The sequence below is a fragment of the Malus sylvestris genome, chromosome 6 (assembly GCF_916048215.2).
Source record: "Malus sylvestris chromosome 6, drMalSylv7.2, whole genome shotgun sequence".
NCBI classification, from domain to species: Eukaryota; Viridiplantae; Streptophyta; class Magnoliopsida; order Rosales; family Rosaceae; genus Malus; species Malus sylvestris.
Genome location: NC_062265.1, coordinates 10,677,958 through 10,819,282, shown reverse-complemented (window position 1 = coordinate 10,819,282; position 141,325 = coordinate 10,677,958). Strand labels below are relative to the sequence as shown.

General features: G+C 39.1%; 2 protein-coding genes, 2 long non-coding RNA genes and 1 pseudogene across 7 annotated transcripts; 2 read left to right on the top strand and 3 right to left on the bottom strand.

Moving 5' to 3' along the window:
- Window positions 1-20,531: 20,531 nt before the first annotated feature.
- On the bottom strand, window positions 20,532-24,265 carry LOC126625177 (uncharacterized). The gene is made up of 2 exons (XR_007624351.1): window positions 23,819-24,265; window positions 20,532-22,481 (listed from the first exon to the last, which is right to left on the bottom strand). It is a non-coding gene; the product is annotated as an uncharacterized LOC126625177 (long non-coding RNA).
- Window positions 24,266-55,900: 31,635 nt separating this feature from the next.
- LOC126625175 (pentatricopeptide repeat-containing protein At4g18975, chloroplastic) lies at window positions 55,901-60,592 on the top strand. The gene is made up of 6 exons (XM_050294256.1): window positions 55,901-56,154; window positions 56,792-56,911; window positions 57,204-57,323; window positions 58,552-58,695; window positions 59,515-59,727; window positions 59,873-60,592. Exons 1-6 carry the CDS (start codon window positions 56,125-56,127, stop codon window positions 60,071-60,073), a joined length of 828 nt encoding a protein of 275 aa, XP_050150213.1. The 5' UTR covers window positions 55,901-56,124; the 3' UTR covers window positions 60,074-60,592.
- Window positions 60,593-60,712: 120 nt separating this feature from the next.
- Window positions 60,713-63,886, bottom strand: LOC126625171 (flavin-containing monooxygenase FMO GS-OX-like 4). Its single transcript, XM_050294253.1, has 7 exons — window positions 63,154-63,886; window positions 62,640-62,710; window positions 62,121-62,273; window positions 61,923-62,005; window positions 61,661-61,796; window positions 61,381-61,554; window positions 60,713-61,089 (listed from the first exon to the last, which is right to left on the bottom strand). Exons 1-7 carry the CDS (start codon window positions 63,827-63,829, stop codon window positions 60,889-60,891), a joined length of 1,494 nt encoding a protein of 497 aa, XP_050150210.1. The 5' UTR covers window positions 63,830-63,886; the 3' UTR covers window positions 60,713-60,888.
- Window positions 63,887-69,894: 6,008 nt separating this feature from the next.
- Window positions 69,895-114,325, bottom strand: LOC126626464 (flavin-containing monooxygenase FMO GS-OX3-like; annotated as a pseudogene).
- Window positions 85,574-94,503, top strand: LOC126626466 (uncharacterized). Of its 4 annotated transcripts, XR_007624699.1 has the most exons (10): window positions 85,574-85,873; window positions 85,956-86,115; window positions 86,221-86,289; window positions 86,988-87,046; window positions 88,085-91,807; window positions 91,970-92,132; window positions 92,215-92,374; window positions 92,480-92,548; window positions 93,247-93,305; window positions 94,292-94,503. It is a non-coding gene; the product is annotated as an uncharacterized LOC126626466 (long non-coding RNA). The 4 variants fall into 4 exon arrangements; XR_007624701.1 differs by lacking the exon at window positions 93,247-93,305 and having other exon boundaries at window positions 85,575-85,873; XR_007624698.1 differs by lacking the exons at window positions 93,247-93,305; window positions 94,292-94,503 and having other exon boundaries at window positions 85,575-85,873; window positions 92,480-92,793.
- Window positions 114,326-141,325: the final 27,000 nt, after the last annotated feature.

Sequence of the window (141,325 nt, the reverse complement as noted above, 5' to 3'; positions counted from 1 at the left end):
CTTTCCAAAAGAATAAAGATTCAAACATTTTGCCTCTATACAATTTTAACAAGAAGGTATTGGATCCGGATCTAACGATCCAAAGCATCCATCTTTCACCAACTCATAACTTATGTTTTTAGAGGTATCACAACTTTAGTTGGGATTAGTCACTACCTTGCAACCTTTTGGGTTTTAAGCATCATTATTTTCTAAACAGTTAACACTACCATATTATCTCTACTATAGAGACAATTAATTAGATTACCATAATCTAATCATTGATTAATAAAGAACATTGTTTTGTCAAACAAAACATTTATCCATTTCACATAGTGACGGAATTTAGTTCCTTAAAATTGGAATATAAAGACAATCTATGTTTTTCCAATTTCTTTGGTAGTTCATATGAGGAAGTAAGTACCATCTGCTTTCGCAGAGATCTACATTTGATTCACGTTTCGAATGTGAAGTACTTTCTCTTCTCTCATTTATCTTCTACTTCTTATTAGCCACACTTTTACAACGATTGTAAAACATAGTCACTAATACAGAATCATGCATTCAAGTAGAAGAACCAACTGTTTTGAACTATTCAAGAACAATTTACAACACCTTCGAAAGGTGTGTCCTTGACACTTGCAAGACATTTCTTGCAAATACCCCTTCCAATATCCATCCTTTCATAAAGAAAGTTTGTTCCCTTGGAGTTATTTATCTTCTTTATTTGACTTTCACCTTTGACTACATTAGTCATGGTCCCTAAACTCCCACTATCTCTCTTGAAACCTTTTTCAATTGTGTTATACACATCAAACATTTTGGAGAGTATGTGGTTATTGTTCACTATATAGTTTACAATAAACTTAGTGAACGATTAGGATAGGGAAACAAAGGTGAAGTCCTTGCCTAGTTTCCGTCTCGTTAAGTGGTTTATCACTTCAACACTTAATGATTCAAAATCATCATAAGTCCATGTTAATGGACTATTTTTGTCAACCAACCATTATGTTCTAAACATAATTACAAACCTTCAAGAGTTGTACAAGGCAACTCTCATTTCTTCATACAACAATTGTAAATGAAGAATCATGGCACATTTAAGTGTTCATGCCTTTGTGCTTTCTTCTCAAGTTCTTTGTTCATTTAACAAAGAAACAAGCACTAAGTGTTTGCATTGACTAAGAGTTGTTCAAAGCAACTCCTATTTCTTCATACAACAATTTGTAATTGAAGAATTATGACATTAAAAGTGTTGTCCTCTTTATGATAGACCTTTTCTAACATATTCTTCTAATGATACATTATCAATAGTAAGATTGTGAGGATGAGACTACTTTGGTACTTTTACAAGCCATTAAAGACAATCTATGGTTTTGTAGTACCAAGTCCGTAAACTAAACGTTCGGTTTTGTCAAGTGTTGGATAGCGTTTGCAAATATATTGGTAATCAAATACATAACGAATATAAATTGATTGATTTTAAGCCATTTGATTCGGGTCTTTAAATCAAAATAGCACCACCCACTATTTTTGGCAAATTCCATATCCCTCATAGGAATTCGAGAGTTTTGGATGAAACTCCTAGTAGGTTATGGGAGGCTCACTATTACCAAGCCCACCTCACGATGATACGATATATGGCTAGCAACAATAATAATGAGAGAGTACGCTTACTCATTTGCAACTCATGCAAGTACCCATCTTATTTGGCCTCTAGAGAATGTAACCTCACAATGATATGATATTGGTTCCATTGCACTTAGTTAAGTTCTTCCCACCATGCTTAGTGTGTGAAGGGGTTCAAGAATAGCCTCACGATGATACGATATATAGCTATCCTCGTTGCCTACACTCACCTCATCATATGTATATGGATTCCTCCTGAGTATAAGCATGCACTGTGTACTCCCCCATGATAGGGTGAAGCCGGTGTACAAGTCATAAACAATTGGATCCCACCACGGTGGAAGGCCACGAAGAGATATTCTAAACATCTCTCGCTTATCAACTTAATATTGGTTTGGTTGAGGGTTTTAGGTCTCATCACATATAAACATACATTTTAATCTCTATTAAAACTATTTTGGTCCTATAACAACTATTGGTCCATCTCATTGTTTTAGTTGTACATAATACTCCCACTATGCTTTTAAAACGATTTTTAAAGCAAGAGTATATGATACTACTAACATAAACTTTGCATTCATTTGATGGACTACATAGTTGCCTTAGGGCCTAAGGATGATTATGAACCTTTGTTTAGATTCAACACGAGCCTTGTGTTGAACCTCAGTCTAGGAATGAAGATTGATTTTAGTTACGCGTTTAATCACATTAAGGCGTGTTGTCTTATGGGCGTTGGACCCAACTACTTCATTTTCATGCATATCGTATAAAGCAAGAAAGAAGTACTTCAAAGTAAAGGTGAGCTTATGCTCATTACAACATTTGCATATAACAAATTACTTTAAAGTAAAGAAGAGCTTAAGCCCTTTTACAACATTTGATCAAATCAAATTACAACCAAAATTTAATCTACACATTCCCATGGTTTAAACAAATTTGAAACGCCTTTCACATAGCTCAATTATATTAGGCTTAGGTTCATAATCACCCTTTAATTAATTAACACTTTAACTAATTAATTGAATGCAACATTTTCATTTGGTTTTTGTATCCATAAAATTGATTTAAATGGAGCTAAACAAAATGAAAATCCAATTCTCATTTAAAGAGACAAAACAATTTTGTTCTCATCCTATTTGGGCCATCTTGCAATTAACCTCAACTTTTGGGCCATATTGCAAATACAAAAACTTTTGGGGTCACTTTGTATAATACACAAAAGTCACAACTTCATGTAAATACAACTAGAACCCAAACTTTTAATAATGCAAAAACATCATTAAAGGAACAAAACAATTTGTCCTTTAGCGTTTTTGGACCTAAACGTAAAAACGTAAACTTTTGGGCCAAAGTGCAAATACACAAAAGTATCAAAACTTTATGTAATTGCATAAAAGCCCCAAAAGTACTCCCTTTGAGGGAGTGGCTGGTTTTAGGGAGGGATAAGGTTGGTGTGTGTGTTGATTTGTGAGTTTTGTCAAAAACATGCAAGTGTATGTAAGATAAGATATGTTTTTGAAATAATTCAAACACAATTATTTCAATCATCATTTATACAAATATTTAACACTTTAAATACATAATAAATCATTTAAAAACATATCACATATACTTTATGAAATAATTCAAAACTTTGAATCAAAACACCAAACCTTTTTGTTCTTGACAAGAACATCAAGAACAATGAAGAACATCCATGAAAAACCCAAATTTTTCCATGAACTTTTTCCACCCAAAAACATTCCAAAACCATTCTTACTTAAGGGAAATAACATCTAACCAAACTAGGGTACTTAGGGGTTCCAAAGAACACATTAAAACACTTTTAACAAGTCAAACAAGAACCCAAAAATTCACCCTTTGATTTTGGCCGAATTTTCCCAAAAGCATGGCACCAAATTTTAGCTCCAATATTCATGCTCATATGAACAACATCTACAACATTTGAGATAGCAAATTTTCCAACAAAATTTACTTTCAAAGAAGCAAGAATAAAGCTTGTAACAATTACAACTTTTAGATCACATACTATGAACTACAAAACCCAAAAGGATTCACCAACTACTAGACCTAGGCTCTGATACCACTTGAAGGAATTATTTTGAAAAAAATGTTCATTTGAGCAACATCATATAGCATGCAATTAACAATTAAAAGGCGGAATCATGCTTGTATGTACTCAAAAACAAAACATGACCATGAAATTTTGTTTTTGAGTACATACAAGCATGATTCCGCCTTTTAATTGTTAATTGCATGCTATATGATGTTGCTCAAATGAACATTTTTTTCAAAATAATTCCTTCAATATCATTACTACTTGTTGTTAGGGAGACTCCTATATATGTCGACCTCCATCCTCAACGGACAGGCAGACCTGCAAAAATGCTCAACCCTTCCTCATATCTGAGAGGGCACTCCCAATGAAGCATCTCAAATTACTCAACTTTCTTTCCCCCTGATAATACCTCTGCAAACAAGCTACACCAGAGCAAGAATATCTCATATCATCAGGGTTAAAAGAAAGAGTATCCCATATCATGCTTTTTCCTTGTCTTTTCCTTTGGCCTTGTTCTTACCTGCAAGACAATGAGAAAGGGAGCAATCAGTCAGCACTTGGAATCAAGCTTCCAGTCAGGAACTGACTGCCTGGAACCCCTTACCTGATTACTTACCTGGCATTGCTCTCGAGTATTCATCTTCAACATCTTATGCTTCCAGAGAAGATACCATATCTACCTAAGGAACATATAGGGCCAGTGAGAAGGATACAAGGAAGCATGTGGAGACAAGCGTAACAGAACACGTGCCGATACTTCCATTACTTTGTCAACAGCAAAAGTATCCCATATCAGCAGGGTCGAACGTACTCTAGATTTGATGGACTTGTTTTGACCCTCAAATTCTTCAGTCGGCCTTATACTCTGGAGGTAACCATAAAACCCTCCAGCCCAGTTCAAAAATAAGCCTGTGGAAAGTTACTTCTTCAAAAGCAAAAATATCTCTTATCATCTCTTTTCCTTTTCTTCTCTTTATCCTTCATGCTGACTGCAAGATAAGGAGAATGAGAACAATCAGCCGGAACTCGAAATCAAACTTCTGATCTGGGACTGATTTCTTGGAGCTCTGATTGCTTACCTTGTCTGTCACCTCTTTCAGCAGATTCCCTAGCTCGGCGACTTAGGGGACTCCTACTACATGGTTCGTATCACGCTTGACCACGCCTGAAACTACAAGTAAGCTTCAAGTGAAATTGATACATTACCTTGTGCATCTCCACCAGTTAAAGATACCACCTTGGACGGAGGAAGAGTACTTCCAGAGAAGATGCCACATCTACTTATGAGACAGATAAGGCAAGTGAAAACGATACCACACTTTGGTACTTAGAAGTTTCGTGATTACTCAGTAGCTTGGATCTTGCAAGTCCCCAATCGAGGAGCTTCCCCTCCAACCAGGAGGCCAATCACAGAGCGACACGTGTCGACATCAGAAGCTACGTGTCAACATCGGAAGCCAATCATAACACCACACGTGTCAATGTCAGAACAAGGCTAGAAACTCTCTTCTATAAAAGGAGATCATTCTCCCAAAATATTTCACTAATGTCATTTGTACTAAATCATTCACTTGTACCCACTAAAGGAGAGCTGGAACCTATGTACTTGTGTAAACCCTTCACAATTAATGAGAACTCTTCTACTTCGTGGACGTAGCCAATCTGGGTGAACCACGTACATGTTGTGTTTGCTCTCCTGTCTCTATCCTTTTACATACTTATCCACACTAATGACCGGAGCAATCTAGCGAAGGTCACAAACTTAATACTTTTTGTTGTACCAAAGTCCTCACTGATTTTGTGCATCAACAATCCTTAAGTCCTTACCTTTTTACATTGGTAATGGATGAGTTAACAGGACATATTCAAGATGTTATTCCTCGGTGTATGTTTTACGCAGTCGATATAGGGTTGATAGATGAAACTCAGGAAGGGGTAAATGCGAAGCTTAACCTTTGGAGAGAAGTGTTGGAATCTAAAGGTCTTCGCCTAAGCCGATCAAAGACAGAATATATGGAATACAAGCGGGATGAATGAAGTGGAAGAGTGCATCCGACGTGTTGTGTGACCATCGTATGCCACTGAAGCTCAAGGGAAAATTTTATAGGATGGCAATAAGGTCGGCGATGCTGTATGGCACAGAATGTTGGGTGGTGAAGCATCAACACATACACAAAATGGGTGTACAGGAGATGAGGATACTTCGTTGGAGGTGTGGGCTCACAAGAAAGGATAAGAGTAGGAATGAGTGGGTTGGACATGTGCAAAGAAGGCCTACTGACGCTCCAGTTCGAAGATGTGACTACGGGACAGAGGTTCAGGGCCGAAGGGGTAGAGGAAGACCTAGGAAAACTTTGGAAGAGACCCTAAGAAAAGACTTAGAGTACTTGGATCTAACGGAGGACATGACACAAAACCGAGCGCAATGGCGTTCTAGGATTCACATAGCTGACCCCACTTAGTGGGAAAAGGCTTTGTTGTTGTTGTTGTTGTTGTTGTTATGGTAGTGTACCGGTTTAGTTCACTGGACATATACGACAGGCTGGTATAGTTTTGGAAATAAAAAATTATTAGGCTGAAGTTACTTGCCGTATATGTCTATTTTCCACTCCTAAATATTTTCTGAAATTAAACGTAATGTGGGAAAGAAATTGCAGTTAAATGATAATCGGTCGCTATAACTGACGGTAGAGCAGAGAAATCGTTTAATCAGTAAAACCTGGGGTAAACTTTCCCAAAGATATCATTCGTCATACCTGATGGAGCAGTAACAAATCAATGCTAGATGCAAGGAGACCAGCCTTTGCAAGGGAATACTCAATTGACTGCGGCACAACACGCACAGCAAAGTGAAAGACCTCTTTACCATTCATTTGAAGGCAGGAATATGAAGCTTGTCTTGGAGGGAAGCCTAGGACTGAACCATTAGAACCCAACTCATCGTCTGTTTCATTTTCTTTCAAGGCGGCATTTAGATGTCTGCAAAGAGAGTGATCGGTCAGTATCAGAAAAATACTGTACTTGCTGAAAAGGTTCATAAAACAAACATGGAAATCGAGAAAACGCAAACCTGTATCCTTCACCATCACTATGCACATCAAAAGAAAGCAAACCATCATCCTCACCATCGCAAGCCTAAACAATTATGAAATTTCTGCTAAGTGCAATAAAATGTGTGGAATGAAATCTTTGCTAATAATTTATTCGATCAATTTTGGAAACGACAATATTAAGATAGTATGGTATGAGTTTCTGAAAAAGGTAGACAAAATTAACTGCCAAATAAAGCAAAGTCCAAAGTTAGAAGCTGAGAGGAACTTCAATGCCCTTATATAGGAAACCAGTGCTTAGATATAAGCCAAAAATTCCTTATGCAAAGTAAACACACCTGTATTAATACAGCCCCAGCAGCATCCCCGAAGAGATCATGGTCTAAAAATATTCATAATATCCTGATATTTCCATCGAAATTTTCGTGTTTTTGGACTACCGATATTTCCGATATTATTGATATTTTAGTACCATGCAATGTATAAAGTGTAAAATATTGTACTAATTCATTATATATACATGATTATGGTGTGTTTAAACTTCTTTCATTAATTACTACATATTTTCTACACTCATAATGTTTACCAACTCGCTATATAATCAACTTAAATCAGTTATATCTATCATGCAATGCATTTCCTTCCAATTTTCTATGATAAACTAATAGATAATTGACTAAATAAACATCCTGCAAAGTTTCAATAAAAATTTCCAAGTTTTTCTTACAATTTCTGTAGTTTTTATTCAATTTTTATCGATATCGATAATATCATGATATTTTTATCGAAATTTTCGTGTTTTTGGACTATCGATATTTCCGATATCATCGATATTTTATACCTTAGAAGCGACTACACGTTCTTCTATCGGTCCAGTCAACAATCCGAGAAAGAGCATCAACCCCAATAACAAGAACATTTTTTGATCCACCAGCTGCAGTTTGCACAATATAGTTTAATCAATTAAACATGGGAAATAACAGTGGGCATCCTTAGAGCAAAGTAAACCAAGTCGTTACCCTTAATGTGACAAGACGCTGATACTAGACCCAAAATAAATCCACTACAAGCAGCTGTAATATCATATGCTAAAGGATTCCTTGCGCCCGCCAAGTGCTTTCTGAACTTGAAATTACAAAATAATACAAATTGAAAAAATGTAAGCATTTACTGAATTAATTAAACAACATAAGAGATAGGGATTTTACCACCTACAAAAGTAGGGATAAAAATACCTAAAATACTTGCAAGAGAAACAAGATTGTCGTAGTATAGTTGGCTCAAGCAAGGTCGTTCTCCACAAGGATTAATTTAAATAGATTAACGCCAAATCAATTCTCAACTACTTATTTAGAACAAAATTTTGGAAAAGGGTGATTTAACGACCTAAATTAAGAAAAACGAATTTAATTAAAAAGACTACTTAAAACTGCAATTTTAAAGAAGGATAAAAAACAATTTTTAGAATCAAAGTGACAAAGCACTAGGGTTCCGCCGTCACCCTAACAATCCTATGTAACTCTTCTAATTACTTATGAACCATACATGCATATTTTGAAGGTTAGGTTTTCCTAGAGTATATCCTACTTGGAACCTCCAACATAGAACGTATATCTAACATGCAACCCGTCTGTGGTGTCCATATTGAATGTGAACATGCAAGACTCATTAAGTTTTGTGAAAACCCTTTGAAAAACCATATAACCCTTAAAACGTGTCGTTCATCCTAAAAGGTTACACATATTAACCACAAGAAGCCTTAGTCAATTTTAGGGACAACCCTTTCGTGTCTCGGGCACTTGTTCAGGCGTCCCTTCCGTATCTTGAAATGTGTCGGCTTCTTGTTCGGCCGTGTCTGGTTCTGGCGAACTACGTAAACCCATGCCGTGCATGACAACTTTTGGACCGGTTGCCACAATTTTGTATTTAGGGCAATCTTTGACAATTTCCCAACATTCCCATTTGTTGAATGATTTGTTCTAGTTCTTTGAATTGTAGAAAGCTTGAGCTTGTAGTGTCTATAAAAATGTGGGATAAGATAGTGTTAAAAAATGCGGGTGTAACACAAATAAATAAATTAAAATATTGATGCGGGTGGAGTGCATATAAATTACATAAAAATGACATAAGAAATTAAATAAAAATTACATAAGAAATTAAATAAATTAAATTTTGATGCGGGTGGAATGCATATAAAAATTACATAAGAAATAACATAAAAATTACATACGAAATTAAATAAATTAAAATATTGATGTGGGTGGAATGCATATAAATAAATAAAAATATTGTCACCTGATCCGCTAAACTTGTCTCACTACGCAAGTTACCGGAAGCATGAGAGATGGCGTTTTTCCAACAAGTAAAGGATGTGTTGAGTTTTTTCCATTGACCTTGAAGACCTTGACTAGTTCTGACGTCTTTTCCATGTACATCGCAAAACGCTTTTGTAATTTTACTCCACATTTCTCGCTTATCCATCTCATTACCCGTAATCGGGTCATGAGTAGTGTGAACCCAACATTCACACAACGTAACATCTTCAATGAGCTTCCACGCAGACATTTTTTTCTATTAAAGTGTAGAAAATATTACAATGTAGATAGTATAGAAAGTGTAGAAAATATTGAAATGTGGTATAAGGTGGAAGATGAGGGTTAGGTATTTATAGAAAAAAAATAACATTTTTTTAAAATTTTCTGTATTTTTAAAAAAAAAATCTGTATTTTTAAATAATTTTTCTGTATTTTTTCATAATTTTTAATAAATTTTAATATAGTTAATTAATCTGGACCATTGGATTTGAAAAATATTCAAATCCAAGAGCCAAGGAGTTGCCACATGGCCAACGGTCATATTTTTTACCATTGGGCCTTTTTTTATTATTTTTATTTTTATTTTTTTGAAAAAAACGTGGACCGTTGATTTGTGATTGAACGGTCCATTTTAAAAGTCAAATTTAATTTTTTTTACCATTGGAAATCCAACGGTCTACAAAAACTAGCTGTTGGAAATCCAACGGCACGGAGGAGGGCCACGTAGTTCTAATATGGGTGAACACAAGTGGGCTGACAAGCAGGCCCCGCCGCCTGCACTCTTGTCTCCTACTCACGCCCAGTCGCGAGTGTGCTGGACGCGCCAGCCAAATAGGCCGGCCTTTGGGTCTGTCCGAAATGGGTTGGTCTGTTGCCTGGCTTGGGCTGGGTGCCATGCTGTTTTGCGGGTTGGAGCAGATTGACAGGGTGCTGGGCTGATGTTTTAATAGGGTGCTGGGTAATGAAGTGTCCGGTGGACTTGTTCTTAGGGCAAAGTAAACCAAATCGTTACCCTTAATGTGACAAGACGCTGATACTAAACCCAAAATAAATCCACAACAAGCAGCTGTAATATCATACGCTAAAGGATTCCTTGCGCCGCCGAGTGCTTTCGGAACCTGAAATTACAATATAATACAAATTGAAAACATGTAAGCATTTACTATATTAATTAAACAACATAAGTGATAGGGATTTTACCACCTGCAAAAGTAGGGAAAAAAACACCTAAAATACTTGCAAGAGAAACAACATTGTTGTAGTATAGTTGGCTCAAGCAAGATCGTTCTCCATAAGGATTAATTTAAATAGATTAACACCAAATCAATTCTCAACTACTTCTTTAGAACAAAATTTTGGAAAAGGGTGATTTAATGACCTAAATTAAGAAAAATGAATTTAATTAAAAAAGGACTACTTAAAACTGCAATTTTAAAGAAGGAGAAAGAAACAATTTTTAGAATCAAAGTGACAGAGTACAAGGGTTCCGCCGTCACCCTAATAATCCTATGTAACTCTTCTAATTACTTATGAATCATACATGCATATTTTGAAGGTTAGGGTTTCCTAGAGTATGTCCTACTTGGAACCTCCAACATAAAACGTATATCTAACATGCAACCCGTCTGTGGTGTCCAGATTGAATGTGAACATGCAATGATGATAAGAAATATATGAATAATTAAAAACCGAACTACTAGAGTGCACTACTAAACAGGAAGTGTTAGGAGTAATATACAGAAGTAAACACTTCTAATTAGAGCATAGAAAGTCTAGGTGCGGTCCAGTAGGACAAGTACTAGTTATACAGTACCATATGATGTCCTACAATTATTTAGATGTGTCAGAACCACCGAAGTCCTCACACTCAGCAACTCCAAACTTACCTAAAACTTGGAGGGATGCAAAACAGAAAACGCGAGTGAGCAAGAACGTTTTACAAAACTATTTCATTTATCAACATATCTAACCCCTCGCTGTAAAACATGTATAATTTTTCCCAGAATCAAGATATATGCATATACATAAATATATATGAAATTATATCAATTCAAATCATGCTTCACATAATCATATTCATATGTATGTCATGCCAAGATATAACAGAGTAAGCAATTCAGGTAAGAATACTTTTATATAAATGTAACATGTTAGCCGGAATCCCTATAGTAATCTGTACGGCTGAATTCATAACTCAAAATCAATCTCTCCGGAGTCACTATAATGACCTATACGACAATATACTGCACGAGAGTCGGAACCAAATGAAAAGGTCTATACGACAATAATGGGTGTAATATAATCATGCTCAATACTACTTTCATATAATAGCTGGGCGATAAATCGCTAGTCACCTACGAGTCGGAACCACCTAAGATGGTCTATGCGACAAGATTGTGCACCTAAATCGGATCCAATTTGAGTATACGGTGCAGGAGGTGACATAATAAACAGGGTTGTGCCATATCTATGGCTAAATCACAATCACCCTAAGTGCAGTTTTATGAGCTCAACATCATTCAATCATATATCACATCATTGACAATTCACATAACCAAACATAACTCACCTGAGCTTACCTGAGCATCCACAACACCACATTTATATATATAAAGCATCACATACCAATTCATATACGAATTATACTTATATGCATGGCATTTACGACATACTTTCATTTAAACACATATTTTTGGGAAAATATAAGGTATATAAATATATACTGAAAACCAAAAGCCCACTCATTGGTATGTCAAAGGGTCGTAGCCCCCGAGTTGCCCTTGAACACGCTCATCCTCGGGATAAGTCTCACCTATATACGAATTAACTATAAAAATGTTATTTAAAGCACATAGACAAAACTAGCTAATAACTTCTCATACAATGCTTAATTTTGGTATTTGAATATACCACAGTGACCTAAACAACATCAGGATCATCCCCAAATTTTTAGAATAAGTTTTCATCCACCCACGCGCCGGCGACTGCACGGTAAGATGCGCGGCCACGGGCAGGGAATCTTGACAGATTCTTTAACTGCCGTTAGGAATATTCTCTGAAATATTCTGTTAAAACCAACAGTAACTGTTAATTCTAACTGACGGCGTTAGCATATTCCGTTAACCTTAACGGAATATGCTTATTTCTTCTCCGGCGAGTCGCTGGTCGCTGGTGACTTTGCCGGTTTCTGGGTAAAACTTCAAAACCACTATTCTCCTTCGTTTCTTCACCATTTTTAATGAAATTGGTACCAAAATGAAGCTAATAACATGTAGAATCACGTTATACAAGTTTCAAGGCTTAAATCCTACTAGGTTTTCCTTGAGAAAGCTCAATAGCTCGGCTTACCTAGATAAATGTCGATCTTAGCCCTCCGACGTCCAATTCCGTCCAATGAAGTACCCCGAGACTCGTGAGGACTTCCTTAACCTTCCTATAAGCTTCAAATTCCCTGAAACACAAGATTTCACGTGTGGATGAACAGTGCATAAAATTGGGGTTAGGGTTTCTCGGGTTTTCTCACGGTTTCAAGTCCTAAGAATGGTATAGATGTACTCAGGAGCATGCAAGGAACAAGAATCTCACCTTTAAAACGTCAATTCGTGCTCAAGTGTGGGATTTGTAGCTTGTTCGTACGAAGAAGGGAGTGAGAGAGAGTCTGAGAGAGATGAGAGAGTACGAGAGAAAAGAGAGAGAATGTGTGTATGGCCTAGGATTGGTCAACAACCAAAAGACACAATAACTTAATCCAAATTGGTTCCAAACAATTAGGATTTAAGAATATTGACTGAAAAACAACACTTAAACCACATTACACAATTTAACATCCATGGGCATTTCCGTCAATTTATGTTAACAAGAATTATCTTCCGGGACGGGTTGTGACAATCTCCTTACCTTATAAAATTTCGTCCTCGAAATTACATACAACCACTACATCCACTAATAATCATAAAACAAGCGTGGATACATCTCTCTCATCCGATCCTCTGTCTCCCAAGTAGCTTCTTCAACTTAATGATTTCTCCATAATACTTTCACCAAGCGCACTGTCTTATTCCGTAGTTCCTTATCCTTCCAATCCAAAAGAGTCATAGGTTCCTCATCATAAGTCAAATCTGGATTAATTTCCAAAGGTTGAGGAGGAATCACATGTGAAGGATCTTAAACATAATGTCGAAGCATCGAAACAAGAAACACATCGTGTACCTTGGACAACTCGAAAGGCAACTCAAGTCTGTAAGCAATCTCACCGACTCACTCGGTGATCATATATGGTCTAATGTACCTAGGACTCAACTTTCCTTTCTTTCCAAATGGTACAACACCTTTCCAAGGTGATAGCTTCAGAAATACCCAATCGCCTTCATTATACTTTCGATCAGTGGCATGCTTGTCTGCTAAGCTCTTTTGTCGATCCTGGGCCGCTTTCAGGTTAGACTTAATTACCTAAACATTTTGAGTAGTCTCATCTACTATCTCAGGGCCCACTAAAACTATTTCGCCAACCTCTAACCAACATAGAGGCATACGACAAGATTTCCCATAAAATGCCTCAAATGGTGCCATACCAATACTCGAATGATAACTGTTGTTGTAGTCGAACTCCATCAAGTCCAAATGATCATGCCAACTATCTCCAAACTGCAGCACTGAAGATCTCAACATATCTTCTAATGTCTGAATAGTCATATCAGATTGTCCATCTGTCTGAGGGTGATATGCTGTACTATAAAGCAATCTTGTACCAAGAGCTTCCTGGAACGCTATCCAGAACTTGGAAGTAAATCTAGGATCCTAATCCGAGATAATATTAACTGGCACACCATAGTACTTCACAATTTGCGATATAAATAACTTAGCTAATCGGCTTAACGAACACTTCTCCCTCACTGGAATAAAATGTGCTGAATTCGTAAGTTGATCAACTACCACCCAAACGCCGTCATATCCATTATGTGTACGAGGAAGCTTGTACACAAAATCCATAGTAATATTTTCCCATTTCCACTGTGGAATGGGAAGTGGCTGCATCAACCCAAACAGCTTCTTCCTTTGAGCTTTAACCTGTTGGCAAATTGCACACCTACTCATATATTCGACAATTTCTCTTTTCATACCTAGCCAATAATAAAATGGTCTAATGGTATGATACATCTTAGTGCCTCCTGGATGCATCGCATATGCCGAAATATGTGCTTCATCCAAAATTTCTTTCTTTAACTCTGCATTATTCGGCACATACATTCTGTTTTCCTGCATAAGCATACCATCAGTTTCTCGAATCCCGAAATCCCTCTTTTTGCCTTGATTCCTTGCTTGAATTATTTCCTGGGTCTCTTCATCATACATCTGAGCCTCAAACACACGATTAATTAAAATTGGCCTAACCTGAAAATTATCAAGCAAGGCTTCTTATCGATCTTCCATTCCTAGCTCCACTCCAGTGGATCTCAAAGCTGCTAGAAGAGGAACATGACAATCCTAGATGGCATTAAGTCTGGCTGGAGTCTTCCTACTAAGTGCATCCGCTACTGCATTTGCACGACTAGGATGATACTCAATTGTGCAATCATAGTCACTAAGCAACTCAATCCACCTCCGCTGTCGAAGATTAAGATCTCTCTGAGTAAACAGATACTGAAGGCTCTTATGATCTGTGAAGATCTTACATTTTTCACCATAAAGATAATGTCTCCAAATCTTCAAAGCAAAGATGATAGCTGCTAACTCCAAATCATGTGTAGGGTAATTCTTCTCATGAGGTTTCAACTATCTCGAAGCATAAGCAATCATCCCACCATGTTGCATCAATACACAACCCAAACCATTCAGAGAAGCATCACTATAAACCTCATAATTACCGCTATCATCTGGAAGTGCTAGAATAGGTGCATGAGTGAGATAATACTTCAACTGCTAAAAACTTTGCTCACAATTATTATCCTACTCAAACTTAACATCCTGTCAATCAACCTCGTCAATGGCAAAGCAATCACTGAAAAATCCTTAACGAACCGTTTATAATAGCTTGCTAAGCCAAGGAAACTCCGTACCTCAATGACGGTTTGAGGTTGCTCCCAATTCTCTACAGCTGCCACTTTCTGAGAATCCACTTAAATGTCTTGAGCCGAAATGACACTTCCCAAAAATGCCACTTGATTCAACCAAAATTCACATTTGCTAAACTTAGCATATAACTGGTGTTCCCTTAAACTGGTCAACACCAATTTCATATGTCTAGCATGCTTAACCTTAGACTTAGAGTATACCAACATATCGTCAATGAAGACAATAACAAACCTATCCAAATATGGCTGGAATACTCGATTCATCAAATCCATAAAAGCTGCCGGTGCATTAGTTAACCCGAATGACATCACAAGAAACTCATAATGACCATATCGAGTCCTGAATGTGGTTTTAGGGACATCTTCATTTTTAATCTTCAACTGGTAGTAACTCGACCTCAAGTCAATCTTAGAAAATACACAGGCACCTGTGAGTTGATTGAATAAATCATCTATACGAGGCAATGGATAACGGGTCTTAATGGTTACCCGATTCAATTGCCTGTAATCAATGCACAGCTTCAAAGTTCCATCTTTCTTCCTTACAAATAAAACTGGAGCTCCCCAAGGTGAAGTACTAGGTTGAATAAAACCTTTATCCACTAATTCTTGCAACTGAACTTTCAATTCTCTTAATTCAGCAGGAGCCATTCTATAAGGAGTCAAGGATATAGGATTCGTACCTGGAAGCAGATCAATAACAAACTCCACATCTCTATCTGGTGGCAATCCAGGTAAATCCTCAAGGAATACATCTGGAAAATATCTGACCACACGAACATCCTCCACACTACCAGGAGCATCATCATTCAACATCACATGAGCCAAATATCCCTGACAACCTTACGACAACAATCTCTTTGCTTTCATAGCTGAAATAATGCCATGCCTCACCCCACTAGGCTCTCCTACAAATGTAACTTCAGGTAATCTAGGACAATGAAATGTGACTGTCTTTCCATAACAATCTATCTTGGCACGATTATAGTGCAACCAATCAGTGCCCAAAATCACATCAAAATCCATAATATCTAACGGCATAAGATTAGTCAGCATAACAACATCCTCTACTATCACTGAACATCCTGGATATACCCGATCCACAAAACATCGATCCTCTCATAGAAAACTCTAAATTTTATCCTAGAGGTGTAGGATGGGGTTGTGTCACTTGAGCAAAAGTATGAGAAATAACAGAATGTGTAGCACCACAATCAATCAATACTCTAGCAAAATGACCAAGAATATTTAACGTACCCATGATTAAATTCTGGGAATCTTGCAATGACATGTTGTGAATACGCCCCTGATTCTGCTGTCGTCCACTGCGACCTCTGTTGGTATGAACACCACGTCCCTGCCTCTGCTGACTAGACTGCCTTGAAGATCCTACACTACTAGCAGGAATCTCTCCTAGCTGGGGCTGTCCTCCTTGGTACCACTGAGATCCACCGGCTGAATATGGCTGATAAGACATAGATCCTCCCTGATACTGAGGGTACCCACTCTGATACTGAGGATCCTGAGAGTACTGATGTTGTCCTGAGGTGTAAGGAGCGGCGTCGCCCTGATAATGGTAGGCACCTCCTCGTCCAGTCTAAGTATAACCACCAGATCTTGAAGCTTGTTGGGTTGGTGCAGGTGGTGGGAAGGAAGGTTGTTGGGGTCTCTACTGACTCTAAGGGCATTTAGCAGCCCTATGACCCATCTGTCCATAAGTAAAACATCCAATGATGCCTCTCCTACACTCCCCAAAATGCCTATTATTACACTTGCGGCATAAAGGGGCACCGAATCCACCTGAACCCCCAAAATCTCTCTGCCTTTGGAACCTTAGGCCTCCAATAAATCTACCACCTCTTCTCTGCATGTTAGAATTCAAACCTCCACTAGAAGAGCTGGAACTGCCACCACTTCTCTTAAAATTCTGAGTCTTACAAGGTCCCTGAAATGCTTGTCCTTTGCCCTTATTATCTCGCCTCTGGTTCCTATTCTTTCCTTCCTCATCCTCACTTTCACTGGGCATGTTCTCTGAGTCCTCTATCCGTAGTAAAACCTCATAAAACTCCTCGTAAGTGGCACAGTGATTCAATGTCGCTATGGAACGCCATTTCTTCTTAGAACCCAATCTGAAGCGACGAAGCATCTCAACCGGATTAGCAGCAACCTCCTGATCATATCGCGACAAATTAGTAAACATCCTGTAATACTTATTAGCTGACATCTTTCCTTGCTTCAGATGAGTAAACTCTTGTTTCTTACGATCAATGTACTCAGGAGGAATGAACCTTTTTCGAAACAGCTCTTTAAATACTCCTCAGTCTGCAATCTCCACTGGGGTCAACTGGTAAGACTCCTGTCTCTACCAGGATGCAGGCTGCTCCCAGAAACCAGGTAGTCGTCTCAACCCACCTATCAGGAGGAAGGTTCCCCTGACTCTGCATCACTAGAAAGGTTTTCTTGATATGATTAAGCCATTTTTCTGCCCCCTCATGTCCTTCATTTCCTATGAAGTGATTCAGTTTCAGGTTATACACCGTCTCTAGAGGTGTCCTCTGGGGAGGACGGAATCCAGTTTGAAGGGCAGTAAGTATAGCTTCTCCTAATTGAGTAATATCAGGGAAACTAGGCTCAGCTGAGTGACGGGGCTTTCTACGAGGCGGCATAGTTATGACATAAGACATCACAAGGATTAGAATATTCAGGAACTATACATGACTGCTAAACTTAGGCTCTGATACCAAACTGACACACCCCGACCGAGATCAAGGCATGATGGCCATCACGTGAGAGTGATGTAGCCATGTGCACAGTGCGGAAGCAATAATGATAAGAAATATATGAATAATTAAAAACCGAACTACTAGAGTGCACTACTAAACAGGAAGTATTAGGAGTAATATACATAAGTAAACACTTTTAATCAGAGCATAGAAAGTCTAGGTGCAGTCCAGTAGGACAAGTACTAGTTATACAGTACTATAAGATGTTCTACAATTATTTAGATGTGTCAGAACCACCGAAGTCCTCGCACTCAACAACTCCAAACTTACCTAAAACCTAGAGGAGCGCAAAACAGAAAACGTGAGTGGGCAAAACCAAATGTTTTACAAAACTATTTCATTTATCAACATATCTAACCCCTCGCTGTAAAACAAGTATAATTTTTCCCAGAATCAAGATATATACATATACATAAATATATATGAAATTATATCAATTCAAATCATGCTTCACATAATCATATTCATATGTATGCCATGCCAAGATATAACAGAGTAAGCAATTCAGGTAAGAATACTTTCATATAAATGTAACATGTTAGCCGGAATCCCTGTAGTAATCTGTACGGCTGAATTCATAGCTCAAAATCAATCTAGCCAGAGTCACTATAATGACCTATACGGCAATATACTGCACGAGAGTCGGAACCAAATGAAAGGGTCTGTACGACAATAATGGGTGTAATATAATAATGCTCAATACTACTCTCACATAATAGTTAGACGATAAATCGCTAGTCACCTACGAGTCAGAACCACCTAAGATGGTCTATGCGACAAGACTGTGCACCTAAATTTGATCCAATTTGAGCATACGATGCGGGAGGTGACATAATAAACAGGCATGTGTCATATCTATGGCTAAATCACAATCACCCTAAGTGCAGTTTTATGAGCTCAACATCATTCAATCATATGTCACATCATCGACAATTCACATAACCAAACATAACTCCCCTAAGCTTACATGAGGGTCCACAACACCACATTTATATATATAAAGCATCACATACCAATTCATATACGAATTATACTTATATGCATGGCATTTACGGCATACTTTCATTTAAACACATATTTTTGGGAAAATATAAAGTATATAAATATATACTGAAAACCAAAAGCCCACTCACTGGTATGTCAAAGGGTCGTAGCCCCCAAGTCGCCCTTGAACATGCTCATCCTTAGGATAAGTCTCACCTATATGCGAATTAACTATAAAAACGTTATTTAAAGCACATAGGCAAAACTAGCTAATACCTTCTCATACAATACTCAATTTTGGCATTTGAATATACCACAGTGACCTACACAATCTCAGGATCATCCCCAAGTTTTTAGAATAATTTTTCATCCACCCACGTGTCGGCAAGTGCAAGGCAAGACGCGCGGCCACGCACAGGGAATCTTGACGGATTCTTGAACTGCCATTAGGAATATTCTCCGAAATATTCCGTTAAAACCAACGGTAACTGTTAATTCTAACTGACAACGTTAACATATTCCGTTAACCTTAATGCAATATGCTCCTTTCTTCTCCGGCAAGTCCCCGGTCGCCGGTGACTTTGCAGGTTTCTGGGTAAAACTTCAAAACCACTATTCTCCTTCGTTTCTTCACCATTTTTAATAAAATTGGTACCAAAATGAAGCTAATAACATGTAGAATCACGTTATACAAGTTTCAAGGCTTAAATCGTACTAGGTTTTTCCCAAGAAAGCTCGATAGCTCGGCTTACCTAGATAAACGTCGATCTCAGCCCTCTGACGTCCAATTTCGTCCAATGAAGTACCACGAGACTCGTGAGGACATCCTTAAGCTTCCTATAAGCTTCAAATTCCCTGAAACACAAGATTTTACGTGTGCATGAACAGTGCATAAAATCGGGGTTAGGGTTTCTCACGGTTTCAAGTCCTAAGAATGGTATAGATGTACTCAGGAGCTTGCAAGGAACAAGAATCTCACCTTTAGAACGTCGATTCGTGCTCGAGTGTGGGATTTGTAGCTTGTCCGTGCGAAGAAGGGAGAGAGAGAAAGTCTAAGAGAGATGAGACAGTACGGGAGAGAAGAGAGAGAATGTGTGTGTGGCCTAGGATTGGTCAACAACCAAAACATACAATAACTTAATTCTAATTGGTTCCAAACAATTAGGATTTAAGAATATTGACTCAAAAACAACACTTAAACCACATTACACAATTTAACATCCATGGGCATTTCCGTCAATTTACGTCAACAAGAATTATCTTCCGGGACGGGCTGTAGCATGCAAGACTCATTAAGTTTTGTGAAAACCCTTTGAAAAACCATATAACCCTTAAAACATGTCGCCCATCCTAAAAGGTTACACATATTAACCACAAGAAACCTTAGTCAATTTTAAGGACAGGCCTTCGCCAAAATTGCATCAAATTACTTTTCTAAATATCTTAATGGTCGCGAATCACTAAGAGAAATAGATAGTTTAAATTGGTGATTAACAATTCAAAACTTTCTTGCATGAATTCATAAGCAATTTAAGAAGAAACTACATATTCTTGCTAAGGATCATGGCCTCACCCTAGCAAAAGAAAATTAGTTACGCATATTCATAATAAAAATCATAGTCTTTGTCGAAATAGAAAAAAGAATGAAAACACCTTGAAAGTATAAGTCTTGAAACCTCTAAGCTTTGCCCCAAAAGTTCTTTCCAAAAATTGTATGCGTTCTCTCTCTCCCCAAAAACCCTAGGTTTGCCAAAAGGCTTATTTATACTACTCTAAATAAAATCCTCCTAATAAAAGGTCTTCAAATAAGACTAGAAAACTAAATAAATTAAAACAAAATAGGAAACATAATCCTAAATTGAATTGGTAAATTCGCCCAAAAATCTGCACAGCCACGTTTTGAACCCAAATCAGCTCCAAAATCGCTGGATTTAAAGCTTTGACTATTCTGAACACTTCTCCAGAAGACCACGAACCCATCCGAAGTCATCTTGGGCTCCAAAAATGCAGTTTAAGCCCAGAAACGTTACTTTCCAGCAATGCGCTCCTTCATTTAATCTCCAGAGAATAACCGCTTGGTAGAAATTGTTGAGATTTTGATACTAACAAGCTAAGGAACACACAAACGTCCTCCAATTTGAATCAGTCCAAAATTCGTCCGTTTGGTCACGTTTTGCTCCAGAGGAAGTTGAATGTCCTATATTGAAAATATAAAACAAAGTATCAAAATTCTACCAAAATAATTATCAAATTACACTAAGAATAGGGTGAAATATATAATATAATTTTGACTCTTCAATAAGCACTAAGAGTTTAGGGTTTAGGGTGGTCGCACTTGGTGTGATGGCAAGTGCCTTCGCCCATGAGCGGTAGGTCTCGGGTTCGAGACTTGGGAGCAGCCTCTCCATAAATGGGGGTAAGGCTAGCCGACATTCACCTCTCCCAGACCCTGCGTAAAGCGGGAGCTTTGTGCCCTAGGTACGACCTTTTTAATAAGCACTAAGAGTTTGAATTTTTGCTCGAGCATTCATTAAAATGCGAAGCTCAACAACATCAATATTTAGCTCCACTTGCACTGCACAGGGGTTTCTAACATGCAAAATAGAGTAACACTCAGTTGTTTGTTCTATATCACGTGTGAATCGCGATCAATATAGTCCAGTATAGTTCACATAGTTGGTCAAAGTTCGTGCCATGGGAAAAGCATAAAACTATATAAGCACAACAAACTTAATCAATAAAATAACCTACTAGGAATATAAAGAAGAGACCTTAAAAAGCTACAGTTTTTAAAAGTCAGCCAGCGGTAGTTCAACCAAATACTGAACAAACCAAAAAGAGCATGTCACATCTAGTACAACACTCCAGTCCAGTCAAGACAAATCGCGCTAATGGGAACTCTTCTAAAGTTCTTAGACATAGATGCCCACAAGGATACAAGAATCTACTTTTGTTTGAAATAGAACCCCTTTATAAAAATGAGGACGAGGAAAGAGACACATATTTGACTAAAATAAGTGTTCAGATAAAAGGTAAAAGCATTCAAATATCCAGTACAACATAGGAAAATCCCTTTTAGGCTCTTACACATCTTACACTACCAGCATTAATCAGGTCAAACCTCGCCATATGCTTATAGTTTCAGCTGTCCGAATAGAATGGTGAAGCCATGGTACTATGCAACAGATTTCGTTCAATAGCGACAGAAAGAAGGTCATACAAGCCGCTACCTAACGAACCTCATCCTAGGCAAGATTAAAATCGTCAACCTGAGAGGTCCAACAGATTGTTTCCACTTGTAATGCAGTGCATATGCACCACAAGTATGAGACTATGAAGCTGAATTTTTTAAGTTAAACCCATAGCATGCGATTTAAAAAAAGAGGCTCAACACAGGCTAAGCTACCTCAACCTGTTTACCAAATTAATGACATTATCATGCACAGAAAAGTATGACCTTCCCTGAAATAACTCGTTGATTACGAATCCCAGTGCGAACAGATATCCATTCATCGTTAGTATCTACTACTTTCGCAAGATCATCATTTGAAATCTTAAGACTGGGTACTGCTGAGCTGCATCCAATTAACTTGCAGCCTTTATTGACAAGCCTGAAATAAAATAGAGATTATTTAAGATCAGAGATTATCATTTACCAGCTATTTAACCAAAATGCAATCCCAGTACTGACAGTGGCTCTGGGCAAAGGCACTCTGTTTATGACATAAAACACATAGCAGTGGCCACGGTCGAACCTGAGATAGCTTTAACCAAGAACAATTATAATTAGATGCAGGAGACAATTTTAAAAGATCCATCCAAAGCCATGGGCCACTGGTACGAATTAAATTTTAGATTTTACAAAAACAGAAATAAACAACCAATTCATTCAGGACAAAGTTCAATAACACACTAGGCATTCAATAAAGGAGTTTGGTAATTTGGTCATGTTCTACATTTAGCACCCTTTCCCAAGCCATTAGAGAAGATAGCTACAGAGCGCAAAGACAATCCAAATGCAAGAAAAGGAAAAAAAAACCTTAATTTGATAAACAAATTTTTTTTTTTCTGGGTTTAATAAGATAGCCAGACGACAATAGGCAAGAAAAAGTCACTTTAAGTGGGTCTACAAAAGTGGTAAATTGATAAGAGAAACTTTTAGTTTTGTTCATGATTATGGCCTTTATTTCCCTTCCATCATCCAAAACATTCTCTTATTTTAAGTGGGAGAGAGAGAGCAGACAGATGGCAAAGCCATCGGAAGAACAGTGATACAAGCAACCTTTAAAAACCAATACAAAACCTCATCTAGAAGTATCATCAAAAGGAAATCTAATATTTTTGCCAAATACTGATTCACCTAAACTCATGCCTCTAACCCAACTTACATCAATGAAAATGCTTCTAACTTAGTTGCATCCTCTAGTTAGTCCTAAGATTGATTTGTTAGACAGTTACTTTACTGTGCCTTAATCATCTATGTATATGTATACTTCCCCAAATTTTAGCCTTAAATTGATTGTAGTTACTAAAAAGTTGGTTTGATTTTGGATCGGTTGTAGCTGGCTTCGTTGCTTAAGCCTTGTAAATCCTACTGCAATGGAGATGAATAAGATCATCCAATTCCCAATCCTCAGTGATAATATATCCGAACCCAAAATTTAAAAACTTTGTGCAGCACAAGTTTACACATGGGAATTTATTCCCCATCCCTTTCATACAGAAAATGACTATGCACTGGCATGCTATTGCCAACCATAACTCGAATCCTACTTATCGAAACAAATCTAGCATATACAAGTAAAACCAGAAAGCTAAAGAACTTTATGAATAAATGCAAATTATGAAGCTTTCCAACAAAGATAATAAATCAAATGCAAAATCCAACATACAAAACAATAAGGGGCAATATCACCAAAAAGAATGAAAGAATGGAGATTGAACTCACTTGGGTGATCGAGATTCAAAAGCGGAAGCTCCAACATGCTTCTCTGCGCCTTCAAAAGTGCTGGAGCAGAATACCCTCTTGGAGATTCCTCAGGGGAACGAAACCCAGATCCAAAAATGCGTATTGAAGGCTGAATCTTCCTCCTCTGGCTCGGAACTGTAGGAGCAGTGAAGAACCCAGATGCATTGGTGGCCATTTATTTAAACCCACAAAGCAAAATTTTAGACCCACAAAAAAATATGCAGAGCCGGAGAGAGATTGAATTCAGCTAATACATGAGAACCAGAAGCATGTGATGAATGGAGTAAACAAAACCCATGAGAGGAAAAGATCAACAGCTATGGCGGAGAGACAGAAAGACAGAGTGGCATCAGAAGACCTTCTTTCTTCGGAGGGTCCAAGGCAAGATAGATAGATAGAGAGGAGGATGAAATTTTTAAGGGTAAATTAAATAATAGCCCATCAAGTTTGAGATCTATTGCAATCTTATACAACATCTTTAAAACATTTTATTTTTATACCTCAAGTACTATTTTATTTCAATTTCATACAACCGTTATATTTTCCATCTATGGATCTGTTAAATGCTGACGTGGCTGCCACATATATGTCATGTGGCTGCCAAATGTCTGCCAAGTGGCAAATAAAAATAATTTTTTAATTTCGGGACAATTTTTATTTTTATTTTTTTTCCTTCTCTTTCTACTTCTTCTTCCTTCTTCTGGGTTCGGTTCTTTTTTTTTTCTTTCTTCTTCTTCTTCTTCTTCCTCCTCCTTCTTCTTCTGGGTTGCAAGGGTTCGGTGCCCCCCCTTTTTTTCTTCTTCTTCTCTTCTTTCTTCTTCTCTTCTTCTTCTTCCTCCTTCTTCTGGGTTGCAGGAGGTTCGGTCCCTTTTTTTTTCTTCTTCTTCTTCTTCTTCCTCCTCCTCCTCCTCTTTCTTCTTCTCTTCTTCTTCTTCCTCCTTCTTCTTCTGGGTTGCAGGGGGTTCGGTCCCTTTTTTTTTTTTCTTCTTCTTCTCTTCTTCTTCTTCCTCCTTCTTTTGGGTTGCAGGGGGTTCAGTCCTTTTTTCTTTTTTTTCTTCTTCTTTTTCTTCCTCCTTCTCCTCCTCCTGCTTCTTCCCCCTAGCGACCCACATCCCTGAAGAACCCAAAAACTTGCAAGAAAGAAGAAGAAGAAAAAAAAAAAATCAGCTTTTTAAAAAAAAAATTAAAAAATTATTTTATTTGTCACGTGGCAAACATTTGGCAGCCACGTCAGCATTTAACAGATTCATGGATGGAAAATGTAACAGTTGTATGAAATTGAAATAAAATAGTACTTGAGGTATGAAAGTGAAATGTTTTAAAGATGTTGTATAAGATTGCAATAAAGATGTTGTATAAGATTGCAATAGACCTCAAACCTGATGGGCTACTATGTAATTTACCCAATTTTTAAAAGAAATGAATAGTCTTTTTGGGTGATTATGCCAAACCCAATTGAGCAAACTCCAATGCTTTCATTTTTCTCTCTCTAAAAGTTATTAGCAGGGGGAGGAGAGAGAAAGGCAGCCAGTCACTCGTATGCCATGCTTTGCTTGCACCCTTCGAGATGTTGTTCTACAACAAACTTTTATAAGGAGTTTTAACAAAAAGTACCTAATTGTTGCAGCCCTATTAGATTAGGAATGTGATTGTGTAAATCCTAGTATATTTTGGAATATCTCTTATATTTCTATTAGGAGTTGATTACCTATTAAAGAGTTGTAATCCTAAAAGGGTAAGGAATTAACCTTCCATACTACTATAAATAAAGGCACAATGAGGTGGAATAGAATACACCTCACAATTACACATCTCTTTTTTCTCTCTACTATTGCCACACATTTCTCTCTATGGCCTCCATAATTGTTCAGTAAATTATGCCTATAATATGTTATCAGTACGCTCTTGAGGCTGCGCTAACAAGAGTTTGATCTTTAATCAAGAGAGTATTATGTTTTAATTATTCTTATTATGATTAATTTATTATTTTATTGAATTAATTTACATGCTATTGATTCAATTTAATTTTTTTGTGTTGAACGTGTGTAGACATCGAAATTTCAGTGAAATAAATGTTGACCAATAGTTACAATTTCAATGCTCACATGTCACATAAATTTTACACGTAGTGTGTGACTAAACGAAAAATCAAAATAAATCGAAAAAGTCATCAAGCAGGACACATGTCAACACCTGGTAGAAACGATTTATTTCATCTGAATATTATATTCAAAATTAGGCCTTGGAAAATTCTATAAATAGAAGCCATTTCATTCATTTTAGAAGACCAATTCACATATATATTTTCTCTACTCCCAAATTGGAAAAGAATTCCCTAAATCCTTGAAGCTTTGAAGTTCTAAAGCTTTCAAGCATCCAACCTCCTAAATTCCCAAGAAATCCCGAAGGATCAAGAAAGCCTTCTTCGTTCTTCGTCAAATCCTCCGTCAAGACCAAGCCTCGACGGCCCTTGAAGAACTTTCACCAATTCAAGATCAAGCCTCGACGGCCCTTGAAGAAAGTGTTCATCGTTCATTATCCGTTCATCCTAAGATCAAGCCCTAACAACCCTTTGGATCAACAACATCAACAAATCCACATATCCAACTGTTCTTCAAGATAAAGCCCAAAAGCCCTTGAAGATCCATTCATCAACTGTTCATCAAGATCAAGCCCCAAAGGCCTTTAAAGATCCGTTCATCAACAGTTCTTCAAGATCAAGCCCAAAAGCCTTGAAGATCCGTTCATCCATCAACCTTCAAGATCAAGCCCAAAGGCCCTTGAAGAAACTTCCTTCAACCTTCAAAATTAAGCCCTAACGGCCCTTGAAGAAAACTTTCAACCGTTCATCCAAGATCAAGCCTCGACGGCCCTTGGATCAATCGCACATCCACAAATCAATACTTTACAGAGATTGAATCAGAGGATCAATTTTGAGAGAGATTGTAACCCCAAAATATTATTTTGTACACGTGTTCTTGTCTCGTTTGTTGCAGGAATTTTCGTGTTCACAAATTTGGCATGCCCAGTGGGACCATCTCTACCTCTCATCCCTTTCTCCATTCAAGGAACCCAAACACACCTCAAAGTCAATGGCATCAATCAAGGGACAAGCCATTCTCGTAACCGTCAAGGGAAGGATTCTGAGCACTTCTGTCGCAAACGGACAATCCATTGGCACCACAACCGCTCCTCAACATGCCACTTCAAAGTTGGTGCTGTTAAATGAGTAAAGGGAGCATCAGATGTGAGTCCGTCATCAACCTGACCTTGCTGGGGGCACCAAAGCATGCTACTAAGGCACACAAAATGACATCCCAAAGCAGCCAACGATGTTCTTCGTCAGCATCCTAGATGTCTAAAGGAAAGTCATGTTTATTGGTTGCACAAGTCATGACCATCGACGTTACCTCCATCGAAGAATAACTGGCTCAAATGAATGAAGCGATCGCAAGGCTAACACGGATTGTGGAAGAAAAAGACTTGCAAATCGCTGAACTTGTCAGCCGACTAGAGCCACATGACGGCGATAACCCCGACCTAGAGGATGATCCACTAAAGAGAGGAGCTGGCAAAGAAGAGGAGCCTTCGATGGAGAAAGTCGATGTGAAGTCGGAGCCAGCGGCACTCATGGGATCTCCCTCTATCCAGCAGCTGCAGGGGATGATCACCAACACCATCAAGGCGTAGTACGAAGGGAACTCACATATGTCCATGTTTTACTCAAAGCCCTACTCCAAGAAGATTGATGCCCTAAAGATGCCAAGGGGTTAACAACCACCAAAGTTCATGCAGTTTGATGGAAAAGGAAACCCAAAGCAGCACGTTGCACATTTCGTCAAAACCTGCATCAATGCTGGAACGGAGGGAGACTACCTCATCAAGCAATTTGTGCGCTCGCTGAAAGGTAATGCCTTTAATTGGTACACCCACCTCGAGCCCGAATCTGTCAACAGTTAGGATCAGCTAGAGAGGGAGTTCCTCAACCGCTTCTACAGCACTCGCCGCACTGTAAGCATGCTAGAGCTGACAAGTACGAAGCAATGGAAAGATGAGCCAGTCGTGGACTACATTAATCGATGTCACACTCTAAGCCTCGATTGTAAGGATAGGCTCTTGGAGATCTTTTCAATTGAGATGTGCGTCCAAGGCATGCAATGGGGGTTACACTATATCTTTCAAGGCATCAAACCACGGACTTTCGAGGAATTAGCCACTTGCGCCCATGACATGGAGTTGAGCATCGCCCATCATGAGAAGAAAGAACCGATCGCTGACTACAAAAACAATAAAGTTTTTAGGCCGAAGGTGGAGAAGGTTGCGTGGAAACCCACTAAGGAAGCAATGATGGTCCACACAATTCCCGTCATAATCTCTACAAGAGGCAAGGTGATTCAAACCGAAGCTTTTCGTGATCAAGAGATGCGTAAACGCACTTTGAAGGAGCTTGAGGAGAAGACTTATCCATTCCCCGACTCTGATGTGGTTGCCATTTTGAAAGACTTGCTTGACAAAAAGGTGATCGTCCTACATGAGTGCAGACTGCCGGAAGAGATGAATCGCATTGATAGTCCAAGATACTGTAAATTCCACCGTTTCATCAGTCATCCAACGGAAAAATGCTTCGTGCTGAAAGACCTTATCATGAAGTTGGTTCAGAAAGGAATCATCAAGCTAGATCTTAACAATATGGTGAAGTCAAACTATACCACTGTCACTTTTAGCTCTTTCGACTCAAAATCTTCACTTCAACCGCTAGGGGCATGCTCCAAAACCATGACAGTCAAGTCAAGTGAAGTTGAAGGATGAACTTATGTCACTCCAAAGAAACTACACAAGAAGCATAAGTCTTCTCCACAAGTTCACCCATCGGAAAATGGGCAAAGTAGCTTTCGCCAACCTCTAAAGCGCTGTGAAAGTGTTGAAGATGAGGAAATTTCAACACAAAGATCAACCATGCGCGATCTCTTGTTCCTCAGAAAATTATTTAGCAACTCGATTAAGGCTCCTTGCTATAAAGATTGCGAGGAACGCCTCTCCAGGCAGCAACCATCTCTTCCACAAGTTCACCAATGGGAAAGGGGGCAAAGCAGCTCTTGTCAACCTCCAAAACAATGTGAAAGTGTTGGAGATAATGAAACTTTGACACGGAGATCATCCATCCCCATCACGATGCGTGACATCTTTCTAGAAGACTTCTTCAACTACTCAGTCAAGGCTTCTTGCTATGAAGATTGCGAGGAACGACTCTCCTGGATCGCTTGACGAACCAACAACGCTTCTTGTTCGCACGAGCATAAAAGGCGACAACAAACGCTCCTTACCTGCACGAGTTGAAACTGCAAACAGCACCAAAACGCTCATTGCCTGAACGAGTTGAAACTGCAAACGGCTGAAACTGCAAACGGCACCAAAACACTCCTTGCCTGCACGAGCTGAATCTGCAAACGGCACCAAGATGCTCCTGGCCCGCAAGAGCATAAACTGCGTAAGGCACAAAAAAAAAATTCCAAAAAAAAAATATATGTATTTGAACTACATTATGACTTGATCTCTTCTTTGGAGGGGTATATAGGTAGCTCAAACATTAAACTTTGAGTTCAGTCACGTCAAAATAAAGAAGAAATATTTTATTAAAGGTTTGAAGATCAATATTATTACAATTTCTTTGTAAAAAAACAAAAAAAAAACAAAACAAAACAAAAACGAAAAAAAATTTATTATTATATATGTTTGTACCATACTTGACCAATCCCGAAACTACTGAGCACCGGTCAACGTTATACCGTCGAGGACCCAGAAGAGCTTCCCTTCAACCAGGAGGCCAATCACAATGCAGCATGTGTCGACATCAGAAGCCAATCACAGCTCGACACGTGTCAACATCAGAAGCCAATCACAACACGACACGTGTCAATGTTAGAACAAAACTAGAAACTCTCTTCTATAAATAGGGATCATTCTCCCACAATAATCTCTAATGTCATTTTGTACCAAACTATTCACTAGAACTCACAAAATGAGAGCTTGAACCTATGTATTTGTGTAAACCCTTCACAATTAATGAGAACTCCTCTACTCCGTGGACGTAACCGATCTGGGTGAACCACGTACATCTTGTGTTTGCTTCCCTGTCCCTATTCATTTACGTACTTATCTTCACTAGTGATCGAAGCAACCAAGCGAAGGTCATAAACCTGACACTTTCTGTTGTACCAAAGTCCTCGCTGATTTTGTGCATCAACATTTGGCGCCGTCTGTGGGAAAGACACTTACTCCCACTCTCTTCAGCTTTGTTAAGCTGGTTTCCACCGCTCGTACACTTTCTTTTGGCCAAACATCTCTCTCCAACATGGGGAGCGAAAGAAGCCATAGCACACAGAATGACACCCCCATTGGACTTAGTATGAAGCAACAAAAGCAGGAAGGAAATAGAGTTACTCTTCAAGCTAAAGTTGATGAGTTAGAAGCTCATAATAACAAGATAGTGATGAGGAACGAGGTCCTCCAGGAGCAGTATGAAAAACTTTTCGAGATGCTTCACGAGGCTAGGCATGCTCAAGCACACAAGCTCGTCGCCCCTGCTGAGGTCAACAATCATCTGAATGCCCCCCAACACGGAGGGTCACCGATATCCAACACGGACATCCCTGATAGGGATCGAGCTACACATCAATGTGATAATCAACATGAGACTTCTCTCAACCCAGCTGCTTCAACCCGAAGCAGAAGGAGTAGAGGAAAGCACCTCCTCACAGAAGGAGTGGAAGGATCAAAAGCCGTCTATCGCGATTGTCGAGACTTCCTAAAGCAACGTCGAGAGAATCCCATCCACATAAGCTCGAAGATCAATGACCCAAGAGTTTCTGAAAGACTCGGTCCTCTCCCACGACCCAGGCCAGCAGTTAATCTAGGGAATGGGCAACAAGTCCCAGAAGAACATGAAGGTACAGGGGACTCGGAAATGTTCCGACATACTCACTCTAGGAGTCAGTGTGACGAGTCCAAGGAAAAATCATGCTATCTTGATCAAACTTTCCTACTTCCAAGAGGCGATGGGGACTTACGGAAGAAAACTTCAGTGATGCACGACTCCACTCAGGACCCTCTCGTCCTACAGCTCCTGGAGGAAGTAAACAAGTTGAAGGCTGAACGTCAAGCCGAGATACCTGATTGGAACCAACCCAAGCCTGGCCCCCTCACAAGAAGGATCCTCAACACCCCCTCCAAGCAAAGACAAAGCAGAAGCTTGGCTTACAACTCTATACTGGAAAGGAAGACCTGGTTGAACACCTTAACCTCTTTGAGTCCACCATGGTATACCGGATACACACCGACGAAGAACGGTGCCTTCTCTTCCCCTCTACCCTCTTTGGCGGAGCTTTAAACTGGTATTGCCGTCTTCCACCTGAGACAGTAGACTCATTTGAAGAGTTGAGGAAGCTGTTTGTCTCTCAACACATCTTCCAGACCGATCGCTTGCATTCCGCAGATGACTTGTACACTATTCGCCAGAAGCCAGACGAGTCATTACGAAAGTATGCTGGCCGCTTCAACCATGAGTATTCTCGTTGCACTGAGGCAGATGACAAGACCGCCCTCAAGGCCTTCACGGCAGGCTTACGTGACTGTTTCTTTAAGTACATGATCAATGCCAACACTTGGAAGACTTACTCTGAGGTGATGGCACAAGCTTACAACCATGCCTCCGCCGAGGCAAGGACATATCAAGGGAAACCCCCTACAGTCACCCCTTATCAGCAAGTAGGGAATGAAGGCCAGATCCAACTGAATGAGAATACCTCAACCTTCCAAACGGTAGCAGCACACCCCCTGCCTCATTTAATGCTTCGCCAAGTCAGCAAACATATCAATCCCAGGGCAAAAGGAAAGATTTCCATCCTCACCAATCTCATTTTAATAAAAAGAATAAGGGGCACTATTGCGATAACTCAGGATATCGTCACAATAACGCCCATCCCCAGGCAGTCAATGCAGTGGGCCAATCACATGTCAAGACAGGCCCTACCCCGAGGTATGAGACATACACACCTTTGAATGTTACATGCGCGGCCATCTACCCCAGTATAGCTCATCTGATACCAAAGCCAAAGCCAAAGCCAAGACAACCAGATTACAAGTCCACGAAAAACACAGGCATGTTTTGCTGCTACCACGAGTATAATGGCCATGATGGCGATAAGTGTGTCATCCTCCGTGATCATATTAAAGCTTTGGCACGTGAAGGAAAAATTGATCAGTTCCTCCTTCACCCTCCAAGGGATAACCGTAACCAACGCCAGGTGAATGTGATATATTCTATAAGCGGCGGCACACCTATGTCTGAATCTTCCAATAGGGCCATGAAAAACAGTGAACGAACTTTGAGACCTGGCCATCAAGTGTTTCACGTGGAAGACATCAGGGAAGGCAAGTATCAAAAGCCTAACTAGGATCCAATATGTTTCTACCCTGAGGAAGAAAGAGGTATCATCTACCCTCACAACGACCCGCTGATCGTGGAGGCTCACATAGCAAATTTTGATGTGAAACGAATCCTGATAGACACAAGTGCTTCAGTCAATATCATGTTTGCTGAAGCTTTCAAGGCACTTAATGTAGCTGAACACTTGCTCGATCGCTCGATTTCTCCTCTGATAAGCTTCTCTGGCGATATCGTGCAACCTTTAGGGAGTATACACTTACCCCTCACCATTGGTACAGGCCCCTACACAGCTACTATTACCACTAACTTCCTAGTGGTCAATTGCCCGACGGCATACAATGTCATCTTTGGGCGCACAGGCATCAATGATCTCAAGGCCATGGTATCCACACATATGTTGTTGATGAAGTTTCCAACCCCTTTCGGCAATGGATACATCAGGGGAGATCAACTTAGTGCTCGATCATGTTACAACACTTCAGTTAAGCAACAACACCTGCCTGTCCCCAAGGAGACCCTCTCTATACATAACCAAGTAGTAAAGACCAGTCCAGATAAAGCTAACTCGGATCTTCATAATGGCAACAGTCAACCCGATGACCCTCGAGATGACTCCTTCACCCAGTAAGCACAACCCGCTGAAGAGTTAGAGAATGTCTCTATCTCCAAAGACCATCCAGATCGCATGGTGAAGATTGGCACCACTTTGTCACCACCCCTTCGGTTGTCGCTGATCTCATTTTTGCAAGAGAACGCCGAGGTCTTCGCTTGGTCATATAAAGATATGCCGGGCATCTCTCCCGATATCATCTGTCACCACTTGAGTATTGATCCCAAGACCAAACCAGTAAAACAGAAGCGAAGATCTTATGATGTTGAACGATACGAGGCGATGAAAGCAGAAGTTGAAAAACTCAAGGACATAGGCTTCATTCGTGAAGTCAATTACCCAACATGGGTAGCAAATGTTGTCATTGTTAAGAAAAATCCTACCAAGGAAAGTCTCCTGCTTCAAAAGGTCTTGTGGAGAATGTGTGTCGACTACACTGACCTAAACAAAGGATGCCCAAAGGATAGTTTCCCTCTTCCTCTCATTGATAGACTTATAGACTCTACGGCAAGGTGTGAGCTCTTGAGCTTCATGGATGCTTATTCAGGATACAACTAAATCCTCATGAACCCCTCAAACCAAGAACACACAGCCTTCACTACTGACAGGGGACTATATTGCTACAAAGTCATGCCCTTCGGTCTAAAGAATGCAGGAGCAACTTATCAGAGACTGGTCAATTCAATGTTCGCCGAACAGATTGGGAAGAGCATGGAAGTTTACGTTGATGATATGTTAGTCAAGAGCAAACATGCTGACCAACACATCACCAACCTATCTGAAACTTTCACCATTCTAAAGAGGTATCGAATGAGGTTGAACCCCAACAAATGTGCCTTCGGCGTGGGCTCTGGAAAATTCTTAGGCTTCATGATTAGCCAACGAGGCATTGAAGCTAACCCCGAAAAGATCAAAGCAATCCTCGACATGAAAGAGCCAGTAACTTTAAAAGACATCCAAAGCCTTACTGGCAAGGTGGCAGCCTTAACCAGATTCATCTCTAAGGCCACAGACAGATGTGCTCCTTTCTTCAAAGCACTCAAGGGAAATAAGAAGTACATTACATGGACGGAGGAATGTGCCAAGGCATTCAGGAACCTCAAAGAGTACATGAGTAAAGCCCCTCTGCTCTCCAAACCAGAAGTTGGTGACACTCTCATTATCTATCTATCGGTCTCGGTTTCAGCAGTCAGTTCTGTTCTTATCCGAAAGGACAGTGGTGTCGAACGGCCCATCTACTACGCTAGCAAGGCCCTACAAGATGCGGAGACACGATAATCCAACATTGAGAAATTAGCTCTGGCATTGGTCATGTCTACTCGAAAACTTCGCCCTTATTTCCAAGCACACGCCATCATCGTGCTTACCAATCACCCTCTTCGACAGATACTCCAGAGTCCTGACACGTCTGGGCGAATGATCAAATGGGCGATAGCATTGGGTGAGTTTGACATCTCCTACCAACCAAAACCAGCCGAAAAGGGTCAAGCAGTAGCAGATTTCATCGCCGACTTCACATATCCTGTTGACATTGCTTCTACACCTGAAGCAATAGCTTCATTACCATCGGAAGCTCAGAAGATAGAATCAACAACCCCAGCATGGAGTCTGTATGTTGATGGCTCATCCAACCAACAGGGCTGCGGAGCAGGATTAGTCATCACTACCCCTGACAAAGTGGCAATAGAATACGCTATTCATTTCAAATTCAAGGCATCGAACAACGAGGCCGAATACGAAGCCCTTCTAGCAGGCTTACGTTTGGCCAAGCATCTTGGAGTTAAACGAATTGATATCTTCAGTGACTCCCAATTAGTGGTCAACCAAGTCACGAACAACTTTGATGCTAAGGATAGCTCCATGGCAGCATATCTTGCGCAACACACGACTTTTGCTCAAGCACTTCCACTACCAGATCACCCAAGTTCCTCGAGTAGCAAACAGTCATGCAGACGTTTTGGCCCGCCTCGCCTCGGCAGTGGAAGACAAGATTGGGAGAAAAATTCATGTCGAATCGTTGGCAGCACCAAGCACCATGGTCGCGGAAGTGTGCAATTTACAACAAGGAGATAGTTGGATCACCCCAATTTATAAATTCATTGCCCATGGCACCCTCCCAAATGACAAAGTCCAAGCTAAGCAGATTCGATACAAGTCTGCTCGCTACCTGATCATTAATGACCAACTCTACAAGCGCGGTTTTACCCTGCCCTACCTAAGATGCCTTACACCTGCGAATGCAGAAATTGTCCTTCGGGAAATACATGAAGGAGTCTGCGGAGATCATGCTGGGTCTCGATCCCTAGCACACAAGACTTTTCGCCAAGGATACTATTGGCCAACACTCCACCAAGATGCCATCAGAATATCTCGCTCATGTGACAAGTGTCAACGCTACGCAACTATCCCTCACTCCCCTCCCGAGCCGCTCACTCCTATGATCAGCCCTTGGCCCTTCGCCCAATGGGGACTTGATTTGATCGGCCCAATGCCTGCAGGGAAGGGCAAGGTCCGCTATGCAATCGTTGCAGTTGACTACTTCACAAAGTGGGCTGAAGTAGAACCCTTGGCAACCATTACTGAGGGAAAAATAGAAGACTTCGTATGGAAGAACATCCTCTGTAGATTCGGCATTCCCAATGCGATAGTCACGGACAATGGGCGGCAGTTCGACAACAAGAAGTTCAAGATGTTCTGCTCTAAGTTCAACATCAACTTATGTTTTGCCTCTCCAGCCTATCCCCAGTCTAATGGACAAGTCAAGGCCGTTAACAAAATAATCAAGCGCACTCTGAAAACTAGCTTGGACAAAGCTAAAGGTTGTTGGCCAGAATTCGTACCCCAAGTTCTTTGGTCATACCGCACTTCATATCAGACTTCCACATGAGAAACTCCATTCTCACTTGCTTTTGGTACAGAAGCAGTTGTCCCGGTTGAGCTTGAGCAAGCAACATACCGAATCCAGAATTACATGCAGAGTGAGAACGACAAACAACTCACCCTCAACCTGGATCTAGTCGAGGAACACAGAAATCAGGCTCACCTGAGGAATGTCGCCTACAAGCAGCGCATTTCCAACTACTACGACTCAAGGGTCAAACCTCGCTCTTTCAAAGTGGGAGACTGGGTACTGAAGAAAAGATTACTCTGTGATAGGGTCCCGAGTGAAGGAACACTCAGTCCTAACTGGGACGGACCGTTCGAGGTCGTCGGCATCAGCCGCCCTGGCTCCTACAAGCTCAGAAACTCTGACGGCAAGACCCTTGGCCATCCATGGAATGCTGACCACTTGAAGTACTATTACAAATAGACTCACATTGTACAAGTGTTAAGCTACCGCCGTTCGGCATCCTATGTAACAAAGACCATTTGGTATGAATTCAATAAAGAGGTGATTTGGCCAACTCGGCCCTAAACTCTTTTACATTCTGAGCAATGAAACACTCAAGTGTTGAAACTTCAACGCAAATGTTTCCAATACAAAACAAAATCTAAGTATGTGTCAACAAAACTATACAAAGGATCTACATCATACATTCCAACACATTCATACATAAACATCATACATTCCAACACATTCATACATAAACATCATACATTCCAACACATTCATACATAAACATCATACATTCCAACACATTCATACATAAACATCATACATTCCAACACATTCATGCATAAACATCATACATTCCAATACATTCATACATAAACATCATACATTCCAACACATTCATGCATAAACATCATACATTCCAACACATTCATGCATAAACATCATACATTCCAACACATCCATACATAAGCCAACTGTGCTTCGAAAGGGTTCAACACACTTTGTGTCATTCGACATTTGCCATAATGTGCCTCGACACCTTACCCTTATTCTCACCAACTAGGTGATGAAGGAACTCACCTTCGTACCACCAACTAGGTGATGAAATGTACAACCCATACTCTAATATTATTTGGAAACTTGCCACCCTTATCACCAATCAGGTGAAGAAGGAACTCATCTTCATGCCACCAACCAGTTGATGAAATGTACAACGCGTACTTTCCTTCATGCCACCAACCAGGTGATGAAATGTACAACGCGTACTCTCCTTCATGTCACCAACCAGGTGATGAAATGTGATGAAATGTGATTAAGGAATTCACATTCGTACCACCAACCAAGTGATGAAAGCAACCCACCATTCATTCCACTAACCAGAAGACGAGTGGTACAACTTGTACATGTGAACTCCTAGCATTCACAAATAATCAAAAACCATCAAGCTTTACAACTCAACTAGGGGAGCACTTATGCCTAACAAGAGCTATAGTCACCAACAAAGTCTTATTGCAAGCCAACAATGGCTTCAGTGCATGGTATACGAAGATCAAGCTCTTCAGCCCTCTTGCATCTGCTTCAGACATTTCTCCTCTGTAACAATGCAAACACTACAACTTATAGAAAGCTTCACACGCTCTTGATCAAGACTGTTCGAAGCAAATTCAATTTATATGGTTCATCCAAACCTTCGACTACTACAAAATTTGTATACGTTGTCTCTCCCACATTTTCAAATTTCTAGTTTTTCCCAAAAAAAAAAAAACAAAAAACAAAAAAAAAGAAAAAAACAAAAAACAAAAAACAAAAAAAAAAAAGAAAAAAAAAGAGGAAATTGGAAATTGGGAAATTCAACAAAGCTTCATCAATGGAACACAACTACAATCCTCAAAAGCTTCGCACTATCTTCATCAAGATAGTGTGAAGCAAAATCAATTTATGGTGCCAACAAAAGCTTCATCAATGGAGGACAAATATCAATCTTAAAAGCTTTGCACTATCTTCATCAAGATAGTGTGAAGCAAAATCAATTTATGGTGCCAACAAAAACTTTATCAATGGAGGACAACTATCAATCTCAAAAGCTTCGCACTATCTTCATCAAGATAGTGTGAAGCAAAATCAATTTATGGTGCCAACAAAAGCTTCATCAATGGAGGACAAATATCAATCTCAAAAGCTTTGCACTATCTTCATCAAGATAGTGTGAAGCAAAATCAATTTATGGTGCCAACAAAAGCTTCATCAATGGAGGACAAATATCAATCTCAAAAGCTTCGCACTATCTTCATCAAGATAGTGTGAAGCAAGATCAATTTATGGTGCCAACAAAAGCTTCATCAATGGAGGACAAATATCAATCTCAAAAGCTTCGCACTATATTCATCAAGATAGTGTGAAGCAAAATTAATTTATGGTGCCAACAAAAGCTTCACCTATAAAGCTTCACCTATAAAGCTTCAACCCTAAAGCTTCACCTATAAAGCTTCAACACCAAAGCTTCACCTATCAAGCTTCAACCCCAAAGCTTCACCTACAATACAAAATTTCAACACCAAAACATATAAAAGCTTCACACACTCTTCATCAAGATAGTGTGAAGCAAAATCAATTCATGATGCCTAACAAAGCTTCAACCTCAAAGCTTCACCTACAAAGCTTCAACACCAAAGCTTCACCTACAAAGCTTTTAAATATATATATATATATATATATATTATTTTTAATTTTAATTTTTTCAGAAATTCGAAAATTCAAAAATCCGGAAATTTGAAAATTCAAAAAAAAAAAAAAAAAAAAATTCAAACAAAAAAAAAAAAAAAAAAATTGCCTAGGCCTCCTCTTCTTTGGGCCTAACAACTTTCATAACAAATATATATGAAGAAGGAGTTTTTGGCTACCACTTAGAAAGGAAATGCCTCATTCGTCAACTCCCTCGACCAGAGACTTGGGGGACTCCTACCATATGCTATTGCACCTTGATACTCGGAAGTCTCACGACCACTCAGTGACTTGGATTTTTCAAGTCTCCAAACGAGAAGTTTTCCTCACTTGGGAAATTAAGGGAGCACTACCTCAACCTACATGCTTCACTCACAAAGTTTCAACATACAAGCTTTAACAAAAGGAAAAATTCAAAGAACTTAGTGAAGAAGGCCTTGGTGTATTTAACACAATACGTTGAAATGAAGCAAATCTTGTTTATTGATATTTCCGATAAGTTACAAATATGTACATATACATGAATCAAAATAAACAAACAAGAGGGAGCCTTCACAAAGGTTGCTCAGGGGAAGTCTCAGCAGTCGGTAGAGCCCCAGAAAGAGAAAGCACCGGAGGGTGGTTATCCGGAACCTCAGTACTGGACAGAACCCCAGAAGGAGGAGGCATCGGAGGTTGATCATTTGGAGCTTCATTACGCGGTACAGCCCCAGAAGACGACGGCAATAAATGACTTTGGAACAAACCCACAAACCGCTGATGATCAAGTAAAACCTGACCATCAGATTCCTTCATCTGGTCAAGCTTCCTTTTCATGTTTGTAGCATAGTCATGTGCGAGTCGGTGCAACTGTTTATTCTCATGCTTGAGCCCTCTAATCTCCTGTTTGAGACTCATCACTTCAGCAGCCAATGATTCAACTTGGCGGGTTCTAGCAAATAGGCGTTGGGCCATATTAGACACAGAACCTGCACACTGAACACTAAGAGCCAGAGAATCCTTAACAGCCAACTCATCAGACCGTTTGGAAAGTAGTCTGTTATCTTTGGGAATGAGAAGGTTCCTGGCCACCACCGCAGCGGTCATATCATTCTTCATCACATAATCCCCAACGGTAAGAGGACCAGTAGGGGATATAAAGGATGGGCGCCATATGTTGTCTGGAGAAGGCGTGGCTGTCTCTTCTCCAAGGTTCAAGTCAAAACGACGGTCGGAGGGGCCAGACATTTTCAAAGGTGTTGAAGAGGGAAGAGGTCAGACAAATCAAGATCTTAGAAGTGCAAGAAGGGAGCTTCTACTGGTGGAGATTCAAGTGTGCTGTGGAACTTAATGCCAACCTCTATAAAAATCTGCACTTGACGGAGCTTCAGGAATCGAAGAGGCGTTTGCTTTCTCGAAAGCTGAGCTGCTCAGAGACCACGAGGGCCGATCTCAGAAATCGAAGAAGCACCTGCTTTTTTAGCCTCGTCAGCATCTGTCACATGCACACTCAGCTTTGCGGAAATTACGGGCAATCTGTCGAAGATTTCTGGTGAAGTAGAAAGCACGTGAATCTTACTGTTCAATCACCACTCTCCACACGCACCATCAACTCCTCGGGTACCACATATAACTTTGCCAAAGATCTCTGACAAAGTTTAAGCACGAGAATTTTGAAGTTCTAGCTACCCTACTATTACCCACAAAGGTAAAGGAACAGCACCACTGCTTGACAACTGGAAAGTCCCTATGTGTGTCGACCTCCGTGTTCCGTGGCAAGAGAGGCTAGCAAGAACGTCCAACCTTTACTCACATTCGAGAAAAGACTCTCAACATAATTACTTTCTCAAAAACCGAAGCGGCACCGCTTTCCGAATCTCGAGAGCCAGATCCCCGACGGGATTGCTTGTTCGAAAACCGAAGAGGCACAGCTCTCAGAACTTCGAGAGCCAGATTTCCTTAGATAAAGCTTGTCTGTAATCTTCACACGCAACATCAGCTTTCCAGATACCACATACCACTTTTTCAAAGTGCTCTGACAAAGTTAAAACACGTGAAACTGGCAGCTCCTACTACATTGCTGTGACCAAGAAGGGTAAAGGAATAGCATTACTACTTGTTATTGGGAAATCCCTATATACATCGACCTCCCTCCTCAACAGACAGGCAAACCTGCAAAAATGCTCAACCCTTTCTCGCATTCGAGAATGCACCCTCAACATAATCTCTCGAAATACTCAGCTTTATTTCCCCCCAATAATACCTCAGCAAATAAGCCACACCAAGAACAAGAGTATCTCATATCATCAGGGTCGAAAGCAAGAGTATCCCATATCATGCTTTCTCCCTGTCCTTGTCTTCGTCCTTGTCCACACCTGCAGGACAAAAAGAAAGAGAGCAGTCAGTCGAAACCTGAAATCAAACCTCCAATCTGGAACTGACCGTCTGAGACCTTTGCCTGGTTGCTTACTTAGCATTGCTCTCGAGAACTCATCCTCAACTGCTGTCAAGGTCATGAATTCCACCGGCACATACCTCATGACAGTTGATCAGATATTGGCTCTTTACACTGAAGCTGCCAAGTGTGGATGAGTCACTATGAAGGAATGTTCTGAATGACCATTTAAATGCAAAGGTTGCACACCACTTCTGCCATGCAAAAGATTGAAGCAGAAGGTTCAACGGTGAGCTGAAACAGATCACTACAGCACGACACCTTTCCATACCACATTCATTATTCCGTCAACAGCAAAAGTATCCCATATCATCAAGGTCGAACGTACTCTAGATTTGATGGACTTGTTTTGACCCTCAAATTCTTGAGTCAGCCTTATACTCTGAAGGGAACCAGAAAACCCTCCAGCACAGTTCAAGAATAAGCATGTGGAAAGTTACTTCTTCAAAAGTAAAAGTATCTCATATCATCTCTTCTCCATTTGCTTCTCCTTATCCTGGCAGCTGAATGAGAGACAAGGAGAAGGAGAACAATCAATCGGAAGCCGAAGTCGAACATCTGATCCTGGGTTGCTTGCTTGGAAGTTTGACTGCTTACCTTGTCTGTCACCTCTTTCGGCAGATCTCCTAGCTCGGCGACTTGGGGGACTCCTACTATAGGGTTTGTATCGCACTTGACCAAGCCCGAAACTACAAGTAAGCTTCAAGTGAAATTGATACATTACCTTATGCATCTTCATCGGTTAAAGATACCACCCATGGATGGAGGAAAAGTACTTCCAGAGAAAATGCCACATCTACATATGAGACAGATAAGGCACGTGAAAATGATACCACACTTCAGTACTTAGAAGTTTTGTGATTACTCAATGGCTTGGATCTTGCAAGTCCCCAACCAAGGAGCTTCCCTCACTCGGGAACTTAGGGGAGCACTGTTTGTACCATACTTGACCAATCCCGAAACTACTGAGCACCGGTCAACGTTATACCGTCAAGGACCCAGAAGAGTTTCCCTTCAACCAGGAGGCCAATCACAATGCGACACGTGTCGACATCAGAAGCCAATCACAGCTCGACACGTGTCAACATCAGAAGCCAATCACAATACGACACGTGTCAATGTTAGAACAAAACTAGAAACTCTCTTCTATAAATAGGGATCATTCTCCCACAATAATCCCTAATGTCATTTTGTACCAAACTATTCACTAGAACTCACAAAATGAGAGCTTGAACCTATGTATTTGTGTAAACCCTTCACAATTAATGAGAACTCCTCTACTCCGTGGACGTAGCCGATCTGGGTGAACCACGTACATCTTGTGTTTGCTTCCCTGTCCCTATTCATTTACGTACTTATCTTCACTAGTGATCGAAGCAACCAAGCGAAGGTCACAAACCTGACACTTTCTGTTATACCAAAATCCTCGCTGATTTTGTACATCAACAATATATAATATATTTTTATATTATATATGTTGAAGTGTCCACTTAAAAGCCGCATGGATGGAGAAAAACAATCTCAGTCAAAATCTACAGCAGGCCCCAAGTCCAGCTTTCGCCAAGCTCACCACACGCCACGGGCTGGCCCAATGCCATCATCATCCCTAGCTCGCTCGACGCAACCGGATTCCACTAGCCCAAATCCAGGCCCAGGCCCAGTCTCTCGACCCATCACTCTTCCCTCCATCCTCTCAGCCGTCTCAGCCGACTGTAATAAGTAAAGATATGCTTTCTTGTTTCACTCGTTATCACGCCTGTCGTCGGAAGAAGCCATAAACAGTGGCAAACATCATCAATATCGTTGTTGCCCATCCCTAAACCATGCATTACACGACACCGTTTGCTTATGTCAATATGTGTGGTCACCATCGTTGACTCTGATATGTTCGCCGGAGAGAGCTATTGATGATTTCCCATCAGCATCGGACCAAAACGGAGGGTCTCCATCGATGTCCTCGCTATCTTCGTCGTCGGAAGGCAGAGTCTTGTATTGGACCTCAGCCTTGGTTGATGAGGAGGAGTTGCTGTTGCAGTTGCAAAAAAAAAAAAAAAGTTCTTCATTTTCTTCTTCATCGCCGGAATCATCAGGGGTTTCAAGTCGATGAACAAGGACCTGCAAGCTGGGAACAAGACTGGTAGAGGCTTCATTAGGGTAGTGCCTCTCGGTGTTCGCTGGCATGACCTGCAACTTCGGCGAGACCAAGTCTGAGCGCAAGTGGTTCGTCGAAGCACTCCACCTTCCGTTGCTCCTTCTACAGGACCCTATTATTCTTCTACATCACCGTAGCCATCATCATCAACTTCAACTGCACCTTCCTCCTCCAATCCTCTGCCGGCGCCATTATATTTGTCTTCACCATCAGCAAGTCTGGTTTTGTCACCCACAAGATATCCCAAACCATCGTCTCCCTCGGCATCCGTTCCGGCTTTCTTTCCTCTCCCAAGTTGCAGCAAGCAAGCCATAAGGAACAAGGACCCAGCCAGTAGCAACTATGAACACTGTTGCTTCTGTTGGATCACCGAAGCTTGTCCGTCATTGCCATTGCTTTACGGAGTTGAACTATCATCTCTACTTTTTGCTGGTAATCGGTACAGACAACGTCTCCACCAAATCATTTCGGATTCTTAAAAGCGCCTGCGATTGCGACAGAGAATTGGATGAGGGAACGTCGTCATTTGATGGCAGTGATGGTGCTGATGGAGATAGGGCTGCACTCCAGGCTTACATGTTATGCTGGCTTCTTAACATACCTCATTGGCTCCACAGGGGGATTCAGATGTCTTTCCTCCAGTGACTTCAAATTATTCAAGACCGCAGCGCCCTACTCCAACCTTGCTTCTCCATCTTCAGTCCCTGGATCTCCCTCCGAGGCTACAGCTCCACTCTTGCCCTCAACTCCCTCTTCGCCCAAGTTGTTGTGGTACTTCTCATTCTGCCCATCGCCTGCACCATGTGGGGAATATATATAAAAAAGAAAAAGAAAAAAAGAAAGGAGACAAACCAATCTGGAAAGAAGAAGAAATGATATTAAAAAAAATGGTGGAATCTTGGTAGACAGCACCATGCAAAAAAAAAAAAAGAATAAAAAAAAGTTATAAAGTTTTCGGTGCATCAGGCACCATCCAAAAGATGAGACATGCAAATTGGCAAAAAGAAGAAAAATAATGATGATGCCAAGCGCACTGAAAATATATATATATATATATATATATGTATATGTATAGACAGTGAAAGAAATAAAACTTATTTATTGATTTCTCTAAAAAGTTACATAAATGTACATTTTACATGAGACAGAAAATAAAAAAAATAAAATAAAAGGGAGTAGCAAACAGAAGGGAGCCTTCACAAAGGTTGATCAGGTGGCGCCTCAGTACTTGGCAGAGCTTCAGAAGGGGAAGGCACCAGAAGTTGATTATTTGCAGCCTCAACACTTGGTAAAGCTCCGGAGGACGAAGGCAGTAGATGTCTTTGGAGTAAAGCCACAAACGTCCAGTGGTCACTCTGAATCTGACCTTCGGATTCCTGCAGCTAGTCGAGCTTTTTTTTCATGCTCGTTGAGTAACGATTTGCGAGCATATGCAACTCTCTATTTTCATGCTTAAGCCCTTTAATCTCTTGCTTAAGACTCGCCACCTCAGCCATCAAGGATTCGACCTGGCGAGTACGAGCAAGAAGGCGTTGACCCATATTTGATACAAAGCCCGCACACTGAACACTGAAAGCCAGAGAGTCCTGAACAACCAGCTCATCAGATCGTTTGGAAAATATCCTGTTGTCCTTGGGGGTGAGAAGATTTCTAGCTACCACCGTAGCGATTATGTCATCCTTCATCATAGAGTCCCTAACTGTAAGAGGACCGGTGGCGGATAAGAAGGACGGGCGCCATATGTTGTCTGGAGAAGACATATCAACATCTTCCCCAACATTTAAATCAAGACAACGATCAGATGGGCAAGTCATTTGCAAGAATGATGAAAGAAGAAGAGGTCGTGTAAGTCGAATTCTTAGAAATACAAAATGAGGGAAATTCCTAACAAGTAGCAACTCTCTAAGTGTGTTTTTGAACACAATTAATGCCTCTATAAAAAGAAGAGGCAACACGGCTTGTTCAGAAATCGAAGAGGCAACGTGGCCGTTCGGAAACCAAAAAGGCACCTCTCCCCGAATTTCAAAAGCCGGGCTGTTTGTTCAGAAATCGGATAGGCAACAAGGCCACCGGTTCAAAGATCGAAGAGGTACTGCTCTCTGAATTTAAAAAGCTGGACTTGCCAAATCAAAGTGTGTCGCCACCTTTCACATGCAACCTCAACTTTGTAGAAAGCATGGGCAAAGATTTCTAACAAAGTCGAAAACGCGTGAATCTTACTGTTTTAATTACCCAACGGTTGCCGACAAAAGTAAAGGAATAGTGTCATTATTGGCTGTTGAGAAATTCCTATATATGTCGACCTTTGTCGTCCATAGCAAGGCAGACCTGGCAAAATGCCCAACCATTCCTCACCTCCGAGAGTACACTCCCAACAGAGCCTCTTGAAATACTCGGTTTTCTTCCTCTTCGGGAATACATTTGCAAACAAATGACACCAAAAGCAAAAGTATCTCATATCATCAGGGTAGAAAGCAAGAGTATCTCATATCATGCAATCTCCATGTCCTTTTCTTTGTCCTTATTCTTACCTACAAAGACAAGGATAAAGAAAGCAATATGTCGGAACCTCCACTCAAACTCCCAGTCAGGAACCGACTGCTTGGAACCGTTCCCTGATTGCTTACCTAGCACTGCTCTCGAAGTACCCATTGTTTCAACATCTTATGCTTCCAGATAAGATACCACATATGCCCGAAGAACAGATAAGGCAAGGGAAAATGATACATTAAAGCATGTAGAAACAAGCATAACAATGCACGTGCCAATTCATCCGCTACTTCTTCAAAATCAAAAGTATCTCATATAATTAGGGTTGCAATCACTCTGGGTTTGGTGGACTCGTTTTGACCCTCAAATTCTTGGGTCAACTCGCTAGGCGTTGTGAGATGCACATGCCAATTCACCACCCTTAAATCAAATCCTTAAAGATCAAGTCACCAACTGGAAGAAGCGCCCATCACTCTTAAAGATCATACCGTTAACCAAACTGCTCAGGTGTGAATTAGAAAGATTGAACAAAGAAACAGGCCATCACCTTCACCTCGTGCCTGCTTTCTATGTGATCGAATCAACCTTCAAGATCAAGCCTCAACGATCCTTGAAGAAGCTTCTAGCCCAATTCAAGATCAAGCCTCGATGACCCTTGAAGAAATAACAAGTACGATTCAAAATCAAGTGTCTATCACCCTTGAATCAAATCCAGCTCCACATAAAAAAATGGTAAGTTTAAACCTTCGGAGGAAACCAGAAAATCCTCTAACCCAGTTCAAGAATAAGTTGTGGAAAGTCAACAATTGGAGGAAGCCAAAAGGTCATCCAACCCAGTTCAAGAATAAGCTGTGGAAAGTCAACAATCGGAGGAAGCCAGAAAGTCCTCAACCCAGTTCAAGAATAAGCTATGGAAAGTCAACAATTGGAGGAAACCAGAAAATCCTCCAAATCCTCCAACCCAGTTCAAGAATAAGCCTGTGGAAAGTCAACAATTGGAGGAATCCAGAAAATCCTCCAACCCAGTTCAAGATCAAAGGTGTGGAAAGTCAACAAGCGCAACAAAATATGTGCCGATTCATCCACTACCAAAGCCAAAGATCATCTACCACGTGAAGCTCCTTGTGGTCCAATTCCAACCTTCAAGATTAAGTCTCGACGGCCCTTGAAGAAATTTCAAACAAAAGTTCAAGAACAAGCCTCAACGACCCTTGAAGAAATCTCCAGCCCAATTCAAGATCAAGCCTCGATGGCCCTTGGATCGACATCTACATTAAGGGACTTCAAAACGCATCTCCTACACGTGGCAAGCACATGTATACGGCGCGCCTTGAAGTGGGGGCATTTGTAGACATTAAAATTTCGGTGAAATAATTGTTGACCAATAGTTACAATTTCAACACTCACGTGTCACATAAATTTTACACATAGTGTGTGACTAAACGAAAAATCAAAATAAATCGAAAAAGTCATCAAGCAAGACACGTGTCAACACCTGGCAGAAACGATTTATTTCATCTGAATATTATATTCAAAATTAGGCCTTGGAAAATTTTATAAATAGAAGCCATTTCATTCATTTTAGAAGACCAATTCACATATACATTTTCTCTACTCCCAAATTGGAAGAGAATTCCCTAAATCCGTGAAGCTTTGAAGTTCTAAAGCTTTCAAGCATCCAACCTCCTAAATTCCCAAGAAATCCCAAAGGATCAAGAAAGCCTTCTTCGTTCTTCGTCAAATCCTCCTTCAAGACAAAGCCTCGACGACCCTTGAAGAACTTTCACCAATTTAAGATCAAGCCTCGATGGCCCTTGAAGAAAGTGTGTATCGTTCATCATCCGTTCATCCTAAGATCAAGCCCCAACGACCCTTTGGATCAACAACATCAACAAATCCACATATCCAACTGTTCTTCAAGATAAAGCCCAAAAGCCCTTGAAGATCCATTCATCAACTGTTCATCAAGATCAAGCCCCAAAGCCCATTGAAAAAACTTCCCTCAACCTTCAAGATTAAGCCCAAACGGCCCTTGAAGAAAACTTTCAACCGTTCATCCAAGATCAAGCCTCGACGGCCCTTGGATCAATCGCACATCCACAAATCAACACCTTACGAAGATCGAATCAGAGGATCAATTTTGAGAGAGATTGTAACCCCAAAATCATTAATACAAAATATTATTTTGTACACATGTTTTTGTCTCGTTTGTTGCAGGAATTTCCGTGTTCACAACGTGATACAAATTCAGGCTTTCTGCGAAGGATCTTCTACAAATTTAAAGGCTTTTGTCATTTTCTGCCAATCAGGTATGCTTAAAATAAGGGAAGATGTTTGAAACAACCTTGAAGCATGAAAACATTCATCATGATGCATGAACCCCCTATGTTTATATTTTCCTTCTGATATATATATATATATATATATTCATATATATTCATATATTTGTCAATATATATATTTGTTTCATGTATTACGCAATTTTTTATATGTGGAATTTGTGAGTCAAAGAATCGAAATAAAATAGAAACATTATTATTTTATTATTTTGGGTTCTGAAAACCCTAAAATTTTGAAAAAAGAAGAAGAAAAAATTGGAAAAATCATTGAGCCACACCGAAACAGTGTGCCAAGCTGCGCCTAGCTGGCCTGAAGCCAAGCCAGGACACACTGCCACAGACACAGCCCCTTTTTGGATGTTTGCTGTGCACAAAACCCACTTGCTAGGCTTCTCTCCTCACAAATTTCAGCTCGCATACTAGTAAGCCTTTTGCATTGCTGGGCTTTTCTTGGCTAGCCTCCCATCAGCCAGTAGCTAATTGGCACGCCTCCAGTAGCATGTTGGGCTCCCACCTTTTGTTCTCGGCCTAAAGCCATTTTTGTCTTGTTTTTAGATCGCACCCATATATTTTTGGTGCCCTATTCACGGTACCCAAGCCCAATGTTATTGGGCTATGACTTTTTGAATCCACTGCTAATTTTTGGCATTTTAAAATAATTTTAACCCGAATGTTATTATTATTTTGCTTCTATAATCGACCCCGAATGGTCCCGATCTATTGAATTAATTAAAAGTGACATGCAGTCCATTATAATGAATCCAAAATTATTGACTTGAATATTACTTTTGGACAATAACGATTCAATATTTTATTTCTTTTCTTTGAACCGTTGACTCACTTTCGTAGTCCCGAAGCACTCACACTTGAGTTCTTGAAGAAACTCAAATCCACTACACTTAGTTGTATATTGCATTCTATGTTCTTACAAGAACCTCTCTTTTATGAACTGAACGTTCATAAACTAAATTGAACTAGTAGTTTCAAATTTAGTGCCTTTGAAACCCGAAGTTTTCATAAAATAATACACCCATGAAAACCTGACGTTTTTCATGAAAACCATGTCTTAGAACTCGAATATTCTAACTTTGATGGTTATGGATGATTCATTCCCATAGCACTAATCACAATATTGTTCCCTCCAATTCAGTGGATTGTCAAATCATCACAAGTTCGATTTCCTTTATTTGGACTTTTCTAATAGAAACCATTTTATATGTGGGTACAAGACGTGAATCTCCACTTGACTATCAAGAAGCTGAGACACCATTGAAGCCAACAATGGCAAGGAAGAGCCGAATAAGCCTCCGCCATGATCTTCATTCGAAAACTTATGCCCGAAGAATTACAAACGAAAGTACCTCATGAACGAGGATTCCATGGCTCTTTGGCTCGCTTCTATAGACCATCTAATCATGCAAGACATTGCCTGAAGCACACCATGATTATGTCTATGAATGAGTACAATTCTGAAGTTTATAAATTTGATCGAATTTTGACTGGAGAATACTTTTTCTCGTCATTCCATGTTTCTAACTTGCCCCTGAAGTAGTAGTGTAGAAAGTGGAAGTTTACCAAATTCTCGGATCTGATTACTACCACAAACATGAGGGAACAACATAGACTCAGTTCGGCTGGAGTTTACCGAATAGCTTGACCCAGTTCGGTCAAAGCGTACTAAATGGTGATGCACTGCTTCGGCAAGGATACACCGAATGGTATACTATTTCATAATCCAATTTCGAGTTTGTTTTTACAATCTATGGTACAATCAGGGCCTGCCAAGATATGGCATCATGCCTGAAGCATGATCCTTGGTATCTAAGACCTAAAACTTCAAGAATAAGGGAAAATATTCCTTGAACCTCAACACTGCATAATCTACTTATGTCTCGATGGAATAGATCATTGGTTATGCACCAGTTTGTGCCCCTACCAATGTCGTTGAAGAGTGCCATTCTCGTAGTCAATATGTGAGATTAATTTCGCTCCACCGAACATTGTTGGAAAAGCAAAATTTTGACATTAATGACCTTGTTGGCCGAATCCACCCTAGTAATTTTGGTTTACTTTATGAACAATTTTCCATGTTTTTGGATTCAAGTTTGGTGTATGTTTTACTTATGGATAATCTTATTGATATTGTCCTCGAATATGAGTTAATTGAATCATGTTTCTTAATACATATGACCTATTCAATTAAACACGTGATTAGGTAGGAATGTGGGAAAGTTAGTTGTTTGGATGAATGTGTACTACGCACACTAACTTTACACCTAAATCACATCTCTAACAATGACTTCAGGTATATCCAACCTGATTAAAAACATTTGGCACACTCCTCGTTGAAAGAATGGTATTGAATTATCATTTAAGGGACCTTAAATTCTTTCTGTCGTTGAGTTTTTAAGGATATTTGAGATGACAATAATCATAAATGAAACCACTAAAGAAAATAGAGTGAAATATCTTTTCACCACTTCCAAAAATGAGCCTGAAGCTTTGATTTGGGGCCAATGGGTTGTCCCCCAATTGGGAACACACCACATATGGCCGGCCTGGAGTTGGATGATTGAGCAATTTACTTGCTTTTGCACGACCATTTAAGACACTTACGTCAAACAATGATACTACAACACATCTCCTTACCCGAAGTAAGGATCTTGTGCCTACAAGAACACTTTGCCAAGCCTGCTCATTAGGGAAATTGATTTTACAAATCATTCCTAGCAAAGATACGAAATGACTCTCTTTTCACAATGGATTCAATGGAATATATGTGGACTAATCTAACAAAAATGCGGAACATATAAATACTTATGGTTTTGGTTGATGAATCAATAAACTGGTCACATGTTTGTTCACACACATTGCTGCTAAACCTCATGGCCGATTAAGGGCTTACCACCCTACTTATCCCTTAAGGTCTAGGAGACTGGATAATGCCGAAGAGTTTATATCGACGGTTTTTGATAAAGTATTGCATGCTAGGGGTGGGTTGAAAAAACTGAAAACCGAAAAAAACCAGACCGAAAACCAAACCGAGACCGAAATAAACCGAACAAAAAAAAACCGAACCGAAGCTGTCAAACTGAACTGAACCAAATTTGGTTGGTTCGATTTTGGTTTTTGAGGTCCAAAAACCGGACTGGATCGAACTGAACCGATATATGAAAATCATATACAAATACCTTAAAACCTGATGGCTTGAGGATTCGAACCTCTGTCCTCTAAGTTCGGATAGTTGTTTCATACCAACTTGTTGTTGGCTTTGTGTTGCTATAATTGTACAACGAATTTATTTATAGGTATTCTAATCTTTAGGCTTTATAAAATTTCTAAAGTTTACAAACCCTAGCCGACTTCCATTTTAGTTTTCACTTTTCTTCTACACTCTCTCTCCCCTCCGCTACTTTCTTCTTTGCGCAGCAACCTCCTCTCTCTCTCAGTCTTCAATTCAATCACTTTCTCAAACTCTCTGTCTCTCATTCCCAGCGACGACCCTTCTCACTCTCAATCACAGCAAAAGGTTAGTCTCACTCACATTCTGAAGTTTAATTTTCTGTTCGATTCATTTTCTTCCGATTTGATCCCCTATAATTTTTTTCCCTTCTTGTTTAGATTTATTTTTGAATTTGATTTGTTTTGTAATTGATTTTATTCTGTCTGTTTTGGATATTTTGATTTTTCTTCTTTTGAATTGTATTGCAATTTTATTCGATTTGTGTTTTGAGATTTTAGGATTAGGGTTATATTTATAACGTGTTTGACTGGATGTGATTATTCGGTTTCGGTTTGAAGTATGTTTGGTTGCTGAGGAATTATGGGAAATGAAGGGGTTCAGAGCTTGACTATTTTAGGGCTTTATTTTTGTTAGGTTTTCATCCTCTGGGTTATTAAGGTTTGGTGATTTTTTTTTTCTAATTGGATTATGTAACAGAGATATATCGCGGCTTATACAGTTTTAGAGGTTTGGTTTAAATGTTTGCTCTTTGTGGTTGTTTGGACCTTTTGGCTCTAATTATCTGGAAGTATATACAGGTAGGGTTGAGTGGAGCTCCTTGGAGCCCCTTTAGGCTTTAGTTCTAGAAAGAAAAAAAGGGATTGCATTTGCAAGCCGCATCTGTGATGGGTTTTAGTGTGATGGTTATTTATGTATAATGGGATTGCAAGCCGCGTAATAGTCATGTAAAAGGAGAAGGATAGGTCTCAGGAAGTTATGGAACTAATTACTATTTATCAAGGGGACTAATCATATACTTTGTTTATACTTATACTTTGTTGTTTATGCATAATGGGTTATGCTGCATTTGTTTTGTATGGTTCAATGCACCATGAACCTGTTTCCTTTCTTCGATATCAGTTTGATTCTTGCCTTTGTTGTTGTGGAATAGTTATAGGATTAGGTTATTATAAATAGGTGCGCTGTAATTAAATGTTGGGAGACTTGATTTTGTCTTGCTGTAAACTGTAAAGGATGATTGGCCTTCCAGATTTTGTCTTGATTTTGTATCATTGGCCTTCCATATTTTAATTAACATTTACTTTTGTATAAGTTTGTAGTACTAACTACTATCTTCTTATTATTTTGTGTGAATTAGATGAAGTCAAAGACGTCAAAGGTCTCAAGGGCCTCAAGCTCAAGTTCAAAGATCAAAATCAAATAGCTTATTTTATCGATTATGTTGTAATGGGACTTTGATTTTATTTATACTCATTTTGAAGATGTATTACAAAATGGCTACAAGTTGTTTTCTTAGAATTTTTTTTTGCTATTGGGAAACACAAAAAAAAAAAACCCGAACCGGGCCGAAACCGAACCAAGAAAAACCGAACCGAATACAAATCGAACCGAAAGCAAACCGATAGAAAATCAAACCGAACAGTAATTTCGGTTTGGTTTCTGGTTTTGGCAAAAAACCGAACCCACCCCTATTGCATGCATTTTGGGTTTATAATTGAACATCGAATTCCCATGTTCACCCCAAATAGCCTCGCTTAGTGATCATAAAACGTAAATTAAATGATCGCTCGGATTTTGGTAAACGTACCAAGTTTTCAGTTTTTGCCTAGGGCTATGCAATCTTGTATGCAGTTATGTTGGTTCACTTTGAGGCCCATTGCCACCCAACTTATATGACGTTACAGTTGGTTACTAGGTACGAACCTGACGATTTTCGTATTTACTCATTTGGGTGTGCATTCCATATGCCACGTTGCACAGCCACAACGTACCAATATGGGTCCTCAAAGAAGGATGTGTATCTTTTGTCGATCATGATTCTCCTTCACACTAGCTTTCTTCAAGCCCTTGCACGCGATCTCTTTACAACTCATTTGCGGGTTGTCACTTTAATGAGATAGTCTTCCTGCCGTTAGGGGGAGATAAGAACGTCAACGTTCCTAGAAAACGGTGCAAATTTACGTGGACATTACCCACTATGTCTCATCTCAATCCCCATACCACACAAATATGATAAACAAGTACGATGAATTCTAGCTTTCAGAATGTTGCTCCAGACACATTCCTCTGATCTACCTAAAGTGACAAGATCATATATCAGCTGCAAACATGCCTGTAAGGATAAACATACTTAACAGACGTCGAGTAAACATCCCTGGAGGGTGTGCCGCCCTTGTTGGACTGTTTAAACGCCCATGTTGGACGGTCCGGTACACTAGTGGATGGCCAATCAATCTGTCTTGGCCTAGAGCACGACATATCACTCAGTTCGTAGGATTCACTTCCCTGGAAGAGGAAGACAAGGCACAACACGAAATCTAAACTCGATCATTGTCTTCTCAAATCCTTTCCATTTCATGAGATTAATCTGGATTTCTCCCGAGACTTAAAGTTCTTGGTCCAGTATACTAGTTTGGGAGCTAAATGGAATTGAAATGAGATTATCATCGATGATGTTTTCACTTATATGGTAGCTATCGACATAAATGAAAAACGATGATATTGAACCATGTTCCGTTGATTAAGTGACAACGTAGAATTGATTGGACAACTGAAATCACAATCCAGGTCAAATTCCTTACCAAAGTGTTTATTGGACTTGTCGTTCCTACACTGCCCAAGGTAACCCTGTTGTGTTATAAGTGGGAAATGAAGCGTTATGAGATGAATGAAATAGTGCGATATGACGCACGCCTTATGGCGCAAGGTTTCTCTCAAACATCCTGTGATTGATAGCAGCATGCTGAAATGTGGTTAGTGTTTTCTCCATGGGATATTAATACGAAGATTTACATGTAAGTTCCTAAAGAATTACATGGATTGGTTCAAATAGTTCCAAACCATGAAACACCTTCTTAACTTGTTTGAGGCGTTCATTTACAATCTGATGAATGTGGTATACCCGTCTAAGTGATTATTTGATCAGTCCGGGATAAATTATGCCCTTGTGTGTTAAACTATGAAGTCTTATTTCAAATTGCTAGAGTTATAGTTTATGTTGTTAACACGAATCTCACTAAGACTTTGGAAAATCTTAAGAAAACTGCCTCGTACCTGAAGATGGAATTTGAGATGAAGGATCGTGGGAAAACTCAGTTATGCCTTGACCTGAAGTTGAAGCGTTGTCCTGACGGTATTTTGGTCTACCAGTCGAACTACACCCCGAATGTGTTACCTTTGAGTAGACCTATGATCATCCATATGTTATATGCAAATGAGACCCTTGAAGAGGTTATGGAATCTGAAATTCCATATATGAGTTCAACTTTGCGCTTCGTTGTACTTAGCTTATTGTATTTAGACAAGACATCTCATTCGCTGTTGATCTTGGTAAAGATGCAGCACCGCCCCTACAGCAACCGCTAAATTGGTATTAAAGACGTACCCTGAAGGTCCTACGAGGGCAAATCCCAACATATCTCAGTGGATCCAACCCCCTTGATCCTTGAAATAATGTTGCCTTGTTTATTATGCTAACGCATGTTACTTATCAAACCTGCACAAGGCAAAATCCCCAATTCGTTATGTCTTTACCGTTAGGGATATCACAATATTTTGGAGGTCCATGATATGACCTTAGTTGCGAAATCCTCGAATCGTTCCAAGACTAACCTCACTTCACTATGCCATAAGTGAGACATGGTTAGGAGTTCTTGTGTGAGCATATTTGAAGTACTTGCTATTTTCATCCATCGTTGAGTCCTAACAACGATCCATGAAGACTATGCCGCATGTATCAACTCGACCAAGCCATGATACATCAACGAAGTCAACGCCAAGACATATTGCGTCCACATCTACATCAACGAAGCATTAAGAGATTGAAGTCGTGCAAGCCTATCCCAGACAACCTTGCCGACCTCTACATGATGTCACTACCGAAGCCAACCTTCCAGAAGCTTGTCTGAGGAATTAGTATGCCTAACTATTCATATGCAATGCTTGTAGTTCTCATTTGGAAGTTATGTCAAACTCAAGGGGAGTATCCAAAAGTGTACTCACTTGATCTTAATATACTCTTTTTTCCTACGATTAGGAGTATTTTTCCCACTGGGTTTTTGCTACCTAACTAGGTTTTAATGAGGCACCTATTCTGGGCTGATCATACCTTTGTAACCTCTTCTACTTGCGTCCAAAAGACGTATAGTTTTGACTTAATGCAACTTCTCACTTTTCTCCTTAGTCTATGGGTTTTCTCCCACCTTGGGTTTTACCATAGCAAGGTTTTGTGAGTTTTACTTTTTATGCATTCTTCTGTTGATTTGAGACTAGCATTTGCTCATTGTGCCGACAACTTCATCAACTATACTTGCTTCATCACTGAAGACCTGATGCGCTATTTACCTGAGTATTTACATACTCAATGGGGGAGTGTTGCAGTCCTATTAGATTAGGAATGTGATTGTGTAAATTCTAGTATATCTTGGAATATCTCTTATATTCCTATTAGGAGTTGATTACCTATTAAAGACTTGTAATCCTAAAAGGGTAAGAAATTAACCTTCTTCACTACTATAAATAAAGGTACAATGGGGTGAAATAGAACACAACTCACAATTACACATTTCTCTCTCTCTCAACTATTGCCGCACCTTTCTCTCTCTCTCTCGCCTCTATAATTGTTCAGTAAGCGCTTGCGAGAGAGAGAGAGAGAGAGAGAGGGAGTTTTGGTGAAACAGACTGCTCCGCCACAGCTACCAGAATCTTAGTTCTTCTCCGTCCGTCAGGTTTTGCTTGCTTCTTATGGAACCAAATACGGTTAACCATTGAGATTGTTGCACCCACTTTCTACTCATGTGGAAGTCTCCTGCCATGTCCTTTCTCGTAAGTACCTGCTCTCTCTCTCTCTCTCTACTGGTTTGATATAGGATTTTGAGTCTCTGATTATCATATGATTTGTTCGTTTTCGCTTCCGAGTGCAATCAAAATTGAGGATTTTGAGTCTTGGTCCTTTCATTTGTAGATTCTAATTAATTTTCATTTGGGAATCGTTTTCTTTGTTTCATTTGTATTGGGAAGTCAATAATTTGTTTAAGCAGGTGAAACTCTTTGAAAACGGATGATAGGCTACCCATATCGAGAGTCTCATAAGTAAGTTCAATAAGGGGGTCAATCTAGTTACTTAGCTTCGGTTTGGGCGGGTGGTTGTTCACTCAGGGAGTCAAACTACCACTGAATTCCAACCAATGTGCCGAAATATCTTCTTGTGGACGATATTAGTTTCGGTCTAATTTAAACTTATAACTCGACCAACTGCAAAATTGAACAGATTTAGTGTAGTCAGCTGTGTAAATGCTTTCCGTCAGCTGTCTAAATGCTTGGGCCACTGATGTTTTTAGATTATTAATCAATATTATGAACACTAACAAATGTACCCTTATATCGAGGTTTTAATTAAATGGATGCAGTTGAAGTTCTATAGAATTACTAACGGATGTCTCTAACTTGTTATCGAAACCAGGTTGGGCGGTTGACTCGGCTTGGAGTTACTAGGGCCCTAATTCTGAATTCGACTTACAGTACTTTGGTGCAAGCTCAAATATCTAACCAAAGAGCTGCAAAGACTACGGTGGCCTTGGAGGTATCTTAGGGCTATTCCCTGCACATAATAAATGAAAAGAACTGCAAATTTTCTTAAAAGAATCTTGAGAATGTTAGAATATGGACAATATTGTATCTTGCATGTACATTGTTAAGTTTTGGGAAAGGATGACATCCCCTGCGGCCATTCATCTGATAGTTTCCTGTTGTAATACACACACACACCCCCACCCCGCAAATTGATATTCATTAAATGATTGGCTAATCAATTTGCATATTGCAATATACTCTATCTTTGACAAAAAAAAAATTTGCATATTGCAATGATCTAGGATCAACACAACCACCAAGGTAACAGTTACGATCCAGAGAAGAATGCTGAAGGCGAGAAAAGGGACCAAATAGGATGGAATGTTCCTAGAAAGGATAAGGTTAACTTTCTTGTAAAAACTGTAAGTATACATATCTCAACCCTTTTTCGGTCATTTACAGTTATTGAGCTTTGTGTTCTTGGTTGAATCTTTGTAATAGAGTGAAAATTTGTGGATGTTAACTATTGTAGCCGGCTGATACTGGATTTAATCAAAAGCTCAAGCCATTTTTGCCTTCTTATTTTTTTTTTTTTGGCATTTGATTAATACCTCATGAATTTAATCAGAAATATCCAAAGCAACAGAGATACAACCAAGATAGGCGTATCAGCATGCCAAATAGTATTGGTAGCTGGTTGGTTTACATGAGCGGCCAACTTGTGGCTGCTCTACGGACATGTTTCAAAGAGAAATGCCTAAAATAGGGTAATCAGTTCCAAATATCACACAAAGTGCTTCTTTGGAAATTTGTGCTCTTGTGTTTCAAAGAGAAATGCCTAAAATAGAGGTCGCACTTGGTGCGATGGCAAGTGCCTTCGCCCATGAGCGGTAGGTCTCGGGTTCGAGACTTGGGAGCAGCCTCTCCATAAATGGGGGTAAGGCTAGCCGACATTCACCTCTCCCAGACCCTGCGTAAAGCGGGAGCCTTGTGCACTGGGTACGACCTTTTAATCTTTATATACAAACACTGGCGGAGCCAGTTAAGGCCAAGGAGGGTCATATTACCTTCTCACAATTTGGAAATGTTGTATTTATATGTGCTATATTGATGTAGCTTGGCTTTTATATTTATAGTTGACCTTCCTCACAAATGTAATTTGCTTATAGTTGAGGGTCCAACACTTAATTTCATAATTTCATTCTTTGCCTCTTAATCAAATAAAAGATATTTAATTTCATGTCCTCATACTCATATCCAATTACTTCTATTCGAATTCGCACCAAGGTGCATAGGCATGATTGCTTTCCGTCATTGTTGTAAAGCATCATCTGCTATAATCTAATTAATTAAATCATAACGATATCAAGGTTGGAAACTCAAAATATTTTTTATGCTAAGTAAGTTGACTTATGATCATTTCTTAAGTAATCTTCATTTACAAGCTCAATTTATCATAATTTTATAGTCACTTAAAATTGACCCCTCCTTAAATTTTTACTTGCAGTGGCAACGATCTCCTCCGCTACTACATTGATATGCTAATTTTAATGCCTGTATTTATTGTCTAAATGTCGAGTGGTGTTTTTGTTTGATTCTTGTTTTGAGCCTGGAATGGGAAAGTTGTTATATAACTTCCACATTTTGCAGCTTCTAGATCTCAGTGACAGTAAGGAGGCTGTTTACGGTTCTCTTGATGGATGGGTTGCATGGGAGGAAGACTTTCCCATTGGAAAAATTAGGATGGCGTTAATTGCTCTTGAGAAGGAACAGCGGTGGCATAGAATAGTTCAGGTACGATCAATTCTGTCTTTCTCTATCGATTAAACAATTGCAGGCACACTGCTACACAAAGTACTCAATTTGGGAATACTTTTTCTAGAAAAAAGTTTCCATCATGTATTGAAGTTCCTATAATCGTCGCAGCAAAAGACTTCTTACCATTCAGGAAGAACCATCTAGGAAGAGCGTAGTGCGTCAAGGCTAGCTTGTTTTCTTAGTTATTAATTTTGAACCTCCAGTCCCAATATTCGCATTATTTTTGGAGTGCTTGCATAAGGATGTGTGGAAACTTCTTTTTCCATCGTAGCTCTATGATTCGGATCAGGTTTATCGTTGGATGAACTGCATTGTTGATATTGACCCTAAAAAAGAAACGGTAGGTACAACTAGTCAGAAATTGTCGAAGAAATAACAGGATGTTTCTTTGTCCCTTCCAGGCTATCGGAAAATAAAGAAATAGTTAATATATTCAAGATAATTATGTATTTACAACATACTGTCTCAGTTCATCCTATTTCAGCAGATCGAGGATGTGATATGGTTCCGAAGGATGAATTGGACGTGGACAGTTCCAATAAGATTTCATTCTTGAACAAAAAATTTCATGATTTAAATTCACTCAATATTCTATTGACAATTACAGACGAAACGGAAGGACTTCCATTGGAAATGGAGAAATTTGAGAACATGATTATCTTTCAGAATTCGTAGCAACTAGGAAATTTAGAAGTTTTGAGTGTGTTAATGGTTTTAACTTTTGCTTTAAAAAAGAAGAGTGAGGCCTCCTTTTTATTTACTTTTGTGATTTGTAAAGCATGGTTACCCTGTTAGGTAATCAAATGGATGCTAAGCAAGGGACAAGGAAACACAATGGGAACATATGGGCAACTGATCCGAGCTTTAGATATGGACCAGAGACCGGAAGAAGCACACAAGTTTTGGGAGAAGAAGATTGGCATGGATTTGCATGCAGTTCCATGGCAGTTATGCAAAAGTATGATAGCTATATATTATCGAAACAACATGTTGAAGAATATTGTAAAGGTACGGTTTACTTAATTCAGACTCAGTTAATCAAGTGTTGTGGAATCGGTTGATGCTTGCCTGTTTCAATTTTATGTCTTTTTGAATCAACTACTTTGTATATTATACTAGACTAACCTGACATAATCATGCTTGCATTCCAAAGCTCTTTGAGGGCCTGGAAGCTTTTGATCGGAAACCTCCAGAGAAGTCAATTGTCCGGAGAGTGGCAGATGCATATGAGATGTTAGGCATGCTTGAAGACAAAGAGAGGGTGTTACAGAAGTACAACCATCTTTTCACAGAAAATGTAGCACTCAAGAAATCTAAAATGGCCTTGTCTAAGAAAAACAAGAAACATGGTTAGAACTTTCGATCAATGATTTACAGCTCATTTGGAAGTGCTTTTAAAATGACTGTAAGCGCTTTTAGTGAACTAGCTCGTTTGGATGTGCTTTTAAAATGACTGAAAACGTTTTTGGTGAAAATATTTTTGGAACCAATCCTTAGTAAATGCAAGTAGCACTTAAAGTGCTTCTTGGAAGAAGCACATAACTGATGTTTCTTGCAGAAAGCACTTCAAGTGCTTTTGGAACACAAACATTTTCTCTAAAAGCATTTTCAGCCATTTTAAAAGCACATCCAAAAGTGCTTTTTGAAAGAAGCACCAGATATGTGCTTCTTGCAGGAAGCACTTAAAGTGCTTTTTCAAAATCCACTAGAGCGTTTTTCGTCATTTTAAAAGCATATCCAAACGAGTCCTTAAACTAATCGGTCAATTTGTATGAGAAATTATACAATTGTAGATGCGGTTCTGAGAATAAGGGCAAACAAAATTGTGTAACTTGTTAAATGAAATGCCCCTTGGGGAATTTGGATGGTTGAACCTGTGTTGGTGTGATGGTTCTGTTTCTGTAGAACCGATCTCAACTCGCCATTTTTGTAGCTCGTTTGATTTGATTTTTTGTTCCAAATATGCGTTTCATTTGTAAAGTTCGATTCGAAATGCATCAAAATGTTTTGATTTGAAAGAAATACAGAAGGACTCGGAAGATATTGCGGCTCATGATGTTGTGTCAAATATAAGATCTTGGGTAAAAGTATAAAGTTGAACACAAGATTATATAGGACATTCTTGAAAGGCAATTGGCTTGGGTAAAAGTTCTGGTCATTTGATATCACCTATCCATTGCTCACTCCATTTAAGGTGTATTTCTTGAAGTCCTCATAAGCTTGCAGCACCAAATGGTCGTCTTCCCACTCATCCCGATACGTCTCTGGTCGGGCACACTTATTTTTTGACACCTCCGAATACATTTGCTTTCTCCATTCTTCTGAGACTGGACACCCACACTGAGCTGCAATCCAATCATCATATTCGAACTGCAAACACAACACCGAATTATTTACTCTGTTCATGACATATACAAAGATATCAGTACTGGGACTAGAACAGTGGAGCTTTAGCTAAAACTATCGCTCGCCTACAACTCACATTAAGCAGCGTTTCAAAAAAGAGACCTCAGATTTCATTTAGAATCATAAGTTCATTAATCTGAAACCAGATTTCATTTAACAGTAATTCCGAAGCCAAGGCAGTGCTCAACCAACTCAATGAATGAACTTCAGGTAAGGTCATAGGCACTCGGCAGGCAACAATATATATTGAATTACCTGGCAACCACCCAAGTTGTGAGTGTATCGTTTAGGTGTGCCAGAAGCTTCAAGTAAAGAGTAGAAAGCTTTGACATCCTCCATCATCTCCTCTTTGGAAGGAAGTGCAATTCGATTAGACAAAAGACCCGCTATCCACTTGCTTTGAAATTCAAACAGTGGGAAAGGAACAACCTGCCACCACAATATTCAAATACATTCAAAGATTTACTCCAAATTCAAAAGAATGAACCAAAAGATTCAACCAATATATGGCAAATGATTTTTAGTAGAGAAACACCTTCCATGGTATCCCGACAAAGGAAAGTGAAGGAGCCGATGCTGGTGGGAGTACATGCTTGTACAGTGGCCCCACGCGGTTATCATCCACAGTCACAGTACCATTGGTTTCAAGAAAAGGGAAATGATACTTGTACCTTGAAGGGAACAAAGGAGATTACATTCAGTATTCCATTTTCGTCCCATTTTCAATTACTTCACATTCAACATGGAACATTACACAATAGCATCGAGTCCTAAAACAAGTCGAAGCAAGTTTATACCCTGTGCAATGGAGAATGGTATCAGCAAGGACAACACTTCCATCTTTGAAAACAACACTGCCATCGTCATGTGCGTTTTCGATCTGCAGGAGTTCAAATAATATCAAAACACTCTCTACCCATCTTCCGGCATCAGGGTTGAAAAAAATTCTGTTGATAAAATTCTCATCATAGCCACCCAGCTATGACTTCTTTTACCATAGAATGAAGCCACATGTTATCATAGCCAGGCTGCTTTTGCAAGGTTTCATCAGCAACAGATCTAGAGGCAATGTGGACTTCTTTCGCAACTCCAGCTATTTCTCGTGAAATGTCAACAGCACTGGCTGAGCTCCCTATCAAAATTACAACCTATGCAAAGCAGGAAATTGGTGAGAAGCTAACCTCTATCTAGAGGTGAAAGAAAGAAAAACCGAGGAATCAACCTATAAATTGCGAGCTGCTCATTAGAACTAGAAGCACAACAGCAAAACAGCAAAAATACTTGCTACAAAACGATTACTCTCAGGGCGTGTAAGGAAGTCTCCTCTCTGTGGTGCTTGTTCGTGGTGAAGAAGACGATGTGCGGTGTTTCTAGGTTTGTGCAGGGATCCTAAGTCTTCCGCATTTGAGGTAATCACGTCCACTATTTTGTTAATAGTTAATTTCAACAATAGCATTGGTAAATCAAGAGAACACAATCTAGAAGTTATTACAGAATGGAGAAACGAGACGGACCTGATCTCGAAATGGCTCGGGATGACGGTAATTATGGCTGTGAAATTGCTTCCCCTTCCATGTATTGATGCCTGAAAAAAACGTGTACAGAGGAAGGAGAAAAACTAAGAACCAACTTTATTTTTGTTATAACTGAAAAATGGATTGCATAAGCACGAACTCAACATAAAGATGCGTCCATATTAGTTTCGTAGTTTGTCCTAATTTTTTTCTACACATAGTAGGGCAAGCTAGTCCACCATTTCCGGTCCATGAGTTAGTAATGCAATTCAAATTTGCAAAAGTAATTTCTTACCATCGGTCGATACAATTTATACTCACATAATGCAGAATCAATCAGGCAATTAAACCAATAAAGTAACAAAGTTTGTGCAAATTATAACCCATAATCCATGTCACCAATCCCATCATCCATATTATATTTTTCAATTGAAAATCGAAAACTGAAAATAAAATGGTTATCAAGCTGCCTTATAAACCAGCTCATCAAAAGATTCGAAACCACAGTTGATACCTGTAAATTGGGGCAGGCGAGGCTCAGTAAAATGCCCATTACACACAACCACCGCATCATAGATTTCATCTTCCACACCCCCACCTCCCTTACTCCTCGACTTCACCTTCCACCTCCCACCCTCCGCCGCATCCACCACCACCACCTCCGTTTCCAATCTCACCATCTCCGCTACCCCAAACTCGCGGGAAAAATCCTTCAAGTACATCAGCACCTCTTTGTGACCCGGAAACCTTCTCGGGTCTCTCTCTTCGTCTCCTTCCCTGGCCACAAATGGATAGTCTCTGAACCCCATCACCTCTCTCGGGAGGTTGGTCCTCAGCGACTCGTACATGCTCGAGTGGACCGTCGTCCGATTCGGGTGGATCCCAATCGGGTCGGACTCCACCTTCGGAGTGTAGACCCACGTGCCGCCCACTTGGTCTTCTCGCTCGAAGACGACGACTTTGTGACCTTCTCGCCAGAGCTCACGTGCCGCGATCAGGCCGCCCGCGCCGGCGCCGATCACCGCCACGTGGCGCGAGGCCAGCGCGGGTTGCATTGTCGAACTGTGGACAACAGAGTCGGACAAAAAACGGCACCTTGGTGTTTTGAGTACTGGCCGTATGGTTGCGGATTGCGATAAAACGATGCTGTTGTTGGATATTACCATAATTTTTTGTAAAATTTTCATCATTAAGCTTAAGAGAAAATTAAATCTTGAATCTTAAAATTGATGCTTACCCAATACATGTAAGCTTTTCAATCTTTTCTTAATCAGTGTTTATTGTTCTATATCATCACAATTTATTACAAATAATGTTAAAAGTTTTCTATTACCACGCCTGTAAAAGCGATGCCATTTAACACATTATTGGGTAAAAATGAAATTTGGTTTGGATCAACCTGAACTCGTCCGTATTAAACTCGAATGTATGAATTAAGGGGGCATTTTGATATAGATGCCTCAAATTTGAATTTTTTTAAGCAAACATCTATAACTTTTAAACTTTTGATTAAACATTCTTCTACTAATTTTTAATTAAAAATTATGATTTTTATTGTATTTATGTAACATCCCACATTGTCCAGGGGAGTGATCCTTAAATGTATATTCTCATCCCTACCTAGCACGAGGTCTTTTAGGAGCTCATTGTCTTCGGGTTCCGTAACAAAACCGTGAGGGTATGGTAAGCCCAAAGTTGACAATATTGTGCTATGGTGGTGGATCGGGCTTGGGATGTGATGGACCCGGGCCGGGATGTGACAATTTAATTAACCAACTAGTTCAGAAAATAATATAACAAATATTCTAAAATCACTACAAACTTCCTATCTTATCTTATCATAATTCGTTCAAAATGAATTTTCCTTATTAAAATAATTTGTTGTTTTAAATTCTAAAAACACATAAACATCCTATTAACATACAATTATGAAATATAACATGCACATATATTAAATATAACGTACCAAATAGATATATTAAATATAACGTACCAATCATTTGGTACGTTATTGGTACGTTATATAAATTTAATCTGGGTATGTATTAGTATTTTGGTACGTTATAAATATTGATTTTGGTACGTTATGCAATTCTTTATTTAGTACATACCAAGTTATTAGTACGTTGTATTATCCTTATTTTGGTATGTACAAAACTTATGGTACATTATGTGTAAGTTGTGTAACCCAAAAAAAAGATAACTTTTTACATTAAAACATTGCACTAACAAATATTTTGTCAACTCTTAATAATTAATTATTGGAATAAGGACTCATTGTAAATAAAAATAAAAATGTGAAAACTCTTAGTTCACGTTTCTACTATAAGTAGTTGTTAAAAAATTCAAATTTATTTTCAGTTGCATGAAATTAGGCAGTCTAGTCTACATCTCAATTTTAATTATAAACGAACTCTTGGTTTTTTATAATCTATATAAAATGTTGAGTTGGAAATTGGAAAAACTATATTTCATCCAATTAATCTTGAACCCCAGTAGATATAATTGAATCCTTAAATTGAGGAAGGGATGAGATTCCATAAAAATAGCAATAAATTAATGAATATTATTGAGTGCATTTTTTTTACATAGAAATGGATTTAAAAGAATTTATAAAATACTTAAATTAAGAATATACCTGGAATATAAAGTTTAATTAAAAGTAAAAGCACTTTAATCAAAAGCTGAAAAGTAACAGATATTTAATTTAGAAAAATCTAAAATGAGGCATCTAATTCTAATTAAATGATGAATTAATGATTTAAAATCAGTGTGCAAAACATGGCAAAATGAAACTATCCAGCAAACATTCACGAAACAAGACAAAAACTAACAATACAATTCACCAAACCTTTCCATTGACAAGTTTAGTACACTTAATAGTCTTGAATTAAACACATAATTTACACGTCTTATTAATGTTGGAAAATAGAATCTCACACCAATTATATAACAAAATACAATACACATCTTATTATTTGAGATATTTTACACAAAATATAACAGAGACCTTTTATGGTAAAACCACACTCCTAATGAGAAGTTGTTAAAAGAGGACAATATTGATAATTTTAAAGATGAACTTGCATGGGCCTATAAAATTTAGAGTACATTGTACCAATGGTCCCTTAACTTTAATCAAATTGGAGTAATGGTCACTCAACTAAAAATTCATTACTATTGGTTCATCAACTCATCAAAACGTATAGCTATGATCATTTTCATCAACTTCGTCATAATTCTGTCAAAATAAGTTATGTTGGAAGACCATTGCTACAATTGGGTTAAAGTTGAGGGACTATTTTTCCAGTTGGATTAAAGTTGATAGATCATTCATACAATTTTTCTTATTTGATTTTACATATTTGCCTCTTGATTCAGCATTAGGTGCATGGCACGTGACTCATTTTGACGGAAGTTCTAACAGTGTTGACGAAAATGACCATAAATGCACATTTTAATGAGTTAGGGGACTATTGATAATGGATTTTTAATTGAAGGATCGTTGCTCCAACACAATTTACTCTATAAAATGTATCAATTACAAAGTAACATTTTCATTATTGTACAATACAAGCTAAGAACCCGTGAAAATGGCCCAGAACTCGAATTGAGTCGAGTGAAACACGTAAATCTTTCTGTGGTTGTGGATTCCACGGTCTTAATTAATCACAAATGTTGGTCCACTTTTGGATGCCAACGAACGACATCAACATTCATTTTAGTTTTGCCTACGAAATTACGTACATCTGTGATTTGAAGCTGAACTCAAAACCATCTGAAGGACAACAACACGCCAATATTTCGTGGGATATCTGTTTTCGCTTGTTTCAGCTTGATCATATCAGGACAGTGTTCGATATCACTTGTCCATTACCCCAATTCCATTGAAGGTGTATTTTCTGAAGTCCTCGTGAGGTTGCAATAATAGATGGTGGTTATCCCACTCGTCCCAGTAGGTTTCTGGTCGTTTAATCAGGTTCTGTGTTGCTGCAACGAACATTTGTGTTTGGATTAAAACTTAAACTTTGGGTCTAGAAGGGAGTTGACCCAAAAAGAGGAGAAAAGCACGAAGCACAGCCCAAGCCCAGAAGGCAGAAAAGGCCTTTCCCGACTAGGTGCAGATCATTTGCACCACTTGCTCACCTACCCAAGGGCCAAGTGGTATAGACCAGCCAGCTAATCAGCCCAAAAGTACTTTACAGTGGCAGTACAAGTAAATAGCTGATGAATCATTATCCTTTAAACTGCATTCGGGCAAGATTATTGCTACAGGAGGCCAAACCAAAGTGTCTATAAAAGAAGAAAGAGAAATCAGAGTTAAGGACACTCAAACAAACCAACAAATACAAGCACAAACTCTGCTCAAAGCCAGATTTGCCTTCAAAACGAAGCTGTAGTTAGCCCAAGCCTTCATCCCTTTTGGGATAAACCCTTTGTAATAGCTCTGCTACCCTGTTTAACTCTTACTGTCGTATCGATTTCTTTCTGTAAACTCATCTCCCAACCCCTTTTCTAAGCTTTCATACCTCCTGATAAACCACAAAGATAGGAAGTTGCAAGACGATCAGCCTTGCCTGACCTTCTTTGTTTTTGTCTTTTCATTCATTAGCCTAGCAATATGTTGTATACTACAAGTTGTATCCAAGTTATCTCTAGTAATATGGCTATTAAAAGACTATGTTGTATACTACAAATTGTATCCAAGTTATCTCTAGTAATATGGCTATTAAAAGACTCTCTCAGCGCTTGAATCCGATTTGAATATGTCTTCACAGTTCAAGCCAGATCTAAGTTCTAAGCCCTCGGGCATGTAAGATTTGATCACTCAAAAGTCCTTGGCCTCAAGGCATAACAAAAGAACCTTATGTGGACTTAACCCATCCACGACAAGCTTTGATAAACAAGAAGTCCGAAGTTACTTGAGGCGCAAGTAATCGACCTGTCACTTAGTTTTATTTCTATTATATTATGATTACCATAGAACGTTCGAGTACGGAATGAATTCTGATGGGAAGCCTCAAGGCCTATTTAAGGCCCTACAAAGGCACCTATTTAGATTCATTCTATTCCTCGGGCTAGAATGTTGAGTATAGAATGAATTCTAATGGGAAGCCTCAAGGCCTATTCAAGGCCCTACAAAGGCACCTATTTGGATTCATTCTGTTCCTCGGGTTAGAACGTTAAGTATATAATGAATTCTGATGGGAAGCCTCAAGGCCTATTCAAGGCCCTACAAAGGCACCTATTTGGATTCATTCTACTCTTCGGGCTCAGGTAATCAGAAGTATAATGGTTATAAGACTCATATAACCAAGAAAACGAACCTTATATATACGAGTACTAAGTTAGTTATTAACGGGAAGCCTCAAGGCCTACACCTAAGGCCCCACAAAGGCACCTGTCATAACTAACATAGTCTCTCGAGTATATATATAATTAAAACTCAACATCCGTTTTACATCTGCCATGCTGAAGATGGCAGTGGCACGCCTGAGCACTTGAAAGTCAATCTTGATTGTGAGCCTCAAGGCCTACACCTAAGGCCCCACAAAAGCACCTTTCAAAGTTAACTTTGTCATTCTCTTTCAGCCTTGCCCGACAAGCCTTGCCGGACAGACTTTGCCCGACAAGCCCGTCAGTAAAGCAGAAGCCCGACAGAAAGCATCAACCGGTGCCGACCTCTCGGGGAGCTGTGTGCTCGTCGGCTAGGAAGCATCCTCGACGGAAATTCCTGCCACGAAGATAGTTTTGGCATGCCCAGTGGGACATCTTTGATCAAAGAAGTATGTCAAAGGGATCAGAAGATTTGCAAACTGCTTTGTTACACATGCTACAAAGACTAGAGAACGCCTTCGCAGGCTCTAGAAAGGAAGATGACCCGGTTCTAAGACCACATATTCCTATATCTTTACCTCACCTTGGGGAGAAAGATGATAGGGAGAAGAGGGGATTTAAAGTCTGATGCAAAAATTAACTTAACACACAAATTAAACCCTTTTGTTGTCAATTGTAGTAAAGAATGTAAGTAGGGATCGTTCTAGGCCGGGGATTAGGAGGGATTGCTAAAACACTTGAAACTGACTTAAATATGTGTAAACAAACTTAAAAGCATGAAATTAAAATTACAAGACTCAAAACAAAGTCACAAGACTCAAAACAGATTATAAAGACTCAAAACTGCCTAAAAATAACTCTAAGGCAGTTTCTACCACTAACACAAAGTTTGGACGAAAATTGATTTTATCTTGACTTAAAACACTTAAAAACACAATCTAAAACAAGTACTAACTAATATGACTTAATAAAATAAAGGGGATTTTGGATTTGGACGAAAATAAGGAAAACAAAGCAAGAACAATTTAAACAGATTCTTAGACAAATTTAGGTGAATTGATGGGTGATGGGTTAAACTATGGATGATGGGCTAGCTAGAGGGTTCTTCTCTACACATGACATACTTGCACATAAACCAATTTCCAGTTGCTTTTCAATAAACCATGAACCTCAACACCCCAGATTAATTAGGTACGCTTAAATTAATCCTCAGATTTTCCTAATTTCATTGAATTGGATGATTGCGTACAACAACCCAAAGCATTCCCCACAAGTTCCCTACATGAATTGCATAATAGAGATACAAGCAAGAATCATTAAGTTCTATGAAAATCATAAGCATTGACGAAACATTTGTAACTATGAATTGCATGAAACTTATGCCAAGAATTTACTTAACACGGTTGTGACGAACAACCTTTTCTACTTGTGAATATAAGTTCATAACGATTAGGTGAAACTCCCTTATATCCTAGCATCATATTTATGCATGGAAATTAAGCGTGCACTCTCAACCAACATACACAAATCAGGTTTAATTCAAATGGATAAGTAAATTGAATTCACAACTTATGAATCACAACTGAAAGTAATCAAATCATATTGCAAGCATGAACATGGTTTCGAATTCCCCCCTAGCTAAGGGGGGTTTAGTTTCTCATACTTACAAAGCAAAGATAAACAAATTTAGACATTGAAAACAAAAGAAAGAAAACACCTAAACGCTCCAACGATCCAAGTTGGACATCAAGCACATCTAAGCACTTTCCTTCCCTTCCTTTGCTACAGCACAAGGTGTTGGTGAGTGTTTGAAGGTTTGTTTGTATGGAGGAATGGATGTGAGGATGAATGGAAGTGTTTGGATGAAGGTTGTATCGAAATGGGGATGAATTCTTTAGCAAAAACTAAGCTCTATGGCTGCCACACACACTTCCTTTTATAGAGGAAGTGCAAGGTAAGGAAGGTGAATTGGTGGTGTGTGTAATGATTCAAGGGTGAAAATGAAGTAATGATGCAAAGCATGAGGGGGGTAAAATGGAGTGGTGTTGCAGCAATGAGTGCAAGGAGTGGTGTTGAAATGATTCAAAGGTGAAAGTGAAGTGATGATGCAAAGCATAGGGGGTAAAATGGAGTGGTGTTGCAGCTAGGGAACATGAATGATTATGCACATGGTAGAGAAAGGAAAGGGAGGTGGAATGGTGCATAAATGAGTCAAAGGTGAAGCAAGAGTCATGATGCATGGCATGGGAATCTAAAGGGAGTGCAATGGTGCATGAATGAGTGCAATGATTCAATGTAATGATACATGAAATCTGAAATGATGGAGGGAACAAGGAATGGTGCAGCCATGAGTGCATGGAATGGAGGTTTAAAGTGGAATGATGGAGGGAACAAGGGTGGTGCAGCCATGAGTGAATGAAATGGTGCATGAAATGATTGCATGAAGGGGAAAGGGAGTGTTAAATTCGGCAGAAATTATAGGACAGATTTAGGAATGTGTTTTGAGGCACAAAATAGGTAAGGATCCTCTCCCTTAGCACGGCAAGGAATGAAACAAAAGGGTAATGCAATTTTGGGTCAGAAAATAGGCAAGAAATGATGTAGGGTGCGGCTGGTTGCTTGAAGAAAAAGGGAATGTGAATTAAAAAAAATAAAATAGGAAAGAAACAACCTCCTTGCATAGCAATGAGTTAAATGGTGCAAGGAACCTTTGGTTTGTGTCCTAAAATGCATAGGGGACCTTCAATGTTGCTGGAACTTAGGGACATTTAGGATTAGGAAAGGTTAAATCAAAATAAGGTAATCATGACTCATGTTTCTTCTTTGGTTGCTGAGCTCTTTGTCCTTTTTAAATTAATTGTTCTTTCTCTTTAACACATTCCTAGCCTCTTTGGTCTTCAATTTCGTCCATCTACTTAGCTTCAAGCATGTGTTATTCATTCCAAGCCCAAAACTGCTCCAAAAGGCTCCAAAATGCACCTTTTTGCATACTTTGTCCTTAGAACCTGAAATTGCACGAAAATGACTTTAAACACTGAAACAACTAAGGAATAACAACATAAATGCATGAGAACAAGCTAACTCAGTCGCATAAATATGCTTCTATCAAAGTCAACCAACCAGAAGAAGCAGCGGTGACGGATAAACATACGGATCCCTTCTCAGAGGCCCCTATAAATATGATCAGTATGGCTTGGGCGGAGAAGGGGAAAGAGAAGGTCACAAGAGAAGAAGAAAGAAGACTGGTTGACAAACCCATAAAAGGGGTGGTTAACTTGCTCGAATATCCAAAAGCCGCCATAATCAAAAGGAGGGTGCTGTGCAGTAAATGCCAATGCGAGTGTGAGCTCGAAATACCGCCCACAGAATGCCCATCAAGGAAGGATATAAACCTGTTAAGCAAGCACCACGAAGGATGTCGAAGGAGATAGAAAAGAAGGTCAAAGAAGAGATTGAGAGGCTAGTAAAAGCCGGATTTATCAGGCCAGCCAAATATGTGGAGTGGTTAGCCAACATTGTACCCGTTTTAAAAGCCATAACAAAAGCAGTATGATGTTGTGTTGATTACAGAAATATTAATGGCGCTACACCGAAAGATGAGTATCCCATGCCCATGGCAGATCTATCCATAGATGCAGTAGAAAAACACAAAGTCTTATCTTTTATGGATGGAAATGCCGGGTATAATCAGATAAAGATGGCTCCAGAGGATATACATAAAACAACTTTTAGGTGCCCTGGGCATGTGGGGGCATATGAATATCTGGTCATGCCATTCGGGCTCAAAAATGCTGGTGCAACCTACCAAAGGGCGATGAATGCCATCTTTCATGATCTGATTGGCCATAATATAGAGGTGTATATTGATGACATCGTGGTGAAATCCAAGACAGAAGAGCAGCATCTGATAGACCTCAGGCAGGCATTGACAAGAATGAGGATCCACAAATTGAAGATAAATCCAAAGAAGTGTGCGTTTGGAGTGAGAGCGGGCAATTTCTTGGGATTCCTAGTTCATCAAAGAGGTGTAGAAGTAGACAAAAACAAAGCGCGGGCAATAATGAAGTCTCCTTCACCCACCAACAAAGTGTAACTCCAAAGGCTACTGGGCAAAATTAATTTCTTGAGAAGATTCATTGCCAATCTAGCAGGCAAGATCCAGCTGCTGACTCATTTATTAAGACTGAAGGACAAGGAGAATTTCGAGTGGGGACCACTACACCAAAAGGCTTTCGATAGTATCAAAGCTTATATGACTTCTCTACCGGTGTTGGTACCACCTCAAAGGGGAAAACCCTTAAAGCTATATATCTCCGCTTCAGATAAATCAATCGGGAGTTTGCTAGCTCAAAATAATGAAGGCGGGAAAGAGCAGGCAGTGTACTACCTCAGTAGAATTCTGACCGAGGTAGAAACAAGGTATTCCCCAGTAGAGATATTGTGCTTAGCTCTGTATTTTACTGCCAATAAGTTGAGGCATTACATGTTACCTTGTCACGTGCACATCATCGCCAAGACAGATGTGATAAAGTACATGTTGTCAAAGCCAATTTTAACAGGAAGGATTGGGAAGTGGATTCTAGCATTATCAGAATTCAGCTTTCAGTATGTCCCCCAAATGGCAGTAAAAGGCCAAGCAATTGCTAACTTCTTGGCGGAGCATCAAGAATATCAAGATGAGATAATCAATATACTAGGAACCCTGGAAGTTACTAATGTTTGGATCCCGCCAGGCAAAGGGATCTCAGGCAAAGAGGAGTGGATCCAGCAAGAGATAAGAATAGTGGCTGGCCTGTGGATTACTCCTTAGAAGCTATATTTTGATGGTTCCTATACTCAGAAAGCTTCAGGAGCTAGGATTGTAATTATCAACCCTCAAGGGATTTATCATTATTACTCATTTCTCTTAGATTACCAAGGGAATACCAACAATCGGGCAGAGTATGAGGCCTTAATAATTGGTTTGGAAATCTTGATGGATCTGGGGGCAATGGAGGTAGAGGTGTTTGGTGATTCAGAATTGGTAATAAACCAGCTAAATGGGGAGTTCAAGTGCAGACATATCACCATGGCCGGATATTACTTGGCGGCCACGCAATTGCTGAGTTATTGGGATTCTGAGATATCAGTTAGCCATGTTCCCAGAAGAGCCAACTTAGCAGCCAACGAGATGGCACAATTAGCCTCAGGCATGCCAATACAGGAAAGAAAATATGGGTTGGATGTCGAGATTCAAAGAAGAAATCTTCCTTCTATCCTGGAAAAAGGATTCAGCCTGGATGTAATGGTTTTAGAAACTGAGATAGAAGATTGGAGGTCGCCCAGCATCCATCATTTAAAAGATCCCTCTTCACCCACCAGCAAGAAGGATAGACAACAAAAAACTATGTATGTCTTATGGGCGAAAGACCTGTTAAGGAAAACTCCAGACGAGTTATTATTAAAATGCTTAGGCTAAGAGGAATCCATGAGAGTGATAGTCGAAGTACATGAAGGAGTATGTGGAGCACATCAGGTTGGAACGAAGATGAGGTGGTTACTTATGAGGTATGGTTATTTCTGGCCCGACATGGAAAAAGATTGCAAGTCCTATGCCCGAGGGTGTGAGGAATGTCAAAGGCACGGTCCTCTCCAACATGTACCCTCAGTACCTTTAAATCCAGTAGTCAAGCCTTTGCCCTTCAGAGGATGGGCAATGGACTTCATCGGGCAGATCTACCCGGCTTCTAGCAAGGGGCACACTTTCATAATTGTAGCAACATATTACTTTACCAAATGGGTAGAGGCTTCGACTGTAAAATCCATAACCTCAGCTGCAGTAAAAAAAATTATTGAGACCAAGATTCTGTATAGATTTGGGGTGCCCGAAACCATAGTGACGGATCGAGGGCCATCTTTTATTTCAAAAGAAGTTGAAGAATTTGCAAGCAAATACAAAATAAAGATGATCCAGTCCAGTCCTTACTACCCGCAGTCAAATGGCCAGGCAGAATCCAGCAACAAGATTTTGGTAAACATTATCAAAAGAATGGTGATAGATAGTCTGGAAAAGTGGCATGAAAAGCTGGGGAATACTTTGTGGGCATACAGAACTTCCAAGAGGGCAGGAACAGGGACAACTCCTTATGCTTTAACTTTCGGGCAAGATGCAGTGCTTCCCATGAAGATCAATGTAAGTTCTATCAGAATTCAAAATCAGTTTGGGTTACACAGCGAAGAGTATATCGAAGCCATGTGTCAAGGGATTGAAGACTTAGATGTAGCCCGAATTGAAACCTTGAACCAGATTCAGGAAGGGAAGAAAGCTGTTGCCCGAGCTTATAACAAAAAGGTGAAAACAAAGTCTTTCAAGGAAGAAGATTTGGTGTGGAAAACAGTCCTTCCTCTAGGAGCTCAGCTTAGGGGCTTTGGAAAATGGAGCCCGACATGGGAAGGTCATTTCATGATTAGTCGAGTATTAGACAAAGGGGGATATTACTTGGTGGACCTCGAAGGGAATTGGCAGAAACATCTTATTAATGTTAAATTCTTGAAAAAGTATTGTCCTACATTATGGGATGTTAGAGATTGTTATATTGAAGAGGATGCAAAGTAAAGCAGGTTTCAGGATGCTAAAGTGCAGTGTATATTCATCAGTCATTCAAGAAGACAGAAAGACACAAGACTGTTAAGATAATGTTTATTTCATTTCGACAAATTGGTGAAATTTACAACAAATTCAATTCAATTCCGATATGCTACATTCGACTCCTTCCAGGTGCAATGGCGTCTCAGCTGGTTTTCTGATGTCTTCATGGATAGAATCCAATCAGGTGATCAGGTTGTGCGGCCAAGATGAGCTTGGTAAAGGATCCTCAGGCAGAGTCATCACCATGTATGATGGTGAAGCCTGATTTATACAATTATTCAGATCAGATTTTTCATTTGTATCCCGGATATATATGACATGCTGATTTAATTAGTGCAGTTTAACTCCAAAAGATAACACAGATCACGCTGCATTCTGTCGAAGGCCAAGAACTAGAGGTTAATTGTACAAGGATGGAAATACTTAACAAGTTTATGGGAAATCTGAGTTGCTACAGCAGAGCTCTTGTATTAGTTCTTATTGTAACTCTCTTGATACAAAATGATATGCCAAGGGCTATATATAGAGAATACAAAGTACTAGAGAGTTCTTCCTAGATAACTTAACAGACATAGGCTAGGAACTCTAATACAATAACTCTAGAATAATTGTTCCTGGGAATGTCTAGAGTCTTTACATTTAGGGTAGTGCATTAATTCCAACACTGCCCCTTAATGTACTCTCTTCACAACTCCAACGAGCTCTCTGAGGTAGCAAAACTTTTCTTTCGGAAGTGCCTTTGTGAGTAAGTCGGCTAGCTGCTCATCTGTTCGGCAATATTCAAGCTGAATTTCTTTCTTCTCAACAGCTTCTCTGATAAAATGATATTTGACTGCAATGTGTTTGGTATGATCATGATTGACTGGACTTTTGCTAATTGTAATGGCTGACTTGTTGTCACAGTACAATACAGTGCCTCCTTCTTGCTTTTTTCCCATATCTTCAAGAATTCTCTGAAGCCATATGGCTTGAGATGCTGCTTTTGTTGCTACCACATACTCTGCTTTGGCAGATGATTGTGCCACCACACTTTGTTTCTTCGTACGCCAAGAACATATCCCTGAGCCAAGAGAGAAAACGTAGGCCGACGTACTTTTCATATCATCAAGACATCTAGCCCAATCACTATTGATGTACCCGATAAGCCTTGAACTTCGTGCTTCAACCTTTTGCATAATTCCATAGTCAAGTGTGCCTTGCACATATCTTAACACCCTTTTCTCCGGCACCAAAGTGAAGCTGACTTGGTTCCTCCATGTATCTTGAAAGCATACTTGAAGCAAACATAATATATTCGGCCTAGTGGCAGTGAGATATAAAAAACCTACCAATCAAGCTTTAATACTTTGTGGCATCTGATTTCTTTGCACCATTACATTTCTTCATCTTTTCATTCAGAATCAAAGGAGTAGCCACTGTTTTGTAGTCAAACAAATTGAACTTCTTGAGAAAATTTTCTGCATATTTCTTCTAAGAAATAAATATCCCATTTTTGGTTTGAGAAACTTCAATTCCCAAGAAATAATGAAGCAAACCTAGATCACTTATCTCATAGGTGCTCATCATATCTTTCTTGAACTGCTGTAACAAACTTTGATCATTTCCAGTGAAGACTAAGTCATCCACATATAAGGAAAAAATGAGAATGGAAGCTCCTATCTTCAAAACATAGAGTGTAGGCTCACTCTGGCTATTTTCGAAACCACGCTAGGCAAAATACTTATCAATTTCAGCATACCACGTTCGAGGTGTTTTCTTTAACCCGTAAAGGGCCTTTTTTAGCTTGTAAACTATGTCTTCTCCCTGTTCCAGCACGAAATTTGGGGGTTGTTTAACGTAAACTTCTTCTTCCAACACTCTATTAAAAAATGTAGACTTCACATCAAGTTTATAAATTAACCAATTCTTTTGAGCAGCAAGAGCAATCAAAGTTCTAATAGTTTCCAACCGTGCAACTGGAGCAAAGGTTTCAGAAAAATCAATACCTGGCTTTTGAGTAAAGCCTCTTGCCACAAGCCTAGCTTTGTGCTTTTGAATGCTCCCATCTTGATTGATTTTCGTCTTGAAAATCCACTTCACATCTATAACATCTCTATCTTGTGGATAATCAACCAGCTCCCATGTTTGATTTTTCTCGATCATTCTCATCTCCTCCTTCATGGCTTTCACCCATATTACATGATTTTGTGCCTCTTCAAAGCTTTCCGACTCTACACCAACGAAATTGCAAGTCTCGTACACTTCTCGCAAACTCCAAGTTCTTAATGGAGGACTTTCTGATGAAGAGTAGTTCAAAGAAATAGGTTATGCATTCGAACTGCTTCCAGCATCATTTGAACTTCTTCTTTCGGCAACTACTGGAGTTTAAGGCATGACTTCTTCTTGCTGCTACTCTCTTGGAAATTCACCTTTTTCTTGCACAATTGCATATGGCGTCTCTTGCACTTTATTTTCATTCCAATCCCAGCTAGCTTTTTCATTAAAAATCACATCTCTACTCACAATCAATTTCTTAATTTCAACATTATAAAGCCTATAACCTTTAGTGTTGGAACAATAGCCAAGAAATATACATTTTTGGCTTTTTTTCATCACACTTAGTTCTTTTTTTAACGGGAATCTGAGCATAACAAATGTAGCCAAATTTTTTTAAATGACTCACTGAAGGTTTGAATCTGCTCCAAGCTTCAAATGGAGTTTTGTTCTTTACAGCTTTGGTTGGACATCTATTAAGAATGTATACTGTTGTATACACAACTTCTACCCAAAAAACGTTTTGGTAGCCCTTTCTCATTCATCATGGATATAGCTACCTCCATAATCATTCAGTTATTTCTTTCGGCAATCCCATTTTGCTAGGGATTATGCCCTACTGTCAATTGCTTCCAAATGCCTTCATCTTTGCAGTAGTCTTCAAATTCATGAGAGGTATATTTGCCTCCTCGATCACTTCGAATGATTTTGATGATGCAACCACTTTGCTTTTCTATTAAAACTTTGAATTGTTTGAAGATAGTGAAGGTTTCTGATTTCTCCTTCAAAAAATAAACCCATGTCATCCTTGAATAATCATCAATGCATGTGAGAAAATACTTGTGCTAACTTAAGGAATGAGTTGGCATTTTGCCACAAATATCAGTATGCACAAGTTCCAGCGGTGCCTTTGCTCTCCACGTGCTTTGACTTGGGAATGAATTACGGTGTTGCTTGCCTATGATGCACCATTCACAAGCATCTGTTGTTGCTTCAATTTCCGGTAACCCTTTCACCATGCTTTTCTTCTGGAAAAGCTTTAGCCCTTGGAAATTTAAATGATAGAACCTGTTGTTCCACAACCAAGAGTCTTGCACAACATCAACCTTCAAAGAAACTTCATTTCCACAACGCATTGAAAGGGGAAAAGTTTGATTTGTCTCCATCGGAACTGAGGCAACGAGTTGCTCATTATCCTTCCTTTCATAAATAGCAATCCACATCTTCGAAAACAACTTTGTAGCCATTTCATATAAGCTGCCCAACAAGTAATAAATTTTGAGCTATGTTTGGAACAAGCAAAACATCATGGATATATTTGACTCCCCTTTTTGTTTGGACGGGAACAGTGCCTTTCCCCAATGCTTGGTGATAATAATCATCTCCCATCTTTATTCTGGGAGTAATGGAAGTGTCCAGATCAACAAATAATTTTTCATTTGATGTCATTTTGATTGACCATCATAAAATAAAATTTTTTCTTTTGCATAATCCTTTTTTGCAAAATTTGCTTGATTAGAATTCTTGAATCTAGATTTCTTTTCAACATGTCCAAATTTGTTGCAATAATGACACTTTGGCTTCCCGCGGTTAAAACAATCAGCTGTATCATGGTTACTTTTGTTACAAATCTTGCAAAAAGGGTTATTACCTTTGTTGCTTTTGGCATCATCTCTTTTGCTAGACTTGCCTTTCTTCAATCTTCTTTGCTCCTCGCCTTGCTGGTCATCTCAAGCATTGCCTGTCTTAAAGAACTTCTTGGATTTGAATGTGAGCTTAGATTGGAAAGCAATTTCAATAGATTGCTCATTATTTCGTCTTAGCCTTCTTTGCTCATGAGACTTTAGAGAACCCATCCATTGCTCTCGTGATAAAGTGGCAAGGTCCTTTGACTGTTTAATGGTCGAAACAATGGAATCGCATTTTTCCAGCAAGCTGATCAAGATCTTCTTAACAACTTGCTAGTCAAACATCTCTTCTCCAAGTGTTCTAATTTGATTCACCACTTCAACAACTCTGGAAGAGTAGTCTTGGATGCATTTTGATTCCTTCATCTTCAAATTGTGGAACTCTTGGAGCAACGTCTGGAGCTTGATGGTTTTTACCTTGCTGTCACCTTGGAACTCCTTTTCTAATATCTCTCATGCTTCTTTTGTTGTTTGGGCTCTTGTGATTCTTAGAAAAATGTTGCTAGTGACTTCGTTTTGAATTTTTGAAAGAGCCTTGGCATCTTTCAATACATCTGCTTCAAACTTTTCTTTCTGTGCAGCTGGAACTTTAGCGTTAGCAGCTGGTTCTTCAAGTCTTGTTTCAAGTATGCTCCAGAGTCCTTTGGACCTCATATTCACCTTCTAGAAATCATAATTCTCTTCGCCAAAAATTGGAAGAATAGAGTAGGAAACTGATGGACCTTCTTTCCCACCAGAAGCCATCTGCTAGAGATGTGACGACCCTTCTCGAATTAATATATATTTTATCCTCGAATGAGTGAAAATGATGATTTTGCCCTCGAGGCTTAGTGACGTGGATGTACATATATAGGTTAAATTATTTTTCCCGCTGACGTGATTAAACTATACTCGACGTCACGAGAGCGTTAACGGTTAGGCTCGAATTGGAGTTGTAACATGAAAGTTATGAATTTTAGGTGCGAAAACGGGTAAATTTTGGACCAATTATATGGGCTCCTATGCTCTTAGGCCCAATCAGATTACATTATTTTCTTATGCTGCCTAATCCCGTAACCCACACACACATAGACACAAGTGCAACTTTCCCTCATCCTCTCCTTCTTTCTCAAAATTTCCCTCGTCTGTACAACCTTGACCTCCAACTCCTGAGCACCATTAAACATATACGGATCAAGCTTAAGGATAACACCTTCGTACCCCTCTTGACTTCGTGAGTCTAGCCGTACCATTAGTTCAAAGGGAGGACGTGTAGAACTCAAGAAATTCGAGCTCCAGCAAAGGGTCCAATTTCCTCCGTCACGATTGCAAAGGATTTATTTGGTTTTGAGACTTAAGAAGGTGCTCTTCTAGCTTCGCCACTGCTTTGGAGTCATTTTGAAGTGATTTGAATGTCGGGACTCACGTGTTCACGGAGTTGCAGGTTTAGCCGATTTTTCCAAGAATTTTTCTGGTCGGTTTTCATCGATTTTAGGACTTTAAAGAGGTATGGTTATGTTTTCCTAGTTGAGGGCTTCAATTCCATATAAAATTTGTGAATATTGGTGTTGAAACGAAGTACTAAGGTTTTAAGAATTTCCAATTTCCGGTGATGCATTGGCAGCCGGCGGCGGATCCCGGTGAAGCATCTGAGAAGAAAGAAGAATATTCCGTTAACTTTGATGGAATTTACTAACGGCGTTAAAGATTCTGTCCAACTTGCCAGGCACGTGCCCGCGCGTGGCCTGCGCGTGAAGGCGCATGGGACATCGGAATTTTTTTCAAAAAATATGGGGATGCTTGTGGTGTTGAGTAGGCCACGATGGTATATTCAAACATCCCAATTGAGCAATGTATGAGAAGTTATTACACGGTTTTTGTTATGTGCTTAAAATTAACATTGAAATAGTTGTTTCACATATAGGTGAGACATTTTCAGATGACGAGTGCAACCAACTCGGGGGTTACGATCCTGCTACATACCAGTGAGTGGGCTTTTGGCTTTTCTATATACGTATATATACTTTACACTTTCCCAAAAATTGTTTTGAATGGATTTAAGTTTTTAAATGCCATGTCAATTGCATTACATTTCAGTATATGCATTAGTATAGATATCCATATTATTGCATGATGCTGTGGACGCACATGTAAGCTTTAGGTGAGTACATATTGATAATAATGATTGTAGTGTGTATGGTTATGTTGAGATACATTTAGTGCTCATTATCCTGCACCCCGGTGTTAGTGCTCCTCCCGAGGCTAGGGCTTAGCCTTCACGTGATTGTTCACCTCTTGCACCATACGCTCACCTTGGATCCAATGCAGATGCCAGCCTATTGAACAGACCACATTAGGTGGTTCCGACTCGTAGGTGACCTGCGATACTTCGCACAACCTTCACGTGATCGTAGCACTTGAGCGTACCTATTTACACCCAGCCTGTCGTACATACCACATTAGGTGATTTCGACTCATGTGTAGGATTTGGTAGATGAGCTATAGGTTCAGCCGTACAGGTCATGTTAGATGACTCAGGCTGGCATATCATTTTACATTGATTTATTCCACCTGACTTACATATTTCATTGCTGAAATACTTGACATGGCATATACTTGGTTCATTACTCCCGAGCTTGATTTTTATAAATACATATGTATTACTAGTTTTTGGCGAATTATACGGGTTTTACGGTGAGGGGTTGTTACTTTTGGAAAGAGAAATGGTTTTGAAAAGCTTTGTTTTTGCCCACTCACATTTTCTGTTTTGTGCCCCTCCAAGTTCTAGGTAGAAGTTCGTGTTGGTGGCTTACGAGGATTTTATGGAGATTCTGACATACTTCAAATAATGTAGGAACTTTCTTTCGTATTATGTATAATTAATAGTTCGCCTGCTGGACTGCACTTAGGTTACCTATGCTCTGATTATGTGTAGCTTTACTCTAAACATCTCCACTCGCACTTATCTACTTGTCTAGTGTGAATTAGCTAATTGGTTTTTAATTACTCACATTTTCATATCACTATCACTTCTACACTGCGCACATGGCTACGTCACCCTCACATGACGGCCAGCACGCCTTGATTTAGGTCAGGGTGTGTCAAGTGATGTTTTGAACGCCCAGATATGAATGAACACGGCTTTGGCACCAATTTGTAGGAAGTGTAGAAGGATGGAAATACTTAACAAGTTTATGGGAAATCTGAGTTGCTACAGCAAAGCTCTTGTATTAGTTCTTATTGTAACTCTCTTGATACAAAATGATATGCCAAAAGCTATATATAGAATACAAAGTACTAGAGAGTTCTTCCTAGATAACTTAACAGACATAGGCTAGGAACTCTAATACAATAACTCTAGAATAATTGTTCTTGGGAATGTCCAGAGTCTTAACAGTTAGGGTAGTGCATTAATTCCAATAGAATAATTGTTCTTGGGAATGTCTAGAGTCTTAACATTTAGGGTAGTGCATTAATTCCAACAAGAACCACATCGCTTGGTTAGTAAAGACTTTATCTTTTATGTTTAAATGGACGCGCTTAAAGTATCTTATCTTCTTAAGTTTATCATATGCAGATCCAGTCAAGGAAATCTGAAACAATACTTCATTAACTGATCACTCCGAACCCAGCATCTCAAGTCTTAACCACTAAGAAAGCTCATGAGGGTAGAGAGACTAGCGAACAAAATAGGCAGGGAAACAAAGAGATTGAGTTTACCTTATAAGCATAAATGTTGTGAGTGTAATGCTTAGGGGTGCCCGAAGCTTCGAGTGAAGAGTAGAAAGCTTTGACATCCTCCATCATCTCCTGTTGTGACGGAAGTGCAATACGATTAGACAAAACGCCTGCTATCCACTTGCTTTGAAGTTCAAATATAGGGAAAGGCTAAGCTTGGCACCAAAATGTTCAACCATTTACTTCAAACATAAAAAGAATGAACCAAAAAGAGTCAAAAGGCCCAGCAAAAATATGGCAGAAAATTTACAGAAGAGAAATACCTTCCATGTTAACCCAACGAAGTGAAGTGTTGGTTAACGCTTTCATGTTAAACAATGGAAAGCCGCCCGCCTATGATAATATGTGGCTTCATTCTATGGTTTCATCCGGGAGAGATATAGATGCAATGTGAACCTCTTTAGCAATTCCAGCTATGTCCCGTGAAATATCAATGGCACTAGGTGTGCTCCCTAGCAAGATCACAACCTATGCAAAGCATGGAAAGGGATAAGATAAGCTAACAACTATATACAGTTTCTGAGTAAAGGAAACCAAAAGCAAGTAATAACTTTGAGTGTTTGACATTCTTCCGTTAACAGTTTATAGGAAACTCGGGATAACATAATCTACAAGTGCCTACAGGATACAGAAAGTGACACAGACCTGATCTCGAAAAGGCTCCGGGGTAAGGTGACTGTGGCTGTGAAGTTGCTTCCCTTTCCATGTGTTGATGCCTGCAAATAATGTACATGGCATAAATGGGAAGGAGAAAATGTAAGAACCAATTTTTTTACAATGCAATTCAAATTTGCAACTTCAAAAACTCATTTGAGGAATATATTCTCAAACCACCTATAGTACTCTACTGGAACTGATTTGCTTCCTTCAATCAATGAGAGATTCTAAGATATATAATTGATTTATATACCGCTATTAGAATACGAAGGTAAACATTGGACATGTTTAAGTGTCTGTAACCGGAATCAAATTTACGAAATTAGATTCCGATTACGGGATACTCCTTTATTTACTTTAACTTTGGGGAATCAAAATGCATATGGTCCACACAAATTTAGGAATCAACTTCTCCTTTTGGAGGAATTGGACTACCTGAGGGAGGCATTTGAATTCCTTGACATGTGGGGATCGGAATGGATTTCCTTTACCAATTATGCCCTCACATGGTTCTAATTATACCAACACTGCCCCTACTTGATTTCTATTAATTAGACTAAAAATAAGGAAGTTTTAACGAAAATGGCTTGAAACAAGAGTATTTTAATAAAAAAATCACCATATATTTTTCTTTAACCAAAAACACCTCAAAATTAACCATAAGAATAGAGCCCCCAAATTCCACATGGGCTGGGTTACAAAGCCCAACACGAACAAAAATAAGTTTCCAAAAATGCCCATAATAGAAAGAAAACCCAACCACGCGCAAAACTCAGCAATAACTAGTGAGGCGTTGCTGAGCAAATAGCATTCTCATTGACTCGCTCAAAACCACCGAATACGCATACCATCTCTGTAAGGGATATCATGGAATAGGGACAGGTGGAGAGATATCATCAGAATGTTGTCTCTGAACATATATGCAGCTGAGAACAAAAGTTCAGGTGATTCATAATTAGATTATTCTTTTGCAATAAGAAACCACCTGACCAGTTCTATGGTTTCCTCTGAGCCCCTTTTCCAAAGGTGCCATTTTTTTCTTATAAATTTCTTATTTTTGTTGTTTTTGAGCTGATTTGATTGAATATATCAGTGAAAAATTGAATATATTCACACCCCGACCGAAATCAAGACGTGCTGGCCGTCATGACGTCCTTGATAAGAATGGGACATCCTTGGTACTCCCAACTAACATAACAAACTTCGCCCCTAGGCATAAAAAAACTCAACCTTATCCCACCCCGACTGAAATCAAGGCGTCTTGACCATCACGGATATTTTGTTGTTTTCTGAGATAGGTATTGATTGAAATTTGAAATCTTCTTTTCAATTAATGATTTCGTATTTTCTGTATTACATTATTCTTCATTTCTTAATGTCTTTTATTGCAATTATAAAATTTGTTATATGCAAATTTACAAGTTCTTTCATATTTCTATAATGATTTAATTCTTATTTGTGCCCTGCAAACATTTACAATATTTTCTCCTTTATGTATAAGATTTTGTATGAATTAATTAGTGAAAATTTAATTTGTTCTAATTATTTCTCTTTTTGTTATTCCAAAAAAAAAAATAAAAAATAAAACAAAACAAAAACAGAACTGCTCCTGCTCAACTTGTGGGTTGGCCTCTAATTCGATCATTTGGGAAGAATCTTGCAAGCAACAAAAGCTCTTCTGAAAATGTCCAAAACAAAACTCCTAATGGTAAACCAGTTGAAACCAGCGGAAAGGGTATGTTTGTGAAAATTAACATGGATGGAGTCCATGTTACCTCTTCAAGTTTTATGTCATCTAATGAATTCGCTGCCTTGGAAAATCTCCTAAGAGCCAGAGTTGACGGCACCTTACAATCACAAAGACATAAATCTCTTGTATAATTATAGCAAATAGTAAAAACAATCATGCATGAATTATAACTTTTACCTTATCTTTTTTTCTTTCTTCTACTATAGATACTGAGGGACGAGCTTGAGATTTCGAGAGTATATGTGAATGCTTTTAACCAACTGAGTTACAAGTCTTTGTTATTTTAGCCATATTAAAAGAATGAATGAAGTAAAATCCTGGTTATATGTATACTAGTAGGATGTCTAGATGCTTATGTTGTCAAGTTATCAAACGGTACTATTATTGATCATATATTTTTTATCAGAGTATGTCATTCTAATCCTCCTTAAATTAAGGATGCACTATTTATGAAACTGGACCGATAAGTAGACACTATTTATGAAGTCAAATCAAGAATGAGACATTATTTCTAAAACTAAAACAATAGTTGGAAACTATTTATGAAACCAAATTAAGAATGAGACACTATTTCTAAAACTAAACCAATAGGTGGAAACTATTTATAAAATTAGACCAAGAAAGAGACACTACTTATTAAACTAGATCAAGAAAGAGACACCATTGATGAAACTGTACCAATTGTTATACACTATTTATGAAACTGGACCAATAACTAAGCCACTATTTATGAAAGTGGACCAAGAACTAGGCATTATTTATGAATCTGGACTAAGAATTAAGCCACTATTTGTGAAAGTGGGCCAATGTCACAGCCCGTCCCGGAATTATTAATTCCGAGGACGTGAGATGACCAATGTGACCTTAAACGGGATTAAGGTGTGTAAATGTATGAACTTTTGTTTTACTTTAAGATCCTAAACTAGGGTTAGATTTATATTTGTATGTGTTAATTTGTGCTTGGACTTAGGTAGGGCCTCCTACCCTGAATTCCCTCCCTAAAACCCGTAACCTTTCTTCTCTCTTCTTCTTTCATTCCAGACTCTCTCTCTCTCTTATTCTTTTCTGAAAACTCTCTCATTCTCTCTCTTACTCTCGAACTCACGGCAACCACCAAGAACCACCACAATCTTGTACCAACGTTCCATTTAAGACCACCATCGTGATCCTGGGGACTTCACGAGCACGGGGATACCAATTTCAGGTGAGTTTCACTTCGAAAACCCTAGTTCTAAAGTTGCCGTGAGATGACACTGTTCATGAGCTTTGAATTGGTTACGTTTTAGGCTAAAACAAGATCACAGCGAGTTTAGTAAGGTCCCAAGGAAGCTCGGAGTGCTTCGTTGGAAGTTTTTGGACGTAAGAACACGGAGATCGACAAGTTCAAAGTTTGGCCGGAGCTTTCGAGGCGTTTTCCGGCGAATCCCCGGCGAGTTAGGAGTCGAGGTAGGTATCAATCTCTTCGTCTCGTCAAGTAATACAACTTTCCTTTTTGTTTCACTCAATTTCGTTGAGTATTGAAGAAGTTATACTCATTTGAAAAATACCCAGTTTCCGGCGACCTCCGAGGCTTTCGAGGCAGTTTCCGGCCAAACCACGGCGAACTAGGTGTTGTGCAAGGTACCATTCTCTTTGTCTCTTCAAGGGCTACAACTTTCGTTTTTGAATCACTTGATTTCGTTGATAAATGACAAAGTTATGGCAATTTGAAAAACTGCCCGGAAAACGGCCGCCGGAAAAACCAGTCCGGCGACCCAAGGAAGAAGAAGGTGCTACAGTAAAAATAAAAAATAAAAATAAAATTATTTTAAAAATATGTCGACGTCCGTGACGTCGAGTAGATCACTGTGGTATATTCATATACCTAAATTGAACACCGTATGAAAAAGTTATTGAGGATTGTTGGTTAGGTGTTCAAATAACGTTTTATAGTTTTCACATTTAGGTGAAAATGTGAATTGATGATCCGACCGTTGGATCGTCACCAAAATTTGATACGTTGTAATACGTAATATTTGAGGATTATTGGAACTTACGGATTGGGAATCCGAGTTACGGATCTTCCGGAATTGGAATTGTAAGTCCATAATATAAAATGTTAACCGTCACTTAGTTTTGGAAATTGACGGAGATCCGACCGTTGGATGGTAATGAAATTTTAGGATGTTGTCCTAGAGGTATAATGTGGACCTCTGGAAGTTATGGATTTAAAATCTGAGTGGCAGATCTTCCGGATCGATCAACGTAGTGACGTATTTTATATAAGTTATGTATTCTATCGATATGAATTCTGAGCCTGGATTTGATTACTATTCTAGGCGGCGATCGTCATGACGCCTTGATGTGTGGTGCTAGGGAGTTGTTGGACGAACTCCAGGTGAGTGGGCAGTTTTGTTTTCCGTATATATATATACTTGACGTTTCCCAGAAATTGAATTGAAATGAAAATATGTTTAAAATGAAATGCATATGAGTTATGTGGAAAAACGGGAAGTGAAATACCATGCATAGAATTGATATGAAAAGTATATAGAAATGTGAGTTGAAATGCCATGCATGAATTAATATATGATGCATATGTATGAATTGGTGCGGTGGACGCACATGTAAGAATTGATTTATGATGCATATGTATGAATTGGTGCGGTGGACGCACAGGTAAGAATTGATTTATGATGCATATGTATGAATTGGTGCGGTGGACGCACAGGTAAGAATTGATTTATGATGCATATGTATGAAATGGTGCGGTGGACGCACAGATGAGTATTTAATTACTGTTATGATGATGATGATATATATTGAGCTCAAATCCTGCACCATGGTTTAGTGCTTATAGTATTCACCGCATCGCACGCTCGCCTTGGATCCAAGTAGATGCTAGTCGTACAGTCCACGCGGAGTGGGTACGACAGACCAGTCGCGAGAGTGTTAGTGAGATTCCGACTGGTGGGTGACCTTAGATTATGTGCACAGATGATTTATGAGAAGCACTAGAGCGTAACTTGCGTGCAGAAGGCCGGACGGGTCACAGAGGTGACTCCGGTAGAGTGATAATGATAGATTTTGAGCTCTAGGTTCAACCGTACAGGGCTATTAGAGGGCCTACGGTTGATTACTTTCTTGCACCTGATATGATTATGTTGATGCATTCATACCTTATTACTGTTGAGATGATGTGGCATGGCATAATTAATATGAGAAATGTTGAGATGATGTGGCATGGCATAATTGTTATGAAAATGTTGAGTTAACGACTTGAAGTCTTGAGAATATATATGTATATTTATATTTTACATTTCTGGGAAAGTATACAGGTTTTACGGAGAGGGGTTACAACGTTTTGAGAAATGTTTGGATTTGGAAAAAGAATTGTTTTACTGACCCACTCAATTTTGGTTTTGCGCCCCTCCAGGTTCAGGAATCACAAAGGTGTGGTGACTACGAGGAATTCGACGGTGTTCTGACAGATTGGACAAAATTAGGACTCACCTTCGGGTGTATCAACTTATAAATTGTATCTTAAAGCTTCCGTACTGTGCAAATGGTTACGTCACTCTCACGTGACGGCCAGCATGCCCTCCTTCGGGACGGGGTGTGTCAGTTGGTATCAGAGCATGGTTGCAATCTTGGACATTTTGAGAAGTTCTAGTGAATTCTGTCAGAACTACACCGCCTCGTAGCAAACCACGTAGTTAGAGGAACTTAGTCTCCCCGATTTAGCGGGTTGGGGGAAACTATTATTATGGTGATTCGGTATATTATCAAAATGGACATTTTAAGACGGGTTATGAGTTGAATTTGAATCACCTTATGAAATGATGAACCTGAGGGAGCGAAGTAACGGTTTAACCATTTGGAAAAGATGTTTCAGGTTATGCAAGTCAAAGGAAATTTCCTTCTGACAAGGGGTCGAGACGACTACCTGGTTTTGGTTATGAATTTGTATCCTGGTGGAAACAGGAGTATGAATTGTTGTCACCAGAGGAATCAGTCGATTGAGAATTGTTTAAGGACTTGTTTAAAGGAAAAGTTTATCCCTCCGGCATTTATCGATGGTAGTAAACAAGAGTTTACAAATATGAGACAAGGAAGGTGATGATCGAGGGATATTATAGAAAGTTTTCAGACTTGCCTCGTTCCATCCAGATATTGTTGTTAATTTGGTGGAGGTGTTATGTTGTTTTAAGCTGGGTGGCAAAAAGGGAAGTGGTATTTTGGGTGACCACTATCCATTGTACTTCTTACCAAGAGTATACAAGATGTTGTTGAGCCTTGAGGACTCTGAGAACATGAGCAACGAGAATAAAGAAGAATAAGAAAAGAATAGGAATTAAAAGAAGACGATAAAGTTAATGATTCGTCATATCAAGGATATAGAAAGATTCAGAGCTTCGAAAGAAGTGAAGCTAGAGTTAATTTTTCCAGCTGAGGTTTTAATGTCGCTGGTCAGAATAAAAGTGATGGATATACTGGTAATCCCCGATATTTGAGACAAGGTGTCTCGAGTAAAGGAAATGTACCTTGTGCAGCAGGTACAAAATTAACACTTTGGGAAGTGTGAAATTAATGAATGTGTTTATGTGAACAGAGGGGACACAGAATTGTGAATCGTCCCTAGAATCAGTTGTACTCAACAATTTTCCATGATATCATAGTGTCGATTCAGCAGAGTTATGGACTTAGTAGTTTGGTCGGATTGACCGTGAGTACAAAGAGATTTGATGAGTTATATGTTCAGCTGTACAGACCATGAGAAGTGGATTCGACTGACACATGAGAAATTGGTGAGTTATAGGCTCGGCCGTACCGACCACGCGGAGTGGATCCGGCCGACGTATTATTGAGATAAGAGTTGAATCAGTCGTATTGATCATTCTAGTTGACTTCGGCTGATATATTTCTTATTATGTATGTTATTACCTTGAGAGTAGTAAATAAATGTAGTTGAGATGAGTGTATGTATTTTGCATTGAGTGACAAAATAGTAATGTTATATCTTTGAGAGTGGTTGCCTACTTATCGAGACAACGATGATTTATCAGTATTGCGGGCTGCAGACCGTAATATTAATAACTCATTCGTGGATTCGTTAAGCAAGCAAACCGGTAGATTATTTTATGTTAGTATTGTACTTATTTGGAATGCTTAATAATAATAGAATATATATTGTATCAGTTAATTCTGTTCCATTAGATTGGTTGGTTATAATTGTGACAAGACGAAATGTTATGGGAAACCAGTACTTTCCATCGATCTGGATGAACAGAGATTACTTTTGTAAGTATGCAAAATGGATTGAGTCAGGCTGTTATTTATGCTGTGAGAGCAAAGAGATTGTTTTCGAAAGGCTGTCAAAAATACTTAGCTCATGTGGTGCTAAATGATGTTGTTTGGAGTAGTGTGAATAATGTCGAAAGAGTTAGACTTTTCTTGATGTCTTCCTTGAAAGTATACCTGGATTGCCTTCAGGCAGAGATATGAGGTTCATTATTGATTTGTTGCCAGGTATAAATTTATATTGGAGATTGGTTCAGGATGAGTTAAGGGAATTGGAAATTCAGTTGAGAGAATTGGTTGATAAAAGTTTTATTCAACCTAGTACAACACTTTTGAGGAGCCCAGTTTGTTGGTGAGGAAGAAAAATGGATCTTGAGACTGTTGAGAAAGGAGGTTATGTATGAGTGGGAAGGAAATTGTGAGCAAAGGATTCAACAACTGAAGTATTTCCTCACTCATGCACGTATTTTAGTAATCCCAGAGAATAATGGTAATCATAAATTTTTAGTGATGTTTCTTGAATGGTATTGGATGCATGTTGATGCAAATGTTAGGGTGATTGCATACGTTTCACGATAAATGGAACCTCATGAGATGAATTACCCTACGGGTGACTTGGAAGTCATGATTACCATTCTTGCTGTGAAGTTATGAAGGCATTATATTTGGTAAGAATGCAAGATTTTTACGAATCCAAAAAGTCTTCAATATCCATTACTTGGAAGGATTTTGATATGAGGCAGCGAAAGTGAATTGTATTGCTTAATGAACATGATTGTACGATCAGGGTGATCATAAAGTTTGTTCTAGCTCAAGCACTTGGCGAGAAGACTACAGTAAGATTAATGTCTGGCACGTTTGCCAAGATTATCTTCTTGTGGATTGGAAACCAACTAAAGTAAAGTTAAGAATGGAAGATCGAGAAGAAGTTATACTTGTTAAGTAACAAGTTAGTACATTTACTCCAGTGTTGAGTAACAACCTTTCCCAGACAGTGCAACATTACTAATTTGTTTTATGGAAAAGAGAATTGGATTACGGAACTGCTAAGTTTCTTAAGTATGTTGGTTGTGCAGTTTCCGAAGTAACGCCATAAGGACCATGAAATGTGTCACGTGAGTCGGTTTTTGATGACTTGTGAATGGAATGTTTCTGGGTAGAGAAAGATTCGATCAAGAAAGAGTTTTAGTAGACCCTGAGACTATGGATGAGTCTCCTCAAAGTATTCAGGTGATTAAGTTAACCTGAAGTAACCAGGAATGGCAAAAGAGATCAACAGATGGATATGCCACTAATCGAGTGTGTAAGGTAAATGGTTTGATATTTTTGGAAAATTCACCGCGAACAGAAATGACGAGAATTGGAAAATAGACAAGATAAGATTTAGACACATCAGACCATTTTTTTTTTTTCACTAAAGGAATCAATAAAGTTGCATACAAGTTTGTGATGCCTTCAGAATTGGCTAAGGCACATAATGTATTTTGTGTTCGATGCGTTGTCACTAAGTGGCAGAGTCGTTACATGGGACTTTGGTGCAACTATTGAGAATTAAGCCGGATCTGATTGGTGAGGAACTAATGTCGACTTTGGATTGGAAAAAGAAGGTCCTAAGAATTAAGACAGAGTAAGTAGTAAAAGCTTTGTGAAGGAAATCATTCAGTAGAAAATTACATGGGAGACAGAAGAACGGATGAGAGTTATGTATCCGAGACTATTTTATGAGTTTTGATGTTCTGGTTGGTGATTGGAATTTCGGGGACGAAATTCTATAAGGAGGGGAGATTGTCACAGCCCGTCCCGGAATTATTAATTCCGAGGACGTGAGATGACCAATGTGACCTTAAACGGGATTAAGGTGTGTAAATGTATGAACTTTTGTTTTACTTTAAGATCCTAAACTAGGGTTAGATTTATATTTGTATGTGTTAATTTGTGCTTGGACTTAGGTAGGGCCTCCTACCCTGAATTCCCTCCCTAAAACCCGTAACCTTTCTTCTCTCTTCTTCTTTCATTCCAGACTCTCTCTCTCTCTTATTCTTTTCTGAAAACTCTCTCATTCTCTCTCTTACTCTCGAACTCACGGCAACCACCAAGAACCACCACAATCTTGTACCAACGTTCCATTTAAGACCACCATCGTGATCCTGGGGACTTCACGAGCACGGGGATACCAATTTCAGGTGAGTTTCACTTCGAAAACCCTAGTTCTAAAGTTGCCGTGAGATGACACTGTTCATGAGCTTTGAATTGGTTACGTTTTAGGCTAAAACAAGATCACAGCGAGTTTAGTAAGGTCCCAAGGAAGCTCGGAGTGCTTCGTTGGAAGTTTTTGGACGTAAGAACACGGAGATCGACAAGTTCAAAGTTTGGCCGGAGCTTTCGAGGCGTTTTCCGGCGAATCCCCGGCGAGTTAGGAGTCGAGGTAGGTATCAATCTCTTCGTCTCGTCAAGTAATACAACTTTCCTTTTTGTTTCACTCAATTTCGTTGAGTATTGAAGAAGTTATACTCATTTGAAAAATACCCAGTTTCCGGCGACCTCCGAGGCTTTCGAGGCAGTTTCCGGCCAAACCACGGCGAACTAGGTGTTGTGCAAGGTACCATTCTCTTTGTCTCTTCAAGGGCTACAACTTTCGTTTTTGAATCACTTGATTTCGTTGATAAATGACAAAGTTATGGCAATTTGAAAAACTGCCCGGAAAACGGCCGCCGGAAAAACCAGTCCGGCGACCCAAGGAAGAAGAAGGTGCTACAGTAAAAATAAAAAATAAAAATAAAATTATTTTAAAAATATGTCGACGTCCGTGACGTCGAGTAGATCACTGTGGTATATTCATATACCTAAATTGAACACCGTATGAAAAAGTTATTGAGGATTGTTGGTTAGGTGTTCAAATAACGTTTTATAGTTTTCACATTTAGGTGAAAATGTGAATTGATGATCCGACCGTTGGATCGTCACCAAAATTTGATACGTTGTAATACGTAATATTTGAGGATTATTGGAACTTACGGATTGGGAATCCGAGTTACGGATCTTCCGGAATTGGAATTGTAAGTCCATAATATAAAATGTTAACCGTCACTTAGTTTTGGAAATTGACGGAGATCCGACCGTTGGATGGTAATGAAATTTTAGGATGTTGTCCTAGAGGTATAATGTGGACCTCTGGAAGTTATGGATTTAAAATCTGAGTGGCAGATCTTCCGGATCGATCAACGTAGTGACGTATTTTATATAAGTTATGTATTCTATCGATATGAATTCTGAGCCTGGATTTGATTACTATTCTAGGCGGCGATCGTCATGACGCCTTGATGTGTGGTGCTAGGGAGTTGTTGGACGAACTCCAGGTGAGTGGGCAGTTTTGTTTTCCGTATATATATATACTTGACGTTTCCCAGAAATTGAATTGAAATGAAAATATGTTTAAAATGAAATGCATATGAGTTATGTGGAAAAACGGGAAGTGAAATACCATGCATAGAATTGATATGAAAAGTATATAGAAATGTGAGTTGAAATGCCATGCATGAATTAATATATGATGCATATGTATGAATTGGTGCGGTGGACGCACATGTAAGAATTGATTTATGATGCATATGTATGAATTGGTGCGGTGGACGCACAGGTAAGAATTGATTTATGATGCATATGTATGAAATGGTGCGGTGGACGCACAGATGAGTATTTAATTACTGTTATGATGATGATGATATATATTGAGCTCAAATCCTGCACCATGGTTTAGTGCTTATAGTATTCACCGCATCGCACGCTCGCCTTGGATCCAAGTAGATGCTAGTCGTACAGTCCACGCGGAGTGGGTACGACAGACCAGTCGCGAGAGTGTTAGTGAGATTCCGACTGGTGGGTGACCTTAGATTATGTGCACAGATGATTTATGAGAAGCACTAGAGCGTAACTTGCGTGCAGAAGGCCGGACGGGTCACAGAGGTGACTCCGGTAGAGTGATAATGATAGATTTTGAGCTCTAGGTTCAACCGTACAGGGCTATTAGAGGGCCTACGGTTGATTACTTTCTTGCACCTGATATGATTATGTTGATGCATTCATACCTTATTACTGTTGAGATGATGTGGCATGGCATAATTAATATGAGAAATGTTGAGATGATGTGGCATGGCATAATTGTTATGAAAATGTTGAGTTAACGACTTGAAGTCTTGAGAATATATATGTATATTTATATTTTACATTTCTGGGAAAGTATACAGGTTTTACGGAGAGGGGTTACAACGTTTTGAGAAATGTTTGGATTTGGAAAAAGAATTGTTTTACTGACCCACTCAATTTTGGTTTTGCGCCCCTCCAGGTTCAGGAATCACAAAGGTGTGGTGACTACGAGGAATTCGACGGTGTTCTGACAGATTGGACAAAATTAGGACTCACCTTCGGGTGTATCAACTTATAAATTGTATCTTAAAGCTTCCGTACTGTGCAAATGGTTACGTCACTCTCACGTGACGGCCAGCATGCCCTCCTTCGGGACGGGGTGTGTCAGCCAAGAACTAGGCAATATTTATGGAACTAGACCAATACAGAGACACTATTTATGAAACTGAACCAATAAGTATACAATATTTATGAAACCAAATAAAAAATGAGACATTATTTATAAAACAAAACCAATAGGTGGAAACTATTTATGAAATTAGTCTAAAAAAGAAACACTATTTATGAAATTGAACCAAGAACCAAGCATTACCTATGAAACTGGATGAAGAACTAGGCATTATTTATGAAACTGGACCAATAGGTAAACCCTATTTATGAATCTGGATCAGCAAGTGGATACTATTTATGAAACCAAACAAAAAATTAGGCACTATTTCTAAAACTGAACAAATAGGCGAATACTATTTATGAAACTAGATCAATAAAGAGATACTATTTATGAAACTTTACCAATTATTGTAAACTATTTATGAAATTGGATCAAGAACTAAACATTATTTATGAAACTGTACTATTTTCAATATACTATTTATGAAACTAAACCAATAAGTACACATTATTTATAAAACTAGACCAATAAATTTATGAGCTAAAGCATTGGCAGATGAAAAATATTTTATGAGCTAAAGGATTGGTAGATTAAAAATATTTTCATTTTCAATGCTAGAGAACAGGTGTTCATCACATGCATGCCTATGCATTTGACTTGACTTACACAAGTACACTTGTAGGCTCAAGAGGTATATACAAATATATGCAAGAGAGACATTGGATGTAATAAACAACTCAATGTATACAAATTTTTCTCAACTTTATAGTGAGACACACACACACACACATATATATATATATATATCTAAAGTCTTTAAGGGAAGGAATTTCTATTTTTTTTTTATGAAAATGGGAATTGGTTATGGGGTACATCGAACTTTAACGATCCGAACAATCTATTTTTTAAGTTGTACCTCATAGATCATTCTTGCAAAATATTAGCCAAATAAAAAATATTTAAGACATCTAATTAGGTTCAAAGAAATGAACGAGTACTTTGTTATATAAGAAACAATGAAATTTGATCTTGATAATTTCATCTATCATAAACTAAAGTCTACCATTTTCTAAGGTTATGATTGATTGATTTCTTAGAAACTCTCTTTCTTTTCTCAAGGTCTCTAAAGTATGATATGTTGCTCTTTTTGCTTCTAATATGTTATGCTGCACTTCTGTATTTTTATATTTAGTAATAAATGAAGGTTGTTCAAGATAACCATGATAAAACTTTTGCTTCTTTAAAGTCTTGCTAATTCTTTTGAAAATATATGATAATCTTCTCTTTATGCAAGTTATAGTTAGGTGTCTAGGACAATAATTTCCTGGTGGTTGTGGTTGACAGAGTCTATAAGGACAATATTATACGGTATTCATACAAATTGAATAAGTATGTGATATCAGTTGTGTTGATGACTTCCGTCCTCAAGGTACTTTACTATTATAAGTTACTATTAAAATGCTAAATTTGGTTCTGATACCAAATTTAAAGAGTAAGGTCCTGTTGTTAAATAGTCGGATGACCATTATAACAACTAGACAGCCTTGCACATAAAACTCGACATGTTTCAGCATGACAGCCACTCACAGTGTAGGTATAAGGCCTTAAAAGGCTGAACTCAGAAGTACGAAGAATTCAGAGGTATCCTGGTTAATGTTCAGTTATTTGTATGGCAAACATTCAACTATAATAGAATGCTCGACCAAAGTATAATCATCATTTTAGCATGTTAATAATATAACTACGATAGTGCTTTCGGGTTTTAGATTGGAAGTCTAATTAAACAAACACACTAAAGAAAGAAATAAAACTTACTTAAGATTGAATACTTGCTTGAATGTGTACACTTAAACTTTTATTGATATCCAAAGTATTACAAAGGAAAATAAGTGTTAACAAACGATGGAAAGGATGCTAGGAAACTTGGAAGGCTATGTATGCTTCTTCGTATGCAGGTTGTGGTGTAGATACAAATGCATTAGCTAGTCCACAAAATAACTTTTTCAAAAAGTAAATATTATTTACAACTGATTCTGAAAATATTTGTTACTGTTTTTGAATAGTTCATTTTCACTGTTTTTGAATAATGGTTGTTCACTGTTTTTAGATCTTGTCATCTTGCACTGCTTCTGAAACTGTCGGTACTATCATTTCCTTTAATTAACTTGTCGTTTCATTCTTTTGTGGTTGTATCTTATTTGTCTTCTTTTATATTTGCTTTGATGAGGACCAGTGAACTATGCTAAATGTTGGAGCACTGTTGTCTGATAGTTTTTTTTTCTGCTTTTTTGTCTAACTGTTTTAAAGGGTAGGCTCAGTATTTTTGGAAACTTTTGTCTTAAATATTAAATGAAAGTTTTTAAAAACTTTTCATTAGCTTTTCCAAGAAAGAAAGAATAAACTTGTATAGTTCTCTGCCTTCAAAATCTTATGTAAGTTCTATAAAATAACTTGTACATAAAACCATTTAGTCTCTTTCGACAAGGATATATATATAAGAGTGAAGTGCTAATTTAGTTCTTGAACTATCATCTCAGTGAAAATTAGGTTTCTGAATTACTTTTTTGGTCAAATAAGTCCCTAAATTCATTAAAAATTGCTCGTTTCATCCCTACTATTATATTCAAAACTATTTTATCCAATTTTTGTCAACTTAAGTCACTTGACACACTTTAGAGTGTAATACCATTATTTTCTCGCCTATTTAGCCCTTACCATTTCATATAGGTTGCGAATCTAGCATCTAAGTTACCTTTCAAAGTTAACTCTATACACTATTTTTGTATAGAATATTATCAATTTGCCCTTCAATGTGTATAATGTGCAAGTAACTTGACTTAGTTTGATGAAAAATTGAATATAGTAGCATCGAATCTAATATTAGGGATGTAATTGGCAGATTTTGAAGGGAAATAATGAGATTTCTAGTGACTAGCATGCATATTCAATTCATAAATCTATATACATAAGCAACGGAAGCATATTATCACATATTATCAAAGCTATAGTTATGCAAATCCCCTTCAAGAAGCATAGGTTCATATATGATGCATCAAACAAAATATTGAAAAACAAAGTGAAGGTTGAGTTTTATACCTCTTAATCTAGACCTTAGACCAAGGATGGACCACCTCTAAGCTTTTTGTTCTTGGAACTCCTTGAGTCTAGCCTCCCTCCTTGTTTCCTTCACCTTGAAAGATTTGGAACTCCTTTGATTCTCCTCTAGTCTCCAAAGTAGAAGACCTCTAAAGATCCACACCCACTAGTGTAGTGAGATAGATGTTGGAATAACCAAAAGTAGAAGAGATGATTAGCAATTTCCCTTCTTGGTTGCTGGCCATGTATGTTTGTAGAGAGAGACTTGTTTTTTTCTTGTTGAAAAAAAACACACAAAAGCCCTAATGAAACTTTTTCATTCAATTCTCTTTATAAAGGTAAAAGAAGTAAGTCAACTAATTGACTCTTTCTCTCTCTTCTTTCCTCATCTTTGGCTGACTCCTTAGTATAGGTTTGGACTTTGGGTTTTTATCATTTCAAGTCATCCTATACTTGAATAAAAAGCCTAATGGGGTTGGGCCCAATGGGCCCGAATGAACCCAAACTTTTCTTTAAGCCCGAAACGATCTTTCATCGCTTCTATGATTTCTTTAGATTTTCTAATTAATCATAGCACTTTAATTAATCCAATTAATTAATTCCATCATCCTTTAGTTGTCTCACCACAAGAGTGTATCGGTGTACAATCATTTTAGGTTCTAATTAGTGAGGCAGTGAGGTGATTGGTACCAATCCAATTAATTAGTATTTATCCAATCACTCAGTGAATTAAAACTTACTTTTAATTCTCCTTCTTCTTTGATGACTACTTATTTAATCATCTAGAACAACCCACAAGCTATGAGTGACATCTAACCATATATCATGGCTACACAAGCTAATGTAGAATTTGGTCGGAGAACCTATTCTGTGAAATCCTGTTCTGGAATTTCACTGTTATAATCTACGTATTTGAATTATTGAGATTTTATATTATTTTTCGAAAATTTAGATTTTAATTAAACTAGTTCAAAGTTTGAAGTTTGAAAATTAATTATTTAAAACCGTAGACCTTTTGAGGTCATAATTTATATTTTTGAATAGAGCTCGATCTAACAAATGCGTGGGTGCAAACTGTTCATGAAATGGGAAAGAGTCATTAACGTTTAAAGTTAGGGACATTTTTGTAATTTTGGCTTGATCTAGAAGGCTCCAGATTGCTGAGGCCATTATTTGTGACGACACGTGGACGACTCTGATGAAAAGAAAAGAAGAGAAAGGAGAGAAATGAGGGAAAGGATGGAGGAGGAGGACCAATCAGAAACGGAAGAAAGGAGGGGAAAAGAGAGAGGGGAGAAGGAGGGGAACCGGACCCCTCTTCGACCCAGTTCTATTTTTCCGACTCGACCCGGCCTTCTTCACCTCCTCCGATGGTTATTCATTGGTTTTTCCGGTGAACTATGTTACCAAACCACCTGAAAAACGTTCCATGACATTCCCTCTACCTATTCCACCATAAATTAGATGAAAATTGGCCATGAAATTGTGCAAACCGCACCGGTGGGTGCGTGAGTTCATAGATGTCGATCCACCAAATCTAAAACAAATTCCTTCGATCACCACCACCTATAGCATCCTTTTGAGGCCTGGAACAAAGCCCAAACAAGTTTGGGTGCGGTGGAGCTGTTAAGGAGTCAAATTAAGGACACGAAAATTCTAGGGTTTTCAGCAGGTTCATGGTGATTTGAGGCTTTTCCCTATTGGACTTGGCCACATGTATGAAACTTGCTCTACTCATTGAGATCTACAATTCTATGAATTTTGGTAATTTTTGGAAATAGTTGAATTTTCAAGTGAGTCGGGGTGGCCAACCGCCACCCACGGCGGGGCTTGGCTAATGGGCCACCGATGAGATTTTAGTAGGCTGTTCTAGAAGCATAATGTTGATTTTAGAAAGTTATGGATCCAAAATCCAATGTGCGGATCTTCCGGATTGAGTTATGTAGACTTGTGGACCCTATTGTTGATCGAGAGTTAACGTTTGGTCAACATGTCTCGAAATGTTCTAGATATTAAATTTAGTACTATGGGATACTAAGTGACGTCTAGTGGGCCTACATTGGTTAGAGAGTGACTTGAATATACGTGATATGATTATTACCTTGATTTCTTACATTAATATCGTTCGTGAATATGAAATGGTTATAAATGTGATTTCTATTGAAATGTGATTTTTATATATTTAGCCATAGACCTATGGTTATTAAACATGATTTGGCCTGTGTACTGATGATGATTGTGATATGTGATTTGACGTGCATATTTGAAATGTGGTTGATTTGCATAGTTGGTATGATATGATGAAATGTGAGGGCTAGTAGTGGACCGTTAACCCATTGCCATGGGGTTTGTTGCTTCAAGACTTGTTTCACATATAGTATCATTGTTTCATTTCTCGATTCGTTCGTATACCTTGTGCTTTGTTCCATTTCTTATTTTGTTAAGCTTTCGTATTTTGAGTGCTTATTTGATGTCTTGTTCTTTGAGCCGTTGTTATGCTCCTTGGCCTCCCTTCGGTTCCGTTGAGTGATCCGGAATTGAGTATCCGTTGGGGTTCCATTGAGTGGTCTGGTTCCCTGCTCTGTCTGGATTCTGTTGAGAGATTCAGAATACCTCGTGATTCGTGATTTCGTTGAGTGGTCCGGAATCGTATCCACTTGGATTCCGTTAAGAGGTCCGGAATTCCTTCTGCTCCCCGATTCCGTTGAGTGGTCCGGAATCGTATCCTGGTTTGGATTTCGTTGAGTGGTTCGGAATCCTCTTTGGTGTCTTGGTTCCGTTGGTCCGGAACCCGATGTTGGATTTCGTTAAGTGGTTCGAAATCGCATCATTTGATTCATTTGAGACAGCTTCAGAGATGTAGGCTTTGGCTGAACTGTGTTGCTCTAGCCCTATATTTTGGTGTATTGTATGAGTTATTGATTGATGTGATAATTGTTGGAAATGTGCCCTAAAACCAATCATATGATGATGCTTTACGGACATTTCACATGTTAAACTAATCTAGTTTAATATCAAGGGCAAAGATTATTGTTTTAAGCCGTTTCATATAAATGTTATATGCTTAAACGATAAGTCCAAGGAATATGTGATTGGGAGAATGCAATCTAAAGAAGTTAGATTCATGAGACCATTCTTTCGTAGACACATCCTAAACGTTCCTGATCATAGGATTGCCAATTGGGCATTGACAGTCCGTTAAGATCAGTACGTGCTGTGTCTTCTCTCAGGGAGAGTGACTAGTCTCGAGTCATTGGTGTGTGTGACATCAAGACAAGTACGTAGGTGCTCACTAGAGAATGAGTTCACTGAACACGATCAACGAAGAGTTCTCATATTCATGTCACATGAGAACTCATGGTTGGGATAATGCAAAGTAGTCCTTTGACCTGAGGCATCACAGTTGTCTTGTGGTTAAGTCCTTGATCTTTGATTATGTCAAAGTCACCCTATCGGGGTGTCCACGACATCGTTGGGGTTAAGCCACTTAGACATGGAGACAAATGAATGCGCAACAAGGGATCTCTAACCTTCAAATCGTTTGAGGGAGAATACTCTATGATATGATTTAGAACCTCTGGCCAAAGTATGAATGAGATTTAGGAAAGCGTTCCAAATCATATTCAAGGTAATCATATAAGCACACGAATCACATTGGATAGTAGACATGAATAAATAAACTATCAAAGCAAACAATGTGGTCAAGAGTATTAGATTAGAGAAAGACCGTATTTCATTTGTAATCCTAAACTGAATAGGTTCTCCACCTCTTCTGATTAGCTTGGGTAACCATGATATGCTGCTAGGTGTCACTCATGGTTTGTGGAAGCCCTAAACGTGTGTAATCACTAAAGGGAGAATTGAAAGTAAGTTTCAATTCACAATCGATGTAAAATGGTTTTAATCGCCCACTGCCTCGCTAAAAGGAACCTAATGGATCGTACACCGTGTAAGGTGGAGATTGAAGAAACAATGGAGATGAGTAAGAATAATTAAATGGTTTAATTATTTATGGTAAGGATTAATTAATATGTTAATTAATCAAACGAATAAGTTCGTTAAAGACCTCGGGATAGTTTTGGGCCTCAAGGCCCAATGGGCTTCGAACGTCAAGTCCATTGACTTAAGTTGTATGACAACTTAATTCACAAAGGCCCAAAAGCCCAAACAAAACCCCATGGCCGGCCATTTAGAGGAAGGGTAGTGAGCTTGCTTTAATTACAAGTTTGCCACTCAAATGAATAAAGGTATAAATATGACTTTATAGCCAAAATTCATGAGGGTTTCTTCTGGAGAAAATTGGTGAGAACTTGTCTCTCCTTTTCTCTCTAAAGAGGCTGGCCCCTTGGAGGGGGTATCTAGCCATACTACTACTCCAAGGTCACTCATTTCTTCTCCAATCTAACCTTGGTGAAGATTCTTAGAGGTTCTCAATTTTAGGAACTTGGAGAAACCTATTCTTCCATCCAAATCCATAGATTTTAGATGCAAGGAATGAAGGCCCTCTCTTTGGGTGATTAGCCTTTGCTTATGCAAAGAGGAATCTACAAAGGTATATATATTTCTCAACTCACTTTGATTTGAGTTGAGTCTTGGTTCACCAATCTACTAGGCTTTGAATTTCATGGGTAATGTTTTGTTTTTGAATGCATGCAAGCATGATTCTGCCTTTTAATTGTTAAATGCATGCTATAGATGTTATTCAAATGAACAAGTTGTTCTCGCAACCAATGCAAGGAACAAGAGCGTCATCACCGCAGGCGGTGTCACTTCGGGCATCATAACTCGAAGCAAGGCAAGAGCTCTTTCTGCCGCCTCTTCCACCCCTGCATCAACTCCGCCGAAGGAACAAGAGCACTTGAGGCACGAACCTGTGATCACCCTGGCCTCGCTAAGGGGGCCAAAGAAGGAAAGCCCAATAAAGTACTCCGGTTGCATGCTTTCCGATGCCGACTCAAACAGTAACTCAGCCATGCAAGTCATGACTACTGGAGCGACTTCAATCGATGAACAGCTGGCTCATATGAATGAAGCGATCGCAAGGCTAACACAGATTGTGGAAGAAAAGGACCAGTAAATCGCCGCACTCGTCAATCAACTAGACGTAAAGCCCGACGTGAAAATCAAGCAAGGGGATGATTCAGTAAAGAAGGAAAACGACGAGGATGAAGAGCCTCCGGTGGAGAAAATCAATGTGAAGCCGGAGCCAGGCCAAGCAACGGCACTCATGGGATCTCTTTCTATCCAACAGCTGCAAAAGTTGATCACCAGCACCATTAAGGCACAGTACAAAGGAAGTTCACATGACTCCGTACTATACTCAAAACCCTACTCCAAGAAAATCGACGCTTTGAAGATGCCAAGGGGTTATCAGCCACCAAAGTTCATGCAGTTCGATGGAAAGGGAAACCCGAAGCAACACGTCGCCCATTTCATTGAGACTTGCAACAACGTGGGGACAGAAGGAGATTACCTCGCTAAGTAGTTTGTACGCTCGCTGAAAGGAAATGCCTTTGAGTGGTACACGGACCTAGAGCCTGAATCCATCAACAGTTGGGAGCAATTGGAAAAGGAATTCCTCAACCGTTTCTACAGCACCCGCCATACCGTGAGCATGCTAGAGCTGACAAGCATGAAGCAATGGAGGGATGAGCCAGTCGTGGACTACATCAACCGATGGCGCAATCTGAGCCTTGACTGCAAGGACAGGCTCTCGGAGATCTCTTCGATCGAGATGTGCGTCCAAAGCATGCAATGGGGGTTACACTATATCCTTCATGGCATCAAACCACTGACATTTGAAGAGTTAGCCACCTGTGCCCACGACATGGAGCTAAGTATTGCCCATCACGGGAAGAAAGAGCCGATCACCGACTTTAAGAAGGATAAGGTGTTCTCCCCAAATGTAGACAAAACTGGGAAGAAACCCCCCAAGTAAGCATTCACCGTCAGCACTGCGCCCGTCAAGACCGCCTCCGCGCCTATCAAGATCTCCTCCAAAACCAAAGCAAAGGAGATAAAGAAAAGTGAGCCTCCTCGCACCCAAGAAAGGTACAAAAGCACCTTGAGGGAATTGGAGCAGAAGGTATACCCTTTTCCTGACTCAGACATGGATGCAATGTTAGACGACTTGCTAGAAAAGAAGGTAATCGAGCTACCCGAATGCAAGCGGCCTGAAGAAATGAATCGCATAAACGATCCTAAATATTGTAAGTACCATCAAATCGTGAGCCATCATGTGGGTAAATGCTTCGTCCTAAAAAAGCTCATCATGAAGCTAGCACAATAAGGGTGAATCGAGCTCGACCTCGAAGGCACAGCCGCAACACATACTACTACAATTGCATTTGGATCTTTCGATCCCGTGCCTCTCCAAGCAGCACCTGACCATTCCTATCAATGCTTAAGTTGCACAATACCTTCTGCGCAACCATCGCTAGGGGCAAATGAACAAGATGCACATACCGATGATGAAGAAGGATGGACATTGGTAACCTACAAAAAAACAAGAAAACCAAAACCACAAGCCACAAGACAAAAGGTGGAACAAGTGAGAAAGCACCGTTGTCGTAACAACAGGAAGCCCAAAAGAAACGTAAAAGTTGATAAGCCAACGTATGCTGGGAAACCTATGGAGCAAGAGCCACGTATTCATGTCTCCTTGCACGAGTATATCCCGAATGACTTCGTCCCACAGTGCACTATCGCTGCATGCCACATGGTCGAAGTAGAAATAGAAGAACCTTCAAAAGGCAAAGATATCACCACTGAGGGAGAAAAAACTCTCACGCTCGAAGAAGGTCTGCCAACACACTTTAGCATTGAGGAAGCGCTACGATTACCAAAGAAGATGCAACTAGCATTAGCAGCGGTCTTGAAAAGTCCCAATGACCACGAAGTGCAAGAAAGCAAGAACGAAGGCTTGAAGCTTCGACTACATGAATGTGCCACATGCTGTGCCATCGAGGACGCAATCCATTTCACCGACGAAGACTTGCTGCTAGGATCCAAGTCTCACAACCGTTATCTCTTCATCTCTGGGTACGTAGGGGAGCACAAAGTCAACCGCATGCTTGTGGATGGTGGATCAGCCATAAACATCATGCCAAAGTCAACAATGACTACAATCGGCATCAAGGCGGATGAACTGTCCTTGAGTCGTCTACTAATCCAAGGTTTTAATCAAGGAGGACAAAGAGCGATGGGCATGATCCGAGTGGAGATGACTATTGGTGAACTCAAGTCAAGCACGATATTCCACGTGATTGATGCAAGAACTTCATACGGCTTGCTCTTAGGAAGGCCTTGGATCCATGCAAATGGAGTAGTACCGTCCACCCTTCACCAATGCTTAAAATTCTACCGAGAAGGAGCGAAGGTGATCTATGGCGACACCAAACCATTCACCGAAGCCGAATCACATTTCGCAGATGCCAAGTTCTACATGGATGAAGACATGGTGCCCGAAACTCTTCCAAAAAAGATCAAATCCACGGGCAAAGCAACACCTAAAAAGCAGGAGTGGCAAGCCATGCCCAAGAAGCAAGAAGAAGAAGCCATGTCGTCTTCAAGCAAGAACGATGATGAGCTTGCTAAACCTGCAACAACCAAAGGGAATAGGACGCCTTTAAATGGACTAAACACACCCGTTTTCCGATACATCCCGATGTCAAGAAGAAAGAATGGTCAATCCCCATTCGAAACTGAAGCAAGCAAAGCCGATGCACAACGGTACATGGATAATGTAAAGTTGCTCAAGACGAATGCAGTTTTACCTCTGACACAGCTAAGCAACGCTAAGGTTGCAAGATTACCACAAGGCTTCGTAAAAGCTCTACCAAAGGGGGTGGAACCAAGCTTTCTCCCAACCAAGAAGACCGAAGAAGGTTTTGATCCAAACGCCTACAAACTCATGTCAAAAGCTGGGTACGACTTCGCTTCTTCTTCGAATCCTGGAAAGAAGGTTTCAAACACCGTCAACAATAAAGAACGTGACCTCACTGAGACTCAAAAGAAGTTGAAGAAGCATGGTTACGGAGTTAACAACAACAAAGCTGGACTTGGTTTCACACCAAATGCACCCGTGAAGATTTCAAGCAAAGCGAAAAATGCTAGCACTCAACACATTAACGTGAGCATTGAACAAGATCGAGATGAGCCTAAATCCGCCCCTCAAACGCCAAGCTTCGATAGGATGAATCGTTCAAGACCCAGAACATCAGCCCTTGATCACATTGGTAGTCAAAACCGAACCTCCGTCTTCAAGAGGCTTAACAGGCCAACATCCCGAAGCTCTATTTTTGAAAGGTTGTCAAAACCTAGGCAGCAAAGCAACACGACTAGCTCTCCTCCTCGTCAGTCAGCTTTGGAAAGACTTAAAGACAACATGAAGTTTTCTGGAAATAGGGAAGCAACGTCAAAGAAAGAAAAGCTCGACAGGCTAGCAGAAAAAGGCGATATTCGGAGCTCAATTCCTTCAAGGATGAAGCGTCAAGCAATCTTGGAGGTTGACGCAAATGGACCACTGATAGTAAGAAGGCGCACCATCATCCATATGAGACAATCTTCATACCAACAAGCCCAAGAGGATGACACTGAAGGGGAGATCCAAGACAACTTCCCCGTCACAATCCAAAAAGGCAAAGGAGACAAAATCCCTAAGGAAGACCTCACTTCTGTTTCTTTCGACTCAAAGTTGCCACCTCGATCGCTGGGGGCATGCTCCAAGTCAAACAAAGTTGAAGGAGGGACTTATGTCGCTTCAAAGAAATTACACATGAAGCCTACGTCGCATTCATAAGTGCACCAATCGAAAAAAGGGCAAGACAGCTTTCACCAACCTCCAAAGCAATGTGAAAGTGTTGAAGATGAGGAAATTTCGACACAAAGGTCGACCATGCGCGATCTCTTATTCCTCAGAAAATTATTCAGCTACTCGATCAAGGCTCCTTGCTATAAAGATGGCAATGACCTCCTCTCTAGGCAGCAACCGTCTCTTCCACAAGTTCACTAATGGGAAAGGGGGCAAAGCAGCTCCTGTCAACCTCCAGAACAATGTGAAAGTTTTGGAGATAATGAAACTTTGACACAAAGATCATCCATCCCCGTCGCGATGCGTGACCTCTTCCTAGAAGACTTCTTCAACTACTCAGTCGAGGCTCCTTGCTATGAAGATTGCGAGGAATGACTCTCCCGGATCGCTTAACAAACCAGTACAAGCTCTTCGCCTGCATGAGCCTAAACTGTACATGGCACCAACGCTCCTTGTCCGCACGAGCATAAAAGGCGACAACAAACGCTCCTTGCCTACACGAGCTGAAACTGCAAACGGCACCAAACGCTCTTTGCCTGCACGAGCTGAAACTGCAAACGGCACCAAACGCTCCTTGTTCGCACGAGCCTAAACTGCATAAACTAAAGCTCCTGGCTCGCAAGAGCATAAACTGTGTACGGCAAAATCATCATAAAAAAAAAAAAAAATGCATTTGAACTACGTTATGACTTGATCTCTTCTTTGGAAGGGTACGTAGGCGGCTCGAACATTTAATTTCAAGTTCAGTCATATCAAAATAAAAAAATAAATGTTTTATTCAAGGTGACTAATGATAGTGAATTTTATTACAAAGGCAACAATTTCTTTGTACAAAAAAATAAAATAAAATTATTACAGTTTGTTTTTTAAAAAAATAAAAAATAAAAAGATTCAGCGTCTTTCAAAAAAAAAAAAAATGTATACAGGTTAAAGGGTCTTTCTACATTTAAGACCCGGACCAAATCAAAGAAGACAGAAGTTTAGACCCATCAAAAGGAGGTCATCCAGGCCCAAGTAATAGCCTCCAAGCCCAAATTCCCTCCCACTTCCTGCAAGTTCTCGATTCGTCCAGGCTCGTCTCTCCAAAGCTAGCGAGCCCAGCCACATCCAGGCCCAAGCTCCACGCGCCTCTCTCCAGCTCTTCTCTACCGACAGAAAAGAAGTCAAAGCCCAAGCCTCTCTCCAATTTACTGGCCTAGAAGCCCAGAGACCGGCTGATGCCATAGGCCACGCAAAAGGCCCATTATGCTTCTTCTTCATCAATAGGATCGTGCTGATGACCCTCAACGTTCCGGATTCGTCAAGGTCGACCTAGCCGCACTCTCTGATTTCACCCAGCTGCAAATCCAAACGACTCGAACACCAACCGTCATCTTCACCTCTCTCCTCTCCCCCGCTTCTCTCTCATCGAGCAGCACCCAACCAAGTGGACAATGCGAAGTTAGACGAAACGGAGGGATCTAGTCGGACCCCAACCTGTCATTCGAGTGACCCAGGACCCAAGTTCATTTTTTTTCTCGAGCATTTTCATTCTCGAGACATCAAACAGCGCTGACCAGAAGTGATTTTCAAGATCTCTCTGTAGGTCACCATTCACACCGCCACGAAGCTTCCCAGTCGTCTGACTGGTCGTGACGTTGTTGCACCAACTTCTCTTCTCTCTATCTTTCTCACACTCAAGAGGAAGATCCGCCTCCCTCGCTGCTTAATGTACCCAATCAATCTCACTAGGTACAGAATTGGCAGTGAAGAATTGGAAGAAAGATGACATCTTTCAGCTACGTTGAGAAATTGGGAAGAACCCATTTTCTCAATTCACGAGATTATGCAGCAACCAGCAGTTGGAGGAGCTGGAGGATCCCTCTCCGAGTTATTCTTCTCCTCCGCTTTCATCTTCAACCACTCCCTCGTCATCAATATCCTCGCCGCTTCTCTCTCGCTCCGCCGACACTCCCAATCGCAGCAAGACTCGCGAATCTCCTCCATCTTCTTCCCGGTCGTCTGCCTGGCCGTGATGTCGCTCAGCGCAACAACCATCAAACCCCTATCAACAAATTGATGACGACGATGACGAAATCGAAGTTGTGAAGTCCCTGCCAGAGCCAATTCGTGAATTTGCTTTGAAGTTTCCTATTGAATTGGCTTCAAAAGCTACATCATCCAATCTGGTGTTTGCAGAGCTTGTTAATTGCTTCTCGAAGATGGGCTTGTCGTACTTGATTCCAGATGCCCAAGTTCAGACCGCTGGAGATTCGGGCAAGCAAAGCGGTGCTTCTAAGAGTCATGTGGATCCCCTAACTGCTTATAAGTCAAACGATCTGAAAAGTTATGGCAGCACAGTGGTCGAAGACGCGGAGGGGTTGTAGAGGCAATGGATGGAGAACACGAATGAAAGACTCGTCAGGAATCTTCCCCGGCTGGATCACGACAACGTCGTCGCAGGGGTGCACCACCTCGCAGGTGGTAGAGTTGCTGGTGTCAAGGCTTGGTACAAAGACATCTTTCCAGGTAGAGTGGCGGCAGACGGTGCGACAACATCTGATCTAACGACAAGAGGCTGAAGTGTCTGAGTTTATGCAACTCGGTCGAGTTGCTGAATGCATTGAAGCTTAAGGAATGGCGTGAATGATATGGGCATGTTTCTTGTTTCTGAGGGCTGCAAAGGTCTACAGTCAGTAAGACTCTGTGGGTTCTCCAAAGTCAGTGACCGCCGTCAAACGACTAGCCGGTCATGAGCTCGACGACTTACACTCTGCCTCAAGCTCTAGTTGCTTCTGCACCTCCGTTATGGCTGCTGCCTTTGAATGTGATTGACAAAACCAAAGTTTGTCAACTGACACCCAAAGACCTCCTCCATCTTCTTGCCTCTGCTGCTGCATTTGAATCGGAAAAAAAAAAAAAAACTTCAACGACCGCTGTCAAACGACTAGTCGATCATAAAGCTCGACGCTTTGCACCGCCTCAGTACCTCCAGCTTCTCCTTTCCCACTGCAGGTGGCCGCTTTTCGTTTGATGCTGTGCACATATATATACGTATATAAATCATAAAAAAAATAAAAAAATAAAAAAAATAAAAAGGAAAAAAAAATTGGTGCAGTGGCGATGCAAGGCAACAAGCAACGCAGTGGCTGAAGCTGTGTAATGAGTGTACAAGCAAAGGAGCAATCCCATATATGTATAAATAATGGTCTCCTGAGAAGCAAATGAAATGCAGTGACTATTCAAATGCAGGTCTGTGACTGTGCAGTCCATGATGATCTCTCAAGCGTCACTGACCCACATAAGCAAAAGAATGTGATAAGGTGACTATGCAAACTGTGCAAACGACCACCCGTGCCTGGAAAAGAAAAACCCAAAATGAGAGGTGATGGGATGGTGCATTGGGAAAATATGATTGTGTACAAAAAGAAAGTGCCAACTAAAAGAAAGTGCCAGCTACCCTAAATGGTGCATTGGGAAAATATGATTGTGTACAAAAAAGAAAGTGCCAGCTACCCTAAATGATGCACTGGGAAAATATGATTATGTACAAAAAGAAAGTGCCAACTAAAAAAAAAAAGTGCCAGCTACACCATCTAAAAGGAAATGGGTGTGTTAGGCACCACCAAAAAAAAAAAAAAAAAAAAAAAAGAAGAAGGAAGTAACGCATTTTAGTCAGATATACGTTTTATTTGTATTTAGCATAACATACTGAATAAAATAAAGCATGTCCATTGATATCTAAAATGCATTAAGAGAAATAAAGTCCATTTTATTTATTTTTCTGGAAATTTACATAAATTTGCATTATACATACCTATAAAAAAAAAAAAAAGGTCAAATCAAATTTACAGGAAGGGATCTTCAAGGATGATCAGGTGGCGCCTCATCACTCGGCGGAGCTCCAGAAAGAAGAAGCACCATAGATTGATTATTCAGAGCTTCAACACTTGGTGAAGCGCCAGAGGACGAAGGCAAAAGTTGCCGCTGGAGTAACGCCACAAACCTCTGATGATCACTCTGAATCCGAACTTCGGACTCCTGCAGCTGGTCAAGCTTCCTCTTCATGCTCGTCGAATAATTATTTGCAAGCACATGCAACTCTTTATTCTCGTGCTTGAGCTGTCTGATCACTTGATTGAGAGCTGCCACCTCGGCTGTCAATGATTCACCTTGGCGAGTTCGAACAAGTAAGCGTTGGCCCATGTTGGAAACAGAGTTCGCACATTGGACACTGAGAGCCTGGGACCCTCGAACCGCTAACTCATCGGACCGTCGTGAAAGTATCCTATTATCTTTAGGAGTGATGAGGTTCCTAGCTACAACCGTGCTGCATCCCTCATTACAGAGTCTTCAACTGTAAGAGGGCCATTAGGAGATGAGAAGGACGGGCGCCATATATTACCCTGACGCGGTGCACCTGTGTCACTGCTGAGACTCAAATCTAAGCAAATGTTAGACAGGTTAGCCATTTCCAAAAAGATGGTAAAAGAAAAGGGTTGAAGTGAGTAAAATCTCAGAAATACAAAAAAGACAATTGTCAAAGGCGGGCAATCTTCAAAGTGTGCATGTTGAATGCAATTGACACCTCTTTAAAAAGAAGAGGCAACACAACCACTTGTTCACAAAAAAAAAAATAAAAAAAATAAAAAATAAAAAAAATCGAAGAGACGCCACTCTTCGAATTTCAAAACCCGGAACCCTAAACCCTAAACCCTAAACCCTTTTCCTGCGTAAAATCCGCCGACACTTTTTAAACGCAGTTTCAATTTTCGGCTATCACGTGCAACTTTGCCAGAAAGCACTGACAAAGTTGAAAACGTGTGGAGTCCATCATACCCACCTACCCGACTTTTGGCCGACAAAGCATGGGAGACAAGGCCACATCCACCCTACCACTTGCTGTTGGAAGCTCACCATATAATTCGACCTCCATCCTCCATAGCAAGACACACATCCAACTTCTCTTCTTCCTTGCCGAATGCATCCGCAACCAAAACTCAGTTTTCTTCCTCCCTGAAAATATAAACGCCTGACTCTTCTTCCTTTCCAAGAATACACCTCCAACTAAAACCTCTTGACACACTCAGTTTTCTTCCTTCCTGGAAACGCCTCTTCAACCAAGTCACACCGGAGCAAAGGTATCTCATATCACTAGGGTTGAGAGCAAGAGTATCTCATAGCATGCTTTCTCCCTATCCTTTTCTTTGTCCTCCCTCTTCACTACGAAGATAAGGATAAAGAAAGCAATATGTCGGAACCTCCACTCAAGCTTCTGGTAAGGAACCGACTGCTTGGAACCTTTCCTGATTGCTCACCTAGCACTACTCTCGAAGTACCCATTATCTCAACATCTTATGCTTCTAGAGAAGATACCACATCTGCCCAGAGAACAGAAGAGGCGAGTGAAAATTATGCATCGAAGCATATGGAGACAATCTCAACAAATACATGTGCTGATCATCCGCTACTTCTTCAAAAGCAAAAGTATCTCATATCATTGGGGTTGAAAGCAAAGGTATCTCATATCATGCTTTTTCCCTATCCTTTCCTTTGCCCTTGTTCTTGCCTGCAGAACAAGGAGAAAGGAAGCAATCAGTCGGAACCTAAAATTAAAAGTCCGATCAGGAACTGATTGCCCGGAACCTTTGCCTGGTTGCTTACCTAGCGTTGCTTTTGAGTACTCATCTTCAACTGTTGACGGATCTCGAATTTCCTCAGCAAATATTTCAAAACAGTTGATATGGTGTTGGCTCTTTACACTGAAGCTGCCAAGCATGGATGAGTGGCTGAAAAGTGATATCAGACCATTTAAAGGCAAAGGGTTGCGCACCACTTCGGTTAGGTGGAAGAAACAAGCAAAAAAAAAAAAAAAACGCAGCACGATGAGCCGGAACAAATCATTATGGCAGAACACCCTGCTCGGCAGAATTGCATAATCCAGACGGAGGGGTCTAAGTCAAATCCAAGCCTACCATCGTTGCTATAACCAAAGAGCTCGAGAAGCTTAAACAACCTTTCGCTGGCACTATCGCCAAAGAGCAAAGTCTCGATAATCCTTAAAGAGCAAAGTCTCGATAATCCTTAAAGATCAAGTCACCAACTGGAAGAAAAACCCATCACTCTTGAAGATCATACCGTTGACCAAACTGCTCAGGTGTGAATTAGAAAGATTGAACAAAGAAATAGGCCATCACCTTCACCTTGTGACTGCTTGCCATGTGTTCGAGTCAACCTTCAAGAATCAAGTCTCAACGGCCCTTGAAGAAATCCTCCAACCTAGTTCAAGAATAAGCCTGTGGAAAGTCCTTTAGAGGAAACCAGAAAATCCTCCCAACCCAGTTCAAGAATAAGCCTGTGGAAAGTCAACAATTGGAGGAAACTAGAAAATCCTCCAACCCAGTTCAAGAATAAGCCTGTGGAAAGTCAACAATTGGAGGAAACCAGAAACTCATCCGAACCAGTTCAAGATCAAAGCTGTGGAAAGTCAACAAGCGCAACAAAATACGTGCCGATTCACCCACTACCAAAGCAAAAGATCATCTACCACATGAAGCTCCTTATGGTCCAATTTCAACCTCCAAGATCAAGCCTCAACAGCCTTTGAAGAAATTTCAAACAAAGTTCAAGATGAAGCCCCAACGACCCTTGAAGAAATCACCAACCCAGTTCAAGATCAAGCCCCAACGGCCCTTAGATCAACATCTGCAGTAAGGGACTTCAAAACGCATCTTCTACACGTGACAAGCACATGTATACGACGCGCCTTGAAGTGGGGGCATTTGTAGAAATCGAAATTTCGGTAAAATAAATGTTGATCAATAATTAAAATTTCAATGTTTATGTGTCACATAAATTTTACACATAGCATGTGACTAAACGAAAAATCAAAATAAATCGGAAAAGTCATCAAACGGGACACATGTCAACACCTGGCAGAAATGATTTATTTCATCTGATTATTTAAATCCAAAAAAATCAAGTATTGGAATTCTATAAATAGAAGGCCAAGGCATTCATTTTTAGACACCAATTCATAACCAATTCACCTTACACCACAACCTTGAAGCTTTGAAACTCCAAAGCTCCCAAGCAAATCCCGAATGATCAAGAAAGCTCTCTTCGTTCTTCGTCAAATCCTCATTCAAAAGCAAGCCCCAACGGTCCTTGAAGAACTTCCACTAATTCAAGATCAAGCCCTCCCCCACGGCCCTTGAATAAAGTGTTCATCATTCATCATTCGTTCATCCTTAGATCAAGCCCCGACGGCCCTTTGGATCAACAACATCAAATCCACCCATTACAAAGATAAAATCAGAGGCTAAATTTGTAGAAGAGATTGTAACCCCTAAATCATCAATACAAATATTATTTTGTACACGTGTTTCTTGTCTCGTTCATTGCAGGAATTTCCATGTTTACAAAAACCAAAACATCTCGGTTAGGTTTTGTTTAATTAGGGTTGGTTTTTTGGTTTTGATTCAATGTTCATTTCGATTTTTTTTTAGTTTTTGCTTTTTTTAGCCCACTCCTAGGTGCAAACTTTGGGCAAATTCTAATCCATCAAAGAATTAAAAACCCATCCCAGTATGATGCAAATTCGTCCTCAAACAATCTGAAGAACAAAAGACCACAAAGTTCAAAGCTTTGGAGAAGTCTTAAATACCTAGGATTTGGGGAAGACGAGGTTCAGTATAATGCCCATTACACATAACCACAACATCATAAATCTCATCTTCCACATCTCTCTTACTCTTGGACTTGACCTCCCAATTCCCTCACTCCGCCGCATCCACCATTACCATCTCCGTCTCCAACCTCACAATCTCCGATATCTCGAACTCTATGGCGAAGTCCTTCAAGTACATCAGTACCTCTCTGTGACCTGGATACCTTCTTGGGTCTTTCTCTTCATCTCCTTCCTTGGCCACAAATGGATAGTTCTGAAACCCCATAGTCTCTCTAGGGAGGTTGGTCTTCAACAACTCATACATGCTCGAGTGGACTAGGGTCTTATTTGTGTTGACCCTAACTGGTTTGGACTCCACATTAAGATCGTTTTCGAGCAAAGATTTCTCCAGAGAGACCTCCTCGGCTCTCAGCACAGCTCCCTAAGGGATTGCCACTTTGGATGTGTAGTCGGGCTCTTGCCTACTGATGTGCTGCAAGAAGAGGATAAAGTTAGTTTTGAAAGGTGCCTTTGTAGAGCCTTAGGTGTAGGCCTTAAGGCTCACAATCAAAACTAACCAAGTGTTAGGTGTGCCACTGCTATCTCAGTATAGCAAATGTAGAACAAGATTTTGTTTAGTCAATTACTTGTGCCCCAAGTTACTCGGACTTCTTGTTATCGAAGGATGTCATGGTTCTTGATTGATTTTAATGATAGCATGTCCATTAAACTAACCAGATCCGGATGCAAATGGAACTCTTATAATTGGAAAACTGATGGAAATGACTAGAATACATGCTGGAGAAGACATTAAGTAGTAGATCTATTAACTTATAAAACAAACAAAGAGCTTTGAGCAAGATTTCACCTTGTCGGGCAAGGTTAAACTACTTGTAATCACTTCTCTTTTAAGTTTATAGGGTTTATTCACTAAAAATGGATGGATCGGTAAACAAGTTTAAACAAGGGAATCGATACTATGCCACTATGGGTGATAGCAGAGCTTTAAACTAGACAAAAGATGGCTTTTGTGAGGGAGATATCCTAAAAAGGACTGAGATCTGGGCTGATTACAGCTTTTGGATGCAAATCTGGTTTGAGAGCAGAGTTTATATGTTTGTTTGTTTGATTGGTTGAGTGTCCTTGTCTTTGGGGCTTTTTCCTCCTTTTATAGGCAGAGTAGCCCGACTGTAGTGACTTTGCTCTTACTCGAAAGCACTTGGAGGGTAGTGAGTCATCATCTTTTTACTTGTGTTGCCACTGAAAGTGCTTTTTGGCTGATAGTGAGTTAATCTCCATTACTTGACATTTTAAATCATAGGCATATGGCCTATGCATTAATAGGAAGGTGCCAACTTGTTTTTGGGCTTGATGCTGGGCTTCGGGCAAGTCTTCTTTTAATCAGCATCTTTGGGCTTTTACATATTTGCAGCCCATGGTTCAAATATTAACCCAAACAGTGCCCTCTTCAATCGTTGCTGAGCTTGCAAACCGAAGCGTAAATAATGATTGAATAGCTGTTGCACACTTTTGCTCAGAACTTTCTCCATTTAAAGCAACTGTTGGTTATCTAAAACCTTTGCACTAACCCATGAACTCCACCGTTAATTGGCCACTTACTATATAATCCTTTCCTAAACCCTTCAGAATACCATAGCCATTCCAAGCCCTTGAATTCCCAAAACCTTCATAATTCCCAGAAAATCCTCTTTGCTTTCTCAGTCCCCTTCAACTCTACCCAATGGCATCTAAAGCTGCTAAAACCCAATCTCCCTGCGAGACTGGCGAGGGAATTTCCACTATGTACCGTCTTCTCAATAGCCTTCATCGCCTTCGAGTAGGCCTGCACACTGAACTCTTCTTCGAGGAGGGATGAGTGCACTCATTGGGACTTGCATGGACTTCTCAGGTCCAATTGCTATTGAAAACAATATGCCCAAGGAGAAATGGTTCACCCCGAACCCCTTTTAGGCTAAGTCGGGCATTTCATCCTCCAAATGGTTGAATCATCGTCGTGGCTTCCTTTTTATAAAGGATGAAGGATGGTCATAATGGATCAATGAGCAAGAGCCAACCTTCAAGAAAAAGTGGATGAATAACGAAATTTATGAGCTAATAATGTTGTCCAAATCAATTGTTATTGCCAAGCCTGAGCTGTTGACAACTGCATTCCTCTTTTGGAAGTCAGGCAATAATACTTTCGATTATAGAATAGGCCCTATGTCCCCCACCATCCTAGACATGGCTTAGGTCTTCAGTCTAAGGCATTCGGGCAGAATCGTGGACGTTACCCACGATTGGGCTTCTTCTTCTCGCATGACTGTTGAGAGCTCGAGCATCGTTCCCCCTTTCTTCATTTAGATTATAACTTTGCAACCTTCAAGAGTTATGGAACTTCATTCACGGGTTTTATCCCGTTTGCCAAGAAGGAATTTGGCCCCTCTTCGTCCCAAGCTAACAAAGATCAGGAACACATGTATTTTGTCCTCTACTAGCTCAACAAACATGTCTTCCCCAATAAATCTAAAGGAGTGAAAGTGGAATGGATTCCCCTAGTAGAGGCTTTTCACAACTTTGACGATGTAGCCACAAGCCCATTTCCCCTTGCTCATCTATATCCTGTACGAAATTACAAAGGTTGAACCATTTGAAACCAACCTTAATGGTCCAACTTGGATGATCTAACTTTGGCTTCAATGGTATTTTCTTGAGCTTCGGGCTCCCAACCTAGAATTTCTAGAAGGAGTAGCCCTGCCCGAATTTTAGCTGAAGCTTCTCCAACCAATCACTCAACCTTCGCTTGTCTATATTTCTTCAGAGTATGCAGGACTCAATTAGATCTGGAATGGGGTGCTTCAGTCCTAAGGAGATACTTTTGGTTATCTGACTAGACCTTCCATGACACTTTTGGAGAAGATGCTAGTCCTTTTTGTAGAGAGAGATGTATCAGCTACATCAAACCGAGGGATCTGGCTTGGGGTGTAAGAAGTGACCGCTATGAGCACAGGTTAGAAGTTTATCATCTAAACTTATGTAATAGCAATTAGGCTTTAGGCAAGCCATTCCAGTTCCCTTTTTTTTACTTTGTTCAATGTGGCACCTCTTACCGTTTTCGCTCCCTACCTGAAGTCACTTTTCAAGTGGCCAAATGCAGTCTTGAGGTCATGAGCAAGGTTGCCCGAAAGCCCATGGCTTTGAACTTCGAAGGGACTTCAAATTTCTTATCTTGGTAGGAATCAAAATGGACTAAGAAATATGGAGGAGATCTGCATGAAGCTCATGACCGCCTATCCAAGCAACTATCCATCAAGTCCCATCCAAAATTAACTGAGCTTGAAGATTGGAAGGAAATGATTCATCAGAAGACTTAACTCATTTTGATATGTATTTCTTACCCCTTTAACTTGAAATGTTCATGAATTCGCCATCTTTAATCCTTTTTTTGGTTTCTTTGTACTCGCAGTCTAACGCAACCCTGCAAAGGTGGTTTTCGGGCAAGATGAAAATGTTGCAGACTCCTTCATCCTCTAGGAAGCTGCAGCTAAAGCAAAAAGGCAAGGTGCTGGATAGGGCGAAAATGCCTCCCCTTGGGGATTCTAAGGGTGAGGCAGATCCTATAGTCAAGTCTCGAGCTACACGTAGAACTTGAGCAACGATGGTAGAGACTTCAAAGTCTAAGCCCGAAGAGCAGCCGATTCCAACAATGAAAAAGACGAGGGCACAGACCTTCAAAGCCTCTAAGTCTTCTACTTCAGTAGCTGAGGTCGATGTGGGTAGGAAGAAGCAGAAAGCCTCCAGTGAGCAAACCTTGTTTAATTCCTCTTATTCTTGGATAGCAATTTTGTAATGAGATCTAACAACTACTATTTCCTTTGACTTTAGGGCCCCAAGCAACCAAAAAGCCTACTATCGCTTCAAGGGAAGACCTACTGCGGGCTGAGATGTGTTTACAAGCCAAAAATCTACAAGATTTCACCTTGGAAGAACTTGAGGTATAACTTGCATCTTAAGTTTCATTTCTTTGAGTTCTTCCATTTTCTTTTCTACTTTCTTTTTGACTTTCTACCTGATTTCTGAAATAGGCCATAAGGAAAGAAAGGATTTCTCCGCCCAAGACCTCTTCCTCTCCAGCCCGAATGGTACAAAATTCCCCTCCACGGGCTAAGTCTCTAAAGGTACATCCCTTTTTCATTATTTTGGCTTTTATTTCTACCAATCTTAGAGTTTCAACACTTGTCTTTCATTTTTTTTTTTTGTAGGTTAAGGTTGGGGAACCTGTGTTGGTGGTGACTCCAACCTCCCAATTCAATCTGAAGACAAAGAAAATGCTACATTTTGTAGACGAGGATACTAACTTGGTGAATATTTGTAATTTTAGCACTTTTATGCTTGAAACTTCCCTCATTTCATACGTATTTTCATTTTACTGTTTTTAGTTTTCCCCTGTATGAACCTTTCATCAATCAGCAACATTTCCATTTGGGAAGCCCGTAGTCCCTGAGATCCCTGTGGTTTCAGAGGTCACTTCCCTGCAGGCATCTCAAGCTACAGATCATCCTGATGTAGTTATTGCTTCTGAATCACCCATCTCTCAACCTCATGTATATAATTATTTAAACTTTTGCTTTTTATTTTTTGCAAACTGTCATTTTGACATTTGTCTTTTTGATGTCTATAGGCCTTTGGTGATGGCTCGGGCATTATTCCTCATTCTTCAACTAGCAAGGATGGTCCTTATCCACAAAAAGAAATAACTCATCCTCCATCTCCTTCCTTGGTTCTGAACTCAACTCAAGTATATTGACCTCTCTTGTCTTTGACTTCCTCTATTCTGAACTATAAACTCTTTTCTTAACTTATCTCCCTTGGTTGCAATAGGGCTCTAAGGAAGGTCGGGGCAAGTCTCCACCGCGTTTGGTGCGCAAAATAGAACTTTCTCGACCTCCTCTAGCTTCTAGGGTAACAAGAACTCCTATCCCTATGCCCAAAAAGAAGACCAAAACCACTATTGCTTCTATCTCTCAGGCTTCTCCTTCTGTTGAAGCCTCCTCCCTTGCTGCACCCTCTAAAGTAGTGGGAGCACGACCTTCTTCTCCTATATTGTTTCCCTCAACAGTATCTCTACCCGAGCTTTTTAAGAAATTTGGGCAGCTTAAGATAAAGTTGAGATATTCAAGGCATCCATCTGAGTCTTTAGGCTTTCAAGATAAACGCTGAGTCTTCCAAGAATGGTTTAGAAGGGATTTTTCAGCATCATTCAGCCTCAAGGCCCTCCATGATGTAAAGAAAGCCGTGACTGACTTGTTCAAGGCCGATCAACTATCAAGAGTTCAGTACGAGCCATTTCTCTCATATTTCGAGAACTTGAAGGCTCTTAGAAAATCAGCATTGTCAGGCTGAGAGGCAAGCCAATCAAGTAAGGTGTTTTATGGAGAAACAATCCAGTACTTCAACTCAAATTCATCAACTAATGGATGAAGGTTCATCAACGGAGGATAGGATCAAGGTGGTGTCCTATGATATCCATAAATTAGAGGAGTAACTTGCTATGTTGAAGATCGAACAAATGACTCTCTTCAGCAAACTTTAGCAGCAAATTAAGGAAATGAAGAAAGAAAATATGGAACTTGACGATGCCAACTCTCAACTTCTCAATAGTATCACAGTTTTGGCCGAACCTACCATAATTTTCACACTTATGCAGACTTATTACTGTAGAATAATTACTCTTGGTGAAGATGTACATCTGTTAGGCTAGGATTGAATGTAATCCTTTTTCATGAAATAAAACATACTTCTGTTCACCTTGACTTGTTTCACCTCTTGCATTATATTGAAGTTTTTATTGTCTCCTCTGACTTTACATCTTTATGAAATCATTAACTCTCTTTAATAAAACGATCTCTAACACCCAGACAGTTGGATGGCATTTTTTAAAAACTTAGCACTAACTGGATGGTTTTGCAAGTTTTTCCCCAAATCAGTCAAGTAACATTTTGCATTTCTTGCTTTTTCTCTCTTCCATACACCAGCAGTCTTTTGATTAAGGACTTGACTGCAATTACCTGGTCCGTTCTTCTTTGTTCTAACATTACTGTGAAGGAATATTTTATGAAAACATGTTCATTTAAGCAACATCAATAAGCATGCAATTAACAATTAAAGGCGGAATCATGCTTGCATGCACTTAAAAACAAAACTTTAACCATGAAATTCAAAGCCTAGTAGATTGGTGAACCAATAAACAACTCAAAACAAAGTGAGTTGAAATATATATACCTTTGTAGATTCCTCTTTGTATTTAAACAAAGGCTAATCACCCAAGAGATAGGGCCTTCATTCCTTGCATCTTAGATCCATGGATTTGGATGGATCTACACCAAGGAGAGCATGGATGATAAATGAGTGACCATGGAAGAATAGATGGCTAGCTACAACTTCCATGGTGGCCGGCCTTTCTAGAGAGAAATGGAGAGACAATTCTCACCAATTTTCCCCAAAACAAACCCTTAATGAATAAAAGGCTATAAAGTCATATTTATACCTTTATTCATTTGAGTGGCAAACTTGTAATTAAAGCAAGTTCACTACCCTTTCTCTATATGGCCGGCCATGGGGGGTTGTTTGGGCTTTTGGGTCTTAGTGAATCATTATTCATTAAGTTGTCATACAACTTAAGTCAATGGGCTTGACGTTCGAAGCCCATTGGGCCTTAAGGTCCAAAACCTATCCCGAGGTCTTTAACGAACTTATTCGTTTGATTAATTAACATATTAATTAATCCTTGCCATAAATAATTAAACTATTCAATTATTCTTACTCATTTAGTTTGTTTCATCCATCTCCACCTTATACGGTGTACGATCCATTAGGTTCCTTTTAGCGAGGCAGTGGGCGATCAAAACTCTTTCAAATCGATTATGAATTGAAACTTACTTTCAATTCTCCCTTTAGTGATAATACACTTTTAGGGCTTCCACAAACCATGAGTGACACCTAGCCGTATGTCATGGTTACCCAAGCTAATCAGAAGAGGTTAAGAACCTATTCAGTTTAGGATTACAAATGCAATACGGTCTTTCTCTAATCTAATACTCCTGACCACATTGTTTGGTTTGATAGTTTATTTATTCATGTCTACTATCCAATGTGATTCGTGTGCTTATATGATTTCCTTGAATGTGATTTAGAACGACTTTTCTAAATCTCATTCATACTCTGGCCAGAGATTCTAAATCATATCATAGAGTATTCTCCTTCAAACGGTTTGAAGGTTAGAGATCCCTTGTCGCGCATTCACTTGCCTCCATGACTAAGTGGCTTAACCCCAACGATGCCGTGGACACCCCGATGGGGTGACTTTGACATAATCAAAGATCAATGACTTAACCACAAGACAACTGTGATGCCTCAGGTCAAAGGACTAATTTGCATTATCCCAAACATGAGTTCTCATGTGACATGAGTATGAGAACTCTTCGTTGATCGCGTTCAGTGAACTCATTCTCTACTGAGCACCTACGTACTTGTCTTGATGTCACACACACCAATGACTCGAGACTAGTCACTCTCCCTGAGAGAAGACATAGCACGTACCGATCTTGACGGACTGTCAATGCCCAATTGGCAATCCTATGATCAGGAACATTTAGGATGTGTCTACGAAAGAATGGTCTCATGAATCTAACTTCATTAGATTACATTCTTCCAATCACATATTCCTTGGACTTTATCGTTTAAGCATATAACATTTATATGAGACGGCTCAAACAATAATCTTTGCCCTTTATAGTTAAACTAGATTAGTTTAACATGTAAAATGTCCGTAAAGTATCATCATATGATTGGCTTTAGGGCACATTTCCAACAATCTCCCACTTGCACTAGAGCCAATCAGCTTAGTCATCAGTGATGATACCTCTTCTGTAGTCATTTCATAAATGGCTGAATAGTAGGCCTAGGCAATGGATATCTATATGTTATCCATAGAAGCAACCTAGAGAATAACGACGTCACCATTATACATGATTCTCAATCATGTGGTTCAGTCTCTCATATGAGTTCGGATCTTGATGAGACCTTGATTCCCTGGCTTGAGCTATCGCCCCATTAGTGTCATAGTGTCGATACACTAGATACACTTTCTGGTTGGAACCGAATAGAGAGTTCATAAATGAACTTTCTCATCCAAACAACATTGTTGTAAGCTTCTATATGGCAATATATTTTGCATTCATAATGGAACACACTAAAGTCATTACTTTAATGTTTCCATCCAAATATCTCTTTAGTCATAATAAAGAGATATCCGTTTATCTCTTCATTCATAATGAAGAAACATCCAATGATGGATTAGATTCATAATCTAATACATTTACGCTTCCATTACGTTACTCTGATTCTTCCTCATTCTTTGAGGAATCTATCCTTTAGTATTTCTTAAATACTTAAGGACTCACTTGACAGTTACCATGGTTCTGATCCTGGGCTTGCACTGATATCGTCTTGTACCGTTCTAGGTACAACTCATATCAATGTTTTTCATACAATATGAAATACATAAATCACCTTTATGCGTATGCATAAAAGATTCTTATTTACGCATTATTTCTTTGGGAGTCAAAGGGTACGTTCCTTTTGAGAAGAGCTACCTCCTAGTCTCACTAGAGTTGTTCTTCTGATTAAAGTTTATCATCATATGAGAAACTTCCTAGCATCCTTTGTCTATTATTAGGGATTTATATAATCAAATTATATCCTAAAATCTATCAATATAGATTTCCATCCCATGTATATAGACTATGTCTCCCATATACATTCTATCTTCATATAATATTTAAAGTCATAACTTTAACGAAGAAGTATTCTTTTCGTTTCCAAAATTAATATATCATATATACAGTCATATATATCACATATACATTTATATATATATATATATACAAATTTAGGAATATGATTAACTCCCACTAATCTTTTGTAAACCTAGTAAACAAAAGATTCATTTACATCTTTATGAGAAATCAAACGATTTGACCTTTCTCTCATAAGACGCTTATAGCTCCCACTAGCTTGCTAAGATCGATGATGGATGGATCTCTACAACTTACATGTCTTGTGATTCATAGTTTTAGACATATATTATCAAGACTATCTTAATAATGGTTTCGGAAACCCATATTATGTCCAAACATTGAATCACCATTTAGTTGTTGCTAGCTATCTTCGAATTAATTGAAACTAAGACTACGTCAAAAATGGTTCCTTCAAAGTCAACCATTCTCTTTGATTGTAGTCACCTTAAGCTACCAATTAGCTTATGAAGGTTTCATTATTTCAGGTCAAATGGTACTTTTACCATTTCCTTGAGTATATATCATATATACACTCAATGTAGTCATAAGGATTTACATTCTTATTTCTTTCGAATTAAGTGGTGCAACTCTATGACATAGTCATAAAGTTCAAACCATTCAACTGAGACGGTTTATAAATCCTTCTTGACTACCTTGGAGCTTTTGGTATAGGAGCTAGGTTGTTTATATTTGTTGATTACTTTCTTGTCTCTCAAAGAACACATTCTTTGAGTTCTATCTCTCGTTCATTTGCTTTTAGGCAAATCACATTGTAGGATTACAATGAACTACCCAACAAAACAACATTTGTTAGTTGGTTTATAGAAGCGATATCCAAAAGTTATATTAAGGATATCCCACAAGATTGTTATCAAACAAATATTGCTTATTAGCACACAACCCCAAATCTTAACATGCTTGAGATTTGTCTTTCTTTCCAACTACATCTTATGGAGTCATGAAAATATTAGAAGATCTTCTAATTTACAATCATATTGTTTTAGAAGTATATATCCTATATATGGGTAATAGATAACATCTAACGAACTAAATCTCATTCGAGTTCGTTCTTCTCCTAATGGAGAAATTTATTATCTTATGATGCTTCTTTCCTTGATATCTTTCAAGAAAACTATTCTAAAGTGTTACCATTCCTTGGATCAAATCTAAGGATGTAAATACTTTAGACGTCTTACTCATCAACTTACATTTCTTGAATTCTTTGAAACCTTTTGCAAAGTATTCGAACTTGTGTTTATTTAAAATAAACTATAGTCCAACCTGTTGGAAATATGCCCTGAAAGTCAATCTTTGGAAGAAATCTTTCAGGACAAATGAATCGATGTATGGATGATTCTTATACATCAAATGGCAAAGATACTAATTAGGACTATCTCAATAAACGAAATATGTCCTGAATAGTGAATCCATGGACAATGGATCGATTGAAGAAGTAATCTAATGATGTTAGACTACAGAGACCTTCTTCACATAAACAGATGTCCAAAAAGGTTCCTGGTCATTGGATTGTCGGAGGGATACTGACAATGCGTAGACCGGTACATACTATGTCTGCTTCAATTGGAAGGATGGAAAGTCTCATCCCATTCGTGTTGTGACACTAAGACAAGTATGTAGGTGCTCATTAAGGGAATGAGTTCACTGAACACAATCGAACGGGAGTACTTGCATGGAGGTCTACTCACATGTCAAGCAAGTAACTCTAATGGTTGGAAAGATGTAAGTAATCCTTAGACCTGAGGCATCGTCGTTGTCTTGTGGTTAAGTACTTAATCTTTGATTATGTCAAAGTCTCCCCATTCGAGGGTGTCCACGGCATAATTGGGGTTAAGCCACTTAGTCATGAAGGCAAGTGTATGCGCAACAAGGAATCTCTAATCCTCGATAAGAGAGGAAGAATACTCTAAGATATGATTCGGGAATCTTCGGCCGAAGTATCGAGCGTAATAAAGGAAAGCATTCCTATACAACTCAATTGGATCATATAAGAAGGAATAATCACATTAGGGGTTTGACATGATATATCCATACCCTAATGATGTGATTGAGAGTATTGTATTAGAGAAGGATTGAATTACATTGTAATTCCAACTGACTAGGTTCTTTGAATAAACTTCTACATTAGCTTGGGTAGCTATGACATATGGTTAGATGTCACTCATAGCTTGTGAGTTCTTCTAGATGATTAGATGTAGTCGTCAAAGAAGAAAGGTGAATTAAATGAGGTTTTAATTCACTAAGTGATTGAATTAAATATAAGCAATTGGATTAATGCCAATCACCTCACTGCCTTGCTAATTAGAACCTAAAAGATTGTTCACCACAACACTATTGTAGTGAGTAACTAATGGATGATGGAAACAATTAATTGGATTAATTATGTGTTGTGATTAATTTAGAAAAGTCTAAAGAAATCATAAAAGCGATAAAGATCGTTTTGGGCTTAAAGAAATGTTCGGGTTTAATTAGGCCCATTGGGCCTAAACCCATTGGGCTTTTATTCAAGCATTGGATGACTTGAAATAACAAAAGCCCAAAGCCCAAAAAACAACACAAAGGGGCCGGCCACTTTAGGTGAGGAAAGGTGAGATATTTAGTCAAGTGTTGACTAGGTTTTCTTTTTGTCTATATAAGCAACTTTATAGAGATAAAGTTCATGAGGGTTTTTTTTGTGAGTTTTGAACAACAAAAGAGGCAAAAGAATATAGCCATCTTGAACCACAAAGGCCGGCCACCAAAGGGGGGTTTTTACTAACATCTCTTACACCCTTTTTGGTTATTCCTTCATCCTTCTCACTACACTAGTGGGTGAGGATCTTTAGAGGTTTCCTACTTTGGGAACTTGAAGAGAACCTAGGAGCACTCATTGTAACAAAGTGGAGGAGGCAAGGAGGGAAGCTAGGCTCAAGGATTTCAAGGAGCAAAGGCCTTGGAGGTGGTCCATCCTTGGTCTTAAGTCTAGATCAAGAGGTATAAGACTAACCTTCACTTTGTTCTTGATTCTAAAAATTGTTTTGATGCGTTATATATAAACCTATGAACCTTGAAGGGGATTTGCATGACTATAGCTTTGATAATATGTTATAAATGCTTCCGCTGCTTTCGTATATTAAATTTGATATGTATATGCATGATAGTCATTATGAAATCCCATTCTAGAATCTCATAATTTTCCCTTCAAGTGGTATCAGAGCCATTGGTTTATGTATAATGTGTCCTTTTGGATTTTATGCATATGGGTATTAATGTTATGCATGACATATTTATTGTTTCATTCAAAGTATGTTTGTCTTTTGTTTTTCAATAGTTGAAAAATGTTAGTCAAAAGTTGAGAAAGATATGTTTGCAAAAGTGTTTTGTATACATGAATGAAAAATGAGTTTAGAACTAGTTAGACATATTATTTCTTCATTTAAAAGTATGTTTGTCTTTTGTTTTTCAATGGTTGAAAAATATAAATCAAGAGTTGAAAAGATTTGCATGTAAAAGTTGTTTTGTATGCATGAATGAAGAATAAGTCATGAACAAAATTTGGGGTTTTGTTCAAAAGGGAAGGCACGGTTTTGGGGGTGGTTTTTTGGGTTGTGTTTGTGTTTTATTGTAAACCACTCACACATCCTATTAAAGCTTAAAAGTAGTGTTCTTGTCACTTTTGTTTTTGGGTTTGAAAAATCACCAAGAATATATAAATCTTGAAATTGTGCTCATGGTTTTGTTCTTGGTGTTCTTGGTTTGGTTTTGGGTGAAAATGGTTTTAATTGATTTTCATGCATGGTTTTATGGTTTTGGATGATGTTCTTACCATCCATAACCATTTTAAAAACTTATAAAACCCTAGACTTGACTAGGAGGATTTCCATCACCCATCTCACCTAAGTTTTAATTGCAAAACCAAGTGACAAGCAAAATTTAATTTTTCTTACATAATGTGGCTTTTAATGCATGTTGTGTAAGATTGTGTAAGAGAACTCCCATCCCCTTAATGTGGCCGGCCTCCCTAGTGGATTTATCCACTTGTGGGGCTATTTTGTAATCTTTAAAAAGTTGATATTTACTTTGAAATATTTACGGTTTTACCCCTAACTTTTCATATTTACATTTAGGCCCGTACTAACTAGAAAGTTAAAATATTTGATTTTAATTTTGTTAGTTGTTTAAACTCATATTACTATTATGCCCATATGCACTAAATCTAAATGTTTATGTTGCATTCCATTATGATTATTTAAATGTGTTTAAGTAGTTATAAAATGGGTGACTTTGGACTTATGCCTTAAACGATAATTGAGCTATATGACAAGGCGCTAAAATCAAATTGTTTGAACCTTGGGAATGTGTTTTAATTACTGTTTAATTGGACCTTGTCACGTTTGACGTTAATCTTTCTCTCCCCTTTTAGTATATGTAATTTATAGGAATTTGTACAAATCGGTTTGTAATTCTTATTACTTCTTAATCTCTATTCGTTAGTGGATTCCCTCTAGTGCTAGACTAGAGTTTCTTTAACTATTGGTAAGGAGACATAACTAAAAGAGGGTTTTGACATGAGATTAAAGATTAAAAGGGTCCAATGCCCAAATTAGCAATGTATGATTGTCTTTCATTTCTAATGGCACAATTAAAATGGTTTTAATTGGATTGATAAGCACGTAATTAAATTGACACAACCTCCCCGAGTTTATATTCAACAATGATGGCTCGTTGTTGCAATAACCTAATAAGTCCATAGTCATCCAAGAGCCTAAGATAACTATAAAGTCCAATTTCAAAGGAATGCAAAAACCATAGTAGTAGTAGTAGTTACTTCCAATATTTGAAAAATTTGTTTTTGATATTGATTTGTTTTTCTCAAAACAAATAGTGGGAGTATCATACGCTACTAGACTATAATGAATACAATTAGTAGTTATATATATATCTCCAATATTTTGAAAAATGTTTTGATATTGATTTGTTTTATGAAAACGAATAGTGGGGATATTATATGCTACTAAATTCATTAACTTTGGACTAGTAGTTATAATAGGACAATTTATTTGATTGTGATTAAATAAATAAAATTGATGAGACCTTAAAATCCCTCAACCAAACAATATTAAGTTGTAAGCATAAAAGTGCTTAGAACACTTTTTTGTGGCCTTCCACCGTGGTAGGCTCCAAGCGTTTATGACTTGTACACCGCCTTCACCCTATCATGGGGAAGTGACAAAGTGCATGCTTATATTCAGGAGGAGTTTATTTAAAACATTTGATGAGGTTAAGGTAGGCAACGAGTATGGCCAACATCGTATCATCGTGAGGTCATGCTTGAACCCCTAGCTAAACCGGCATGGTGGGAAAGAACTTAACTAAGAAACATAATGCCAACATCGTATCATCGTGAGGTATTATTTTCTAGAGGCCAAAAAGATGGGTAATCACAAGAGGTTGTTGTGAATGGGTACTTGTACCCTCTCATTATTATTGTTGCTAGCCGACATCGTATCATCGTGAGGTGGGCTTGGTAATAGTGAGCCTCCCATAACCCGCTAGGAGCTTTCTTTGAAATCTCCCGGATTCCATTATGGGGGATATGGAATTTGCCAAAAATGGTGGGTGGTGTCATTCGGTTTAAAGACCAAAATCGTTTGACTTAAACAACAATCAATCTAATTATTTTATTTGTTTATGTATATAGATATGGTTGGAAGCACACTCGCAAAAATACTCGACAAACATTGCCTAGAGGGGCACAATTTCCCATCATGGTATCGTAATGTCAAGATTCTCCTAACCTTGGAGAAAATTGTTTACGTACTAGACAAGGCTCCACCTCACATACCTCTTGGCCCTGACGCCACTGAGGATGAACGTGCTAAGTATGACAAGCACGTTGAGGATGATACACAAGCCAAGTGCTATCTGTTGGCTTCCATGAATGAGGAGCTACAGAGACAGCACGAGGGCATGGACAGTGCATCTTCCATAATACTCCATCTTACGGAGTTATATGGTGAAGGGACGCGCAACCGTCGCTTTAGCACTGTCTGTGAACTTGTGAAGACCAAGATGGTCAAGGGGGCTCCAGTGCATCAACATGTACTGAAGATGATAGGATTCATTGAACAATTGGAGAACCTTGGTACTCCACTTGACGGGGAATTAGCCCAGGACTTCATATTGGCTTCTCTTTCTGATTCATTCTCGCAGTTCGTAATGAACTACAACATGAATAAGATGGATAGCACTCTCTCCGAGTTACTAAACATGTTAGTAACCGCCGAGAAGACTATGAAGAAAGAGAACGTTGTAGGGACTGCTGCAGTAGCCTACAATAAGCCATCCTCTTCCAAGGCCAAGCCGCAAGGCAAAGGCAAAGGGAAGGAGAAGAAGTCCCCCACTCCTAAGCCGAAAGGAGGAGTGAGGAAAAAGAAGGCAATGGAGCCCAAAGGGACTTGCCACCACTGTGGAAAGGAGGGGCATTGGAAGAGGAATTGCAGGTTATATCTTGCAACTCTTAAGGACAAACCACAAGGTATGGTTTGTGCTCTTATCTTCAATTCTAATTGTTAGATCTTCTAAATATTTATATTTGATATAAAGGGCTAATCACTTGTATAATTGTATATAGGTGGAGGAGCCAAGTAGAAGAAGAACAAGCAAGAAAATGTGGTGAAGGGTTCGGCCACTATGTTTTTTGCTAACTACTTAGGAAGTTTTGTTAGGCATTTAAAGATTGTCTTTAAACTTTCTTATTTTGTTAAGAACTAATTATATGGCTTCATTTGATGGAAGGCCACTATTAGAGCCTAAATGTATAAAGGCATTTATATTAGTCTCTAAATGTATAGAGCTAATACCTTTTGTATTAAACATTATGAATGTTTGAACTATCATATTAATGTAATGTGAAGTATGCCCTTTTAATATACTATTTCCTTAAAATAGTGTTATGAATTGAAAATTGTCTTGTTGTATCCTAGATGAGATACAAGAGTTATATCACTTAATTGTAATGTGATAAACCAAACTTTAGATTTATCAATTATAGATAGATCTCACATGTAGGACATAAAAGGATACAATGAATCTTTAGATTTGGTTCCATTTGTCTACTTATGAGTTCTATATGAATTGACAAAAGTCTAGAGAGTCCTTTCTTGAAGAAAAGGAAGATCACATTACAATGATATAAATAATAAGAAAAACGTTTCTTATAAGGTTATCACTTGAAACACAATGATCAAGATCATTCTTGATTCAATTAATAGTTTTGAACAATTAATTGGGCATTCTTAAAATTGTTTTAAAATGTAAATTGTGTTAGTGATTAAACCAAGAAAGAAGTGTCTAAATCTATAAAAGGTTTAAAGACTTTAGTCACTTAAATAACAAGACATTAAACTTGGTGAAGATTGAAACAAATAAGCTTGAAATGTTTCAAAGCTACTACACAATGTCTTCTACCAATATAATCCACTTTTATACATTTTGAATGTATGAAATGATTTCTCATTAAAGTCATGAGAAATAGTGGGAGGTGTGAAAATGGATATAAACTTGAATGTGATTGGTTTATAGTTGTCTAAAGAATAATAGTACTTGACTATTATTAAGAGTTTGTAATTTTAATTGTTAAAAGGACTCAAGCTCTTCAAACGTTAAAAATCTATGTTGTGTAACATTTAAAGAATAGTCTTTGAATGTTGGTTTCGTCAACCTAGCATAAAATGGTTATATGTTGGGAGTTGTCCATCATTCTCTTTTATGAGAACATGCTAATAACAAAGCATATGGACAAGTTGATGAAACAAAAGGGAATAAGTTTCAAAATGAGTCACAACATATGGTTTAACAACTAGACAATCCAAATTCAACATCTCATGTAACGATATTGCTCTATGTAGTTTTGATAGAGAATTATATCAACCACCTAGAAGGAATGGTTGAGAATCTATATCCTTAGTAGGAGCCATACTTCCACTAAGGAATTAGATAATTCTTATATGACTACAATAAAGGTCTTAGTATGACTAAAACTTTTAGTATGGTGTATGACATCGTATAATTAAATGAATAGACTTGATAAAATAAGTCACATATTCAAAAAAAATTACTTTAGAAGGAATTCTTTTGTATGTGATTCATTTAAATAACTTGTGTTAACTAGGGTTGTTGATGGTCTCAAAATTGTTGAGACATCATCAATAAGCTAATGGATCTCAATGATTCTCAATGGATCCAAGACAAGTTAGTGGGAGCAATATGCATTCAAATCAAGAAAATATAATTGTTAATTTTGAATGAATGCTAAGTTACAACAAGACCAGTGGGAGTGATGTTATAATTTGAGCAACATGATATGAATAAAGTCTATTTGATAGACTTGATGAAACATAGATGTTACTCGAAAATGACAAAACATGACACGGTCAATTTTGAAGTATAGACTTAAAATTGGACTTACTGATATAGCAAGGCTATCTCAATAATGTTATATGGGAATTAAATCTCAAATGTTGAAGATTTAAGAAAGCATTTTCCTATGTGATAAGAAATCACTTTCACAACCCTTATAATGAATGTGTCATAAAATCACAAAAGGGACACATGTGTTGACTTGTGAAGTAGATATCCAAAGGTGAAGAAACCACTGAGTTTATCACTTTAAGATATTACTATATCCCAGGATCAGAACCAAAGCAACTGATAGAGTATTATTGCCTTTAAGAAAGAAACATCAGAGTGGGACTCTGGAAGCGTGCATTGACTTAGGTTGTTAACCAAAGTGAAAATAAGCCATTTTAACAAATGGAACTTCATGATGGATGAAATACTAATCATATGAATGAATTGTTAGTATTGTACTACAATGGTCTCAAGCTTGGAGCAAAGTTTGTATAAAGTATACAAACGAAATATATGTCGATATATAGTTTTAGAAACTGCTTCAAAAAGGTGTTTTGAATGAAAGGGGTTCTTTTAGAACCCATGATTGAATCCAAACCATAAGGTCGTTAGTAGAGTACTACAACGTAATGGGGCGATAGCTCAAGCCATGGAATCAAGGTCTCATCAAAGTATTCGAACACATTAAAGAGACATCATCAAATGTCTTGGAAACATTTGATAAGTAAATCTCTTTTAATAAAAGAGATTAATACATAACCAAGTTAACCTACGAGCATAAACTCTCTCGACAAGATGTATGAGATACACTAGTGATTGACTTTAGTGCAAGTGGGAGATTGTTGGAAATATGCCCTGAAAGTCAATCTTTGGAAGAAATCTTTCAGGACAAATGAATCGATGTATGGATGATTCTTATACATCAAATGGCAAAGATACTAATTAGGACTATCTCAATAAACGAAATATGTCCTGAATAGTGAATCCATGGACAATGGATCGATTGAAGAAGTAATCTAATGATGTTAGACTACAGAGACCTTCTTCACATAAACAGATGTCCAAAAAGGTTCCTGGTCATTGGATTGTCGGAGGGATACTGACAATGCGTAGACCGGTACATACTATGTCTGCTTCAATTGGAAGGATGGAAAGTCTCATCCCATTCGTGTTGTGACACTAAGACAAGTATGTAGGTGCTCATTAAGGGAATGAGTTCACTGAACACAATCGAACGGGAGTACTTGCATGGAGGTCTACTCACATGTCAAGCAAGTAACTCTAATGGTTGGAAAGATGTAAGTAATCCTTAGACCTGAGGCATCGTCGTTGTCTTGTGGTTAAGTACTTAATCTTTGATTATGTCAAAGTCTCCCCATTCGAGGGTGTCCACGGCATAATTGGGGTTAAGCCACTTAGTCATGAAGGCAAGTGTATGCGCAACAAGGAATCTCTAATCCTCGATAAGAGAGGAAGAATACTCTAAGATATGATTCGGGAATCTTCGGCCGAAGTATCGAGCGTAATAAAGGAAAGCATTCCTATACGACTCAATTGGATCATATAAGAAGGAATAATCACATTAGGGGTTTGACATGATATATCCATACCCTAATGATGTGATTGAGAGTATTGTATTAGAGAAGGATTGAATTACATTGTAATTCCAACTGACTAGGTTCTTTGAATAAACTTCTACATTAGCTTGGGTAGCTATGACATATGGTTAGATGTCACTCATAGCTTGTGAGTTCTTCTAGATGATTAGATGTAGTCGTCAAAGAAGAAAGGTGAATTAAAATGAGGTTTTAATTCACTAAGTGATTGAATTAAATATAAGCAATTGGATTAATGCCAATCACCTCACTGCCTTGCTAATTAGAACCTAAAAGATTGTTCACCACAACACTATTGTAGTGAGTAACTAATGGATGATGGAAACAATTAATTGGATTAATTATGTGTTGTGATTAATTTAGAAAAGTCTAAAGAAATCATAAAAGCGATAAAGATCGTTTTGGGCTTAAAGAAATGTTCGGGTTTAATTAGGCCCATTGGGCCTAAACCCATTGGGCTTTTATTCAAGCATTGGATGACTTGAAATAACAAAAGCCCAAAGCCCAAAAACAACACAAAGGGGCCGGCCACTTTAGGTGAGGAAAGGTGAGATATTTAGTCAAGTGTTGACTAGGTTTTCTTTTTGTCTATATAAGCAACTTTATAGAGATAAAGTTCATGAGGGTTTTTTTTGTGAGTTTTGAACAACAAAAGAGGCAAAAGAATATAGCCATCTTGAACCACAAAGGCCGGCCACCAAAGGGGGGTTTTTACTAACATCTCTTACACCCTTTTTGGTTATTCCTTCATCCTTCTCACTACACTAGTGGGTGAGGATCTTTAGAGGTTTCCTACTTTGGGAACTTGAAGAGAACCTAGGAGCACTCATTGTAACAAAGTGGAGGAGGCAAGGAGGGAAGCTAGGCTCAAGGATTTCAAGGAGCAAAGGCCTTGGAGGTGGTCCATCCTTGGTCTTAAGTCTAGATCAAGAGGTATAAGACTAACCTTCACTTTGTTCTTGATTCTAAAAATTGTTTTGATGCATTATATATAAACCTATGAACCTTGAAGGGGATTTGCATGACTATAGCTTTGATAATATGTTATAAATGCTTCCGCTGCTTTCGTATATTAAATTTGATATGTATATGCATGATAGTCATTATGAAATCCCATTCTAGAATCTCATAATTTTCCCTTCACAACCGAGGGTGATCTTCGGTGAATGTCATACAACATGAGTAGTATTATGTTTGTGGTCAAGTGCCACTAACATCTAAGTGAATTAACCTCAACAACTTTGTGATTCTTTCTTCTTTCCAAAAGAATAAAGATTCGAACATTTCGCCTCTATACAATTTTAACAAGAAGGTATTGGATCTGGATCTAACAATCCAAAGCATCCATTTATTACCAACTCGTAATTTATGTTTTTAGAGGAATCACAACTTAGTTGGGATTAGTCACTACCTTGCAACCTTTTGGGTTTTAAGCATCATTATGTTCTAAACAGTTAACACCACCATATCATCTCTACTATAGAGACAATCAATTAGATTACTATAATCCAATCATTGATAAATAAAGAACAATGTTTTGTCAAACAAAACATTCATCCATCTCTACTATAGTGACGGAATTAAATTCCTTAAAATTGGAATGAAAAGACAATCTTTGTTTTTCCAATTTCTTTGGTAGTTCATATGAGGAAGTAAGTACCATCTGCTTTCGCAGAGATCTACATTTGATTCACGTTTCGAATGTGAAGTACTTTCTCTTCTCTCATTAATCTTCTACTTCTTATTAGCCACACTTTTACAACGATTGTAAAACATAGTTACTAATACGGAATCAAACATTCAAGTAGAAGAACCAACTGTTTTGAACTATTCAAGAACAATTTACAACGCCTTCGAAAGGTGTGTTCTTGACACTTGCAAGACATTTCTTGCAAATACCCCTTCCAATGTCCATCCTTTCATAAAGAAAGTTTGTTCCCTTGGAGTTATTTCGCTTTCCTCATTTGACTTTCACCTTTGACTACATTAGTCATGGTCCCTAAACTCCCACTATCTCTCTTGAAAATTATTTCAATTGTGTTGTACACATCAAACATTTTGGAGAGCATGTGGTTATTGTTCACTACATAGTTTACAATAAACTTAGTGAACGATTAGGATAGGGACACAAAGGTGAAGTCCTTGCCTAGTTCCCGTCTCTAGAAGTGTTCTAACACTTCAACATTCAATGATTCAAAATCATCATAAGTCCATGTTGATGCACTATTTTTGTCAACCAACCATTATGTTCTAAACATAATTACAAACTTTCAAGAGTTGTACAAGGCAACTCTCATTTCTTCATACAACAATTTGTAAGTGAAGAATCATGGCACATTAAGTGTCCATGCCTTTGTGCTTTCTTCTTAAGTTCTTTGTTCATTTAACAAAGAAACAAGCACTAAGTGTTTGCATTGACTAAGGGTTGTTCAAAACCACTCATTATTTCTTCATACAACGATTTGTAAGTGAAGAACTAATAACACTAAAAGTGTCCTTTTCTTTATGCTAATCTTCGTAAGTTCCTTTGTTCATATAACGAAGGAATAAGCATTGGTTGTTTGTGTTGTCCTCTTCATGATAGACTTTTCTAACATGTTCTTCCAATGATACATTATCATTAGGAAGATTGTGAGGATGAGACTACTTAGATACATATGCAATCCTTTTAAGACATTATTTGGGATTGTGGTACCAAGTCCGGAAACTAAAACATTCGGTTTTATTTGTCAAGTGTTGGATAGCGTTTGCAAATATATTGGTAAACAAATACATAACGAATATAAATTGATTGATTTTAAGCCATTTGATCCGGGTCTTTAAATCAAATAGCACCACCCACTATTTTTGGCAAATTCCATATCCCTCAAAGGAATTCGAGAGTTTTGGATGAAACTCCTAGTAGGTTATGGGAGGCTCACTATTACTAAGCCCACCTCACGATGATACGATGTTTGGCTAGCAACAATAATAATGAGAGAGTACGCTTACTCATTTGCAACTAATGCAAGTACCCATCTTATTTGGCCTCTAGAGAATGTCACCTCACAATGATATGATGTTGGCTCCATTGCACTTAGTTAAGTCATTCCCACCATGCTTAGTGCATGAAGGGGTTCAAGAATAGCCTCACGATGATACGATGTCGGCCATCCTTGTTGCCTACACTCACCTCATCATATGTGTATGGATTCCTCCTGAGTATAAGCATGCACTTTGTACTCCCCCATGATAGGGTGAAGCCGGTGTACAAGTCATAAACGATTGGATCCCACCACGGTGGAAGGCCTACGAAAGAGTGTTCTAAGCACTCTCACGCTTATCAACTTAATAATGGTTTGGTTGAGGGTTTTAGGTCTCATCACATATAAACATACATTTTAATCTCTATTAAAACAATTTTGGTCCTATTACAACTATTGGTCCATATGATTGTTTTTAGTTGTATATAATACTCCCACTATGCTTATAAAACGGTTTTTAAAGCAAGAGTATATGATACTACTAACATAACCTTTGCATTCATTTGATGGACTATATAGTTGCCTTAGGGCCTTAGGATGATTATGAACCTTTGTTTAGATTCAACACGAGCCTTGTGTTGAATCTCGGTCTAGGGATGGTGATTGATTTTAGTTACGCGTTTAATCACATTAAGGCGTGTTGTCTTAGGGGCATTGGACCCAACTACTTCATTTTCATGCATATCATATAAAGCAAGAAAGAAGTACTTCAAAGTAAAGGTGAGCTTATGCTCATTACAACATTTGCATATTACAAATTACTTTAAAGTAAAGAAGAGCTTAAGCCCTTTTACAACATTTGATCAAATCAAATTACAACCAAAATTAATCTACACATTCCCATGGTTCAAACAAATTTGAAACGGCCTATCACATAGCTCAATTATATTAGGCTTAGGTTCATAATCACCCTTTAATTAATTAACACTTTAACTAATTAAATTGAATGCAACATTTTCATTTGGTTTTTGTATCCATAAAATTGATTTAAATGGAGCTAAACAAAATGAAAATCCAATTCTCGTTTAAAGAGACAAAACAATTTTGTTCTCAACCTAATTTGGGCCATCATGCAATAACCACAACTTATGGGCCATAAAGCAATTAACCTCAACTTTTGGGCTATATTGCAAAACTTTTGGGGTCACTTTGTAAAGACACAAAAGTCCACTACTTCATGTAATTACACTAGAACCCAAAATTTAATCAATGCAAAAACTTCATTAAAGGAGCAAAACAATTTGTCCTTTAGCGTTTTTGGACCTAAACGTAAAAACGTAAACTTTTGGGCCAAAGTGCAAATACACAAAAGTATCAAAACTTTATGTAATTGCATAAAAGGCCCCAAAAGTACCCCCACTAGGGGGTGGCCGGTTTTGGAAGAGGATAGAGTGATGTGTGTGTTGATTTGTGAGTTTTAGACATAAAGCAACAAGTGGTGCAAGTGGTGTGTGTGAAAGGGAATTAATCCTTACACACCCATCACCATTTCCATCACCATTCAAATAAATATCTTATGCAATAAATCATTTGAAAAACATAAAACATAAACTTTATGAAATAAATCAAAACTTTGAATCAAAACACAAACCTTTTTGTTCTTGGCAAAAATGTCAAGAACAATGAAGAACATTCATGAAAAACCCAAAATTTTTCCATGAACTTTTTCCACCCAAAAACATTCCAAAACCATTCAAACTTTAGGGAAATAACATCTAACCAAACTAGGGTACATAGGGGTTCCAAAAGTCACTTGAAAACACTTATAACAAGTCAAACAAGAACCCAAAATTCCACCCTTTGGATTTGGCCGAAAATCCCCAAAGTCATGGCACCAAATTTTAGCTCCAATATTCATGCTCATATGAACTACATCTACAACATTTGAGATGGCAAATTTTCTAACAAAATTTACATTCAAAGAAGCAAGAATAAAGCTTGTAACAATTACAACTTTTAAATCACAAACTATGAACTACAAAACCCAAAAGGATTCACCAACTACTAGACCTAGGCTCTGATACCACTTGAAGGATAATTTTGTGAAAAACATGTTCATTTAAGCAACATCAATAAGCATGCAATTAACAATTAAAGGCGGAATCATGCTTGCATGCACTTAAAAACAAAACTTTAACCATGAAATTCAAAGCCTAGTAGATTGGTGAACCAATAAACAACTCAAAACAAAGTGAGTTGAAATATATATACCTTTGTAGATTCCTCTTTGTATTTAAACAAAGGCTAATCACCCAAGAGATAGGGCCTTCATTCCTTGCATCTTAGATCCATGGATTTGGATGGATCTACACCAAGGAGAGCATGGATGATAAATGAGTGACCATGGAAGAATAGATGGCTAGCTACAACTTCCATGGTGGCCGGCCTTTCTAGAGAGAAATGGAGAGACAATTCTCACCAATTTTCCCCAAAACAAACCCTTAATGAATAAAAGGCTATAAAGTCATATTTATACCTTTATTCATTTGAGTGGCAAACTTGTAATTAAAGCAAGTTCACTACCCTTTCTCTATATGGCCGGCCATGGGGGGTTGTTTGGGCTTTTGGGTCTTAGTGAATCATTATTCATTAAGTTGTCATACAACTTAAGTCAATGGGCTTGACGTTCGAAGCCCATTGGGCCTTAAGGTCCAAAACCTATCCCGAGGTCTTTAACGAACTTATTCGTTTGATTAATTAACATATTAATTAATCCTTGCCATAAATAATTAAACTATTCAATTATTCTTACTCATTTAGTTTGTTTCATCCATCTCCACCTTATACGGTGTACGATCCATTAGGTTCCTTTTAGCGAGGCAGTGGGCGATCAAAACTCTTTCAAATCGATTATGAATTGAAACTTACTTTCAATTCTCCCTTTAGTGATAATACACTTTTAGGGCTTCCACAAACCATGAGTGACACCTAGCCGTATGTCATGGTTACCCAAGCTAATCAGAAGAGGTTAAGAACCTATTCAGTTTAGGATTACAAATGCAATACGGTCTTTCTCTAATCTAATACTCCTGACCACATTGTTTGGTTTGATAGTTTATTTATTCATGTCTACTATCCAATGTGATTCGTGTGCTTATATGATTTCCTTGAATGTGATTTAGAACGACTTTTCTAAATCTCATTCATACTCTGGCCAGAGATTCTAAATCATATCATAGAGTATTCTCCTTCAAACGGTTTGAAGGTTAGAGATCCCTTGTCGCGCATTCACTTGCCTCCATGACTAAGTGGCTTAACCCCAACGATGCCGTGGACACCCCGATGGGGTGACTTTGACATAATCAAAGATCAAGGACTTAACCACAAGACAACTGTGATGCCTCAGGTCAAAGGACTAATTTGCATTATCCCAAACATGAGTTCTCATGTGACATGAGTATGAGAACTCTTCGTTGATCGCGTTCAGTGAACTCATTCTCTACTGAGCACCTACGTACTTGTCTTGATGTCACACACACCAATGACTCGAGACTAGTCACTCTCCCTGAGAGAAGACATAGCACGTACCGATCTTGACGGACTGTCAATGCCCAATTGGCAATCCTATGATCAGGAACATTTAGGATGTGTCTACGAAAGAATGGTCTCATGAATCTAACTTCATTAGATTACATTCTTCCAATCACATATTCCTTGGACTTTATCGTTTAAGCATATAACATTTATATGAGACGGCTCAAACAATAATCTTTGCCCTTTATAGTTAAACTAGATTAGTTTAACATGTAAAATGTACGTAAAGTATCATCATATGATTGGCTTTAGGGCACATTTCCAACATACTGGTGTTGGGGAGTTGGGACAATATGGGGTTTATCTTAGTCTTCCCTAGTGAGGAGCGATCCTTGCTCCAAAAGCTTTTGGGTCGTCACCTTAGTCGGGCCGCCATTCTCATCAGCTCCTAAACACTAGAGAATCCTAATACTAGGATTATAAAAGTTGGCTTCTGCCACATTGGTAGTGGGGAGGAATGGCATGACTCGGCCTTCACCATTTCCCAAAATCCAGGTCCCATAGCTCCTTCCTCGTGGTAAACTGCAACTTGTTGATGCAGGGTGGAAGGTACCGAGAGACTCTGATGAATCCAATCTCGGCCAAATAAAGCTCCATATTTGGAAGTATTATCCACAATGAAGAAAGCTAACATGATCTGCTTGGACCCAAGTCAACCTTAAAGGGCAATATCCCATGAGTTCTAGTGATGGCTCCAAAAAAACTAGAAACTGTTAAGTCCATGGGGACGAGATCCTCTTCACTTCTACATACCATTTTCATCTGCTTAAAAGGCAACACATTGACCGCGGCTCCCCCATCAATGAAAGCCCTTTTAAAGGGCATTCCTTTCATATGAGCAGTTACATAAATGGGTTTGAGATGGTTGTCTAAGGTCAAACTCGGGTGACTAAAAACCATGATGTCAATGTACACTCTCTCGGGCTCTCTCTTTGTAGGCTCAGGGAAATCTACTCTACCCAACTCTTGTTTTCCTGCCTTTTCACCACTAACATGTGCCATCATAGGTTCTGTTGCTAAGTAGTCACCCTCTATTGTGGTAGGTTGATCATGCTCAGCACAAAACATGGTAGATAAAACATATGTCATGTTTGTGCGGAAGTTAATGGGTCCAGGTAAGTCCTCATTCTTGCTCCCAATGTGGCCCATGAATTCATTCAACCAAGCCTGTGCTTCTGCGGGCAGCATAAGTTTGGGCAACGCTTCCTCTTGGGCTATGCCAACGTTCGACATTTGTTGTGGAACTTCATAAAGAGTATCAACCAACAATGGGGTGGGCAACCCCCTCTTCAGTGAGATGGTTCCAAAGCATATTTGTTCTAGGCTCCATCACCATATTGGCATCATCACCATATCCTCTTGAGCTCTCCTTAAGATTCTGTATTTCCCAGGATGGGGGTTATATGGCACATGGTCTCCTTCCCCTTCGGTCTTGCTATTAGCCTTTTCAACCTCTTTCTTGGTTCTCCAATGAAGTTAATTTCTTCCCCCATCAGGTGCTTTCTCAAACTTTATATTCTCAGAGGTTTCTAAGGCAGTGGGGACATTCAATGAGTTCACGTAGGCTTTGTGTTGCCTTTGAACTCTCCTAATCATGGAGGCTCCCATTTCTTTGATGGGCTTCCCATCATTTCCAACCACATACTATTGGAAATGTGCCCTAAAATCAATCATATGATGATACTTTGCGGACATTTCACATGTTAAACTAATCTAGTTTAATATAAAGGGCAAAAATTATTATTTTAAGCTGTCTCATATAAATGTTATATGCTTAAACGATAAGTCCAAGGAATATGTAATTAGGAAAATGTGATCTAAAGAAGTTAGATTCAAGAGACCATTCTCT

Coding starts and splice junctions, on each gene's coding strand:
- LOC126625175 (XM_050294256.1), top strand. CDS start 56,125: ATGTGGAAGTCTCCTGCCATGTCCTTTCTC. Junction 58,696..59,514: donor GGTGGCATAGAATAGTTCAG/GTACGATCAATT, acceptor TTACCCTGTTAG/GTAATCAAATGGATGCTAAG. Junction 59,728..59,872: donor TGTTGAAGAATATTGTAAAG/GTACGGTTTACT, acceptor TGCATTCCAAAG/CTCTTTGAGGGCCTGGAAGC.
- LOC126625171 (XM_050294253.1), bottom strand. CDS start 63,829: ATGATGAAAATTTTACAAAAAATTATGGTAATATCCAACAACAGCATC. Junction 62,006..62,120: donor ACATGTGGCTTCATTCTATG/GTAAAAGAAGTC, acceptor GAACTCCTGCAG/ATCGAAAACGCACATGACGA. Junction 61,555..61,660: donor TTGTCGGGATACCATGGAAG/GTGTTTCTCTAC, acceptor TTGTGGTGGCAG/GTTGTTCCTTTCCCACTGTT.